This window comes from Jaculus jaculus, chromosome 8 (genome assembly GCF_020740685.1).
Source record: "Jaculus jaculus isolate mJacJac1 chromosome 8, mJacJac1.mat.Y.cur, whole genome shotgun sequence".
Lineage (NCBI taxonomy): Eukaryota > Metazoa > Chordata > Mammalia > Rodentia > Dipodidae > Jaculus > Jaculus jaculus.
The window spans coordinates 72,110,453-72,232,348 of record NC_059109.1 but is presented as its reverse complement, the minus strand read 5'-3'; the positions used below and the strand labels follow the sequence as shown (position 1 = coordinate 72,232,348).

Below are 121,896 nucleotides of genomic sequence, written 5' to 3'. Positions count from 1 at the left end.
AAGATAAATAAAGTGGGTTTTTTTGTTGTTTTGTTTTTGTAAATTCACCTTGTATGATCATTTCCTTTCAACTCCTGAAATCCTCACCTACTAAAGTGAAAATCCAGCTAATATCACACAAAAAAAATAATAATTGATATTCCAACGTTCACCATTAGGTTTAAAGAACCAGACATCACAGTAAACCAAGTTTGTGGCTATGGTAAGTTGTTTTATAGGAGATTTTAGAATGGAGTAGCACTTGTTCCTTCATGAAACAAATCTTCATTGAGTCATCTCCTTATAAATACCATGGAGGGCTGCAGCTGCTTGAAGGGAAACCTTCAGCTTTCCTATTCGAACAGCCTGGTCTTCAGGGCTGACAACTGGTGGGAAAGGAAAAAGCATTAATACAGCATTCGTTGACACATTTAACTTATATGTACATGTATGTATGGTGTTCCAGGGTCTCTTGCCCCTGCAATCTAACACCTGTCTGGCTTTGTGGTTGGCTGGTGACTTGAACTTGCACTAGCAAGTCTTTGCAAGCAAGTGCTTTGAACTACCAAGCCGTCTCCCCCACCCTCATTTACACATTTTGGTACTTGCTGTTCATGTGAGCTGCTGCCCCATTTCATGGTAGAAGAGAAACAAAAACTAGATCATTGCAGTGTAGTATGCAACCATAAGGGAAGTGTAAGGGCTTTACAGACATGAGAGGCATTTAGGACAGAGGACTGGAAAGGGATTTTTGTTTTGTTTTTCGAGGTAGGGTCTCACACTATCTCAGGCTGACCTGGAATTCACTATGGAGTCTCAGGGTGGCCTCAAACTCACGGCTGTCCTCCTACCTCCATGTCCCGAGTACTTGGATTAAAGGCGTGCGCCACCACACTTGGCTTTGGGAAGGTATTTTTAGAGAATTCATGAGCTAAGTGTTTAAAAGGCATCCTAAAAGTGCCAAGACAGAAGATGAGTTTGGAAAGCTACAAGGTAAGCAAGGCCAGGTCACAAGGACCTTGGCATCTAAGAAAGAGTATAAGTGCACATGTTCAGATCAGAGGTCATCACCTTCAGCCTGTTTGTTTGTTTTTGAGGTTAGGTCTCTAGCCTAGACTGACCTGAAACTCAATCTGTAGCCCAGGCTGGCTTCAAACTCACAGCAATCCTACCTCTACCTCCCAGAACTGGGATTAAAGGTGTGTGCTACAATGCCTTGATTTTTTTATATATATTTATTTATTTGAGAGGAGAGAGACACAGAGAAAATAGGTGTAACAGGGCCTCCAGCTATTGCAAAGGAACTCCAGATATATGCACTTCCTTGTGCAGCTGGCTTATGTGGGTCCTGGGGAATCGAACCTGGGACCTTTCGCTTTACAGTCATCTTTCGAGCCCTCAGCCTCAATTGTGAAGTAAGACCACTGTTCGAATTTTCAGAAAATGTCTTGTCCTGTCTCCCGTCTTGCCATAAGCATGCTGCAATTACTATAGCTCCCTCACAGCTTCTAGCCTTTATGTAGGACAGGTCTGGAAATTGAACTCAAGTACTCAGTTGCATGGCAAGCCCTTTATCCACTGAGCCATCTCAGCCCTAAAAAAATTGTTTAATTTGCCAGGCATAGTGGTGCACACCTTTAATCCCAGTACTGTGAACATTGAAGTAGTAGGACCCTAGTGAGCTTGAGGCCACCCTGAGACTTCATAGTAAATTCTAGGTCAGCCTGGGCTGGAGGAAGACCCTACATTGAAAAACCAAAAGAAAATTGATTTTTTCTTTTTTTCAGATAGGGTGCCACTCTAGCCCAAACTGACCTGGAATTCACTCTAGTACTGGGTTGGCCTCAAACTCAGGGTGATCCTCCTAACTCTGCATCCCAAGTACTGGGATTAAAGGCATGTACCATACCACCTGGCTAAAAAATTTGATTTTATTTAAGAGTATGGGTGAGTCAGGATCTCTTGCCACTGCCAATGAGCCCCAGACGCATCCACCACTTTGTGCATCTGGCTTTACATGAGTACTGGGGAACTGAAACTGGGCTGGTGGTTTGCAAACAACTGCCTTTAACCACTAAGCCATATCCCCAGCCCAGAAATTTTTAATACTGACTTATTTGAGAGAGTGCCAGATAGAGAATGCACATACCAGGACCTCTAGCCGCTGCAAATAAACTCCAGGTACATGTGCCACCTTGGGCATTGGTTTTACATGGGTACTGAGGAATCAAACCTGGGCCCTTAAGCTTTGCAAACAAGTGTCTTGACCACTGAGCTATCTCTGTAGCCCTTTTGGGGTTTTTTTTGTTTTGTTTTGTTTTTGATTTTTTGGCAGTGTACCTTTTCCTTTTTTGGTTTTTGAGGTAAGTGGTAAATTTCCACTAGCCAAAGCTGACCTGGAATTCACTATATAGTCTCAAGACAGGCTGGCCTTGAACTCAGAGCAATCCCTCTTCTGCCTTCTAAGTGTTGGGATAAAACATTTGTCATCACACCTAGGTAGGCATTGATTTTTTTTTTTAAATTTTTTATTTATTTGAGAGCGACAGACAGAGAGAAAGACAGATAGACGGAGAGAGAGAGAGAGAGAGAGAGAGAGAATGGTCGCGCCAGGGCTTCCAGCCTCTGCAAACGAACTCCAGCGCATACGCCCCCTTGTGCATCTGGCTAACGTGGGACCTGGGGAACCGAGCCTCGAACCGGGGTCCTTAGGCTTCACAGGCAAGCGCTTAACCGCTAAGCCATCTCTCCAGCCCAGGCATTGATTTTAATTGAAGTATTTAAAGTAACATTTTCAGCCGGGCGTGGTGGCACATGCCTTTAACTCAGGTGGTTGTGGTAGGAGGATTGCTGGAATTCAAGGCCACCCTGACTACATAGTGAATTCCACGTCAGCCTGGGCTAGAGTGAAACCCTACCTTGAGGGGGAAAAAAAGTGACATTTTCCTTGTGTATGACTTGGCTCTGCTGTTGCTGTGACAAACTATCTGGTGATAAACTGGGTGTGGTGGTACACTCTTAATCCCAGCACTTGGGAGGCAGAGGTAGGATAGCCTTGAGTTCAAGGCCATCCTGAGACTACACAGTCAATTACAGAATAGCCTGGGCTAGACAGAGCAAGACCCTACCTCAAAAAATAAATGAATAAAAGGTCAGATATGAAAGTAAATATCTTTAATGCCAGCACTCAGGAGGCAGAAGCAGGAGGATCACAATGAGTTTGAGGTCAGTCTGTGACTATATAGTGAATTCCAGGTGGACCTGGGCTACATACAGTAAGACCTTACCTCAAACACACACAAATCTTGGCCATGGTGGTGTATGCCTTTAATCCCAGCACTCCAGAGGCAAAGGTAGGAGGATTGCCTTGAGTTCTAGGCCTGAAATTACATGGTGAATTCCAGGTCAGCCTGGCCCTCAAAAACCTTACCTCAAAAAATTCTAAAAGTAGGTCTACCACTTAATCCAGCCATACCACTCCATGGCATAAACTGTGGCTCGGCTTTATAGTAATTGCTTAGTCATGTTTGCCACTGCTAGAATCGGCCCAAATCCCCATCAACTGATGAATGGATGAAAAAGATGTCCTACATATACACAATGGAATTCTATTCAGTGGGAGGGAATTCATACCTGGTACTGGGAACCAAGTCAGAGACCTATGGCTTGAGAAATCAGACCCCTAGAGAGAAGCTTTCCATTCTTTGTCCAAAATAAGGTTATGCCCATCAAAAAGTCCTCTAAATGTCTATGCTTAGCCCCTTTAATCTATGCTGCTCTCACTCTTAGTTGGAAAAATCTGCTTGTTACCGATGCCAACAAATACCAAGGAGACCCAAAACCCATCAATACAAGAAAAGAAAGCTGACTGCCTAGCGCAAGATGAGTCATCTCTGTCACACCTACTATAACCCAGGAAACAATACAGAAGAAGTGTTGGATTAAATATGAGAGCTGGGGCTGGAGAGATGGCTTAGCGGTTAAGCGCTTGCCTGTGAAGCCTAGGGACCCCGGTTTGAGGCTCGGTTCCCCAGGTCCCACGTTAGCCAGATGCACAAGGGAGCGCACGCGTTTGGAGTTCGTTTGCAGAGGCTGGAAGCCCTGGCGCACCCATTCTCTCTCTCTCCCTCTATCTGTCTTTCTGTGTCTGTTGCTCTCAAATAAATAAATAAAATTTAAAAAATAAATAAATAAATAAATATGAGAGCTGCTCTCACAGCTCGCCTGAGAACCTCCTCCAGGGAAATGGCAGTAAACACTGAGAAGACTCAAACTCATCAAAGCAGGGCTGGAAAGAGATGGCTTGGTGATTAAGGCACTTGTCTGAAGCCTAAAGACCAATATTCAGGTCCCCAATACCCACATAAGCCAAATGCACATGGTGGCACATGCATCTGTAGTTATGTTGCAGTGGATAGAGGCCCTCCTGGCATGCCATTCTTTCCTTTCTCTCCCTTCCCCCCATAAATATAAAATTCATCAGAGTAGAAAATTAGAGGTTGCTATAATACATCTTCCAAGGCTCAGGGAACATTGCTGAAGAGAAAAAAGAATGTAAGAGCCACAGGATGGTGGACTGAGGTATTGTCCCCCTACAGACTGACTAACCCCATTGTGGAGGTCTCTCGGGGGTACAGGAGTAGGGGAGAGAAGAGAATAACCCAATGGGGCTATGACCAATATGCACTATGTTCGTCAAACAAAGTTTTTAATTAAAAAAATTGGTGGATAAGCCAGGCATGGTGGTGCAAGCCCTTAGTCCCAGCACTCAGGAGGCTCAGGTAGGAGAATCACTGTGAGTTCAAACCCAGCTGGCATAGTGAATTCAGGTCAGCCTGGGCTAGAAGCATACCCTACCTTGAAAAATCAAAAAGAAGAGGAAGAGGGAATAGATAGTAGGAAAAAGCCGGGCGTGGTGGCACGTGCCTTTAATCCCAGCATTGGGGAGGCAGAGGTAGGAGGATCGCCATGAGTTCAAGGCCACTCTGAGACTCCATAGTGAATTCCAGGTCAGCCTGGGCTAGAGTGACATCCTACCTCGAAAAACCAAAAAGAAGAAAGATAGATAGTAGGAAGAGGACAGTAGTCAATGGAGGGGATGATAGAGGGGTACAAAAGAGTGATAGGAGGGAGTTACATAAAAATTGTACGTTTTATTTATTTGGTTTTTCTAGGTAGGGTCTCACGCCAGCCCAGGCTGACCTGGAATTCAGTCTGTAGTCTCAGGATGGCCTTGAACTCACAGCAATCCTGCTACCTCTGCCTCCTGAGTGCTGGGATTAAAGGCATGCGACACCACACCCAGCTAAAAATTTTACTAACATTTTAAAATTAATCTTAATTTTATTTGTTTTATTCATTTGATTTTCTTTTTTAATATATTTTCTTTATTTATTTGAGAGTGAGAAAGAGGCAGAGAGAGAATGGACACACCAGGGCCTCCAGCCACTGCAAATGAACTCCAGACACATGCACCCCCTTATGCATTTGGCTTACATAAGTCCTGGAGAGTCAAACTGGGATCCTTTGGCTTTGCAAGCAAATGCCTTAACTGATAAGCCATTTCTCTAGCCCCTTTATTTGATTTTTCGAGGGAGGGTCTCACTCTAGCTCAGGCTGTCCTGGAATTCTCAGGGTGGCCTTGAACTCTTGGAGATCCTCCTACCTTTGCTTCCCAAATACTGGGATTAAAGGCTTGCACCACCACACCTGGCATTTTTTGTTTTGTTTTGTTTTGTTCTTTTATTATTTATTTGCAAGCAGGGCTGGAGAGATAGCTTAGTATTTAAGGCACTCGCCTGCAAAGCCTAAGGACCCAGGTTCAATTCCCCAGTAGTACCCACATAAGCCAGATGCACAAGATGGTGCATGTATCTAGAGTTTGTTTGCAATAGCTAGAGGCCATGGAGCGCCCATTTTCTCTTTCTCTCTCTCTCTGTCTCTCCCCCCCCCCCTTTTTCTTTCCCTCTCTCAAATAAATAAATATTTATTTATAAGCAGAAAGAGAAATAGGAGACAGAAAGAATGGTCATACCATGGCCTCCAGCCACTCTAAATGGACTCCAGATGCATACACCACTTTGTGTACTTGACTTTACATGGGAACTGGGGAATTGAACTCAGATTGTTAGGCTTTGTAGGTAAGCATCTTAACCACTGAGCCATCTCTCCAGCCTATTTGTGTTTTTCTTATTTATTTTGATATTTGGAGGTAGGTTCTCACTCTAGCCAAGGCTAACCTGGAATTCACTCTGTACTGTCAGGGTGCCCTCAAACCCAAGGTGATCCTCCTACCTCTGCCTCCTGAGTGCAAGGATTAAAAGTATGTGTCACCATGCCTAGCTCTACTATTTTAATTTTAAAAAGAAAAATACTAAGAAATGTAATGAAAAAATTTTTTCAATGAGAACAATTTTATATCACAATTCAGTAAACCCTGTTCATAAAACAAGTACCTGAAATGGACTATAGTTAGGGCGCAAGTAGAGTAGTTAAGATTGGTAAACAGAGGCTGGGAAGATGGCCTAGGGGTCAAAGGCTTGCAAAGTCTAACAGCTGGATTCAATTCCCCAGCCCACATATAAAGCCAGACCCAAAGTGTCACATGTGTTTGGCATTCTGTATAGCAACAAAGAGACCCTGGCATGCATGTGGGTGCACACACACACACACACACACTTGCAAATAAATGTAATAAGTAAACAAAAAATATGATTGATCAGCAATAGTTTGAGAGAAGGAAAATTGGTTATGAGCCCAGGTATAACAACACATTAACAAGTCAAAAATTCTGATGTTTAAATTTGGCTAAAACTAAAATACATTAAATTCTCTACCTTAAGTATTGGAGATTCAACAGATTTTAGATGTAATGAGTTATTTGGAGGCTAACATAACAATACCTTCCGAGTGCTGGGATTAAAGGCATGCACAGCCATATCCAGATACATAAAATTTATATATATTTGAGGTAGGGTCTCACTCTAGCCCAGGCTGACCTGGAATTTACCCTGTAGCCTCAGGGTGGCCTCAAACTCATGGCAATCCTCCTAACTCTGCCTCCCAAGTGCTGGAATTAAGGGCATGCACCATCATGCCCACCTCACATAACTTAAAAAAAAAAAAAAGTTAAATTATTCAGGGGCTGGAGAGATGGCTTAGCAATGAAGGCACTTGCTTGCTTGTAAAGCCTAAGGACCCAGGTTGAAATCCCCAGGACCCATATAAGCCAGATGCATAGTGGCACCTACATCTGGACTACACCTGCATCTGTGGTAGTCAAAATGGTCCTCATAGACCCAAGTGTTTGAATCTTGATCCCCAGTTAGGGGCACTATTTGGGAAGTTTGTGGAGTCTATAGGAGATAGAGCCTTGCTGAAGGAAGTGTCACTGGGCACAGGCTTTGAGATGTTACCATCCAGACCCACTTGTTGTTTTTGTACTTTCTGTTGCTGCTCTGCTGGTGTAAAAATGTGATGCCAGGTGTCTGTTGCTCCCATATTTTCCCCACCATGGCATAAACTTTGCCTTGAAACTAGAAGTCAAAAATAAACCTTGCCTTCCATAGCATAACAATAAGAAACAATAAGAAAGGAACTGCTTCAAAATATTGGTGCCAAGAACTGAGGCTATGTCAGATTGGCCACCATCATGAAAACAAATGATCATAAATGTTGGCGGGGATGTGGAAAAAAAGGAACCCTTCTACACTGCTGGTGGGAATGCAATCTGGTCCAGCCATTGTGGAAAACAGTGTGGAGGTTCCTAAAACAGCTAGAGATTGATCTACCATATGACCCAGCTATAGCGCTCCTAGGCATATATCCAAAGGACTCATCTCATTTCCTTAGAAGTACATGCTCAACCATGTTTATTGCTGCTCAATTTATAATAGCTGGGAAATGGAACCAGCCTAGATGTCCCTCAACAGATGAGTGGATAATGAAGATGTGGCACATTTATACAATGGAGTTCTACTCAGCGGTAAAGAAAAATGAAGTTATGAAATTTGCAGAAAAATGGATGGACCTGGAAAGTATTATACTAAGTCAGGTAACCCAGGCCCAGAAAGCCAAGCGCCACATGTTCTCTCTCATATGTGGATCCTAGCTACAGATGACTGGGCTTCTGCGTGAGAATGAAAATACTTAGTAGCAGAGGCCAGTAAGTTGAAAAGGAGACATAAAGGGTGGAGAAAGGAAGGGAGGAGGATACTTAATAGGTTGATATTGTATATATGTAATTACAATGATTGTAATGGGGAGGTAATATGATGGAGAATGGAATTTCAAACGGGAAAGTGTGGGGGTGGGGAGGGAGGGAATTACCATGGGATATATTTTATAATCATGAAAAATGTTAATAAAAATTTAAAAAAAAAAAAAAAGAACTGAGGCTATTGCTGCAATTCATCTGACCCTCTGGTTCTTAGTCTTCTGGAACTGATTTCTAGAAGAAATATGGAAAAATTTGGAACACTGGGCTATAGAAACCTTACAGTAATGTAAGCAGCACTTAATGGGCTAGTGTGGTAGGTGCTTAAAGTATCAGAAAGCTGAGAGAAACTTGGACTGTGGAGGCTTGGCTCATGAAATTTCGGAGCTCAAGTACTCTATCATGTTATTCTGGCAAAGAAATGCTCCATTCTTCCCATGTCCTGAGAACTTGAGCAAAGTTGAGTTTAAAAATAAGGAATTGAAGCTGGGCTTGGCACACACCTTTAACCCCAGCACTTAGGAGGCAGACGTAGGAGGATTGCCATGAGTTCAAGGTTAGCCCAAGACTATGTAGCAAATTCCAGGTCAGTCTGAACTATAGCAAGTCATACCTTGAAAAAAAAAAAAATTAAGGGACTAAGCTGGACATGGTGGTGCATGCCTTTAATCACAGCACTTGGTAGGTAGAGGTAGGAGGATTCCTGTGAGCTTGAGGCCAGCAAGTTCCAGGTCAGCATGGGCTAGAGCAAGACCCTACTTTGAAAAAAGCTAACAAAAAGGAGGGCTGGAGAATTGGCTTAGCAGGTAAGGCGCTTGCCTGCAAAGTCAAAGGACCCAGGTTCAACTCCCCAGAACCCATATAAGCCAGATACACAAGGTGGCACATGCATTTGGAGTTTGTTTGCCATGACTAGAGGTCCTGACATTCCCATTCTTTCTCTTTGCTCTTTCTCCCATCCACTCTTTCTCAAATAAATAAATAAAAATAAAATATTTTTAAAAAGAAAATAAATTCCAGCATGGTGGTACATACCTTTAATCCCAGCACTCAGGAGGCAGAGGTAGGAAGATTGCTGTAAATTCAAGGCCACCCTGAGACTACATAGTGAATTCAAGGTCAGCCTGGGCTAGAGTGAGACCCTACCTCAAAAAAAAAAAAAAAAAAGGAAGAAGAGAAGAGAAAGGAAAGGAATAATAATGGACTAATGTGTCTAGCAGAAAAAAATTCAAGTCAGAAACATCTTGAGTCTATGGTTTGTGATCTCTTTGCTGCTCTAGCTCAGATCTCCATCATAGAGAGGAAAATGAAAGAAATAAAAATATAAGCTTGGGGCTGGAGAGACAGCTTAGCCATTAAGGCACTTGCCTGCTAAGCCTAAGACCCAGGTTCAATTCTTCAGGTCCCACATAAGCCAGATGCAAATAGTGGCACATACATTTGGAGTTCATTTGCAATGGCTAGAGGCCCTGCATGCCCATTCTCTCTCTCTCTCTCTAATAAATGAATAAAAATAAATTATATATATATAAGCTTGGCCTAGACCACCAGAAGATGTTCTGCATTAGGAAAGATGCCCTGAAGGCAAGACTCAGCCACCTGAAGTCAGGAACTAATGAGCATGCTAATCGTTGTGAAAGGAGAGGGCCCGAAAAAGAACGATGTGCGGGGAGGAGTTTCCTGCTCCTTAAGGCCAGGCTTCATCTTCACCTGGAAGAAAAATGTGGCCATGTCATCCATGGAGTATTGGTTTTAGGAGCCATGAACAATGCAGGAAATTGAGGGGGATAGATTTCACCAATTCCAGACATCCTCTGAGGCTAAGCAATGTGAAGTAGTATCAAGGGTGCTGCATTGGAGAATCCATGAGGCGAATGCAAGAAGCTATGGAAATGAATTGTGGTTTGCAGTAGAGATCCAGGGATGTTGGAAATATCAGAACCATGAGACACCTGCTTGGAAAAACCTTATGCTAGGGGCAAATACTACCCAAGAGAGGGCATGCAAACAGCACAGCTGGAGAGCATAGCTCTCCAAGTCTTTTGGAACCAAGATGATTTCATCACAAGTCCCAAGTACTATGCACAGAGTGGAGGATTTGATATTTGCCGTGCTGTTTTTCAGTCTTTTTTTGGCAAGGTCTTCCCTTGCTATCCTTGCGATGGTCATTCCTCCCTTTTGGAATGGGAATATTTACTCTCTGCATTATATGTTGGAGGTATGTAACTTGTGGTTTGATTTTACAGGACTCATAGTTAAGAGAGGGCCTTGAAGGGCTGGAGAGATGGCTTAGTGGCTAAGCGCTTGCCTGTGAAGCCTAAGGACCCCGGTTCGAGGCTCGGTTCCCCAGGTCCCACGTTAGCCAGATGCACAAGGGGGCGCACGCATCTGGAGTTCATTTGCAGAGGCTGGAAGCCCTGGTGCGCCCATTCTCTCTCTCTCCCTCTATCTGTCTTTCTCTCTGTGTCTGTCGCTCTCAAATAAATAAATTAATGAAAAAAAAAAAGAGAGAGCTTTGAAGAGCTAAGAATGCAGCTCAGAAGTAGAACACTTGTATGACATCCTAGGTTCAATTCCCAGTATCACAACAAAGAAAAAAAAAAAAGGCAACCTTGGGCTGGGGAGAAGGCTTAGTGATTAAAGGTACTTATTTGTAAAGCCTTCCTATCTGGGTTCAATTCCCCAGTACCCACATAGAGCCAGGAGCAAAAAATGGTGCATGTGTCTGCAGTTTGTTTGTAGCAGTAAGGGTCCCTGGTGTGCCCATCCTCATTCTCTCTCTCTTTATATGAGAAAGAGAAAGGGTGTGCCAGGGTCTCCAGCAGAACAAACCTCAAATGCAAGTGCCACCTTGTGCATTCAGCTTATGTGAGTCCTGGAGAATTGAACCTTGGTCTTTTGCTTTGCAGGCCAGTACCTTAACCACTAAGCCATCTCTCCAGAGAGGGCTGGAGAGATGGTTTAGAGATTAAAGCACTTGCCAGCAAAGCCAAAGGACCCAGGTTCTATTCCCTAGTACCCATGTAAAGCCAGATGCACGAGTTTGTTTGCAGTGGATAAAGACTATTTCTATTGCCTCTCCCCCCGCCTCAAAGTAAGTAAATTAAAAAAAAAAAGAAAGAAAGAAAGTAGGGCTGGAGGGATGGCTTAGCAGTTAAGGCATTTGCCTGCAAAGCCAAAGGACCCAGGTTCGATTCCCCAAGATCCACTTTAGCCAGATGCACAAGGGGGTACATGCATCTGGAGTTCATTTGCAGTGGCTGGAGGCCATGGCGCACCCATTCATTCTCTCTCTCTCTTCCTCTTTCTCTGTCAAATAAATAAATAAATAAATGATTTTTTTAAAAAAGAGAAAGTACCATGATTCTCAGATGAGACTTTGGTATTTGGACTTTATACAGAGTTATGGATATTTAAAGGTAGAATGAATAAGTTTTACATCATGAAATGGCCAAGAGTGTGGGGGGTGCCAAGAACAGAATGTGGTGTTTGAATGTTTTTTTTTTTTTTAATATGTATGCATGTATGTGAGAGATTGGAGAGAGCAACAGAGGATAGGCATGCCAGGCATTGAAAATGAACTCCAGATACATGTGCTACTTTGTGCATCTGGCTTTACGTGGGTACTGGAGAATCGAACCTAGGTTGTCAGGCTTTGCAAGTAAGTGCCTTTAACAACTGAGACATCTCTCCAGCCCAGAATATGGTGTTTGGATGTAAAATGTCCCCTATAGACTCATGTGATTCAAAACTTTATCCTCAGTTGGCACTGTTTGGGAAGTTTGTGGGCCCTTTAGAATATACAGCCTTGCTGGACGAAGTGTATCAATGAGGATGGGCCTTGTATAGTCCAGTCCTGCTTGGTATTTTTGTTTATTTTCATTTATTTATTTGAGAGTGACAGACAGACAAAGAGGCAGAGAGAGAGAGAGAGAATGGGCATACCAGGGCCTCCAGCCACTGCAAACGAAGTCCAGATGCATGCGCCCTCTTGTGCATCTGGCTAACATGGGTCTTGGGGAATTGAGTCTCGAACCAGGGTCCTTAGACTTCATAGGCAAGCACTTAGCTGATAAGCCATCTCTCCAGGCCTGCTTGGTATTGTTGCACCTTCTATTTCCTCTCTGCTATGTGAAGATGTGACACTAGCTGTCTGTTCTTGCCATTCTTTCCCCACCATGATATATCCTTCCCCTCAAAACTGTAAGCTGAACTAAATTCTTACCTTCCATAGGCTGCTTCTAGTCAGGTGTTTTGACCCAACAATGAGAAAGTAACTGCTAAAATTAGGATATTGTTCTTACAAATAAATGGAACTAAGAAGCATAAACATTTATATTACTCACTATCTAGTTCTTCTTCTAGGATATCTCTTCCTGATTCAAAGATCTGCCACAGCTCAAGATATGCATATCCTACTTCTTGACATTCCTTTTCTTCATCCAAAGGATCACTTACCACGGTAAATTTTAACCTGAAAATAAACAAATGAAATCCATTTAGTACAGCTTTGTTTATATCCTTATTTTTTAAAAATAAATAAAGATAGGCCTGGAAAGCTATCTCAGTGGTTAAGGTACTTGCTGCAAAGTCTAACAACCTGGGTTTAATTCTTCAGTTCTATGTAAAGCCAGATGCACAAAGTAGCACATGTATCTGGAGTTCATTTTCAGTGGCTAGAGGTCCTGGCAGGCCCATTTTCTTTCTATCCTTGCAAATAAATATATAAAATATTTTTTAAAAAACAGGGCCTGTGGCACCACCTACACAAGACCCTCAGAGCAGGAGGAAAAGACGATGACATCAAAGAGACACTGACTGAGAGGGGGAAGGGATATGATGCAGAGTGGAGTTGCGAAGGGGAAAGTGGAGAGAGGGGATTATCACGGTTTATTGTCTATACTTATGGAAGTTGTCAATTAAAAAAACTAAAAAAAAAAAAAAAAAAAAAAAGTAAGGTGGAGCCGGGCGTGGCCTATGTGGGCTCTGGATGCTGTGAATCCCAGCCCAGAATATGGTGTTTGGATGTAAAATGTCCTCTATAGACTCATGTGATTCAAAACTTTATCCTTGGTTGGCACTGTTTGGGAAGTTTGTGGGGCCTTTAGAATATACAGCACTCGGGAGGCAGAGGTAGGAGGATTAAAAAAAAAAAAAAATAGGGCCTGGAGAGATGGCTCAGCAGTTAAGGTGCTTACCTGCAAAACACAATGACCAGAATTCAATTCCCCAGTACCCATATGTGTCCCTTGTGTCTGGAATTCATTTGCAGTGGCTATACTCCTTGGCACGTGCTCAATCTCTCTCTTCATATATATATATGCATGTGTGTATATGTATGTATATATATATATATATAATATTAATCATATATATATATGTATATATATATATATATGATTAAAAATAATAGGGCTGGAGAGATGGCTTAGCAGTTAAGGTGCTTGCCTGCGAAACCTAAAAACCCATGTTCGACTCCCCAGGTCCCATGTAGGCCACATGCACAAGATGATACAAACATGCAAGGTTGTACATGCACACAAGGTGGCCCATGCATCTAGAGTGCAATTACAGTGATAGGAGACCCTGGCATGCCAATTTTCTCTTTCTCTCTCTTAGTTTAGCTCTCATTTAAAAAAAAAAACAGTCTGTTGCACTTGCCTCAAAAAATTAAAATAAGCCGGGTGTGGTAGCGCACACCTTTAATCCCAGCACTCAGGAGGCAGAGGTAGTAGGATCACTGTGAATTCAAGGCCACCCTGAGACTACATAGTGAATTCCAGGTTAGCCTGAGCTAGAATGAGACCCTACCTCACCAAAAACAAAACAAAATAAAATAAAATAAACAAAGATAAAATTAGTCATGGGCAGGAGAGATGAACTAGTGGATATGGTGCTTGCCTGCAAAGCCTAAGGACCCAGGTTTGAAGGATCTATACAATGAAAACTTTAAAACACTCAAGGGAGAAATTGTAGAAGACACTAGGAAATGGAGAGACATCCTTGTTCTTGGATCAGAAGAATCAATATAATGAAAATGGTATTCTTACCAAAAGCAATCTACACACTTAATGCAATCTCCATTAAAATTCCAATGGCATTCTTCATGGCAATAGAAAAAAGAATCCAAAGATTTATTTGAAAGAAAAAAAACCTTGAAGGGCTGTAGAGATGGCTTAGCGGTTAAGCGCTTGTCTGTGAAGCCTAAGGACCCTGGTTTGAGGCTCAATTCCTCAGGACCCACATTAGCCAGATGCACAAGGGGGCGCATGCGTCTGGAGTTCGTTTGCAGTGGCTGGAGGCCCTGGTGCACACATTCTCGCTCTCTCTATCTCTATCTGCCTCTTTCTCTCTGTCGCTCTCAAATTAATTAATTAATTAATTAATTAATTTTTAAAAAAAGACCTGGAATATCTAAAACAATTTTGAGCAACAAAAATAAGGCTGATGGGACTTCGGGTTAAGATGGTGGTGTAGGAACCACGGCAAAGCAGCCTAGGGGAAAAAGAAACAAACAAGCAAACAAAAACCATTCTTCTACTAAAAAGTGAGGTGTATAAGAAATTACCAAAGGCAGCAGAGAAGTAGGAGATTCACAGCATCCAGAGCCCACATAGGCCAGCAGAAGCGGCTCCAGCAGCAGAGGCACCAGGTCTGCTGGGCCACAGTTGCAAGGCTCTGCTCAGCCGCAGGAGAAGCCAGGTGAGGGGATTTTCCACTCACACCAGAGCTCTTTGCAAATTCAAGAAACGTGGAGAATTGCAGCAAACAACAGAGGAGCAGACGAGGTAGAAGATCACATGGACCAGCGGGAGAACTAGAGCCACCATTCACAGCCTCCCCTCACCCACCGCCAGTGCAAGCACCACAGACCAGGGGAAGGGAGATCACAGCACCCAGCACCTGTGACCAGAGCAGCGATCCAATGACCAGCCAGCCTACCTGAACCCACAGTGCACCAAAAAGGGATCCAAGCAAGAGTGCAGCATAAATGAGACCAAAATCATCCCCAAAAGTAACTGGGATTACACCAGTTCAGTACCCACCAAATAAGCCTGGTATATAGGCCTGAACCAGAAGTGCTAATTGCACCTTCCATATAAGGATAAATTATATGTTAAATCTGATGGATGATTGGATTTGCCATTCTTAAATAAGCTGTATTTTGGCCTTGTTATTTGGTGCTTCTTGATTTATAGTGGCTTTGCTTCCTCTTCTGTTGTACATTAGGGAAGGGTCTCATTTGGTCACAAGCTGACTTGGAGCCCTCAACAGACCAGAAATCTTTTTTTTTTTTTAAGAATTTTTTTAAATTTTATTTATTTATTTATTTGAGAGCGACAGACACAGAGAGAAAGACAGATAGAGGGAGAGAGAGAGAATGGGCGCGCCAGGGCTTCCAGCCTCTGCAAACGAACTCCAGATGCGTGTGCCCCCTTGTGCATCTGGCTAACGTGGGACCTGGGGAACCGAGCCTTGAACCAGGGTCCTTAGGTTTCACAGGCAAGCGCTTAACCGCTAAGCCATCTCTCCAGCCCAGACCAGAAATCTTAATCTCCTTGTCGACAGGAATAAGGGTGTGGGGTACCACACACCCTAAAAGACAGTGATATTGTTAGAGAACCTGGTTGTCATAATATCTACTCTTACATAAATACTCTGTGCTGTCTTTCATTGAATGTGTACATTGTTTAGTTAAATTTTAGTCTGCCTATATTTTGTTCTACTCAGCCTACTTGAATACTCTCATAGCAGGCAAACCCAACACCTACGGTCACTTTTGTAGATACTCTGAGAGTCTTAAGAGCCAACTTCGCACCGTAAGCTCCTACCTTGAAGATATATAACAACAGGTTGATTGATATACCTAATAATAATGCTGCAGCTAACTAGAAAATCCAAACATTAAATTAATCCAAGATGCAAAAATATATACATTATAACACAAGAAACACCAAAAATCAAGACAATATAAATCCACCAAAAAGTATTAATGCATCAGAAATGACCTCCAGTAAGAATGAGTTAGAGGAAATGCCTGAGAAAGATTTCAAAAGAATGATTATAAATATGCTCAAAGAAGTCAAAGAGGAAATCAAAGGAATAAAAGAGGAAATCAAAGGAATTAAAGAAGACACAGGACACCAATTTAATGAAACAAGGAAGTCAACTCAAGACATAAATAAGGAAATAGAAATAATAAAGAAAAATCAGTAGAATTACTAGCAATGAAGAACACAGTTAATGAAATAAGCATCTCTAGAAAATCTCACCAGAAGAATGGATGAAGAAGAAGAAGACAGAGTATCTAAACTAGAAGACCAGGTGGCAGATCTAATACAGTCCAACAAAGAGAAAGACAAGCTAATAGGAAAGTATGAGTGAGAATTTGAAGATATGTAGGACACTATGAAAAGATCAAACATAAGAAAGAATTCATGGCATAGTAGAAGGAGAATTCCACTCCAAAGGCATAGTAGGCATCTTCAACAAAATCACAGAAGAAAACTTCCCCCAAATTGGGAAAGAGGTGCCAATGCAGATACCAGAATCCTTTAGAGCATGAACCAGACAAAACCTGGAAAGAACCTCTCCTCACTATATTATAATCAAACTACCAAACACACAAACCAAAGAAAAAATATTGAAAGCAGTGAGAGAGAAAAATCTAGTTACCTACAAAGGCAAGCCCATCAGATCACAGTGCATTACTCAACACAAACTTTAAAAGCCAGAAGGGCGTGGAGTGATGTATTCCAAGGTCTGAAAGATAACAACTGTTAACCAAGATTACTTTATCCTGCAAAGCTATACATTCAAATAGACACAGAAGGACATTCCACAACAAAAGCAGGCTAAAGGAATATTTGAAGACAAAACCATTTCTACAGAAAATTCTAGAAAGAATCCTCCATGCTGAAAAGAAAGAAAAGCACACATATAAGGAACCTGGAAAAAGCAAGTCATACTCAAATACTAGTTAATACAAGAAAGCAAAGGTAAAATGGGAAGAACTACAAAAAATGGCAAAAATAAATAAACACCTTTCAATAATATCTCTTAATATCAATAACCTCAATACCCCAACCAAAAGACATAGGTTTGCAGACTGGGTTAAAAAGTAGGATACTTCAATTTGCTGACTCCAATAAACTCACCTTTCTAAAAAGGATGGAAACTACCTTAGGGTAAAAGATTGGAAAACGGTATTTTAAACAAATGGGCCTAGAAAACAAGCAGGGGTTGCTATCCTAATATCTGACAAGGTACACTTCAGTCTAACATTAGTTAGGAAAGATAAGGAAGTTCATTTTATGTTGATTAAAGGCACACTCCAATAGAAGGACATTATAATCCTAAACATATATACATCTAACATGGGGTCTCCCAACTTCATGTAACAAACGGTCTTAGAACTAAGGTCACAGATAACACCAAACACAGTTGTAGTAGGTGACTTCAACAGCCCACTCTCATCAATTGATAGGTCATCCCGGCAAAAAGTAAACAAAGAGGCATCTAGATTATATGAGGACATAGAAGAAGTGGACCTAACAGATATATACAAGATATTTCATCCAAATGCTGTTGAATATACATTCTTGTCAGCAGCACATGAAACATTCTCTAAAATAGACCATATATTAGGAAACAAAGCCAATCTTAAAAAATACAGGAAAATTGAAATAATTCCTTGCATTCTATCTGACCACAATGGAGTCAAACTCCAAATCAATAGCAAGAAAAGCTATAGAGCATACACAAAATCATGGAAACTAAACAATACAATACTAAACGTTGAATGGGCCAATGAAGAAATCAAAAATTCATAGAGTTAAATGATAATGAGAACACAACATATCAAAACCTTTGGGACACAATGAAGGCAGTCCTAAGAGGTAAATTTATAGCTTTAGGTGCCTATATTAAGAAATTAAAAAGGTCACAAGTAAATGACCTAATGCTTCACCTTAAAGCCTTGGAAAAAGAAGAACAAGGCAAATTAAAAATCAGTAGGTGGGAAGAAATAATAAATAATAAAGATTAGGGCAGAAATTAATGAAATAGAAACAAACAAACAAACAAAAAATCCAAAGAATCAATGAAACAAAGAGTTGGTTCTCTGAACGAATAAGCAAGATTGCTAAACCCACAAATTAATAAAATTAATAAAATTAGAGGTGAAAAAGTCACCATCACAACAGATACCAGAGAAATTCAAAAAATCATAGGGATATCCTATAAAAACATATATTCCACTAACTATGAAAATATGAAAGAAATGGATGATTTCCTTGATTTATACAATCTACCTAAATTAAATCAAGATGAGATTAGTCACTTAAATAGACCTATAACAAGCATGGAGATCCAAGCAGTTACCAAAAATCTCCCAACTAAGAAAAATCCAAGCCCAGATGGATTCACTGCTGAATTTTACCAGACCTTCAGGGAAGAACTAACACCATTGCTTCTTAAGCTTTTCCATAAAATAGAAAAAGAAGGAATCCTACCAAAATCCTTCTACGAAGCCAAAATCACCCTGATACCAAAACCAGGCAAAGATAGAACAAAAACAAAAAATTACAGACCAATCTCCCTCATGAACATAGATGCAAAAATTCTCAACAAAATATTGGCAAACAGAATTCAAGAATATATCAGAAAGATTATTCACCCTGACCAAGCAGGCTTTATCCCAGAGATGCAAGGATGTTTCAACATATGCAAATAGATAAATGTAATACATTATATAAATGGACTGAAGGACAAAAATCATGTGATCATCTCATTAGATGCAGAAAAAGCATTTGACAAAATCCAATATCCCTTCATGATAAAAGTCCTACAGAGACTGGGAATAGAAGGAACATATCTCAATATAATAAGGGCTATTTATGACAAGCCTACAGCCAACATATTACCTAATGGGGAAAAACTGGAAACTTCTCCACTAAAATCAGGAACAGGACAAGGTTGTTCACTATCCCCACTTTTATTTAATATAGTACTGGAAATCTTAGCCATAGCAATAAGGCAAGAGACACATAAAAGGGATACAAATTGGAAAGAAAGAGATCAAGTTATTATTATTTGCAGATGACATGATTCTATACATAAAGGACCCTACCAGCAAACTGTTAAAGCTGATAAACACCTGTAGCCATGTAGCAGAATAAAGAAATCAGGAGTCTTCCTATATGGTAACAACAAACACACAAAGGATGAAATCAGAGAATCACTCCCATTCACAATTACATTAAAAAAAAAAAGTACCTTGGAATAAACCTAACAAAGGAAGTGAAGGATCTCTCAAGTGAGAAATTGTAGAAGACATTAGGAAATGGAAAAACGTTCCTTGTTTTATTGATCAGTATTGACCAGAAGAATCAATATTGTGAAAAATGGCAATCTTACCAAAAGCAATATACACATTTAATGCAATCCCATCAGAATTCCAACAGCATTCTTCACGGAAATAGAAAAAACAATCCAAAAATTTATTTGGAATCACACACAGAAAATTGAATATCTAAAACAATACTGAGCAACAAAAATAAGGCTGGTGGTATCACCATACCTGATTTTAACCTATACTACAGAGCTATAGTAACAAAAAAAGCATGGTAATGGCACAAAAGCAGACATGTAGATCAATGGAACAGAATAGGGGACCCAGATGTAAATCCAGGTAGCTATAGCCACCTGATATTCGATAAAAATTCCAAAAATACTCATTGGAGAAATGACAGCCTCTTCAGCAAATGGTGCTGGGAAAACGGGATATGTATCTGTAGAAGGATGAAAATAGATTCTTCTTTCTGTCCATGCACAAGAATTAAGTCCAAATGGATTAAAGACCTTAACATCAGACCTGAAACTCTGAAACTGCTAGAGGAAAAAGTAGGGGAACCCCTTCAACATATTGGTCTTGGCAAAGACTTTCTGAATACCACCCCAATTGCTCAGGCAATAAAACCACAGATTAATCACTGGGACCTCATGAAATTACAAAGATTTTGTACGACAAAGGACACTGTGAGTAAAGCAAATAGGCAACCAACAGAATGGGAAAAAATCTTTGCCAGATATATATCTGATAGAGGATTAATATCTAGGATATACAAAGAAGACAAAAAATTAAATAATAAGAAATCAAACAAGCCAATTAAAAAATGAGCTATAGAACTAAATAAAGAGTTCTCAAAAGAAGAAATAGGGATGGTATGTAAGCATCTAAAATAATGTTCTACGTACCTAGTGTTCAGGGAAATGCAGATTAAAACTACATAGAGATTCCATCTCACTCCTGTCAGAGATTGGCTACCATCATGAAAACAAATGACCATAAATGCTGGCAAGGATGTGGAAAAAGAGGAACCCTTCTACACTGTTGGTGAAAATGCAATCTGGTCCAGCCATTGTGGAAATCAGTGTGGAGGTTCCTAAAACAACTAAAAATAGATTTACCATATGACCCAGCTATAGCACTCCTAGGCATATATCCTAAGAACTCATCTCATTACCTTAGAGATACTTGCTCAACCATGTTTATTGCTGCTCAATTCACAGTAGCTGGGAAATGGAACCAGCCTAGATGTTCCTCAACTGATGAGTGGATAATGAAGACACTGCACATTTATCCAATGGAGTTCTACTCAGCAGTAAAGAAAAATGAAGTTATGAAAGTTGCAGGAAAATGGATGGATCTAGAAAGGATTATACTAAGTTAGATCACCCAGGCCCAGAAAATCAATTGTCGCATAATTTCTCATATGTGGATCCTAGATATAGATGATTGGACTTCTGTGTGAGTAGGAAGAAAACTCAGTATTGTAGGCCAGTAAGCTAGAAAAGATATAAAGGGAAGAGAAAGGAAGGGAGGAGGGTACTTAATAGGATGGTATTGCATATATGTAAGTAAAAGAATAGATATAATGGGGATGAAAAGGCCCAAGTGAACTCAGGGGAAGAGATTGAGTAAAGGAAAGGTGGAGGGAGGGCTAATCAAAATCTAAGAGGATATAAATAAAACATATGTAATCCTACTTTTCTGGACAATGGAACACTCAGGAGTCATAGATTGTTGCTAGGAAATTTTCAGTGCCAGGAATGGGATTCCTTCCAGTGAGTTGTTGGGCAGAAACATCCCTGATGCCCCCAAAACATTATAGGCCATAGCCGAGGCCCTTGGTTTCCCACCAGGAGTAGACGGTAAGACCCTATTGCTGAAGACTTCACATACTTGGGCTGCAAGGACACTGAGAAATCCTGTTGGAATTGAGCTGATAACCTCCTCCATGTAGACCAGCTGACAGAAAGCTGGAAGAAGCCATTGTACATGCAGTTCAATGGGAGAGAGAAAAAACACCAGTGAAGATACTCAACAGTGGACACTGCAAGCCTTATAATTGGCCAGCCAGGCCAAATGAGCCAACAGTGCAATAGTGGCAGGTCTGTCATGGTAAAAACCAACTGCCCTCTAATTGGACTGGAGGCACGCTACATGGGAGGGAATACATCCCTGATATTGAAAACTTAAAACAGGGGTAGTCATGAGCCCTAGGGGTGTAACGTCTGCTGCTGTCTGGCTAAATGTATATACTATGCCTATCAAACTGCCCAGTAAGCACTTCTCTTAATGTTCATACCCTTATATTAATGCTACTCTCACTTTTGGTAGAGAATCTTATCTTTTCAGATGGCAGTGCCCTTGAAATAACTTAGAGGGCATTATGGTGCTGGAAAGAAGGGACCAGAGTGCTCAGTACTGCAATATCTCTATCACACCTTCCAAAGCTCAGGGTCTATTGCGGAAGAGGTAGCAGAAAGAATGTAAGAGCCCTGGATATCCATGACCTCATAGTGCCTGACACTATCTACGCAAGACCATCATAAGAAAAACATCATGACATCAAAAGAAAAGAGAGACTGATTGAGATGGGGAGGGAATATGATGGAGAATGGAATTTCAAAGGGGAAAGTGAGCCAGGCATTGTGGCCCACGCCTTTAATCCCAGCACTCGGGAAGCAGAGGTAGGAGGATCGCCATGAGTTCAAGGCCACCCTGAGATGACAGAGTTAATTCCCAGTCAGCCTGGACCAGAGTGAGACCTACCTCGAAAAAAAAAACCAACAATCAAAAGGGAAAGTGGGGGGAGGGATGATATATTACCATGGGATATTTTTATAATCATGGAAAATGTTAATAAAAATTGAGAAAGAAAAAGTAAAAAAAAAAAAAAAAAAAGAATGTAAAAGCCAAAGGAAGGGTAGGACTCCTTACAACGTGCTCCCCCTAGACACAAAATGGCCTGGACATCCATGACCTCACAGTGCCTGACACTTCCTACCTATGACCATCATAACAGGAAGAAAAAATCATGACATCAAAATAAAAGAGAGACTTATTGAGATGGGGAGGGGATATGATGGAGAATGGAATTTCAAAGGGGAAAGTGGGGGGGTATTACCATGGGATATTTTTTATAATCATGGAAAATGTTAATAAAAATTGAGAAAAGAAAAAAAGGGCTGGAAGGGACATAAAATGGCCTGGATATCCATGACCTCATAGTGCCTGACACTACCTACACAAGACCATCATAAGAGGAGGAAAAGATCATGACATCAATAGAAAAAGTGAGACTGATTGAGATGGGGAGGGGGTATGATGGAGAGTGGAGTTTAAAAGGGGTAAGTGGGGGGAGGGAGGGTATCACCATGGGGTATTTTTTATAATCATGGAAGTTGTTAATAAAAAAAATTTTTTTAAAGGGCTGGAAGGGGCTGGAGAGATGGCTTAGCAGTTTAGCGCTTGCCTGTGAAGCCTAAGGACCCTGGTTCAAGGCTTAATTCCCCAGGACCCACATTAGCCAGATGCACAAGGGGGCGCATGCATCTGGAGTTCGTTTGCAGTGGCTGGGGGCCCTGGTGCACCCATTCTCTGTCTATCTGCCTCTTTCTCTTTCTGTCTGTCACTCTTAAATAAATAAATAAATAAGGGCTGGAGGGGTTGCTTAGTGGTTAAGAACTTGCCTACAAAGCCTAAAGACCCAGGCTCTGTTAAGCACTTTTAACTATTGGGCCATCTCACCAGCCCTCTTTCTCTCCCTTTCTCTGTCTCTCTCTCTCTCTGCTTGCAAATAAATAAAAAATAAGGTCTGGAGAAATGGCTTAGTGGTTAAGGTGCTTGCCTACAAAGCCAAAGGATCCAAGTTTGGTTCCTCAGGACCCATGTAAGCCAGATACAGAATGTGGTACATGAGTCTGGAGTTTGTTTGCAGCAGATTGAGGCCCTGGGGCATCCACTCTCTCCTCTCTCTCTGTAATAAAAAAAAATTTAATATTTTTTGACAACAGAGCAGGTGGCGTACACCTTTAATCCTAGCACTTAGGAGGCGGAGATAGGAGGATCTCCAAGAGTTTGAGCCCACCCTGACACTACATACTGAAGAGCTAGAGTGAGACCCTACCATGAAAACAACAAAAAATTAAAAGGAGGGCTAGAGAAAATAAAATTATAAAAATTTCAGGAAAATGGATGGATCTGGAAAGGATTATACTAAATGAGGTAACCTAGGCCCAGAAAGCCAAACACCACATGTTCTTTCTCATATGTGGATACTAGCTACAAATGTCTAGACTTGTTTGTGAGTTGTAGTAAAACCCAAGTAGCAGAGGCCAGTAAGCTAGAAAAGGGTTATGAGATAGTGAGGAGAGGGGAGGACATAAGGAGATTCTATTGCATATATGTAAGTAGATGAACAGATTACTGAGGGTGGAATGGCCTAAGTGAGGTCAGGGGAAGAAATTGAGTAAAGAAAGGGTGGGAGAGGGTTAGTCAAAATTTAAGATGCAGCCAGGCAGGCATGGTGGCGCGTGGGAGGCAGCGGTAGGAGGCTTGTCATGAGTTCGAGGCCACCCTGAAACTTCATAGTGAATTCCAGGTCAACCTGACCTAGAGTGAGACCCTACCTCAAAAAAAAATTTTTTTTAAGATGCTATGAATAAACCATATGGAAACCTGCTGTTTTCGATAATGGTGTACCCAGAAGCCATAGATTGTTAGTAGAAAAATCTACTGAAAACCTAGTCAAAAGCCTATGGCAATGGAGGTTATGAGCCCCTAGTGGTGCAATGTCTGCTGTTGTCTGGCTAAATACATATATTATGCCCATCAAACTGCCCTGTAAGCACTTTTCTTAATGTTTATACCCATTTATTAATGCTACTTTCACTTTTGGCTAGAGAAGCTTATCTTTTCAGATAAGGGATGACTTAAAAGTCACCATAAGGCTGAGAAATGACAGAACTAAGACATCTCTATCATACCCACCAAGGCTCAGGAGGAAAGAATTTAAGGGCCAAAGGGCAGGTAGGACTGCTTACAATGCATGCTTCCAGACACAAAATGGCCTGGATATCCATGACCTTGCAGTACCTGGTACTACCAAACAAGACCCTCATAATAGCTTCCTAAAGCATCAAAATAAAAGACTACTTGGGAGGAGAAGGGGATATGATGGAGACTGGATTTGTGAAGGGAAAAGTTGGGAGGGGAGGGGAAGATCATGGTTTATTGTCTATAATTATGGAAGTTGTCAATAAAAAAGTTTTTGTTTTTTTAAAAAACTTCAATTCTACAGGCTCAGGATGTTGAAAGCAGTAGAGGTTACTCAGAAAAGAAGTTACAAGGACAACTAGTGTTTACGAAACATCTAATATTGACTTCCTTTCTCACTAAATTGGGTTATTAGCAAGAATAATAAATGCATATCTATACATAGCAAAATTACAGAACCACTCTGTACACTCTGAGTTTCAATTCAACTTCAGGTAATTTTTGTTTATAATAAACACTAGGAATAATTTTTTTAAAAAAGAGGGATGGGGCTAGAGAGATGCCTTAGTTGTTAAGGTGCTTGTGAACTTAGATTCTAGGCCTCAGAACCCACATAAGCTAGATGCACAAGATGGCACATGCATCTGTAGCTCATTTGCAGCAGCTAGAGGCCCTGGCATGCCGTTTTCTCTGTCTATCTCTATTCACTCCCTCTCTACTTGCAAATTAATTAAAAAAAGAGCCAGGTGTTAGAGAGGTGGCTTAGTGGTTAAGGCACTTGCCTATGAAGCCTAAGGACCCAGGTTCAACTCCCCAGGATCCAAGTAAGCCAGATGCACATGGTGGTGCATACATCTGGAGTTTGTTTGCAGTGGCTCAAAGCCCTGGCTTGCCCATTCTCTCTCTTTCTCTCTCTAATAAATAAACAAATAAAAATTTAAATTATTTATTTATTGATTTTAGAGAGAGAGAAAGAAGCAGATAGAGAGAATGGGCATGCCAGGGCTTAGAGCCACTGCAAATGAACTCCAGATGCATGCACTACCTTGTGCATCTGGCTTATGTGGGTAATGGAAAATCAAACCTGGGTCTTTAGGCTTCGTGGGCAAGTACTGTGACCACTAAGCCATCTCTCCAGCCCTAAATAAAAATTGGAAGAAAAAAAAAAAAGAGCCAGGAAGGGCTGGAGAGATGGCTTAGTAGTTAAGGTGCTTGCCCGCGAAGCCTAAAGACTCAGGTTCAGATCCCCAAAACCCATGTAAACCCAGATGCACAAGGTGGCACAGGCATCTAAAGTTCATTTGCATTGGCTGGAGGTCCTGGCATGCCCATTCTCTCTCTCACTCTCTCTAATAAATAAATTAAAATTAAAAAGAAAAAATAGGATTCAAAATCAGCTCTGGCAGGTGGCAAAACTGAACTGTGGGCTGCACCATTACTAACAGAAAGAACACCAACGGCAAAGTCAGCTGCAATCTAAAATCAAGTAGAAAAGGATTACCACTGAAATGGGATAAAGGAAGAAAAAAATTAAACTGAAAGAAAAATAAATTTAATAACACAGAAGGAAAATCACCAAATCACTTTTCATTTCCAAAGCCATCCATAAGCTTCTATCTGTGAAATCCCACAGTGCCATTTCAGTCAGTTTCTCTGTTGATCTCAGCTAGCTGACATCTTTTTCAGTCCTTCCATGACTAATTGGAGGCAGGGGAAAGCAGATTAAACAAATTATTGGGCTTTTAGAAAAAAGGATAAAATACTAGCCCTCTATCATTTATTACCCAGGTTACAAAAATGGAAACAAAGCTGGGTGTAGTAGTGCACGCCTTTAATCCCCAGCACTCGGGAGGCAGAGATATGAGGATCACTGAGAGTTCAAGGCCAGACTGGGACTATATAGTGAGTTTCAGGTCAGCCTGAGCTAGTATGAGACCCTACCTCGGAAAAGCAAAAAAAAAAAAAAAAAAAAGGAAACAAAACTGTATAACTGTATGCCTACTTATATTTTAATTTCTGCCAAACAATAAGTAAATTATATATGTGTATATGTATATATATATATATATATTTTTATTTTTTTAATTTTCAAGGTAGGGTTTCACTCTAGCCCAGGTTGACCTAGAATTCACTATGTAGTCTCAGGGTGGCCCTGAACTCACAGCAATCCTCCTACCTCTGCTTCCCAATTAAAAGTGTGTGCTCCACGCCCAGCTAAATACAACTAAAGTTTTATATAAGTAAGTATTTATTGGAAACTCTAAAAGAAGACCTTCTCAGATTACATGAATAATGAGGCCAATTCACTTTTCAGAAACTGTAAATAAGATCTAGAATTTACTTAGTTATAACAAATCAAAAGATGCTTCTAATAAAACAATTTTAAAATATAAGACCGGGAATGGTGGCACATGCCTTTAATCCCAGCACTTGGGAGGCAGAGGTAGGAGGATCGCTCAGTTTGAGGCCAGACTACCTAGTGTATTCTAGCACAGCCTAGGCTAGCATGAGAATCTACCTTGAAAAAACAAATAAATAGGGCTGGAGAGATGGCTTAGCAGTTAAGCGCTTGCCTGTGAAGCCTAAGGACCCTGGTTCGAGGCTCGGTTCCCCAGGACCCACGTTAACCAGATGCACAAGGGGGCGCACGCGTCTGGAGTTCGTTTGCAGAGGCTGGAAGCCCTGGCACGCCCATTTTCTCTCTCCCTCCCTCTATCTGTCTTTCTCTCTGTGTCTGTCTCTCTCAAATAAATAAATAAAAAATTTTTAAAAAATCAAATAAATAAATATAAATATAAAACAAATGTTATAATGGCACAATATTTGGTAAGCTAGTAATACTTTTGCATGTGTGATAAATTAGTTAAATTATCCTAGATTGTCAAAAAATTCTGTTCATTCCATATAGGGCTCTGTCAGTGTTCAAATAAACATACCCTCTCACCCCCCCCCCCACACACAGTGCCTGTCAGGGGCTGACACACATGAGAAATAAACTAAGCCTATGAGATTAAATAACTGATCAGGTAATCACAAATGTCAAGTAGACTCAAGTAGATGGTAAATACATTAAGAGTAAATTAATTCAGCTGGGAAAATGATTCCAAGGTTAAAAACATCTGTCTGCAAAGCCTGACAGCCCATGCCATCCCATGCCATCCACATAAGCTGGATGCAAAATGTGGCACAAGTATCTGGTATTTGTTTGCTGAGCCAAGAAGTCCTGACGTGCCATACACTCATACATGTGCAAATAAATGAATTATTTTATTTTATTTTTTCATGGTAGGGTCTCACTCTAGTCCAGGCTGACCTGGAACTCATGTAGTCTCAGGGTGGCCTCGAACTCATGGAGATCATTCTACCTCTGCCTCCCAAATGCCAGGGTTAAAGGTGTGAGCCACCACACTCGGCTATTTTATTATTTTTATTTTGGTTTTGTTTTGTTTTCTTAAGGTAGGGTATCACCCTAGCCCAGGCTGACCTTGAATTCAGACCTCTGCATCCAGCAACAATTGAATAGTGTTTTTTTGGTTTTTTAAAAATAATTTTAAAAGAGTAATTCAGAAGAAGGGATCAAACCATTCAGCAATAAAAGAACATTCAGCATTGCAGCTGGGTGTGGTGGCCCATGCCTTTAGTCTCAGCACTCACGAGGCAGAGGTAGGAGGATGGCAGTGAGTTTGAGGCCATCTTGAGTATACAGACTGAATTCCAGAACAGACTATGGGCTACAGTGAAAATCTCAAAAAAAAAAAAACAAAAAAACAAGCAAACAAAAAATTCAGCATTTGGCTGGAGAGATGATTCTGCAGTTAAAGCACTTGCTTGCAAAGCCTGATGGTCTGAGTTCAATTTCCCAGTACCCATGTAAAGCCAGATGCACAAAGTGGCACCTGTGTCTGGAGCTTATTTGCAATGGCCAGAGGCCTTGATGTGCCCATTTTCTCTGTTTTACTCTCTGTCTCTGTTTCTCTGCTTGCATATAACTTCTTTGGGGGGCAGAGGGGGAGCTTTTCCAGGTATTGTCTCAATGTAGCCTAGCCTGACCAGGAACTTACTCTGTAGTCTCAGACTGGCCTTGAATTCATAGCAATCCTCCTACTTCTGCCTCCTAAACACTGGAATTAAAGGTATATGCCACCACACCTGGCTATAAAACCATTTTTTTTTTTTAAATTCAGCATTGCTGGGCATGGTGGCGCACGCCTTTAATCCCCTTTAAGTACTTGGGAGGCAGAGGTAAGGCCATGAGTTTGAGGCCACACTGAGAATAAACAGTGAATTCCAGGTCAGCCTGGACTAGAGTGAAACCCTACCTCAAAAAAAAAAAAATAAATAAATAAATAAATAAATAAATTTGGCATTAGCACACAACCAAACTAAAAACTTTTAACTTCTTGTCTGAACATCTGCTTTCTGTCCTCATGGAAAGCAAATGCTTACCATCCCTCATCAGGGTCTTCAGCGTGCAGCATGGCAAACAGATACTGCCTTCGGCCTTGTTGCTCCACTGGGTCCAGGTCTATCACTGGATTCAAGGAAAAGGAAAAAGAAGAGTCACCCACTGCTGCTATTTGAACTCAGGGCAAAGCAGTCACTGGCAAACTAGGCCTACAGGCTGGCTTCCTGTCTTCACAAATGGATTTGTTGAATCCAGCCAGTCATTAGTGTACCTATGCTTATGCGACCTTTTTGTTTCCTTTTTACGCATTGAACTCAGGACCTTGCACATGCTGACTACATGTTATACCACTGGGCTACACTCAGCCTGTGGCTGCTTTTGAATTACAATGGCATAGTTGAATAGTTGGGACAGAGGGGGGCCCATATAAAACCTAAATTACATATTATCTACCCCTTTAAGAAAGCTTGTGGGCTCTGCAATTAAAGATGCTTGCTGCCTTTAATCCCAGCACTCGGGAGGCAGAGGTAGGAGGATCGCCATGAGCTCGACGCCACCCTGAGACTACATAGTGAATTCCAGGTCAGCCTGGGCCAGAGTGAGACCCTACCTCGAAAACCCAAAAGCAAATAATAATAATAATAATAATAATAATAATAATAATAATAATAAAAAAAACAGTGCTTGCTTGCAAACACTACTGGCCTCAGTGTGATTTCCCAAAGTCCATGCAACTCAGCAAGAAGCCCTGTCATACCCCCCACCACACAAAAGCAAATTTAAATTTTTTTAATTGTTAAAAAAAAGTTTGGGGGCTGGAGAGATGGCTTAGCGGTTAAGCGCTTGCCTGTGAAGCCTAAGGACCCAGGTTCAAGGCTCGATTCCCCAGGACCCATGTTAGCCAGATGCACAAGGGGGAGCACACATCTGGAGTTTGTTTGCAGTGGCTGGAGGCCCTGGCATGCCCATTCTCTCTCTATCTGCCTCTTTCTCTGACACTATCAAATAAATAAATAAATAAAATTAGTTAAAGAAAAAAAGTTTGGGTAGCTGGAGAGACGGCTCAGCAGCTAAGGTTCTTGCCTGTAAAACCTACTGAGGACCCTAGTTCCATTCCCATTACCCACATAAACCAGATGCACAAAATGGTACATGCATCTGGAGCTCCTTTGCAGTGGCTAGAGGACCTGACACACCCATTCTCTCTCCCTCTCTCTCTGCTTCTTTCTCTCTCTAAAAGAAAAAAAAAAAGTTTGTTATAAAAATAAAGTTTTTTTTTTTTTTTTTTTTTTAAGATAGCCAGGTGTGGTGGTACACGCCTTTAATCTCAGCACTCAGGAGGCAGAGGTCAGAGGCTTGCCAAGAGTTTGAAGCCAGCCTGAGACTATATAATGAATTCCAGGTCAGCCTGGACTAGAGTGAAACCCTACCTCAAAAAAACAAACAAACAAAAAGGGGTTGGAGGATGCTGGAGAGATGGCTTAGCGAAGCCTAAGGACCCAGGTTTGATTCCCCAGTACCCACGTGAGCCAGATGCACAAGGTAGCACATTTGTCTTGAGTTTATTTGCAGTGGCTAGAGGCCCTGGTGTGCCTATTCTCACTCTCTCTCTGTCTCTGTCTTTCAAATAAACAAATAAAAATTTGTTAGTCAGGTGTGCTGGTGCATGCCTTTAATCTCAGCACTTGGGAAGCAGAGGTAGGTGGATCACCATGAGCTCAAGGTCACCTTGAGACCATGTAGTGAATTCCAGGTCAGCCTGAGCTACAACGAGACCCTACCTTGAAAAAAAAATTTTTTAAGAAAAAAAATTAACATTTAAATAAAAAAATAGCAACAGTAACCTTATAATCTGCACTGAAAGATATTTTATTATCCACTGACATAAACGTGTCACAACTGGGAGAATCCTAAGGGAATTATATTTTAGGGCCCTTTGAAGACATGGGGTTTGTGGTAGGTTCAACTCAAAGCACCTATCTCAACATTGATTTTCTTCTTCCTTTATTTTTATTTTTATTTTTTTGTAAGTGTATGCTGGCATACACCTGTAACCCTAACACTAGGAGGCTGAGACAGGATGATCTCTCAAATTAAAGGCCAGCCTAATCAACACAGCCAGACCCTATCTCATGAAAACAAAACACACACATACAAACACAGGGGCTGGAGAGATGGTTCAGTGGCTAAAGGCTCTTGTTTGCAAAGCTTGCTAGTCTGGTTTTGATTCCCAGTACCACATAAAGCAGACCCACAAAATGATGTTTACATTTGAAGATCTGAAGTTCATTTGCAGTAGCAAGAAGCCCAGTACCCCATACTCCTACAGTCCTACTTTCTTTCTCTGTCAAATAAATATTTTTTTTTCTGATTTTTTAAATTTATTTTTGTTTTTGTAGGTAGGGTCTTGCTCTTTTCCAGGCTGATCTGGAATTCAATCTCAGGGTAGCCTCAAACTCACGTTGATCCTCCTACCTCTGCCTCCCGAGTACTAGGATTAAAGGCGTGTTCCACCACGCCCAGCATAAAGTTTTTAATTTTATTTATTTATTTATGTATTTGAGAGATAGAGAGAGGCAGATATATGAGAGAATTAGCATGACAGGACCTCTTGCCAGTGCAAACAAAATTCAGAAGCTTTTTTTTTTTTGAGGTAGGGTCTCACTCTAGTCCAGGCTGACCTGTAATTCATTATATAGCTCAGGCTGGCTTAGAACTTTCAGAAATCCTCCTACCTCCCAAGTGCTAGGATTAAAGAAGTATGCCACTACTACAGAGCAAGTTCCAGGTCAGCCTGGACTAGAGTGAGACCCTACCTTAAAAAATAAATAAATAAATAACAGGTTTCAACAGAGATTTTTTTTTTCTCATTTTGTTTTTTTGTTTGTTATGAGGTAGGGTCTCACTCTAGCCCAGGCTCACTTGGAATTCATTATGTAGTCTCAGGGTGACCTGAGGAAATGGCTCCATGGTTAAAGATAGTTGTTTGCAAAGACTGCAGTCACAAATTTGATTCCTCAAAATTTGATTCCCCAGTACCCACACAAAGCCAAATACACAGAGTGGTACATGCATCAGTAGCAAGAGGCCCTGGCACGTCCACTGCTTGCAAATAAATAAGAATAGATTTGGGCTAGAAAGATTACTTCTTGGTTAAGGCACTTGCCTGCAAAGCCTAAGGACTCAGGTTCAATTCCCCAGTACCCTCCAAAAGCCAGATGCACAAGGTAGTGCATGAGTCTGAAGTTCATTTGTAATGGTTAGAGGCCCTGGCATGCCAATTATTTCTCTTACTCTGTCTCTTTTTCTCATTCTCTCTCTTAAATAAATAAATATTAGGAAAGTAGAAAAATAAGAAAATAGGTAGGAAAGTAAGAAAATAGCAAGGCATAGTGGCCCATACCTTTAATCCCAGCACTGGAGAGGCAGAGGATTGCTGTAGTTCAAGACCAACCTGGGACTACAGAGTGAGATTCAGGTCAGTCTAAAGTTAGACTGAGCTAGAGTAAGACCCCACCTCAAAAAAACTAAAAGAAAAAAAATAGAGGATAATATAGGACAGGGAGATAGGAAGTTGAAATTTAACCAGATTCCTCAGAGGCCATCATTCTTTTCTGGAGGGATAATAGCTAAACAGTGTGGAGAGAACAAGATGCTAGAGAGGGAATGGGTATGCCAGAGCCTCTTGACCATGCAAATCATCTCCAGACACATGCACCACTTTGTGCACCTGGCTTTAGCATGGGTATTGGGGAACTGAACCCAAGCCATCACGCTTTGCAAGCAAGCACCTTTATCAGTTGAACTATCTATCCATCTTCTAACTTGATATTCTTAAATCATATAAATACACTTTGATAAATCAGATAAAATGGTTAGATCTACCCCCAGAGTAGTTCCTTCTTACTGTATTAACATTATTAGTATTGGTGTGTGTATATTATGTGTGTAGTGTATGTATGTATAGTGTATGCATGTGTACAGATGTGCATGCCCTCTGTGCACACCTGAGGATGCCAGGTTTCCTTCTCCATCACTCTCCTTCTTTCTTTCTTTTTTTTTTTTTAATAAAATATATGTATCAGAGAGAGAGACAAAGAGGCATGCAAGGTCCTCTTGCCCCTGCAAAAAAACTCCAGCAGGGTCTTGAGGGCACAACATTACAAGTTCTGAAGACTAGCAGTCACCACCAGTTGGAGGGTGGAGGAGGTCCCAAAGAGGCTCCTGAAGGCACTCAGGAGTTGTGATATCGTCATGTTTGCTTAGCAAGTGCTCTTACCTTCTGAGCCATCTCCTCAGACCCCTAGGAAGTTAGATTCTCTCTGACTCCAAATCTAAATGTCTCTCCACCAGAGGAGTGCTCAGTACTGCAATATCTCTACCACACCTTCCAAGGCTCAGGGTCTATTGCGGAAGAGATGGCAGAAAGAATGTAAGAGCCAAAGGAAGGGTAGGACTCCTTACAATGTGCTCCCCCCAGGCAAAAAATGGCCTGGATATCCATGACTTCATAGTGCCTGACACTACCTGTACAAGACCATCAAAATAGGAGGAAAAGATCATGACATCAAAATAAAAGACAGACTAATTGAGATGGGGAGGGGATATGATGGAGAATGGAGTTTCTAAGGGGAAAGTGGGGGAAGAAAGGGCATTACCATGGGATATTTTTATAATTATGGAAGTTGTTAATAAAAAAATTTGAAAAGAAAAAAAAATGTGTGTCCACTTCTGCCAGCTAACCACACAGGACAGCTCACCCTTGCTAAAGTGGAAGTGGATTACTTCTCCTGCCCTCGGTTTCCTCAGGGACATTGGAGTCTCTGTTTCTGACAGAGGCAAGTCGTAGAATTTATACTCCACATACACCTGCTTTATGTTCTCATCAGACATCACTTCAGCCTCTGGGCAGAAGGACAGGGAGACAATTTCAATGCAAATCTTCTCTGAGTCCTGACAAGGAAAAGATTTATGTCATAAAAATTAGTGAGGCTCACAAGTATTCATATTTTATCCAATTAGCATATTACTCCCTAGAAATTAATCACTGGCATAATGTAATAAAATTCCCTGATAAGTAATTCACAGGCAAAATTGGCACCAATAGACAGCTTGACTGAATCACCATAGCAAATCAATGGGATATCTATAAGGAGAATCTAGTTTCTATCTCCTAGGGAATCAGTTTTCCAGGACAGCTTTTGTTGGCTATTTACACAAGTAGAAAGAATAAAGAAATTGAAGTGGTGGAACACTGGATAGGTTGAGGCAGGATCATGTGTTCAAGGCCATTATGGGTTATGTTATAAGATCCTATCTGGAAAAAAGAAAAAGAAAAAGAACAAAAAAATTCAGGGGGGCTGGGGAAATGGTTCATTGAGTACAATGCTTGTCATACAAACATGAGGCCCTAAATTTGGATCCATAGCACCCATGTAAATGCTGTGTGTGGTGGCAGTTGCCTGCAATCCCCATTCCTGGGGAGGCAGAAATAGGAGGATTCCAGGGCCTTACTGCCTAGCCAGACTAGTTGAACTGGTAAATTCTAGGTTCAATGACAGATCTTAATCTCAAGAAATAAGGTGGGCTGGGTAGGGTGATGCACACCTTTAACCCCAGCACTCTGGAGGCAGAGGTAGGAGGATCACTGTGTATTTGAGGCCAGCCTGGAACTATATAGAGTGAGCTCCAGGTCAGCCAGGGATTTAAAAAAAAAAAAAAAAAAAACCTTAGAAAAAAGCAAAATAACTAAATAAGGTAGATAGAAACTAAAGAGGACACCCAACATAGATAGACCTCTGGTTCCCCATTCATGTGCACCAATGCACATGTATACCCAGATACATATGAACACTTACACATACATGCACATCACACACACATATACATTCAAAAAATTCTGAGCCAGGCGTGGTGACACACACCTTTAATCCCAGCACAAGGGAGGCAGAGGTAGGAAGATCGCCATGAGTTTGAGGCCAGCCTGAAATTATATAGTGATTCCAAGTCAGCCTGGGCTAGAGCAAGATACTACCTCAAAAAACCAAAAAGAAAAAAAAATTCTGAAGGCACCTTTTGTTAAAATTCAATTTTCTTTTTCCTTATTCTAATTTTTTTAAATGTACTTTTAAGCAGAGAGAGAGAGAGTGGACATGCCAGGGAATTGAGCTGGGTTATTAGGCTTTGCAGGCAAGCACCTTAACCACTAAACCATCTCTTTGGCCTTTTTTTCTTTTTTTTCTTTTTTTGGTTTTTCAAGGTAGGGTCTCACTCCAGCCCAGGCTGATGTGGAATTCACTATGGATTCTCAGGGTGGCCTCGAATTTACAGCAATCCTCCTACCTCTGCCTCCTGAGTGCTGGGATTAGAGGCATGTGCCACCATGCCAGCTCTTTAGCCTCTTTAAAAAATATTTTTAGAGCTGGGCTGGAGAGATGGCTTAGCAGTTAAGCACTTGCCTGTGAAGCCTAAGGACCCCGGTTCGAGGCTCGGTTCCCCAGGTCCCACGTTAGCCAGATGCACAAGGGGGCGCACGCGTCTGGAGTTCGTTTGCAGTGGCTGGAAGCCCTGGCGTGCCCATCCTATCTCTCTCCCTCTATCTGTCTTTCTCCCTGTGTCTGTCGCTCTCAAATAAATAAATAAAAAATGAACAAAAAAAAAATATTAAAAAAAAAAGATTTAAAAAAAATATATATTTTTAGGGCTGGAGAGATGGCTTAGCGGTTAAGCGCTTGCCTGTGAAGCCTAAGGACCCCGGTTCAAGGCTCGGTTCCCCAGGTCCCACGTTAGCCAGATGCACAAGGGGGCGCACTGGAGTTCGTTTGCAGAGGCTGGAAGCCCTGGCGTGCCCATTCTCTCTCTCCCTTTATCTGTCTTTCTCTCTGTGTCTGTCACTCTCAAATAAATTAAATATATATATATATATACACACATATACATACATACATATATATATATAGTTCTCTTGTCTGAAAATCAGGATTACTGCATCAAACTTTTCTAAAGTATATTTTGTGGGGTTTTTCTTTTTTTGAGGTAGGGTCTCACTCTAGCCCAGGCTGACCTGAAATTCACTATATAGTCTCAGGGTGGCCTCAAACTCAAGGCGATCCTCCTACATTTGTCCCTGAGTGCTGGGAAGAAAGGCGTGTGCCACCATGTCTGGCTTTAAAATATTTTTGAGTTATTTATTTATTTAAGAGAGAGAGAGAATGGGTATGCCAGGGACTCCAGCCACTGCAAACAAATTCCAGATGCATGTGCCACCATATGCATCTGGCTTATGTAGGTACTAGGGAATCAATCCTGGATCCTTAGTCTTCCCAGGAAATTGCCTTAACTGCTAAGCCATCTCTTCAAATTTACTTATTTGTAAACAGAGAAAGAGAGAGAGAGAGAAAGAATAGGCACACCAGGGCTTGGTGCAACACTGCAAACAAATTCCAGACACATGTGCATCTGGCGTTATGTGGGTACTGGGTGTTAGGTAGGACAAGAGTCCCAAGATGGAGTCCAAATGAAGGAAGAGAACAGCAGCAGCCTGATTGATACAACTTTAGATGTTTATATTGCCTAACTCCCACTCCCCTGACTTAACAATGCCCTCGGTGGCCACAGTTTTTGATCTTATCTTAGAAACAACCTAGCTTCTCTCCTGATGGCACCTCCTCTTCCATTTGCTCTCTGTCCCTCTGACTATCTAGCTTCTCCGATTGGTCCCTCTGTCCCTTGCATTCTCCAGTCCTTTGTCTTCTGAATTGCCCTCCCAACAGGAAAAGCCCTATAAAGACCCAAACTATCCAGAGTCACTCCAGCTGTTCTCTCTCTCTCCTCCCATGAGACAGCCCAGCAGCTTTTTCCCTGCCTCAGAGTGGACCTGCACGATCTCTGATTGTTCACAAAACTTACACTGGGGAATCAAATCCTGGGCGGTCAGACTTTGAAAGCAAGTGTCTTTAATCTCTGAGCCATCTCCCCAGTTCCTTGGTTTTCAATGAAGTCCAACCTAGCATTTTCCTGAAGTTAGGCCCTGGAAGGTCTATGTGTTGATCTTAGAGACTTACTTGAACCACTATAGCAAAAAACTACCCAAAACCAAGCAAACATAGAACAAAAAAATAAAATTATAGACCAATCTTTCTCATGAACATAGATGCAAACATTCTCAACAAAATATTAGCAAACAAAATACAAGAATATATCAGAAAGATCAATTACCCCAGCCAAGTAGGCTTTACCCCAGAGATGCAGGGATGGTTCAACATACACAAATCAATAAATGTAATACATTATATAAGTGGACTGAAGGACAAAAATCACATGATCATCTCATTAGATGCCTCCACCTCCCAAAGTAAGCCTGCTTATCTTACATGAAGTTACAGACAGGGTCTTAATTCAACTAGTATGAATCAGTACCCAGTGAAGGAGATGGGTGGCAAGGAATCCAATAGGAGAGACAATTGTTGAAGCAAATTGTCATTTATATCAAACCAAGAAAATTATTTCATCATACCATATCAAAACTTCTATTCACATGCAATCTACATTTAATTAAATAACTTGCATTTGCCATCATGTTCCTTAAACTTGGATTTGAACTTGACTTATGAAGCCATTAACCACATAGTTATACAAGCTTGTCATATATGCAGGGATTATTCCAGTATACTTACAGCTTTAGGACATTTCTGAGATTGGGGTATCACTATGATGTCATCACTGTCTGTTGTTTGTGCTTCGCTGACTTCAGAAGCTTGTTCACACGTGTCTTGATCTGCTAGAGAAGAGGCTGCATTATAGAACTCTCAAAGCACTCTGGCTAGTACCTCTGGCTAGAGCCAGTACCAATATCCCATATCTCATTTCCACTATCTGATCACTTTAACTTCAGTCCCCACCACCCCGCCCCGAGGTAGGTTCTCAACCTAGCCAAGCTGACATGGAATTCACTATGTAGTCTCATATGGCCTTGAACTCACAGCGATCCTGCTACCTTGGCTTCCCAAGGGCTGGAACTAACATTACCATGCCTGGCAGTATTTGTTTTTTTTTTTTTTTGGGGGGGGGGCAGGGTTTGAGATAGGGTCTCTCTAGCCCAAGCTGACATGGAACTCACCATGTAGTCTCAGGCTGGGCTAGAACTCACAGCCATCTTCCTACCTTGACCTCCAAAGTGCTGGGATTAAAGGCATGCATCATCATCCCCAGATATATATATATATATGTATATATATATATATTTTTTTTGAGGTAGGGTCTCACTCCAGGCCAGGCTGACCTGGAATTCACTATGTAGTCTCAGGATTACCTTGAACTCATGGCAATCCTCCTACCTCTACTTCCTGAGTGCTGGGATTAAGGGCATGAGCCACCACACCTGGCTTTTTTTTTTTTTAATTTATTTATTTGCAAGCAGAAAAAGAGAAGAGAGGAGAATATGAGTGAGCCAGGCGTGGTGGTGCATGCATTTAACCCCACACTCAAAGGCACAGGTAGGAGGATCACTGTGAGTTCGAGGCTAACCTAAGACTATATAGCGTATTCCAGGTCAACCTGAGCTAGAGCAAGCCCCTACCTAAAAAAGAGAGAGAGAGAGGGAATGAGTGTACCAGGGCCTCTAGCCACTGTACACAAACTCCAGATATGTGCCACTTTGTGCATCCGACTTTACATGAGTACTATGGAATAAAACCTGGCTCTTTAGGCTTTGCAGACATGTGCCTTAACCACTGAGAAATCTCTCCAGCTACAATTTTATTCAGAATCAAACTTAATTAAAGATATCTTTAAGGACTTCCAGTTAAGATGGTGGCATAGGAATCGCCCTAAATCAGCCTAGGAGAGAAAAAGTCCAAACAAAACACCCAAGATAAATACACTCTTCTACTAAAAAGTGAGGTGTATAAGAAATTACCTCTGGCAGCAGAGAAGTAGGAGAGATCAGAGCATGTACAGCCCACACAGGCAGGCAGAAGCGGCTCCAGCAGTGGCGGCACCAGGTCCATGGGGCCACAGCTACAAGGCTTGGTTTGAGCCACAGAAGCCAGGTGAGGGGATTTTCCACTCACACAGGAGCTCTTTGCAAACTCAAGAAACATGGAGAACCTCAGTGAACAACAGAGGAGTAGATCATGAGGTAGAGGATCACATGGACCAGTGGGAGAACTACAGCCACCATCCACAGCCTCCCCTCACCCAATGCCAGTGCAAGTGCCAGCAAGCACCAGAGACCAGGGGAAGGGAGCTCAAAGCACCCAGCACTGATGACCAGAGCAATGATCCAACGGCCAGCCTATTTGAACCACAGTGCACCAAAGAGGGACCCAAGCAGGAGCACAGCATAACTGAGACCAAAATCATTCCAAAAGGTAACTGGGATTATACCAGGTCAGTAGCTGCCAAATAAGCCTGGTATATAGGCCTGAACCACAAGTGCTAATTGTACCTTCCATATCAGGATAAATTATATGTTAAAATGGACGGATGGTTGGATTTGCCATTCTTAAATAAGCTATATTTTGGGTTTGTTATTTGTTGCTTCTTTATTTATAGTGGCTTTGTTTCTTCTGTTGTATATTAGGGAAGGGTCTCACTAGGTAACAAGCTGATTTGGAACCCTCAACAGACCAGAAATCTTAACCTCCTTGTTGACAGGACTAAGGTTGTGAGGCACCACACACCCTAAGGGACAGTGACTTTGTTAGAGGATCTGGTTGTCATAATACCTACTCTTGCATAAATACTCTGTGCTATTTTTCATTGAATGTGTACAGTGTTTAGTTAAATTTTAGAATCTGCCTGTATTTTGTACTACTCAGCCTACTTGAATACTCTCATACCAGGCAAACCCAATACCTAGGGTCACTTTGTAGATACTCTGAGTCTTGAGAGCCATACCTAGCACCTTAAGCTCCTACCCTAAAGACATATAACAATAGATTGATTGATACATCTAAAAATACTTCAGCTAACTAGAAAACCCAAGCATTAAATTAATCCAAGATACAAAAATATATACATTATAACACAAGAAATACCAAAATCAAGACAATATAAATCCACCAAAAAGTATTAATGCATCAGAAATGATCTCCAGTGAGAATGGGTTAGAAGAAATGCCTGAGAAAGACTTCAAAACAATGATTATAAATATGCTCAAAGAATTCAAAGAGGAAATCAAAGTAATCAAAGTAGACACAGGAAACCACTTTAATGAAATAAGGAGGTCAATACAAGACATAAATAAGGAAATAGAAATAATAAAGAAAAACCAGTCAGAATTACTAGCAATGAAGAAGACAGTTAATGAAATAAAAAACTCTAGAAAATCTCACCAGTAGAATGGATGAAGGAGAGGACAGAATATCTAAGCTAGAAGACCAGGTGGCAGATCTAATATAATCCAACAAACACGAAGACAAACTAATAGGAAAGTATGAATAGGAATTTCAAGATATTGGGGACACCATGAAAAGATCAAACATAAGAAGTCAGGGTATTGTAGAAGGAGAAGAATTTCACTCCAAAGGTATAGTAGGCATTTTCAAAAAGTCATAGAAGAAAACTTCCAACAAATTGGGAAAGAGGTGTCCATGCAGATACAGGAATCCTTTAGAACACCAACCAGACAAAATCTGGAAAGAACCTATCCTCACCATATTATAATTAAACTACAAAACACACAAACCAAAGAAAATATATTGGGAGCAGTTAGAGAGGAAAATCAAGTCATATACAAAGGCAAGCCCATCAGGATCACAGCAGATTACTCAACACAAACTAAAAGCCAGAAGGACTTGAAATGATGTATTCCAAATTCTGAAAGATAACAACTCTCAAGCAATCATAAAAGAAAACTTCCCCCAAATTGGGAAAGAAGTGCCAATGCAGATACAGGAATCCTTTAGAACACCAACCAGATAAACCCTGGAAAGAACCTCTCCTTGCCATATTATATTTAAACTACCAAAAATACAAACCAAAGAAAAAATATTGAAAGCAGTTAGAGAGAAAAATCAAGTTACCTACAAAGGTAAGATCATCAGGATCACAGCAGATTACTCAACACAAACTTTAAAAGCCAGAAGGGCTTGGAGTATATTCCAAGTCCTGAAAGAAAATAACTGTCAACCAAGGCTACTTTATCCTGCAAAGTAATCCATTCAAATAGATGGAGAAATAAGGACATTCCACAACAAAAGCAGGCTAAAGGAATATTTGAAGACAAAACCAGCTCTACAGAAAATACTTGAAAGAATCCTCAATGCTGAAGAGAAAGAAAAGCATACATGTAAGGAACCAGGACGAAACAAACAATACTCAAATACTGGTTAACACAAGGGAGCAAAGGTAAAACTGGAGGAACTACAAAAAAATGACAAAAATAAATACACACCTTTCAATAATATCTCTTAATACAATGACCTTAATGCCCCAACCAAAAGACAGGTTTGCAGACTGGGTTAAAAAACAAGATCCAGCTGGGCATGGTGGCACACGCCTTTAATCCCAGCACTAAGGAGGCAGAGGTAGGAGGATCACCATCATTTGAGGCCACCCTGAGACTACATAGTGAATTCCAGGTCAGCCTGAACTAGAGTGACACCCTATCTCGAAAAAACCCCCCCCAAAAAAAAAATACAAAAAAAAATAATAATAACAGGATCCTTTAATTTGCTGTCTCTAAGAAACTCACTTAACTACAAAGGATGGGCACTATGTTATGCTCACCAAACTGCCCAGTAAGCACTTCTGTTAATGTTCATACCATATTTAATGCTACTCTAACTTAGAGAACCTTCTCTTTTCAGAAGGCAGTGACCTTGGGATGACTCAGAAAGCACCATGGTGCTGTGAAGTGACAGAGGAATGTTCACACTGAAATATCTCTATCACACCTTCCAAGGCTCAGGGCCCATTGCAGAAGAGGTGGCAGAAAGAATGTAAGAGCCAAAGGAAAGGTAGGCCTCTTTACAAAGTGCCCCTTCAGACACAGAATGGCCTGGATATCCATAACCTCACAGTGCCTGACACTACCTACACAAGACCATCATAAGAGGAGGAAAAGATCATGACATCAAAACAAAAGAGAGACTGATTGAGAAGGAGAGGGGACATGATGGAGAGTGGAGTTTCAAAGGGGAAAATGGGGGGAGTAAGGAAATTACCATGGCATGAAAGTTGTCAATAACAAATATTTATAAAAAGATAAATGAAGTTATGAAATGTGCAGGAAAATGGATGGAGCTGGAAAGTATTATACTTAGCAAGGTAACCCATACCCAGAAAACCAAATGTCACATGTTGTCTCTCATATGTGTATCCTACCTACAAATGATTGGACTTCTATGTGAGTGGGAATAAAACTCAGTAGCAGAGGCCAGTAAGCTAGAAAAGAGATATAAAGAGAATAGAAAGGGAGGGAGGGGGGACTTAATAGGATGTTATTATACATATGTAAGTAGAAGAACAGATTAATGTGGGTGAAAAGGCCCAAGTGAGGTCAGGGAAAGAAACCAAGTAAAGGAAAGGTGGTGAGGGGGCTGTGGTGGTTTGATTCAGGTGTCCCCCATAAACTTAGGTGTTCTGAATGCTAGGTTCCCAGCTGATGGATATTTGGGAATTAATGCCTCCTGGAGGGAGTGTATTGTTGGGGGCGGGTTTATGGGCTTTATAGCCAGTTTCCCCATGCCAGTGTCGGGCACACCCTCCTGTTGCTGTGGTCCATCTTATGTTGGCCAGGGGGTGATGTCCACCCTCTGCTCATGCCATCGGTTTCCCCTGCCATCATGAAGCTTCCCCTCGAGCTGTAAGCCAAAATAAATCTCTTTTTCCCAGAAGCTACTCTTGGTTAGGTGATTTCTACCAGCAATGCGAACCAGACTGCAACAGGGGCTGATCAAAATCTAAGAGGGTATAAATAAGTCACATGGAACCTTACTTTTTGGACAATGGAACCCTCAGAAGCCATAGTGTTACTAGAAAATTTTCAGTGCCAGGTGTGGGATACCTTCCAATGAGTTGTTGGGCAGAAGGTTCCCTGATACCCCTAAAAATTACAGGCCAAGGCCCTTAATACCCCACCAGGGATAGATAGTAAGACCCTACTGTTGAAGACTCCACATACTTGGGTTGCAAGGTCACTGAGAAATCCTGCTGGAGCTGAGCAGAAAACCTCCTCCATGTAGACCAGTTGACAGAAAGCTGGAAAAAAATCATGCTGCATGCAGTTCAGTGGGAGAGAGAGAAATCACCAGTGAAGATACTCAACAGTGGATACTGCAAGCCTTAAATTTGGCTATTCAGGCCAAATAAGCCATTGGGTGCAATAGTGGCACAACTGCTATGGGGGAACAAATCACCCTCTAATTTGACTGAAGGCCTACTTCATGGGAAGGAATACATCCCTGAAACTGAAAACCTACAACAGGGGTAGTCATGAGCCCTGGGGTATAATGTCTGCTGGTATGTGGGTAAATGTATACACTATGCTCACCAAACTGCCCAGTAAGCACTTCACTTTATGTTCATACCCATATATTAACACTACTCTCCCTTTTGGTTAGAGAAGCTTCTCCTTTCAGATGGCAGTGACCTTGGGATGACTCAGAAGGCCCCATGGTGCTGAGAAGTAACAGAGGAGTGCTCAGCACTGAAATATCTCTATCACACCTTCCAAGGCTCAGGATCCATTGTGGAAGAGGCAGTAGAAATAATGTAAGAACCAAAGGTAGGGTAGGACCCCTTACAAAGTGCTCCTCCAGACACAAAATAGCTTGGATATCCATGACTTCACAGTGCCTGACACTACCTATACAAGACCATCAAAATGGGAGGAAAAGATCATGACATCCAAATAAGAAAAACTGATTGAGAGGGGGAGGGGATATGATGGACAGTGGAGTTTCAAAGGGGAAAGAGTGGGGAGGGTGAGAATTACCATAGGATATTGTTTACAATTATGGAAGTTGTAAATAAAAAAATTAAAAAAAAAACTCCATGAGATTCCATCTCACTCCTGTCAGAATGGCTACCACCATGAAAACAAATGACTATTAATGCTGGCAAGGATTTGGAAAAAGAGGAACCCTTCTACACTGTTGGAGGGAATGCAATCTGGTCCAGCCATTGTGGAAATCAGTGTGGAGGTTCCTGAGACAGCTAAAAATAGACTTACCATATGACCTACCTATACCACTCCTAGGCATATATCCTAAGGACTCATCTCAATACCTTAGAGATACATGTTTCAACCATGTTTATTGCCACTCTATTCATAATAGCTAGGAAATGGGACCAACCTAGATATTCCTCAACTGATGAGTGGATAATGAAGATGTGGCACATTTATACAATGGAGTTCTAGTCAGCAGTAAAGAAAAATGAAGTTATGAAATTTGCAGGAAAATGGATGGATAGGGAAAGCATTATATTTAGTGAGGTAACCTAGGCCCAGAAAGTCAAATGTCACATGTTCTCTCTCATATGTGGATCCCAGCTACAAATGTTTGGACTTCTATGTGAGTAGGAATGAAACTCAGTAGCAGAGGTCAGCAAGTGAGAAAGGGAATATAAAGGGGATAGGAAGGGGGCTGGAAAGATATCTTAGTGGTTAAGGCACTTGCCTGCAAAGCCAAAGGATCCTGGTTCAATTCTCCAGGACCCACATAAGCCAGATGCACAAAGGGGCACATGCAACTGAAGTTTGTTTGTAGTGGTTGGAGGTCCTGCTGTGCCCATTCTCTTCCTCTCTGTCTGCCTCTTTCTCTCCCTCAAACAAACAAATAAATAAATAAGAGGGGGCCTTAATAGGATGGTATTGTATATTTGTAAGTAAAACAGATTAATGGTAGCAAAAATGCCTAAGTGAGGTCAGGGAAAGGGATTGAGTAAAGTAAAGGTAGAGAGAGGGCTATTCAAAATCCAAGATGATATAAATAAGTAATATGGAAACCTACTATTTTGGACAATGGAACACTCAAAAGCCATAGATTGTTACTAGAAATTTTTCAGTACAAGGGGTAGGATACTGTGGTAGTTCAAATACACAGCCCCAATATATTCAGTGTTTTATTAGCTTGTAGTTTGGATTCTGCAGCCACCTTGTGGATCTTAGGGTCCAGCCCAAACGTGTAGTGGTGAGTTTGAGACTCCAATCTTAAGATATGCAAAGTGTGCCTAGCTGGAGTTCCTGAAGTGGGCTCTGTTGTGTGGCTTTTGGTTTGTGTTTCTCTCTCTCCCCCCCCCCCTCCTCCCTCCCTCCCTCTCTCTCTCTCTCTCTCTCTCCTTGGACCTGTGAAGGCAGACCAGCTTCTTCTGCCATCATCATGGAACTTCCCCTGGATCTGTAAGCCTCAATAAATATCCCTTCCTCCGTAACTGTGCCTGGTCTGGAAGTTCATCTTAGTGAACCTGAAGCTGTCTACTACTACACATACCTTCCAGTGAGTTGTTGGCCAGAGAGGTCACTGATACCCCAAAAGCATAACAGGACATTGCCAAGACCCTTAGTTTCTCACCAGGAATAGATGGTAAGAGCCTATTGCTGAAGACTCCACATACTTGGGCTGCAAGGCCACTGAAAAATCCTGCTGGAGCTGAGCTGAAAACTTCCTTCATGTAGACCAGCTTACAAAAAGCTAGAAAAAGCTATGCTGCATGCAGTTCAATGGGAGAGAGAGAAATCACCAGTGGAGATACTCAACAATGGACACTGCAAGCCTTATATTTGGCCAGCCAGGCCAAATGAGCCAATGGGTACAATAGTGGCATGTCAGTTATGGGGGAAAACCAAACTCTCTAATGGGACTGGAGACCCACTCCATAGGAGGAAATACAACCCTGATACTGAAAATCTACAACAAGGATAGTCAAGAGCCCTAGGGCTGTAATGTCTGCTGCTGTCTGGCTAAATATATATATATACTATGCTTATCAAAATGCCCAATAAGCACTTCTCTTAATGTTCATACCCTTATATTAATCTACTCGCACTTTTGGTTAATCGCATTAAGCCCAGCACTGCAGAGGCTGAGGTAGGAGGATAGCCATGAGTTTGGGGTCTGGGGCTACAGCGAGTTCCAGGTCAGCTTAGGCTAGAGTGAGACCATCTTCAGAAAAATCAAAAAATAAATAGTTTTCCTTTATTTTATTTTACTTAATGCTTTTATTTATTTATTTGTAAGCAGAGAGAGAATAAGAATGGGCATTCCAGGGGCTCCTTGCATCGTAAGCAAACTCCAGATGCATGAACCACTTTGTGCACCTGGCTTTAAGTGGGTACTGGGGAATTGAACCCAGGTTACTAGGCTTTCTAGGCAAATGTCTTAATTGCTGAGCCATTTTTTCAACTCAGTTGGTTATTTATTTATTTGCACATGTACTTGGGTGTGTATGTATAGGCATGCCAGGGCCTCTTGCCACTGCAAATGAATGCCAGATATATGGGCCACTTTTTCTGTCTAATTTATGTGGGCAGCTGGGTAATTGAACCCAAACCAGCTGGCTTTGTAAGCAAACAATTTTTTTTGTTGTTGTTGTTGTTATCGTTGTTTTTTTGAGCGCGACAGACACAGAGAGAAAGACAGATAGAGGGAGAGAGAGAGAATGGGCGCGCCAGGGCTTCCAGCCTCTGCAAACGAACTCCAGACGCATGCGCCCCCTTGTGCACCGGGGTCCTTAGGCTTCACAGGCAAGCGCTTAACTGCTAAGCCATCTCTCCAGCCCTTGTTGTTGTTTTTTGAGGTAGGGTTTCACTCTAGCTCAGGCTGACCTGGAATTCACTATGTAGTCTCAGGGTATCCTTGAACTCATAGCAGTTCTCCTACCTCTGCCTCCCAAGTGTTGGGATTAAAGATGTGTACCACCATGCCTGACTTGTTTTGTTTTGTTTTTCGAGGTTGGGTCTTGATCTAGCCGAGGCTGACCTGGAATTCACTATACAGTCTCAAGGTGGCCTCAAACTCTCAGCAATCCTCCTACCTTTGCCTCCCAAGGGCTGGAATTAAAGGAGTGTATCACCATACCTGGCTAAGCAAGCCCTTTTAACCACTGAGCCATCTTTCCAGCCCAGAAAACACATTTGCTTCAACATTTACTTTATCTTATCATTGGTATGTGTGTATGTGTGTGTATGGGTGTGTGCAGACACATACAGGCCACAGCATACATATGGAGGCCTTGGCTTTCCACCTCCTTTGAAACAGGGCCTCACTCTCAATCTCAATGCTGGTATTGTTGAATGCTGCACTGACTGCAAGCCTCCAAACTCCAGAAAATTCTCCTGTTCTAATTCCATCTCACCATCAGCGTGCTAGGATTACAAAAGCCTGTCACCACTTCCAGCTTTTTATGTGGAGCCTAGAAATCAAACTCCAGGATTCAAGCTTGAACGGCAAGCACTTTATCCACCAAGCCATCTCCCCAACATGAAAGCCCTTTTTGTTGTTGTTGTTGTTTGTTGTTTGAGGTAGAGTCTCACTCTAGCCCAGGCTGGCCTGGAACTACTCTGTACTCTCAGGGCGGCCTCCAACTCATGGCAATACTTCTACCTCTGCTTCCCAAGTGTTGGGATTAAAGGTGTGTGCATCACACCCAGCCTGAAAGCACTTTTTTTTTCCGAGGTAGGGTCTCACTTTAGCTCAGGCTGACCTGGAATTCACTATGTAGTCTTAGGGTGGCCTCGAACTCGACGGAGATCCTCCTACCTCTGCCTCCTGAGTGCTGAGATTAAAGGCGTGCACTGTAAGCCTTATATTTGGCCAGCCAGGCCAAATGAGCCAATGGGTGCAACAGTAGCACATCTGTTATGGAAGAAACCAACCACCCTCTAATTGGACTAGAGGCCCACTCCATGGGAGGGAATACATCCCTGATAGTGAAAACCTACAACAGGGGTAGTCATGAGCCCTAGGGGTGTAACATCTGATGCTGTCTGGCTAACTGTATATACTATGCTCACCAAACTGCTCAGTAAGCACTTCTCTTAATGTTCATACTCATATATTAATGCTACTTTCACTTTTGGTTACAGAACCTTCTCCTTTCAGATGGCAGTGACCGTGGGATGACTCAGAAGACACCATGGTGCTGAGAAAAAGTGACAGGGGAGTGCTCAGCACTGAAATATCTCAATCACACCCTCCATGGCTCAGAGTACATTGTGGAATAGGTGGAAGAAAGATTGTAAGAAACAAAGGAAGGGTAGGACTCCTTACAATGTGCTCCTTCAGACATAAAATGGCCTGGATATCCATAAACTCACAGTGCCTGACACTATCTACACAAGACTATCAATAATAGTATGAAAAGATCATGACATCCAAATAAAGGAGAAACTGATTGAGAGGGGGAGGGGATATGATGGAGAGTGGAGTTTTTCAAAGGGGAAAGTGGGGGGAGGGAGGAAATTACCATGGGATATTGTTTACAATTATGGAAGTTGTCAATTAAAAAAAAAAAAGAATTCAGGGCTGGAAATATGGCTTAGCAGTTAAAGCGCTGGCCTGCAAAACCAAAGGACCTTGGTTCAATTTCCCAGGACCCACATAAGCCAGATGCACAAGGGGGCACATGTATTGGGAGTCTGTTTGCAGTGGCTGGAGGCCCTGGTACACCCATTCTCCCTCTCTCTCTCTTTCTCACTCATTCACTTCCAGGTCAGCCTGAGTTAGACTCTACCTCTGTGGTGGTTTGATTCAGGTGTTTAGGTGTTCCCCATAAACTTAGGTGTTCTGAATGTTAGGTTCCCAGCTGATGGAAATTTGGTATTAATGCTTCCTGGAGGCAGTGTATTGTTGAGGACAGGCTTATGGGTCAAGCCAGTGTTAGACATACTCTCCTGTTGCTATGGTCCACCTTATGTTGGCCAGAGGGTATTGTCCACCCTTACTCATGTCATCATTTTTCCCTACCATCATGGAGCTTCCCCCTTGAGCTTGTAAGCCAAAATAAACCTCCGTTTTCCCACAAGGGTTCCCACAAGCTGCCCTTGGTTGGGTGATTTCTACCAGCAATGTGAACCTGACCGCAACAACCTCAGAAAAAAAAGGGGGGTTAGCAAATAAATACATTTAAAATCTCCCAAATTATAGTTCTAGAGATTTTGAAATAAATGGCTTTTTTTTTTTTTTAAGGTTTTTTTGAGGTAGGGTCTCACTCTAGCTCAGGCTGACCTGGAATTCACTATGTAGTCTTAGGGTGGCCTTGAACTCACGGAGATCCTTCTATCCCTGCCTCCTGAGTGCTGGGATTAAAGGCATGCACCACCATGCCTGGCTAAGACTCTATTTAAAAAATTTAAATTTATTGCCAGACATGGTGGCACACTCCTTTAATCCCAGCACTCAATAGGCTTGAAATAGGGGGATTACTGTGAGTTCAAAGTCAGCCTAGGTTTAGAGTAAATTTCAAGTCAGTCTGGGTTAGAATGAGACCCTGCCTCAATAAATAAATAAATAAATAAATAAATAAATAAATAAATAAATAAATAAATTTAGCCAAGCGGTGGTGGTGCACACCTTTAATCCCAGCACTGAGGAGGCAGAGGTAGGAGGATCGCTGTGAGTTTGAGGCCATCCTGAGACTACATAGTGAATTCCAGGTCAGCCTGGGCTAGAGTGAGACCTTACTTTGTGTTTTGGTTTTTGAGATACGGTTTCACTCTAGCCCAAGCTGACCTGGCATTAGTCTCAGGGTGGCCTCAAATTCATGGTGATCCACTTATCTGTGCCTCTTGAGTGCTGGGATTAAAGGCGTGCATCACCACGCCTAGCTAAATTAATTTTTGTTTACTTATTTGTGTACATATATGTGCGTATATGGAGGGTGTGCTACACAAGAGGACAACTTTGAGGTATTTGGGCTCCACCTTCTTTTTTTAAAAAAAAATAGCTATTAATGTATTTGGACACAGAGGAAGAGACAGTGAGCACGGGAGTGCCAGGGCTTTCTGCCACTGTCAATCAACTTCAGGCACATGTACCACTTTGTGCATCTAGCTCTATGTGGATACTGGGAAACTGAACCAGGGGCATCTGAGTTTACAAGCAAGGGCCTTTAACCATTTCATTGTGCCATCTCTCCAGCCTCGTTCTCCACCTTATTTGAGACAGGGTCTCTCATTAGTGCAATGGAATAGCTAGAATTCAGGTGTCAGACTAAATGGCCTGTGAACTTGAGATTCTGCTGGCTCCACCTCTCAATGTCATAGGCCAACTGGGATCACAGATTCATGTGCCACGTTGTATCTGGCTTTATATGGGTGCTGAAGAATTGAATCCATGATAGTATACTTTGCAAAAAAGCACCTGTAACTACTAAGCCATCTCCCCAGCCCGGAGACTACATTTTTCCTAAGTTTCATATTTCTTTCATTTTCAAAGCTGTTGAATATATAACAAACAAATATAATAGCTGAGTGAGGTGGCACATGCATTTAATCCCAGCACTCAGGAGGCAGAGGTAGGAGGATCGCTGTGAGTTCGAGGCTACCTTGAGACTACATAATGAATTTCAGGTCAGCTTGGACGGGAGTGAAACCTTGCCTCAAAAAAAAAAAAAAAAAAAAAAATTAACATCTGTATAACCATTGAGTCAAGAAACACATTGGGCTGGAGAGATAGATTAGTGGATAAGGCACTTGCCTGCAAAGCCAAAGGACCCAGGTTCAACCCACGTAAGCTAGATGCACAAGGTGGCACATGTGTCTGGAGTTCATTTGCAGCAGCTAAAGACCCTGGCATGCCCATTCTCATTCTCTCTCTCTCCTTCAAATAAATAAATAAAATCCTGTGGAAAACCCAACATTCTACACATAATAGGCAATGAAGCTAGCTGGACAGCTAGCTATAAATATATAGAAAGTACTTTGAGAATTCAATGTTGTCCTAATATCACACTGGTAATACAATAAAGGCATAGAAGCTTACACATTATCTTTATACTAAAAGCTTAGCACTATAAGGGACTAGAGAGATGGCTCAGGTGTTCAAGACACTTGCTTACAAAGTCTACAAAGCCTAGGTTTGATTCTCTACTACCCATGTAAAGACATGCACCAAGTGGCACACGTGTCTGGAGTTTGTTTGCAATGGCAAAGAGGCCCTGCTGCATTCATTCTCTCTTTCTCTCTCTTTCTGCTTGCAAATAATAACTAAAATATAGATGGAGAGAATGGCCTAAAGGCCTGGATTCAATTTCCCAGTACCGATGTAAAACCAGATGCACAGAGTAGAACATGTGTCTGGAGTTTGTTTGCAGTGGCAGGAGGCCATGGTTTGTCTATTCTCTCTGTATCTCTCTCTGCTTGCAAATATATGTGTGTGTGTGTGTGTGTACATCTTTTTTATTTTTTTGTTGTTTCAAGATGGGGTTTCACACTAGCCCAAATTGACCTGGAATTCACTATGTTATCTTATGGTGGTGACCTCAAATTCACAGTGAGCCTCCTACCTCAGCCTCTTGAGTGCTGGAATCAAAGACATGGGCCACCATGTATAGCTAAAAAAAATTTTTTTGAGCTAGTGTCTCACTGCAGCCCAGGCTGTCCTGGAATTCACACTGTAGTCTCAGGCTAGCCTTGAACTCATAGTGATCCTCCTCCCTCTGCCTCCCAAATACTGGGATTAAAGGCATGTGCCACTATGCCTGGCTGCTAAAAATATTTTTTAAATATTTTATTTATTTATTTATCTGACAGAGAAAGAGGGAGGGAGAGAGAGATTGGGCACACCAGGGCTTCCAGCTACTGCAAACAAACTCCAGATGCTTGCACCGCCTTGTGCATATGGCTAACATGGGTCCTAGGGAATTGAACTTGGGTCCTTTGGCTTTGCAAGCAAATGCCTTAACTGCTAAGCCATCCCTCCAGCCCTTAAAAATATTTTAAATATATTTTATTTATTATTATTATTTTGCTTTTTTTATTTTTGTTTATTTGCAAGTAGAGAGAGAGAGAAGAGAGAGACAGATAGAAAGAGAATGGGTATACCAGGGCCTCTAGCCACTGCAAACGAACTCCAGACAAGGTGTCCCTTGTGCATCTGGCTTATATGGGTCCTGGGAATCAAACCTGGGTCTTTTGGCTTTGCAGGCAAACACCTTAACCACTAAGCCATCTCTCCAGCCCTAAAAATATGTTTTTAAAAATTAGGCCGGGAGTGGTAATGCATACCTTTAATTCCAGCAATTGGTAGGCAGAGGTAGGAGGATCGCTGAGTTTGAGGCTACCCTAAGACTATACAGTGAATTCCAGGTCAGCCTGAGCTAGCATGAGACCCCACTTAGGAAAATCACAAATAAATAAGTAAAATAAAAATTACCACCATAAAGCTGGGCATGGTGGACATGACTTTAATCCCAGCACTCGGGAGGAAGAGGTAGGAGGATTGCCAGGTGTTCGAGGCCACACTGAGACTACACAGTGAATTACAGGTCAGCCTAGACTAGGGTGAGACCCTACCTTGAAACCTTCCCCCCTAAAAAAATTAGCAACATAAGGTAAAACTAGTAAATAATTAGCTTTATAAAATAATTAAACTGAGCTGGGCATGGTGGCTCACACCTTTAATGCCAGCACTTCGGAGGAAGAGGTGGGAGAACTGCTGTGAGTTCAGGGCCACCCTGAGACTACAGAATGAATTCCAGGTCAGCCTGGGCTAAAGTGAGACCCTACCTTGAAAAACCAAAAAAAAAAAAAAATTAAATTGAGCTGTGCATGGTGGCACATGACTTTAATCCCAGTACTCAGGAGGCAGAAGGAGGATCGCTGTGAATTCAAGGCCAGCCTGGGAATACATGGTGTATTCCAGGTCAGCCTGGGTGAGAGACTTCAGAAAATCAAAATAATAATAACAAATTGGGCTGGAGAGTTGGCTTAGTGGTTAAGGCACTTGTCTGCAAAGCCAAAGGACTCAGGTTCAATTCCTCAGGACCCACATAAGCCAGATGCACGAGGCAACACATGTGTCTGGGGTTTGTTTGCAGTAGCTACAGACCCTGGTGTGCCCATTCTCTCTACCTACCTACCTCTCTCTCCCTCAAGTAAATAGGAAATAAATATTTTAAAAAATAGTTTCCAGGAAAAAAAATTTAAATACTATTTCCAGGCTGTGGAATTTTAATTTTAAAACAATTTAAAAAGACAATACCACTTCCAGTATATGGGGACTCTTCCTGATTCAGTGCTGAATGGGATAATGTCATTTCCTCTTCTTGGTTCAGAGTTTTCAGATCATCATCCATGCCCATCTTGAGCCCTGAGAACTTCCAGTCAGAGTAATGCACCTGCTTCAGAATAACAATAATACCATGTCAATGGTAACATCTTACTTGTGTTTCCTAATTTAGCTGTTTATGATATTTAAAACTCAGTCCTTGTTGTTAATGTGTGATGCCTAAATTATAACATACATAATATGTTGAATTCCATTACATTGAAATGAAGCATATAACCAGATGTGGTGGCACACGCCTTTAATCCCAGCACTTGGGAGGCAGAGGTAGGAGGATCACCGTGAGTTGGAGGTCATCCTGAGACTACATAGTGAATTCCAGGTCAGCCTGGGCTAGAGTGAGACCCTACCTTGGAAAACCAAAAAAAAAAAAAAAAAAAGAAGAAAGAAGAAGAAAGAAATGAAGCATATAGTCCAGGAAGTGCAAGGGGAAACAGTTTGGAAGCACTGTAGAAACCCATGCTAGTTCCAAATAGCTAACATTATTATATACTTGAGGTATTTCCTGCCCCTATCTCTGATAGTAACATTATATGGGGACACTTGCTATTCAAGGTTTCCAAGGTCTTACTTGTAATGTATTTCCATTTAAGATGTTACGACTCAGATACTCCATTCTGTTTTTTCCTTGGACGCCTGTTCTTTTGGCATGTTTTCTTCTTGAGTAGTTGGCTACCTGATGTTCTTTTTCCTTTCTGTCTCCCATCTGAGGGGGTTTTCTCTTTGTTTGATTCTGTTCAGTCTTAATGGGAATTTCTGCAGATGTGGTCTGGTCCTGAATAGACAAAATCAGGCAAGCCTTACAACACAATGGTTCAAAGTCTTAATACTTGAGAAAGGAAATCATGGCAAGCGTGGTGGCGCACGCCTTTAATCCCAGCAGGCAGAGGCAAAGGTAGGAGAACTGCTGTGAGTTCAAAGCCACCCTGAGACTATACAGTGAATTCCAGGTCAGTCTGGACTAGAGTAAGACCCTACCTTGAAAAAAAAAAATGGAATTTATGAATTAACATCAGCTTCCTTTTCTCTCCTGCTCTGAGAAATGAGCTTACTACTCAATAACAATGTACCATATACATAAAACCCAGGGTTTTCCCACAGAATTTGTAGAGGTTTGCTACATAAGGAGTTCCAGAAAGTAACCTGAGGAAGAAAAGAAGTCTTTTCCTCCGGGCATGAAACCTCCAAATTGCCTTTCTTGTCTGTTTCCTCAGTTTCAGCTTCTGGTGTCAGGAAGCCCTTGGGGGGCAAGTAGTGAGAATTCCACTCCAGTTGCACTTGGATAGTTCCACTGGACTTCTCCTCAGGGTCAGTGAGGTTAAAATCACCTAAGAGACACATAGACATTAACACCCAATCACATTTACTGGCATCGGTTCTATGTCTCCTGATCAAAAGAAGACTTGTTTTGTTTTGGTAGTAATTAATACACATTAAATAATCATGATGAAGCTACACTGGGAAGCAACATAGCAAGATTATCAGAGGATGCCAGACATTTCTCAGCTTCAGGAAGACAGTCAAAAGATGGAGAAGGATACAGTTTGCTTGTCATCAGTCACCCAGCCAATAAACACAATTACATTATCATTACTATCTCCAATTACTACACTGTGGGTACGTCAAGAAACCCATCATCTATAACAAATGGTACCAAGAAAATAAGCAAAAATGGCTTTTCCAAATGACAGATTTCTGATTTGTAACAGTGATTAACAGATGGTTTTGAAGGCCCATTTCTTTCTTTTTTTGACAACTGCTATGACTATAAACAATATCCTATGGTAATTCCCTCCCTTCCCCCACTTTCCCCTTTGAAACTCCACTCTCCATAATATCCCCTCCCCCTCTCAGTCTCTCTTTTATTTGGATGTCGTAATCTTTTCCTCCTCTTATGATGGTCTTGTGTAGGTAGTGTCAGGCACTGTGAGGTCATGGATATCCAGGCCATTTTGTGTCTGGAGGAGCACATTGTAAGGAGTCCTACCCTTCCTTTGTTTTTTACATTCTTTCCGCCACCTCTTCTGCAATGGACTCTGAGCCTTGGAAGGTGCGTGAGAGAGATTTCAGTGCTGCGCACTCCTCTGTCACTTCTCAGCACCATTTCTTAGGCAGAAGTGTTAGTATTGTTTGCTGTTGTTGTTATTGTTTTTGAGGTCTCACTGTAGCCCAGGCTGACCTGGAATTCACTATGTACTCTCAGGTTGGCCTCACACTCACAGCGGTCCTCCTACCTCTGCCTCCCAAGTGCTGGGATTAAAGGCAAAGGCCACTACTCCCAGTGGTGGTGTTTTTTTAAAATGGTTGTGATATTGAGCACACAGAAATCTCTCATATACATTTTCCAAAGTACCCAGAGTCTTCTTAAATGTAGCTGATATTGGCTATCCAATCCACATTACCTAATGAGAGCCTAGGCACTCCTGCCTCACCCTCCCAGGACTGTATGTAGCTAGAGTCGGTCAATCGCACCTAGATACAACCTACCACTCTGGGTATGAAAATAAGGTTGAAAGTCAGACATAGTGGTGCACGCCTTTAATCCCAGCACTTGGGAGGCAGAAGTAAGAGGATTGCTGTGAGTTTGAGGCCACTCTGAGACTATAGAGTGAATTCTAGGTCAGCCTGGGCTACAATGAGACCCAAACTTGAAAATAAAAGAAAGAGAAAGAAAGAAAGAAAGAAAGAAAGAAAGAAAGAAAGGAAGGAAGGAAGGAAGGAAGGAAGGAAGGAAGGAAGGAAGGAAGGAAGGAAGGAAGGAAGAAAGAAGGAAAGAAAGAAGAAACTAAGGTTGAGTAGAGTTCAACACCATATCCCCAAAATCTGCCTTTGTCACTGTCTGGCATAATAGTCTTGCTCATTTGTGTTTACTGTTTAAGAGAAGTGAGAAATTATGGGGAGTCTAACTTATAATCAGCTATCTAGGGCTAGGGATGTGGCTCAGTGGGTGGAGTACCTGCCCAACATGCATAAAGTCCTGAGTTCAATCCCCAGCAATGCATAAAACCAGGTATGGTAGTGTACTCTAATAATCCTAACATTTGAAAAGATGGAGACAGGAAGATCAGTAATTCAAGGTCGTCTTCAGCTGCACAGGGTGCTGTAGGCCAGCCTGGGGCTGCATAAGACCCTGTCTCAAAAGGAAAAACAAACAAACAAACAAAAAACCCTGTCTCAAAAAACAACAACAAAAATTAGATACCTAGTCATGCACCAAGAAACAATAGACCTTAAGGGGGGAAAAAAACACTACAGCTTTTGGTTTTGTTTTTTTCAAGGTAGGGTCTCACTGTAACCCAGGCTGACCTGGAACTCACTCTGTGGTCTCAGGCTGGAGAGATGACTTAGTGGTTAAGGTGCTTGCCAGCAAAGCCAAATGACTCAGGTTCAATTCCCCAGTACCCAAGCAAAACCAGATGCCCAAGGAGGTACATACAACTAGAATTCATTTACAGTGGCTAGAGGCCTGGTGCATCCATTCTCTCTCTCTGTCTCTCTCTCCCTTTGTCTGCCTCTTTCCCTCTCTTGTGAATAAATATTTTTAAAATAAAATATTTTTTAAATTATTTATTTATTTATTTGAGAGTGACAGACACAGAGAGAAAGACAGATAGAGGGAAAGAGAGAGAATGGGCGCGCCAGGGCTTCCAGCCTCTGCAAACGAACTCCAGACGCGTGCGCCCCCTTGTGCATCTGGCTAACGTGGGACCTGGGGAACCGAGCCTCGAACCGGGGTCCTTAGGCTTCACAGGCAAGTGCTTAACTGCTAAGCCATCTCTCCAGCCCTAAAATAAAATATTTTTCTTTTTTTTTTTTTTTTTTTTTTTTTAAATTATTTATTTATTTGAGAGCGACAGACACAGAGAGAAAGATAGAGGGAGAGAGAGAGAATGGGCGCGCCAGGGCTTCCAGCCTCTGCAAACGAACTCCAGACGCGTGCGTCCCCTTGTGCATCTGGCTAACGTGGGACCTGGGGAACCGAGCCTCGAACCGGGGTCCTTAGGCTTCACAGGCAAGCACTTAACCGCTAAGCCATCTCTCCAGCCCTAAAATAAAATATTTTTAAAAAGAAAGTCCTCTCAGGATTTCTCTTTGTTTTTCTTAATATTTTATTTTTATTTATTTATTTGAGAGAAAGAAAGAGGGAGAGAGGAAGAGAGGGAGAGAGGGAGAAAGAATCACCACACTAGGGCATCTAGCCACTGCAAACAAACTCCAGACGCATGTGCCACTTTGTGCATCTGGCTTACATGGGTCCTGGGGAATTGAACCTAGATCTTTTGGCTTTGTAGGCAAATGCCTTAACTGCTAAGCCATCTCTCCAGCCTATTTATTTATTTTTGGTTTTTTGAGGTAGGGTCTCACTCTGGCCCAGGATTTAAGAATTAATTTGGAATTAATTAATTAATTTGGAATTAAGTTTGTAGTCTCAGGGTGGCCTTGAACTCACGGTGATCCTCCCACCACTGCCTCCCCAGTGCTAGGATTAAAGGCGTGCGCCACCATGCCGGGCTTGTTTGGTTTTTTAGAGGTAGGGTGCTGCTCTAGCCTAGGCTGACCTGAATTTCACTATGTTGTTTCAGGCTGGCCTTGAACTCATGGTTATTCTCATAGCTGTACACCATCACACTTGGCTCCTTTCAGGATTTTGAGAAAGGCTGTTCTAAGTAAGTAAGCAGAGAAAAGTAAAGGAAAAGTAGGGAGAGGAGACTGGGGAAAATAGCTCAGAGGTTAAGAGTGCATACCACATAAGCACAAGGTCCTGAGACCTGAGTTTGATTCCCCAGCACTCACACAAACAGCTGAGTGTGGTCATGCATGCCTGTAATCCCAGGCCTTTGGGGAGCAGAAGCCAGAGAATCACCAAGACTTGTGAAAACAGCAACTCCAGGTTCAGTAAGAAACTCCAAATAAGTTGGTCGTGGTGGCACACACCTTTAATCCCAGCACTCAGGAGACAGAGGTATGAGGACCACCGTGAGTTCAAGGCCACCCTAAGACTACATAGTAACTTCCAGGTCAGCCTGAGCTACAGTGAGACCCTTCCACAAGAAAAAAAAAAAAAAAGGAAAAGAAAAGAAAAAGAAGCTCCAAGTGAATACATCAATGTCTAGTTAAAAAGAAAACCTGACGTTCTATTCTGGCTTCTGCAAGCATGTTCACGAGACTTGTATTTGTACATATCTGCACACACCACACACATTATACTACACACATATACATGCCAAAAAAAAAAAAAATGATAGGGAGACAACACTGGGGAGAGAGTGCAAAGATATAATAATCTTGAGCTCCCACCTTCAATAGATTTGTTTTGAGCAAGAGGCAGGAGAGGCACTTGGGCTCTGCCAAGATAGGAGCCAGGTTCTGAATCTTCATCATCAAAAACATATATAGACAGGGCCTCCAGCCTTAGATACTGGTCCAGGTCAGAGGTCACAAGCACTGGGAATCGAGCTTGGTCTCTAAAGTATGGATTGTTACTGGCTGGAATGATGGCTGTATCATGGTCAGAAAAAGTGAAGAAGTGGTACATAGCATATGGACTGGGCTGAAGTCCAGGCCATCGACTCTGAAGGCCACAGCAGCTGGTGATCTCAATCCGCAACTCATTCTGAGGGCTCCAAGCTTCTGATCTGGACTGGAAAGATGTTGGTCTTGGAATGAGATAAAGAACAGCCTGGGAGTGGTTTTATAGGTGAAGCCCGACACCCTTGGGCTATAACCTAGAAATCTGCTATCCTACTAGGTCACAGACAAATCTAATAACTATCACCTGTTTGCCCACTGGCTCTGGTAGTTGAGGGAGATGCTCATTCTAGAAAATGATCCAGAGAAGCTGTTTTGCTTTCAGCAAAGAGAAGTATCTACCCTCAAGGCATACTTTCATTCCGGCTCAAGCTTGACCAAAGGAAGAATCTAGGCTGTTTTTGTTTGTTTGCTTGCGTGTGTGTGCGCGCGCGCGCGCGTGTGTGTGTGTGTGTGTGTGTGGCATTTTCTCTCTTTTAATTCACATTCAATAAATACTAATGGAGAACAGGAGGCAGTTGTTCTCATGAGCTGTCTGGCTGAGGCTCCTCTGAGACACATGGACACATCTTTTCTCACCTCATCCTGCTGGGCTGTCCAGGCTTTCCATTTATTGACTGACAGGTATGCCTGGGCTTTCTTTCGTTTATTGCATGCCTGTAGGCTGGATTTTAGGGGCAAGCGCAGCCTCATCCAGTATGTTAGCACCCCAAAGTCTTCTCCACCAGCTCCTGGGTAGCAGAAAGTATCAACAGCATAGAAAACATAGATGTGTGGTAAGGGTCTAGAATAAGAGCAATAGCTTGGCATGGTGGCACATGCCTGTAATCCCAGGAGGCAAAGGTAGGCGATCACTGTGAGTTCGAGGCCACCCTGAAACTACATACTGAATTCCAGGTCAGCCTGAGGTAGAGTAGGACTCTACCTTGAAAAACCAAACAAATTAAAAATAAATAAAATAAAAAGAGCAAGCCAGGCGTGGTGGTGCATACCTTGAATCTCAGCACTCAGGAGACAGAGGTACTCCTACCTCAAGGCCAGCCTGAGAATACATAGTAAATTTCTGGGCTAGAGTAAGACCCTATTTGCATTAGCAAATAAGTAAAAAATATTGTGTATTTTTTTAAAATATTTAAGTTATTTGAGAGAGGAGAAAGAGAGAGAAAATGGATGCACAGGGCCTTTAGCCACTGCAAATGAACTTCAGATGCTGGCTTACATAGGTACTGGGGAATTGAGCCTTGGGTCCTTAGGCTTTGCAGGCAAGTGCCTTAACCACTAGACCTGTACCTTTTTACACTTTTATTTTTATTTTACTTTTTAGTTTTTGGAGATATGGGTTCACTCTAGTCTACTTTGACCTAGAATTCATTATGTAGTCTCAGGCTGGCCTTGAACTCATGGTGATCCTCCTACCTCTGCCTCCCAAATGCTAGGATTAAAGGTCTGTGCCACCATGCCTGGCTCCTGTATCTTTTTTTCTTTTTTTTTTTTTTCAAGGTAGGGGTTTTACTCGAGCTCAGGCTGACCTGGAATTTACTATGTAATCTCAGAGGGTGGCCTTGAACTCATAGTGATTCTCCTACCTCTGCCTCCCAAGTGCTGGGATTAAAGGTGTGAGCCATCATACCCAGCTACTGTATCTTTTTAAGTAGATATTTTATTTTATTTATTTGCAAGCAGAGAGAAAGAGAATGGGTGTGCCAGGGCCTCTAGCCACTGCAAATGAACTCCAGATGCATGCACCACTTTGTGCATCTGGCTTTACATGAGTACTAGGGAATCAAACCCAGGTCCTTAGGTTTTACAGGCAAATGCCTTAACTACTTAGCCATCTCTCCAGCCCCCAAAATATTTAAAAAAAGAAAGAAAGAAAGAAAAAGAAGGAGAGAGAGAGAGAGAAAGAAAGAGCAAGCAAGCTAAACCAGGCATGGTGGCGCATGCCTTTAATCCCAGCACTCATGAGTCAGAGATAGACAGATCACCAAGAGTTCAAGGCCACCCTGAGACTACATAGTGAATTCCAGGTCAGCCTGAGCTAGAGCAAGACCCTACCTCGACCCCCCCCCAAAAAAAAAGAAAAAGAAAAAGAAACAGCCAGGTGTGGTAGTGCACGCCTTTAATCCCAGCACTTGTGAGACAGAGGTGGGAGGATCATGTGAGCCCAAGGTCACCCTGTGACTACTTAGTGAATTCCAGGTCAGCCTGGACTAGATCGTGACCCTACCTCAAAAAAAATTGAAAACAGCAAACATGCCAAGAAAAGGAGCAGAGGGAAGCCACTATAAAAGCCACTATTCAGGCTTTGGCAGCTTCTGCATCTCCCAAAGCCTCTAATCCTAGGCACCGCAGGAAGCTGACAGCACTTACCAGTAAGTGTGGCCAAGCCATCGACTTTCTCCATAGTCTCTAGCACCTTGTCAAAGGAAATCCACCCACTTGCAAGGATATGGTGCTCACTTGCCACAGCCTGGATGAGATCAAGCCGGGCTGAAGCTCCTTGAAGGTAGTTCAAGAAAAAGGAACCTGTCTCCACCACATACTGAGAGGTAAAATCGTAGAAGGGCTGTGGCCCCACAGAAAGAGGGGTACAGTGGGTTTCAAAATCATAGAAGGAGTAAGTGCAGAAAGTGGTAGGTTGGGGATCTCCAGCCTGTTCCAGGGCAGCAGATGCCAGGAATGCCTGGTGGATGTGCAGTTCAAAAAGATTCTCACTCTGATGCAGCAGAGACATGTCCACTTCCTCCTCATTTCCATGGGCTGGCAGTGTTTCCAGACATAATGACAACTGTTGAGTGCCATAAGCAACATCTTTCAGCTGTGCTAGAGGGGACAGAAAACTGCCTATCCATTAAAGGGTAGAAAGTTCATCCTTCACATAAAAGAGGATAAGCAAAAGGAGAATAAAATCGTGGTGAAAGTCTAAGTCGAGATGATTTCAAGAAACATGATATAAGAGGAAAAGCAATGCAATTACAATAAGTAGGAACTTTGAAATCTAAAGTCCATTCTTGCTTCAGAGAGCAAGTGTAGAATGAGGGACTTGAAAATAAACACATAAAGACATAAAGACATGCATTTCATCATGCAAATGATATTGTTTTGGATTACATCAAGATCCTGTGAATTTATAAGTCATTAAAAAAACACTAGAAGCACAAAACATGTTTCTAAAAGATTGTTATGCTGCTCACGGAGAGAATGGCAAGTGACAGACACTGTACACACTACGTTACACTGGACTCTATCAGGAAAGACTTCCCTGTCTCCTGCCAGATCAGTTACAAGAGTTTTTGTTTTGTTTGTTTGCTATTCAAAATTGGTTTCATCACAAGACAACAAAAAATAATGTGCAAAAAGTGGGATAGGAGACTTATTGGAGAGGGTTGAAAATACTGGTGCTAGGTTGGAAGACATTTAGACTACCAAATCTGCAAATGACTTAGCAAACACAAATGGTCAGAAACTTTTTAGCATGTAGTTTTTTTTGTTTTGTTTTGTTTGAGGTAGGGTCTCACTCTAGCTCAGGCTGACCTGGAATTCACTATGTAGTCTCAGGGTGGCCTTGAATTCATGGTGGTCCTCCTACCTCTGCCTCCCTAGTACTGGGGTTAAAAGTGTGTGCCACCACACCTGGCTTTTAGCACCTAATTTACTTCATGATCAGGAGTATTTCAGTCATTACAGTGTGTCTGTGGTGATGAGTTATAACAAGAAACTGGGAATGAACTATGGAAAAGAACTAGGAGGGCTGGAGAGATTGCTTAGTGGTTAAGGTGTTTGCCTGCAAAGCCAAAGGACCCAGGTTCAACTCCCCAGGACCCATGTAAGCCAGATGCAAAAGGTGGCACCTGCATCTGGAGTCCATTTGCAGTGGCTGGAGGCCCTGATGTGCCTATTTGCTTTCTCTCTGCCTCTTTCTCTCTGTCCCCTCCTCTTTCTGTCTCTCAAATAAAATAAATAAAGAATTTTTGGGGGATAGGGAGTTTCAAAGTAGGGTCTCGTTCTAGCCCAGGCTAAACTGGAATTCACTATGTAGTCTCAGGGTGGCCTCTGAGACAAAAAAAAAAAAAAAATTAAAATATTTAAAATAAATAAATATTTAAAAAAAGAACTGGGAATATTTCTTATGGATCTTACAGATAGCTTTTGTGATACTGTTGCTGTGAGATGCTAAATTCTTTACTTGTAACTTCCTCTAAAGATAATATTGGGCTGGAGAGATGGCTTCATGGTTAAGGCACTTGCCTACGAAGCCTAAGGACCAAGGTTCCACTCCCCAGGACCCATGTAGGTCAGAAGAACAAGGTGGCGCATGTATCTTGAGTTCATTTACAGTGGGTGGAGGCCCTGACATACCCATTCTCTCTGTCTCTTTCTCTCTTTCTCTCTCAAATAAATAAATAAAGTGAAAATATTTAAAGTTAATCTTATAACTGTGTCATCCACCTGCTGAAAGCAATGTGACTAGCTTTCATCTCCCATGCTGACCTTTGGCCTGAACAGCACAGATAACCAATATAGAGAAGCAATGTTTAGAGATGCTGACTGATCTTAAGATATGTTCTATATTCCTTTCCTCAGAGGCCTGGTTGGACTCTTGACTCAAAACAAACATATATGTATAAGCAGTACAAACCGGGCGTGGTGGCACATGCCTTTAATCCCAGCACTCGGGAAGCAGAGGTAGGAGGATCGCCATGAGTTTGAGGCCACCGTGAGACTACATAGTAAATTCCAGGTCAGCTGATCAAAATGTTGAATACAGTAAGTTAAGTAACTATAATGCCCCAGATCTGTTGAAAGCAATATGTGGGCTTGATATATCACTTTTGTGATCAGGGTGTATGTGTGTTCAGGATCAGCAAAGTCCAGCACATCATACCCTCAAATCCCTTTAACAAATGTTTAAGGATTATCCAAAGTCATAAGTTCCTTACACTTTGCTCATGCAATATACTACTTACTACATATTACTGTCATGTCACTGTTCAATGAAAGTGTCAATGAAGGGCTGGAGAGATGGGTCAGTGGTTAAGACACTTGTCTGTAACGCCTAGTAACCTTGGTTTGATTCCTCAGTACCCATATAAAGCCAGATGCACAAAGTGACACATGTGTCTGGTCTTTGTTTGCAGAGGCTAGAGGCCTTGGTGCATCCATTCTCTCTCTTTGTCTCTCTTGTATCTGTCTCTCTCTGCTTGCATATAAATAAATAAAATATTTTAAAAATAAATAAAATAACAATGTCAATGGAGCTTGACATGATGGTGCACATCTTTAATCTCAGCACTTGGGAGGCAGAGGTAGGAGGATCTCTGTGAATTCAGACCAGCCTGGAACTACACAGTGAGTTCCAGGTCAGCCTGAGATAGAGTGAGATGCAATCTTGAGGTGGGGGGGTGGGGTGGAAAAGTGCCTATATACAGAGGAAGCCACAGCCATAGTAACATCAGAGCACCAGTAACAGAAGATGCAACAGGTTTACTAATGGCTTAAACTAAACTTCTCTTCAGTTTCCTTTTTTCCCCAGACAGCCACTAGAGGAGCTAGCTCTCTCACCTCTCAACTCTGCTCCTAGAACCAGTTTACCCTTTTCTGAGTAGGAAGTTCTAGAGGTTCTTTCTTAAATCAGGGCTATGGCCCCAAATAAGCCATGTGTTGATAGCTAACATCCTATTTATTTATTTATTTATTTTGGTTTTTTTCAAAAAATAAATAGGACAGCAAGTGTGGTGGTTCTTACAGAAAGCTGAAGCAGGAGGATCTCAAGTTTGAGTGAGAATCTGTCTCAAAACACACACACAAACAAGCAGTGGACATGGTGGCTCACACCTGTAATCACAGAACTCTGGAGACTGCGGTAGGAGGATTACTACAAGTTCAAGGCCATCCTGGGCTACATAGAGAACTCCAGCCTGGAGTTCAGAATGAGAAAATAAAATCAAGAAACAAAAAATTTAAAAAAAGAAATAAATATAGAAATTGACTAATTGGTTAATGAATTTTTTACATGCATGTGTATGTTAGGTGTGCATGTTTATATGTGTATGGGTACACACATGTTGTATATGTATGCAGTTGGAGGCCAGAGGTCAATGTCAGGTGTTTTCTTCAATTGCTCTTTGCCTTAACTTTTTTTGTTGTTGCTTGTTTGTTTTGAGGTAGGGTTTCACTGTAGACCAAGCTGACCTAAAACTCACTCTGTAGTCCCAGGCTGACCTTGAACTTATGGTAACCCTCCTACCTGTGCCTCTGGAGTGTGCTTATCTATTGAGATGGTTTCTCACTGATTCAACCAGACTAGCTAGCCAAGTGAGCCCAGGGACCCTCCTGTCTCCACCTGGAATATAGGCATGTGCCACTATGCCCAGCTTTAATGTGAAGCTGGGGATCTGAACTCAGGTCCTCATGCTTATGTGGCAAACACATTTTTCCATTATATGACACAGTGCTATAGTTTTAGAATATAAAGAAATATAGGATTTTAAACTGGGCATGGTGGTGCACACCTTTAATCCTAGCACTCCAGTGGTAGGAGGATCGACATGAGTTTGAGGCCACCCTGAGACTACATAGTGAATTCCAGGTCCACATGAGCTAGAGCAAGACCCTACCTCAAAAAACACACATATAAAATAAATAAATAAGGGGAGACTGAGGAGATGGTTTAGCCATTAAAGCATTTGCCTGCAAAGCCTAATGTTGCAGTCAGGTTGCATTGCTGGTAGGAATCACCCAACCAAGAGCAGCTTGTGGCAAAGAGTGGTTTATTTTGGCTTACAGGCTCAAGAGGAAGCTCCATGGTGGCAGGAGAAAACAATGGCATGAGCATAGAGAGGGTGGACATCACCCCCTGGCCCACATAAGGTGGACAACAGCAACAGGAAAGGGCCAAACACTGGCAAGGGGACCCACAATACACTGCCTCATGGAGGTGTTAATTCCCAAATCTCCATCAGCTGGAAACCTAGCATTCAAAACACCTAAGTTTATGGGGGACACCTGAATCAAACCACCACACCTAAGGACTCTGGTTTGACTCCCTAGTACCCATGTAAACCAGATGCACAAGGGGACAAATGCATCTGCAGTTCTCTTGCAGTGGCTACAGGCCCTGGCTTGCCTATTCTCTCTGAATCTGCTTCTATTTCTCTCTTAAAATAAATAAATAAAACTAAAAGAAAAGCCAGGCGTGGTGGCACACGCCTTTAACCCCAGCACTCAGGAGGCAGGAGGCATCTGTCATGTGAAGGACGTCTAAAAGAGCAGCCTCCTAGACTAATGAACAGAAGGGAAAAGGCAATAAGTGTGTGAAGTCGCCCAAGATGAGAACAAAGTACTACCACTTGGCCAGGTGTGGTGGTGCACGCCTTCAATCCCAGCACTCAGGAGGCAAAGGTAGGAGGATAGAGAGGAGTGCAAGACTAGCCTGGGACTACATAGTGAATTCCAGGTCAACCTGGGCTAGAGAGAAACCCTGCCTCATAAAACAAAACAAAACAAAAAGACTTGCCAGATGTCAGAAGACCGTGGCTTCGTAAAATACCTTCCAGCTGCTTTATACGGTTGTTCTTGAGGTCCAGGAGTTGGTTCAACCTCTCCAGTTTTTCTTTGTGATCCCTATTTTCATTATCACCTTTTGTCACCATTGCCTCCAATTCCTCCTACAACAAAATAATGGTTGAATTTCTCTCTCTGCATGCCCCAGAGCCAAATGGCTCAGATAAAAAAGTGACCTCTGGGCTGGAGGGATGGCTTAGTGGTTAAGATCTTTGCCTGCAAAGCTAAAGGACCAAGGTTCGATTCCCCAGGACCCATGTAAGCCAGATGCACAAGGGGGAGCATGCATCTGGAGTTCATTTACAGTGGCTGGAGGCTCTGGTGCCCCCATCCTCTCTCTCCCTTTCCCTCTTTTTCTGTCAAATAAATAAATAAAATATTTTTAAAAAGTGACCTCCATCAACATGTTTTCATGGATGATGGAGGAGGCATAAAAAGAACATTAAAATAGAAGAGTAAAAGCCGGGTATAGTGGCACATGTCTTTAGTTTCAGCACTCGAGAGGCAGAGGTAGGAGGATCACCATGAGTTCAAGGCCACCCTGAGACTACATAGTGAATTGCAGGTCAGCCTGAGTTAGAACGAAACCCTACCTTGAAAAAAAAAAAAAAAAGTAGAAGAGTAGCCAGGCATGGTGGTGCACGCCTTTAATCCCAGCACTCAGGAGGCAGAGGCAGGAGGATCACTGGGAGTTTGAGGCCAGCCTAGAACTACAGAGTGAAATCCAGGTCAGTCTGTGGTATAGCAAGACCCTACCTTGGGGGAAAATAAAAGGAGGGACTAGTTGGAAAGAAGAGAGATTCAGGAGAATAAAAGAGGTGGTGGGAGAGGATTATGATCAGTATATATTGCATATTTGTATGTAGGTTGTCAATAAATTTAAATAAAAGTAAAAAAATCCTCCCATTTCTACCAGCTTCAATTTGCCAGCACACTTTGGTGATGGTTAGTCTCTGTTGTTAACGTCACATGATTTAGAATAACAATGCAAAGAAATCACTGGGCATGTCTATGAGAGAGTTTATAGGTCAAGTTAATTGAGGTGGGAAAACCCACCCTAAATGTAGGTGCCATCATTCCACCTGGATACTTGCTGGGGTCCTGGACTGAACAAAAAGGAAAAAGTGAGCTGAGCACCAGCATTCATTTTTCTCTGCTTCCTGACTGCAAATGCAATGTGTTTTTTGTTTTGTTTTGTTTTTTTGTTTTTCGAGGTAGGCTTTCACTCTAGCCCAGGCTGACCTAGAATTCACTATGTAGTCTCAGGGTGGCCTTGAACTCACGGTGATCCTCCTACCTCTGCCTCCTGAGTGCTGGGATTAAAGGCGTGCACCACCATGTCCGGCAAATGCAATGTGTTTTATGCTCCTCCCAAATTCCCTGTCCACCATGAAGGACATGTATTCCCTCAAACTGTAGGTTGAAATAAACCCTTCCTTCCTTAAAAACAGAAAGAAAAAACACAGTACCTGCTGGGTAAAGAAGACTGCCATTACAGCAGGGCAAGCTCAACCCTAGAAAGAGGTGTGGGCTCCCCATGGACCTCCAGGACTAGCTGTGCTTGTGGTGCCCTAAATATAGCTCCCTGAGACTTTTGGGAAAATAATTGAACCCAGAAGCTTCATACTTGTCATTTCATCTATTAGGCCCCTCCACTGGCTTCTTGTGCCAAGATGCCTGGGCATGTCTGAGTCCTTCAGGTCTTCCAAGGACAGCCCCTTATATATCACTAACTACCAGCCCTGGAAACTTGGGGCTTGCTTCCTTCTCAGCATGAGTGTGTGTATTCCCCACGTGCCCATGTTCCCTTCCTGTGGCATCTTTTCCCATACCTGATAGCACACGTTGATTTTGCGCTGCAGAAGAAGCATGTCTCTTGTCTTTTCTAGTTCCAGTGAGGTCTGTGCATGTGACACTTGCAACTCACTTAGTATCTGGGAGAGTTTCTTTGCTTCTTGAATGTTTGGCTCACTAGACTATAGAGGGAAAGCATTGGGGAAAGGGAGTATAAATATGACAGGTGCATTCTTTATAAAGCAGTTATTGCTAGTGGTAAAACAACAGCAGTAGTATTTCCTCCAGAATGTACCATTTCACAAGTGCTCTCTAGCCAAGACCCCAGTCGGAGGCAACAATGCAAAGAGGGTTTATAGCCACTAAATGGCAGTTTACTGTCAGTGATCATTTCAAGTTCTCACCTAAACAGCCTATTACCATGTCTTAGGAGCTGTAAAACAAGAAAAAAGGTGGGTGGGGCTCATGAAGTTCCCCAGCTTTCTGCCTCCAAAGTCAGGAGTGGTGGCGCACTCCTTTAGTGTCAGCACACAGGAGGCAGAGGTAGGAGGATCGCTAGGAATATGGGGCCAACCTGGAACTACAGAGTGAGTTCCAAGTCAGTCTGGGCTACAGTGAGTAGAGCACCTTGTTTACCTTTTTTTTCATTCTTTTTTTTTTTTTTTTTTAGTTTTTCGAGACAGGGTCTCTCGCTCTAGCCCAGGCTGACCTGGAATTCCCTATGCACTCTCAGGGTGGCCTTCAACTCAAGGCATTCATCCTACCTCTGCCTCCTGAGTGCTAGGATTAAAGGTGTGAGCCACCAGGCCCAGCTTCCTTGTTTACCTTTCTTTGATCTGTCTCTTGGAATAGAGCTGGCTCAGCAGCTGGTTCAGATAGTGTGTCAGGAGATGGAGTCACCACTACTGCTGTCATCTGGAGGATGTCTTCTTCCTGTTCATGTTGATGGGGAATGTTGGCAACTTCAAGCTTCACATCCTCTTTTTCAACTGGTGAGAAAATAATCCAGAGAGGTGAAGGTGTATCGATCAGATACAGTCACAGTTAGAACAATCATGAATTAACATTTCCCATTGTTTATTTCATTTCCCTGAGAGAACCAATTAGCTTTTTGTTTTGTTTTGCTTTGTTTTTCAAGGTAGGATCTTACTCTAGCCCAGGCTGACCTGGAATTCACTATGTATTCTCAGGATGGCCTCGAACTCACGGTGATCCCCCTACCTCTGCCTCCCAAGTGCTGGGATTAAAGGCGTGTGCCACCAAACTTGGCTTTTAAAAAAAGTATTTATTTATTTATTTAAATAAAAAGGCAGGGAGGAAGGGAGGGAAGGAGAAAGAAAGACAGAGAAAGAATAGGGGCCAAGGCCTTTTGCCACTGCAAATGAACTTCACACAAATATACCACTTTATGCATCCGGCTTTATGTGGGTACTGGGGAATTGTGCCCAGGATGTTAGCAGGCCAGCACCTATAATTGCTGAGCCATCTCTTCAGCTCCAATTCCCTCTTTTATGGTACAAAGGGCCTTTAACTTGTTGACCCAGTCAACAGAGGTGACACTTATATTTCCAAAAGCAAAATGAATGAACCAACTGGGGAACTGTAGAGTGCAAAAGATAACAACAGGGATGAAGAGATGGCTTAGCAATTAAGATGCTTGCCTCCGAAGCCTAAGGACCCAGGTTTGATTCCCCAGTAACCACATAAAGCCAGATGCATAAGGTGGCACATGCATATGGAGTTTGTTTGCAATGGCTACAGTACACCCATTTTCTCTCTCTACTAAATGAATAAATAAATTAATTAAATGTTTCATTTTATTTTTATGAGAAAGCAAGAGAGAGAGGGGGAATAGGTGTACCAGGGCCTCTAGCCACTGCAATCAAACTTCAGATGCTTGTGTCATCTTGTATGCATGTATTACCTTTGCATCTGGCTTATATGGGTTCTGGGGAGTCAAACCTGGGTCCTTAGACTTTACAGGTAAGCACCTTAACCACTAACCCATCTATGTAGCCCTAAATAAGACAGCTAAAACTAAAGCCGGGCGTGGTGGCGCATGCCTTTAATCCCAGCACTTGGGAGGCAGAGGTAGGAGAATTACCAGAGTTCTAGGCCACCCTGAAACTACATAGTTAATTCCAGGACAGCCTGGACCAGAGTGAGACCCTATCTCGAAAAACCAAAAAAAAAAAAAAGACAGCTAAAAATAGATCTACCATATAACTCAGCTATAGCACTCCTAGGCATATATCCTAAGGACTCATCTCAATACCTTAGAGATACTTGCTAAACTATGTTTATTGCTGCTGTATTCACAATAGGTAGGAAATGGAACCAGCCTAGATGTCCCTCAACAGATGAGTGGATAATGAAGATGTGGCACTTTTACACAATGGTATTCTATTCAGCAGGAAAGAAAAATGAAGGGCTGGAGAAATGGCTTAATGGTTAAGGCACGTGCCTGTGAAGCCTAAGGACCCAGGATCAATTCTCCAGGTCTCACATAAGCCAAATGCACATGGTGGCATATGCATCTGGAGTTTGTTTGCAGTGACTAGAGGCCCTGGCATGCCCATCCTCTCTCTCTCCCTCCCTCTCTCTCTCTCTCTGTGTCTGTGTCTAATAAATAAATAAATAAATTTTTAAAAAAGAAAAAAAAATTATGAAATTTGCAGGAAAGGGATGGATCTGGAAAGGATTATACTTAGTGAGGTAACCCAGGCCCAGAAAACCAAACATTACATGTTCTCTCTCATATGTGGATCCTAGCTATAAATGATTAGATTTATGTGTGAGTAGGAATAAAACTCAGTAGCAGAGGCCAGTAAACTAGAAAGGAGATATAAAGGGAATAGAAAGGTGGGGGGAGAATTAGTAAGATGCTATTGTATATATGTAAGTAGAAGAACAGATTAATGGGGGTGAAAAGGCCATGGTGAGGTCAGGGGAAGAGACTGAGGAGAGGAAACGTAGAGGGAAAGCTAATCAAAATCTAAGAGGATATAAATAAGTCATATGGAAACCTACTTTTTTTTTTTTTTTTTTTTTTTTTTTGAGGTAGGGTTTCACTCTGGCCCAGGCTGACCTGGAATTAACTTTGTAGCCCAGGTGTCCTTGAACTCATGACAATCCTACTTCCAAGTGCTGGGATTAAAGGTATGCACCACCACCCACCCCTGGCAAAAACAACTTCTATGGACAAAGGAACACTCAGAAGCCATAGATTGTTACTAGAAAATTTTCAGTGGCAGGGATGGAACACCTTCCAGTGAGTTGCTGGTTAGGAAAGTCACTCATATCCCCAAAACATTACAGGCCATTGCTGAGGCTTTTAGTTTCCCACCAGGAATAGATGATAAGACCTATTGCTAAAGACTACACATACTTGGGCTGCAAGGTCACTGAGAAATCCTGCTGGAGCTGAGCTGAAAACCTCCTCCATGTAGACCAGCTGACAGCTGGGAAAAGCTATGCTGCATGCAGTTCAATGGCAGAAAGAGAAATCACCAGTGGAGATACTCAACAGTGGACACTGCAAGCCTTAAATTTGGCCCAGGCCAAATGAGCCATTGGATGCAATAGTGGCATGTCTGTTATGGGGGGAACAAACTGGTCTCTAATTGGACTGGAGGCCTGCTCTATGGGAGGGAATACACAACTGATACTGAAAACCTACAACAAGGGGTGTAATGTTTGATGCTATGTGGCTAAATGTATATACTATGCTCACCAAACTGCCCAGTAAGAACTTCTCTTAATGTTCATACCCATATATTAATGCTACTCTCACTTTTGGTTTAGAGAACCTTCTCTTTTTCAGATGACAGTGACCTTGGGATGACGCAGAAGGCACCATGATGCTGAGAAGAAGTGACAGAGGAGTGCTCAGCACTGAAATATCTCAATGACACCTTCCATGGCTCAGGGTATATTACAGAAGAGGTGGTAGAAAGAATGTAAGAACCAAGGGAAGGGTAGGACTCTTTACATGTTCCTCCAGAAACAAAATGGCCTGGATATCCATGACCTCATAGTGTCAGACACTACCTACACAAGACCATCATAAGAGGAGGAGACTGATTGATAGGGGGAGGAGATATGATACCGAGTGAAGTTTTGGGGAGGAAAGGAATTACCATACGTTATTGTCTACAATTACAGAAACTGTCAATGAAAATAATTAATTAATTAAAAAAGGAAACAACAATAAAAACAGTTACTTGGCTGGCTGAAATAGTCGAATATTACTTTATTTATTTATTTATTTATTTTAGCAGTGCTGAGAATGGAAGCCAGGAACTTATGGGTGCAAGGCAAACACTATACCAACTAAGCTACATCACCTATCAAATATTACTTTTATTATTATTATTATTATTATTATTATTATTATTATTATTATTATTGAGGCAGGGTCTCATTCTAGCTCAGGCTGACCTGGAGCTCACTACATAGTCTCAGGTTGCCCTCCAACTCACTGTGATCTTCCTACATCTGCCTCCTGAGTGCTGGGATTAGAGGCATGCACCACCATACCAGGCTAAATATTACCTTATTTATTTATTTATTTGAAAGCAGAGAGAGAGATAGAGAGAAGAGAGACAGCCAGAGAGAATGGGCATGCCGGGGCCTCTGCTACTGCAAACAAACTTCAGATGCCTGTGCCACTTTGTGCATCTGGCTTTACATTGGTCCTGTGGAATGGAGCCTGGGTTGGCTGTTTAGGTTCTTTTTATTTTCATTTTTTTGAGGCAGAGTTTCACTCTAGCCCAGGCTGACCTGGAATTCACTATGTGGTCTCAGGGTGGCCTCAGACTCACAGTGATCCTCCTGCCTCTGCTTCCCTAGTGTTGTGACTAAAGGTGTGCACCACCACACTCAGCTTTTGTTAGGCTTTTCAGCTAAGAACCTTAACTACTGAGCAATCTCTGCAGCCCATTACTTTTAACTAATATTTTTGTTCCAGTTATGATGGCAGCGTAGGAACCACGCCAAAGCAGCCTAGGAGAGAAAAAGCCAAAAATAAACCCATCAAAAATATACTCTTCTACTAAAAAGTAAGGAGTATAAGAAATCATCAGCTGCAGCAGAGAAGTAGGAGAGATCGGGCCCCAGCAGCAGTGGAACCAGCTCCACGTGGCCACAGCCACAAGGCTCGGCCTGAGCCGCAGGAAAAGCCAGATGAGGGGATTCTCTACTCACGCTGGGGCTCCATGCAAACTCAAAAAACATGAAGGGAGGATGGCAGGGACCAAGGAATGAGTACCTTATGAGGAAGAGATTGTGAGGACCAGTGGGAGAACTTCAGCCATCCATAGCCTTCCCTCCCACACTGCCAGCAAGCACCAGAGACCTGGGGAAGGGAGCTCACCTGCACAGCACCCGGCACAGGTGATCAGAGCAGCAATCCAGCCAGCCTTCCTGACCCGACAGTGCAGCAAAGAGGGACCCAAGAAGGAGCGCAGCATAATTAAGACCAAAACTACCAAAAAAGGTAACTAGGATTACACCAGGTCAGCACCCACGAATAAGCCTTGTATATAGGCTAGAATTGGAAGTGCTAATTACACTTTCCATATCAAGATAAATTATATGTTAAATCTGATGGATGGTTAGATTTGCCATTCTTAAATAAGCTATATTTTGGGCTTGTTACTTCTTGATTTATAGTGCCTTTTTTTCCCTCTTCTGTCATTTGTTAGGGAAAGGTCTCACTTGGTCACAAGCTGACTTGGAACCCTCAGCACACAAGAAATCTTAGCTTCCTCGGTGACAGTACTAAGGGTGTGGAGCAACACATATCGTAAGGGACTGTGACTTTGTTAGAGGATCTGGTTGTCATAATACCTACTCTTGCATAAATACTCTGCTGTTTTTCATTGCATGTGTACATTGTTTAGTTAAATTTTAGAATCTGCCTGCAGCTTGCTCCACTCAGCCTACTTGAATATTCTCATAACAGGCAAACCCAAAATCTAGGTCACTTTTGTAGTTACTCTGAGACTCCTAAGAGCCACACCTAGCACCTTAAGCTCTTACCCTAAACATATATAACATCAGATTAATTGATACATCTAATAATACTGCAGATAATTAGAAAATTCAAGCATTAAATTAATCCAAGATGCAAAAGTATGTACATTATAACACAAGAAACACAAAAGATCAAGACAACATAAATCCACCAAAAGTATTAATGCATCAGAAATGACCTCCAGTGAGATTGATTTAGAGGAAATGCCTGAGAAAGTTAAAAAGAATGTTTATAAATATGTTCAAACAAATCAAAGAAATGAAGGAAGACACAGGAAGCAAATTTAATGAAATAAGGAGGTCAATACAAGACATAAATAAGGAAATAGAAATAATAAAGAAAAATTACCTCATTTAAATTGAGGTGATTAGGCACTTAGTACTGGAATCATGGAACCATACTTATGTAATATTATAATCTTCCTGGTTTTCAGACTAAAAGTCTTTTTGTGCTTTTGATATAAATATATACTCTATAATAAAATGTTTGACTAATTTAAAAAAAAAGAAAAGAGGGCTGGAGAGATGGCTTAGCGGTTAAGCGCTTGCCTGTGAAGCCTAAGGACTCTGGTTCGAGGCTCGGTTCCCCAGGTCCCACGTTAGCCAGATGCACAAGGGGGCGCACGCGTCTGGAGTTCGTCTGCAGAGGCTGGCCCTGGTGCGCCCATTCTCTCTCTCTCCCTCTATCTGTCTTTCTCTCTGTGTCTGTCGCTCTCAAATAAATAAATAAAAAAAGAAAAGAAAAGAAAAGAAAAGAAAAATTAGTCAGAATTACTAGCAATGAAGCACATAGTCAATGAAATAAAAAACTCTGCAGAAAAATCTCACCAGTAGAATGGATGAAGGAGAGGACAGAATATCTAAACTAGAAGACCAGGTGGCAGATCTAATACAGTCCAACAAAGAGAAAGAAAAAATAATAGGAAAGTATTAAGGGGAATTTCACGATATTTGGGACACTATGAAAAGATCAAGCATAACAATTCAGGGTATAGTAGAAGGACAAGAATTACACTCCAAAGGCATAGTAGGCATTTTCAACAAAATTACCAAAGAAAACTTCCCCCCAATTGGGAAAGAGATGCCAATGCAGATATAGGAAGCTTTTAGAACACCAAACAGACAAAACCTGGAAAGAATTTCTCCTTGCTATATTATAATTAAACTACCAAACACACAAACCAAAGAAAATATATTGAAAGCAGTTAGAGAGAAAAATCAAGCTACATATAAAGGCAAGCCCATCAGGATCACAGAAGATTATTCAACACAAACTTTAAAAGCCAGAAGGGCTTGGAGTGATGTATTCCAAGTTCTGAAAGATAACAACTATCAACCAAGGTTATTTTATCCTGCAAAGCTATCCATTCAAATATATGGAGAAATAAGGACATTACACAATAAAAGCAAGCTAAAGGAATATTTGAAGACAAAACCAGCTCTACAGAAAATACTTGAAAGAATCCTCCATGCTGAAGAGAAAGACAAGCACACATAATGAACCTGGAAAAAAACAAATCATACTCAAATACTACTTATTACAAGAAGCGCCTGGTGTGGTGGCACACGCCTTTAATCCCAGCACTCGGGAGGTGGAGGTAGGAGGATCGCCATAAGTTCAAGGCTACCCTGAGACTACATACTGGATTCCAGGTCAGCCTGGGCAAGAGTGAGACACTACCTAAAAAAAAAAAAAAAAAAAAAAGAAGAAGAAAGAAGAAAGGTAAAATCCGGAGAACTACAAAACAAGAAAAATGGCAAAAATAAACACATACCTCACATGCCTCAATGCCCTAATCAAAGACATAGGTTCGCAGACTGGATTAAGAAGCAGGATCCTTCAATTTGTTGCCTCTAAGAAACTCACCTTTCTACAAAGGATGGACACTATCTTAGGGTGAAAGGTTGGAAAATGGTGTTTCAAACAAATAGGCCTAGAAAACAAGCAGGGGTTGCTATCCTAATATCTGACAAGGTAGACTTTAGTCCAACATTAGTCAAGAAAGATAAGGAAGGTCACTTTATATTGATTAAAGGCACACTCCAACAGGAGACATTGCAATCCTAAACATATATGCACCTGACATGTGGGCTTCCAATTTCATCAAACAAACACAATTAGAACTAAGGTCACAGATAACACCAAACACAGTGGTAGTGGGTGACTTTAACACCCCACTCTCATCAATTGACAGGTCATCTGGGCAAAAAATAAACAGAAATACATCTGGATTAAATGAGATCATAGAACAAATGAACCTAACAGATATATACAGGACATTTCATCCAAATGCTTCAGAATACACATTCTTTTCAGCAGCACATAGGACATTCTCTAAAATAGATCATATATTAGGACACAAAACAAATCACAACAGATACCAGAGAAATTTCAACCATCATAGGGACATACTATAAGAACATATACTCCATTAAGTTTGAAAATCTGAAAGAAATGGATATTTCCTTGATTTATATGACCTACCTAAATTATAGCAAGATGACATAAATCACTTAAATAGACCTATAATAAGTATGCAGATACAAGCAGTTATCAAAAATCTCCCAACTAAGTCGGGCGCATGCCTCTCATCCCAGCACTCAGGAGGCAGAGGTAGGAGGATCGCTGTGAGTTTGAGGCCACCCTGAGACTCCATAGCAAATTCCAGGTCAGCTTGGGCTAGAGTAAGACCCTACCTTGAAAAACAAACAAACAAACAAAAACTCTCCCAGTTAAAAAAAGTTCAGGCCCAGGTGGATTTTACCAGACCTACATGGAAGAACTAACACCAATGCTTCTTAAACTTTTCCATAAAACAAAAAAAGAAGGAATCTAAGCCGGGCGTGGTAGCACACGCCTTTAATCCCAGCACTCGGGAGGCAGAGGTAGGAGGATTGCCATGAGTTCAAGGCCACCCTGAGATGACAGAGTTAATTCCAGGTCAGCCTGGACCAGAGTGAGACCCTACCTTGAAAAACCAAAAAAAAAGAAGGAATCTTACCAAACTCCTTCTATAAAGCCAGCATCACCCCGATACCAAAGGAATCTTACCAAACTCCTTCTATAAAGCCAGCATCACCCCGATACCAAAATCAGGCAAAGATAGAACCAAAGAAGAAAATTATAGACCAATCTCCCTCATGAACATAGATGCAAGATTTCTCAACAAAATATTGGTAAACAGAATACAAGAACATATCAGAAAGATCATTCATCCTGACCAAGAAGGATTTATCCCAGAGATACAGGGATGGTTCAACATACGCAAATCAATAAATATAATACACTATATAAATGGACTGAAGGACAAAAATCACATGATCATCGCATTAGATGCAGAGAAAGCATTTCACAAAATCCCACATCCCTTCATGATAAAAGTCCTACAGAGACTGGGAATAGAAGGAACATACCTCAAAATAATAAAGGCTATTTATGACAAGCCTACATAATACTAAATGGAGAAAAACTTGAAGCTTTTATACTAAAATCAGGAACAAGACAAGGGTGTCCCTTGTTCCCACTTTTATTTAAAAGTACTGGAAGTCTTAGCCATAGCAATAAGGCAAGAGACGCACATAAAAGGGATACAAATTGGAAAGGAAGAGATCAAGTTATCATTATTTGCAGATGACATGACTATACATAAAGGACCCTAAAGACTCTACCTATTAGAGCTGATAAACACCTATAGCCATGTAGCAGGATACAAAATAAACACCAGAAATCAGTAGCCTTCCTATATGCTAACAACAAACACACAAAGGATGAAACCAGAGAATCACTCTCATTCATAATTGCATCAAAAAATATTAATAATGTACCTTGAAATAAATCTAACCAAGGAAGTTGGAGCAGCTTGTGGGCGGGGGGGAAGAGGTTTATTTTGGCTTACAGGATCAAGGGGATGCTCCATGATGGCAGGGAAAACAATGGCATGAGCAGAGGGTGGACATCACACCCTGGCCCACATAAGGTGGACACCAGGAACAGGAGAGTGTGCCAAACACTGGCATGGGGAAACTGGCTATCATACCCATAAGCCCGCTCCCAACAACTGCCTCCAGGAGGCTTTAATTTCCATTTGCCATAGCATCCAGAACACCTAAGCTTATGGGGGACACCTGAATCAAACCACCACATCCCACCCCTGGCCTCCATAAACTGATATCCATACATGATGTAAAATACAATGCATTCAGTCCAACTTTAAAAGTCCCCATAGTTTTTATCAATTCCAATGATGTTCAAACATCCCCATAATCCAAGGTCTTCTAAATGAGCCATAATACCAAAAAATATCCCCCCAAAACCCATAATGGCACAGAATAAACATTCACATTGCAAAAGATGACATTGGGCAAAGCAAAGAAATACTCAAGCAATACATGATTTAAACAGGGCAAATACCAAACTCTGTAGCTCCAAGTCCAACAACTCTAGCCAGTGACAAGTCTCCAAGTCTGATAACTCTAACCAGCAACAAGTCTCTGGAGTTCCAATTCCACCCCTCCAGCTAGGCTACTCACAGTCCTGGAAAACTTCATCAGGGCCAACATCTTTCCTTAGCAGCCACCTCATGGTCCTGGCATCTCCACTGGGTCTTCTGTTCATCCTCATGGCCCCATGGGATCTCCATGCAGGCATCTAGCAAACCTGCTTCTCACTGCCCATGGACGTTTCCAAAACACAAGACCATGTTACAAATTCAATGAACTCTCTTTCCTACATTTCTTATACTCCAGGAATACCAGGTAGGGTGCCAATTTGTTAATCCAGGGGGGAATAAAGCAGACTTTGCAGAACAGGACACTTCTTGTGCTCTCAGCCCCCTTCAAAAGCGTCTACATTCTTCCTGTTGCCCCAGTGCAGGTCAGCTGGCCCAATCTGAAAGGTTGTAATCTTTCAATTTCAGCTGTATGGGTAGCAGTTCACCCAAAGATTTCATTTTTTCTGTGCCATATCCCTCTGTTCACACCAGTTCATTTCAGTGCAAAGCAACCCTGCACAACTTCCCAGGACATGGGCATAACAGCAAGCTTCTCACACAAACTTCTAGCCCAGTCCAAGCAAAGCTCTTTCTCACCATCACAAGCCAAATCTCACAGTCCATAATTCTTACTGCATTCAGGCCTTTAAACTCTGGCCAGAATAGTCCATCAAGCTGTACTTACAAGCACTGCAAGGCATCTTTTTCAGGCCAAGGTTTCAAATCCTCCCACATTCCTCTTGAAAATCAGCTCCAACAGGCCAAAGCCACACAGTCAAGTGTCTAGCAGCAATCCCACTCCTTGGTATGACTTTACTGTTGCAGTCAGGTTTACATTACTGGTAGAAATCACCCAACCAAGAGCAGCTTGTAGGGGGAAAAAGGTTTATTTTGGCTTATAGGCTCAATGGGATGCTCCATGATGGCAGGGAAAATGATGGCATGAGCAGAGGGTGGACATCACCCCCTGGCCCACATAAGGTGTACAACAGGAACAGGACAGTATGCCAAATAATGGCATGGGAAAACTGGTTATAATACTCATAAGCCCGCCCCCAACAATACACCGCCACCAGGAGGCTTTAATTTCCAGTTGCCATCAGCTGGGGAACCTAGCATCTAGAACACCTAAGTTTATGGGGGTACCTAAATCAAACCACCACAGAAGTGAAGGATCTCTACAATGAAAACTTTAAAACACTCAAGCGAGAAATTGCAGAAGGCACTAGGAAATGGAAAGCCATCCCTTGTTCTTGGATTGGAACATGATAATATTATGAAAATGGAAATCTTACCAAAAGCAATCTACATGTTTAATGCAATCCCCATCAAAATTCCAAGGGCATTCTTCACAGAAATCGGAAAAACAATCCAAAAGTTCATTTGGAAGCACAAAAAAATCTCGATTATCTAAAACAAGTTTGAGCAACAAAAATAAGGCTGGTGGTATCACCATACCTGATTTTAACCTATATTACAGAGCCATAGTAGCGAAAACAGCATGGTACTGGTACAAAAGCAGACATGTAGGTCAGTGGAACAGTATAGAGGACCCAGTTGTAAGTCCAGGTAGCTCTAGCCATCTGATATTCAACAAAAATGCCAAATATACTCATTGGAGAAAAGACAGCCTCTTTGGCAAAACTGGATATGTATCTATAGAAAGATGAAAATGGATCCTTATCTCTCTCCATGCACAAGAATTAAGTCCAAATGGATAACAGACCTTAATATTAGACTTGCAACTCTGAAACTGCTAGAGGAAAATGTAGGGGAAACCCTTCAATATATTGGTATAGGCAAGGACTTTCTGAATATAACCCCAATTACTCAGGCAATAAAAACACAGATTAATTGCTAGGACCCCATGAAATTACAAGCCTTTTATACGGCAAAACACACTATGAATAGAGCAAAGAGGCAGACAGAATGAGAGAAAATCTTTGCCAGCTATACATCAGATAGAGGATTAATGTCTAGGATATACAAAGAATTCAAAAAATTAAATAATAAGAAATCAAACAACCTAATTAAAAAAATAGGCTATGGAACTAAATAGAGAGTTCTCAAAAGAAGAAATACAGACGGCATATAAACATCTAAAAAAAGTTCAACATCCCTAGTCATTCAGCAAATGCAGATTAAAACTACATTGAGATTCCATGGCACTCCTGTCAGATTGGCTACCATCATGAAAATCAATGACCATAAATGCTGGTGAGGATGTGGTAAAAGAGGAACCCTTCTACACTGTTGGTGGGAATGCAGTCTGGTCCAGCCATTGTGGAAATCAGTGTGGAAGTTCCTAAGACAGCTAAAAATAGATCTATATGACCCAGCTATAGTACTCCTAGGCATATATCCTAAGGACTCATCTCAATACCTTAGAGATACTTGCTCAACCATGTTTATTGCTACTTAATTTATAATAGCTGGGAAATGGAACCAGCCTAGATGTCCCTCAATTGATGCGTAGATAATGAAGATGTAACACATTTACACAATGCAGGTTCTACTCAGCGTAAAGAAAAATGAAGTTATGAAATGTGTAGGAAAATGGATGGATCTGGAAAGGATTATACTAAGTGGGGTAACCCAGGCCCAGAAAGCCAAATGTCAAGTGTTCTCTCTCATATGTGGATCCTAGCTACAAATGATTGGATTTATGTGTGAGTAGGAATAAAACTCAGTAGCAGAGGCCAGTAAGCTAGAAAGGAGATATAAAGGGAATAGAAAGGGGGGGACTTAATAGGATGGTATTGCATATATGTAAGTAGAAGAATAGATTAATGGGGATGAAAAGGCCTAAGGGAGGTCAGGGGAAGAGGTTGAGTAAAGGAAAGGTGGAGGGAGGGCTAATTAAAATCTAAGAGGATATAAGTAAGTCATATGGAAACCTACTTTTTTTGGACAATGGAACACTCAGGAGTCATAGATTGGTACAAGAAAATTTTCAGTGCGTTGTTGGCCAGGAAGTTCCCTGATACCTCCAAAACATTACAGGCCATTACCAAGGTCCTTGGTTTCCCACCAGGAATAGATGGTAAGACCCTATTGCTGAAGACTCCACATACTTGGGCTGCAAGGCCACTGAGAAACCCTGCTGGAACTGAGCTGAAAACTTCCTCCATGTAGACCAGCTGACAGAAAGCTGGAAAAAGCCACGCTGCATGCAGTTCAATGGGAGAGAGAGAAATCACCAGTGAAGATACTCAACACTGGACACTGCAAGCCTTATATTTGGCCATCTAGGCCAAATGAGCCAATGGGTGCAATAGTGGCATGTCTTGTGGGGAAACTAATTGCCCTCTGATTTGACTAGAGGCCTGCTCCATGGGAGGAAATACATCCTTGATATTGAAAACTTACAAAAGGGGTAGTCATGAGCCCTAGGATATAATGTCTGTGTCTGTCTGGCTAATTGTATATACTATGCTTATCAAACTGCCCAGTCAGCACTTCCCTTAATGTTCATACCTATATATTAATACTACTCTAACTTTTGGTTAGAGAACCTTCTCTTTTCAGATGGCAATGATCTTGGGATGACGCAGAAGGCACCATGGTATTGAGAAGAAGTGACAGAGGAGTGCTCAGCACTGAAATATCTCCATCATACCTTCCAAGGCTCAGTGTCCATTGCAGAAGAGGTGGCAGAAAGAATGTGAGAGCCAAAGGAAGGATAGGACTCCTTACAACGTGCTCCTCCAGACACAAAATGGCCTGGATATCCATGACCTCCCAGTGCCTGACACTACCTACACAAGACCGTCATAAGAGGAGGAAAATATGATGACATCCAAATAAAAGAGAGACTGATTCAGAGGGGAAAGGGATATGAAGGAGAATGGAGTTTTAAAGGGGAAAGTGGGAGGAGGGAGGGAATTATCATGGGATATTGTTTACAATCATGGAAGTTGTCAATAAAAAAATGGAATATTTTTATTTATTTATTTAAGAGTGGGGGGGGGAATGCAGGTAGAATGGTTCACCAGCCCTATTCTTCCTTTTAAAAATTATTTAATACAGATAGAGACAGAGAGAGAGAATGACAGAATGGGCATGCCAGGGCCTCTAGCCACCACAAACGAACTCCAGATACATGTGCTACCACATATATCTGGCTCCCATAAGTTCTGAGAAATCCAACTTAGGTCCCTTTGGGCTTTGTAGGCAAGTGCTTTAAGCCATCTCTACAGCCCAAATATTAGTTTTTGTTTATTTGGTTGTTTGGTTGGTATTTCAAGGTAGGGTCTTATTGTAGCCCAGGCTAAGCTGGAATTCACTATGTAGTCTCAGGGTGGCCTCAAACTCCCAGTGATCTTCGTACCTCTGCCTCCCCAGTGCTGGGGTTAAAGTGTGTGCCACTACGCTAGCCAAATATGACTTTTTTGACAGCACTGTCCAAGTCAGTCTCTCACAACTACACTCCATACTGACTTCTAGGTGATTAGTAATCTGTGGCCCCTATATTGTGTGTGTACGTATGTGTGTGAGAGAGAGACAGAGAGAGAGAGAGAGAGAGAGAAAGAAGACCATCCATGCTCAGAATGAAATCAGATTGACCCTAATGTTTTTACCAGACTTCACTTATATTTCTGTTTTTTGTTTGTTTGTTTGTTTTTGTTTTTGTTTTTCAAGGTAGGGTCTCTAGCCCAAGTTGACCTGGGATTCACTATGGAGTCTCAGGGTGGCCTCGAACTCACAGCGATCCTCCTACCTCTGCCTCCCAGGTGCTGGGATTAAAGGCGTGCGCCACCACGCCCATCTTCACTTATATTTCATACATACACAGTGCATGCTCCTAAGATTTACTTTTTAAAAATATTCTATTTATTTGAGAGGGACAGAGACAGGGTGAGAAAGTACATGCAGATAGAGAGAAAGAGAATGGGCACACCAGGGCTTCTACCACTGCAAATGAACTCCAGATGCATGACCACATTGTACATCTGGCTTATGTGGGTACTGGGGAATTGAACCGGGGTCCTTAGGCTTCACAGGCAAGTGCCTTAACTGCTAAGCCATCTCTCCAGCCCCTAAGCTTTACTTTTATGGTCCTTGCCTCTATAATTCTTTGCTGTTATAATTTTTGTTGTGTTCCCTTGCCATTGTATACGGGAAGTATCTAACTCATTTATTAATCTTATAGCAGCTCTTTTAAACATTTGCTTTGAGTCTTAAAAGAACTTTGGAGTTTGTTTTGTGTGTGTGTGCGTGCACCCATGCACCCGTGTGCCAGGGTTTCTTGCCTCTATAAACGAACACCAGACACTTGCACCACTTTTTTTTTTTTTTTTTTTTTTTAAGGTAGGGTCTCCCTCTAGCCCAGACTGACCTGGATTTCATTATGTAGTCTCAAGTTGGCCTCGAATTCATGGCGATCCTCCTAAGGCTACCTCCTGAGTGCTGGAATTAAAGGCATGCACTAGGGCTGGACAGGTGGCTTAGTGGTTAAGGTGTTTGCCTGCAAAGCCAAAGGATCCCGGATCGATTTTCCAGGACCCACATAAGCCAGATGCACAAGGGGGCGCATGCGTCTAGAGGCCCTGGCATACCCATTCTCTCTCTCCCCTCTTTCTCTCTCTCAAATAATAAATAAAATATATATTTAAAAAAATGAATTAATAAAGGCATGCACTACCATGCTCATCTTTGCACCACTTTTTTGTCTAGCTTTTGTGGGTGGCTTAGAAATTGAATCCAGGCCGGGTGTGTTGTTGCACACTGTTAATTCCAGCACTCAGGAGGCAGAGGTAGGAGGATCACCATGAGTTCAAGGCCACCTTGAGACTCCATAGTGAACTCCAGGTCAGCCTGAGCTAGAGTGAGACCCTACCTCAGAAAACCAAAAAAAAAAAAAAAAAAGAAAAGAAATTGAATCCAGGTAGGCAGGATTTGCAAGTAAGTACCTTTAACCAATGAGCAATCTTCCGAGACTCTTTCCATTTCTTTCTTTTTTAAAAAAAAAATTGTTTATTTGAGAAAGAGGCAGAGAGAGAGAGAGAGAGAATGGGCCTCTAGCCACTGCAAATGAACTCCAGATATACATACCACTTTGTGCATCTGGCTTACGTGGGTACTAGAGAATCGAACCTAGGTCCTTAGGCTTCACAAGTAAGTGCTTTAATTGCTAAGCCATCTCTCCAGAACATCTTTCTTCTTTTTTCAAATTTGGGTTTCACTCGAGCCCTGGATGACCTGGAATTCATTCTGTAGTCTCAGGGTGGCCTCAAACTCATGGTTATCCTCCTACCTCTGGTTCTCAAGTGCTGTGATTAAAGGCATGTGCCACCATACCTGGCCTTGTTTGGTTTTATGAAAGAGTCTCACTATAGATCCTAAACTGTCCTCAAACTCTCAATCCCCCTGCCTCAGCTTAGAAGGCTATGCTTATAGGAGTTCTGTTATTATTGATGTCAGGTTTCTTTTCCTTTACTTCCCTATTTGAATATACTGGAATCTAATGAAATATAAATTTGATATGATTAAATACCAAGGCCCTAATATAAAAAATGATCTTTCTTTCTGACAATATTTAAAAATCTTCTACAGGCTGGAGAGATGGCTTAGTGGTTAAGGCGCTTGCCTGCAAAGCCCAAGAACTTCAGTTTAATTCCCCAGTACCCACGTAAGCCAGATGCACAAGGTAGTGCATGCATCTGGAGTTTGTTTGCAGTGGCTGGAAGCCCTGGCATGCCCATTTTCTCTCTCTCTTACTCTGCCTCTTTCCCTCTCTCAAATAAATAAATAAAATTAAAAAAATAAAGATCTTCTAGATGGGCTGGAGAGATGCACAAAGTGGCACATGCATCAGGAGTTCACAGCAGGAAGAGACTCTAACACACCCATTCTTTCTCTACACACACACACACACACACACACACACACGCACACGCACGCACATCTTTCTCTCTCTCTGCTTACAATGACAATAAATTTAAAAAGTAAATAATTAAAGCAAAGAATTCAAGGCAGACTGAGTCACAAAGCAACACCCTGTCTCAAAAATATCAAAGGGGTGGAAGCTGGTATAGAACCCAATGGTAGATCACTTCCCTGACATTTTAAAACATATTTTAATATATTTTTATCTATTTATCTATTTGAGAAAGAAAGAGGCAGATACATGGGTACTGGGGAATCAAACCTGGGTCCTTTGGTTTGTAGACAAGCACCTTAATGGCTGAGCCATCTCTCCTCGCAGTAATTTCCTTCTTAATTTTAGATATCAAATTTTTTTTAAAAAAATGGTTAAAAGAAATGACTGATATTTTTAAAATTTCCTCCCTTCCTTCCTTCCTTTTTTTATTTTTCCTGAGGTAGCTTCTCAATTTAGCTCAGGCTGACCTGGAATTCACTATTTAGTCTCAGGGTGGCCTCAAACTCACGGCAATCTTCCTATCTCTGCCTCTCGGGTGCTGGGATTAAAGGTGTGTGCCGCCACACCTGGCTTTTATTTATTTATTTGCAAGCAGAGAGAGACAGACAGAGAGAAGGTGCACAGTAGGGTCTCCTGCCCCTGCAAATGAACTCCAGATGCATGCATCACTCTGTGCATCTGGCTCTACATGGGTACTGGGGAATCAAACCCAGGTTGTCAGGCTTTGCAAGTAAGTACCTAAACCACTGAGCAATAAATCCTGCCCATATATTTATTTTTGATACTTGTAATCAATGAGGTGAAGTTTTAGGACAATAAATTAAAATTTAACTTTCTAAGACTGGAGCACTAGGGAGGCTTAGGTTGGAGGATCACCATAAGTTCAAGTCAGCCTGGGCTACAGCATGAATTCCAGGTTAGCCTGAGATACACTGAAACCTGCCTAGGGGGAAAAAATGGGGGTGGAGGACTGGGGAGACGGCTCTGTGACTAATGGTACTTTCTTGCCAGTTTTGCTTGCAAAGCCTGCCAGCCTGGTTCAGTTCCCCAGTCATCCACGTAAAGGGTGTTCATTTGAAGCAGCAAGAGACCCTGACACACATATGTGCAAATAAACAAAACTTAACATCCTTCCAAATGGAAAAATAGTACATGGAAAAAGCCTATGTGTGAGGGAAAGTAGTATCATGCCTCCCTTCTGGCTAAATCTAATCTAACTGCCTGTGATTTAAGTCTAGTTATTTATGACCCACCACAAAAAGAAAGAAAGAAAGAAAGAAAAAATAGGATCAGGGCTGGAGAGATGGCTTTGTGATTAAGGCACTTGCCTGTGAAGTGTAAGAACCCAGGTTCAATTCCCCAGTACCCATGTAAGCCAGATGCATGAGTCTGGAGTTCATTCGCAGTGGCTAGGGGCCCTGGTATACCCATTCTCTCTATCTGCCTCTCTCTCTCTAATAAATAAATATTGTTTAAAAAAATAAAAGGAGCCGGCATGGTGGTGCATGCCTTTAATCCCAGTATTCAGGAGGCAGAGGTAGGAGGATTGCTGTGAGTTTGAGGCCACCCTGAGACTACAGAGTGAATTCCAGGTCAGCCTAAGCTAGCGTGAGACCCTACCTCAAAAAAAAGGAGGTAGTTAAAATTAAAAAAAAAATAAGATCAAGAGGGGGGGAATGGTGAATCAAAGATCCAACCCATCTCCCTTCTCCCAAATCAGATGTAGAGGGTGCCACACTTAAGAGGGCTCTTTAAGAACTGACTTACCTTTCTCTCTGAACAGCTGAGGTAAGGCATTCATCCTTCCCTCCAGCTCGGCCTCCAGCAGGCGGTCCTGCAGTGGAGAGAGCGGCTGTGGCAGCGGCTCGTCCAGGTGTTCATTGCTCCAGCGGGGCTGATGACTGCTGTCTAGCAGGCTGAAAATTGGAGGCACGTTGTCAGATGGAGCCTCCAAGGTGTGGGGTATGTCTTTCTTACACAGTTTCAGCATGTCCTGGACTTAGTTCAACATTCATTTCTCTACATGTTTTTTCTGCCTCTGATTTACATGCAACTGTCATCTACCAACTGCCTTGGAACTTCTGGGTTGCATTGAGTTTAGTCAGCATCATTTCTGTTGAAGCCTCAGAGTATCCACCGAGCTAGCACCCCAATAATGCATTTCTTGAAGAATTTCTCCACGATGGTAACTTTCTTTAGGCAAGACACTGTATATTAAGACATGCGCAGTTCTGCTGGATCAAAAATGAGAAACAAGCAGACCAAGGAGGATCCCTACGAGTTCAAGGCCAGCCTAAGACTACAGCGTGAGATCCAGGTCAGCCTGGGCTAGAATGAGACCCAAGTTAAAAAAAAAAAAATCGAGGCCCAGCTAAGACTATATAGTGAATTCCAGGTCAGTCTGGGCTAGAGTGAGACCCTACCTTGAAAAACCAACAACAACAAAAACAAAAACAAAAAAAAAGCTGGGCATGGTGGTGCACACCTTTAATCCCAGCCCTGGGGAGGCAGAGATAGGAGGATCATCATGAATTCAACACCATCCAGAGACTACTTTGCTACATTCAAACTACATAGTGAATTCCAGGGCAGCTTGGGCTAGAGTGAAGCCTTACCTCAAAAATAAATAAATAAATAAATAAATAAATGTGAATGTGGCGGGGGGGGGGGGAGCAAAGCCAGAGGACCCTGGTTCGATTGCCCAGGACCCACATAAACCAGATGCACAAGGGGGCACATGTGTCTGGAGTTTGTTTACAGTGGCTGGAGGCCTTGGTGTGCCCATTCCCTCTCTCTCCCTCTCTGCCTCAAGTAAGTAAATAAATAATTTTTTAAAAAATGGCCCAGAAAGCCAGGCGTCACATGTTCTCTCTCATATGTGGATCCTAGCTACAGATGATTGGGCTTCTGGGTGAGAAGGAAAAAACTCAGTAGCAGAGGCCAGTAAGTTAAAAAGGAGATATGAAGGGAAGAGAAAGGAAAGGAGGAGGGTACTTAATAGGATGGTATTGTATATATGTAAATAGAATGATTGAGATGGGGAGGGGATATGATGGAGAATGGAATTTCAAAGGGGAAAGTGGAGGGGAGGAAGGGTATTCCATGGGATTTTTTATATAATCATGGAAAACTTTAATAAAAACTGACAATAAAATAAAATAAAATAAAATAAAAAGTCATTGAAAGAAATTAAAAAAAAAAAAAGAAATGAGAAACAAAATCCTTCCCCTTACCTCCTTCTCTATTTACCTCTAAAAGCTAATGGCTAGTTCTGATGATAGTTGGCTTTGAACTAGATTATTTTTATTTATTTTATTAAATTGTTATCAAATAGAAACTATGTATAGATCCATTGTGTGTTAGTAACATCATATCTCTCCTCTCTGCCCCATTCCACTGAGGACCCTCCTCAGTGGGATTGCTGGTATTCACCATGGGGTTGTGGCTTATGAGATGTGAGAGCGGCGGTCAGTCATTGTGGAGGGGGGCGGGCATGCCTCAATGCCTCTGGTCGTTCTCTTCCACGCTGTGGTTCTTACAGTCTTTCTGCCCCCTTTTCCGCAAAATTAAACTAGATTATGTGTTACTATACTGAAAGGCAAAAACTGAACTTCCACAACTGTACCCTTCATTCTAGCTGTTAGGCAAACTAGTTTTGAGTATAAAACATATATGGCCAGGCCTTGATCATTTATACAAATGAAAAGGTATTCCTGTTAAACAACTGTTTCTGCTTACATTTTTCCTATTATCAGTTTTATAAATAACCTGTGAGCTGGAGTGATGGCTTAGAGGTTAATTAAGATGTTTGTCTGCAAAGCCTAATGACCCAATTTTGATTCCCCAGTACCCAAGTCAGCCAGATGTACAAGGAGGCACATGCATCTGGAGTTCATTTGCAATGGCTAGAGGCCCTGGCAAACCCATTCTTTCTCTAAAATAAATAAATAAAATATTTTTTAAAATAACTTTTTACATAATTATTGAAATCACTTAGGGACTGGTAATGCGGACCAGTTGGTACAGTGCTTGCCTTGCATCCACAAAAGCCCTGGGTTCATTCCTCAGCACACAAACCTGAGATGGCAAGAGAATCATAAGTTCAAGATCACATATATAACCCTCAGCTACATAGTGGATTCAAAGCCAGGTGTGACATGAGAATCTGACTCATGGGTGTGGTAGATCACACCTTTAATCCCTGCACTCAGATAAGGAGGATCACTATGAGTTTGAGACCAGCCTGGGCTATAGAGTGAGTTCCAGTTCAGCCTGAGAGTAAGATCCTATTTCAAAACACCAAAAAAGCTGGGCATGGTGGTCCATGCCTTTAATCCCAGCACTTGGGAGGCAGAGGTAGGAGGATCACTTTGAGGCCAAGCCTGGAACTACATAGTGAGTTCCAGGTCAGCCTGAGCTAGAGCGAGACCCTACCTTGGGAAAAAACAAACAAAATACCAAAAGAAAAAGAAGAAAGGAAGGAAGGCAGGTAGGTAAGGTAGGTACATGAGCCACTTTGTGCATCTGGCATTACATAGGTACTGGGGAAACAAACCTAAGTTGTTAGGCTTTGCTGGCAAGGGCCTTAATTGCTGAACCATCTCTCCAGCCCTAAACTTGTATTTTCTTTAAGCAATACAGTGATACGTTTACCTCATTTAAATTTTTTTTGTTTAATTTTTATTTATTTGAGAATGACAGACAAAGAGAGAAAGAGGCAGATAGAGAGAAAAAATGGGCACGCCAGGGCCTCCAGCCACTGCAAAAGAACTCCAGACACTTGCTCCCCCTTGTGCATCTGGCTAACTTGGGTCCTGGGGAATGGAGCCTTGAACCAGGGTCCTTATGCTTCACAGGCAAGTGCTTAACCACTAAGCCATTTCTCTAGCCCCATTTACCTCATTTTTATTTTTTAGTTTTCCACTCTAGTCCAGGTTAGATTCACTATGTGGTCACATGGTGGCCTCCAACTCACAGCAGTCTTCCTACCCCTGTCTCTCCCAAGTGCTGGGATTAAAGGTGTATGCCACCACACCCAGCCCATTTGCCTCATGTTTTTTTTTGGTCTGTTTGTACAGTATGCATGGCGTGGTATGTGATATGATGTGTGTGTGTGTGTGTGTGTGTGTGTGTGTGTGTTATATGCAAATCAGAGTAGAGATGTGTGTACCCTTTGTGCTTATGTATGGAGTACAGAAGAGAACATTGAATGCCCTCTACTCACTCATCTGCCTATTTTCTTTTCTTTTCTTTTTGGATTTTGAGATAGGGTCTCATTCTAGCTCAGGCTGACCTGGAATTAACTATGTAGTCTCAGGGTGGCCTCAAACTCAAGGCAATCCTCCTACCTCTGCCTCCCAAGTGCTGGGATTAAAGGCATGCACCACCATGCCCAGCTAATATTCTTTTTTTTTTTTTGGTTTTCGAGGTAGGGTCTCACTCTAGCCCAGGCTGACCTGGAATTCACTATGGAGTCTCAGGGTGGCCTTGAACTCATGGCGAGCCTCCTACCTCTGCCTCCCGAGTGCTGGGATTAAAGGCGTGTGCCACCACGCCCAGCTCTAATATTCTGTTTAAAAATATTTTTATTTTTACTTATTTGAGAGAGTGAGGCAGAGAGAGAGTGAGAGAGAGAGAAAGAAAGAAAATGGGTGTGCCAAGGCATCCAGTCACTGCAAACGAACTCCAGACACATGTACCATCTTGGTCATCTGTTTTACATGGGTCCTGAGGAATCGAACCTGGGTCCTTTGGCTTTGCAGACAAACACCTTAACCACTAAGCAATCTGTCCAGCCCATTAATCAATATTCTTATCACTGATTTGTTCACATGCATATGTAACACACCACTTTCTAATTTTAGCTTGGCTGCCACACCAGGGCCTCATGAGGAAAAACAATGTGAAGGGATGGAGATTATGACATGAATGGGAGAAATCTTGTTGCAGATAAAGCCCAAGACTAAGAGCTGGGCAGATGCCTCAGTGGTTAAAGGTGATTGCTAGCAAAGCCTGCCAGTCCAGGTTCAAGTTCCCAGTACCAGACACACACAAAGTAGCTCATGCACTTTAAGTTTGTTTGTAATGGCAAGAGGTCCTTGATGTTGCCATTCTCTCTCTCTCTCTCTCTCTCTCTCTCTCTCTCCTCTCTCAAATAAATAAATAAAAATGCTTTGGGCTGGGGTGATGGCTCAGTGGTTGAAAGCACCTGCTTGCAGGGCCTGCTGGCCTAGGTTCAATCCCCAGTGCCCACATGAAACCAGATGCATAGAGTGACACATGCATCTGGTCTTTGCAGTGGCAGGAGGCCCTGGCAGGCCCATTCCCTCTCTCTTTCATCCCGTTCTCTCTCCCAGCTTGCAAATAAAATTTTAAAAAATTAAGCCCAAGACTAATACTCTGAAACACATTGTCGAGAGAAAGTCCCCAGAAGACGATCACATAAAGTGTAAGAGCTGTCCACCCCAACAGATGAATATCTCTCAATTAGAATATAAGGGAAATGAAAAATACACATCCAAAAGTTCATAAATATATAGTAACTGATTCCAAAGACACCAAATAAGGTGAACTGAGGGGGGTTGGAGAGATGGCTGAGTAGTTAAGGCACATGCCTGAGAAGCTTAAGGACCCAGGTTCACTTCTTCAGGTCCCACATTAGCCAGATGCACATGGTAGTGCACGTGTCTGGAGTCTATTGGCAGTGGCTAGAGGCCCTGGCGTGCCCATTCTCCCTCTATCTCTCTCTCTCTCCCTTCCTCTCTCTGTCTCTAATAAATAAATAAATGAAAATAAATCTTAAAAGATCCATATAAGCCAGATGCCCAAGGGGGCACATGCATCTGGAGTTCGTTTGCAGTGGCTGAAGGGCCTGACATGCCCATTCTCTCTCTCTCCCTCTCTCAAATAAATAAATAAATAAATAAAATATAGTTTTTTAAAAAGAGGAAGACAGGGCTGGAGGGATGGCTTAGTGGTTAATTCGTTTGCCTGCAAAGCCAAAGGACCCAGGTTCAATTGGATCCAAGTTAGCCAGATGCACAAGGGGCGCATGAGTCTGGAGTTCATTTGCAGTGGTTGGAGGCCCTGGCACGCCCATTCTCTCTGTACCTCTCTCTCTCTCTCTCTCTTTCTCTCCCCCTCTTTCTCTGTTACATAAATAATAAAATATTAATAACTGGGAGGCAGAAGTAGGAGGATCACCGTGAGTTTGAGGCCACCCTGAGACTCCATAGTGAATTCCAGGTCAGCCTGGGCTAGAGTGAGACCCTACCTTGAAAAACCAAAAAATAAAAAATAAATAAAATAAAAAATAAATAAAATAAAATATTAATAAAAAAAGAGGAAGATAGCCGGGCATGGTGGTGCCTTTAACCCCAGCACTTGGGAGGCAAAGGTAAGAGGATCACCATGAGTTTGAGGCCAGCCTGAGACTACATAGTGAATTTCAGGTTAGCCTGGACTAGAGTGAAACCTTACCTCTAAAAACAAAACAAAAACAAAAACAGAAACAAAAAAAGAGGAAGACGAATTGTGGAGCAAAGAATTAAAAAACATTGCTTTTAAAAGAGCTCAGTGGGTAAAGGCACTTGCTTGCAAAGCCTGAGAGCCCAGAATTCATTCCCCAATGCCCACAAAGTGACGCATGCATCTGGAGTTCATTTGCAGTGGCAGGAGGCCCTGGCATGCCCATTACACTCTGTCACACACGCTCTATCTCTTGTTTTCTCTCTCAAATAAAAGGAACAGGGCTGGAAAGATGGCTTATCAGTTAAGACACTTTACCTGCAAAGCCAAAAGGCCCAGGTTTGATTCCCCTGGACCCATGTACGCCAGATGAACAAGGTGGTGGATGCATCTACAATTTGTTTGTAATTGCTGAAGGCCCTGGTGTGCCTGTTTTCTATCTACCTCTTTCTTTCTCTCTCTCTCACTCTCAAATAAATAAAATTAAAATAATGGAGAAAGTAGACACTCTTGTCTAAAAATGTACATTTATATATTGTTAATATTTTATTTAATTTTAATTTTTTTTTGAGGTAGGGTCTCACTCAAGCTCAGGCTGACCTGGAATTCACTATGTAGTCTCAGAGTGGTCTCAAACTCAAAGTGATCCTCCTACCTCTGCTTCCCCAAGGGCTGGGATTAAAAGCATGGGCCACCACAACCGGCTTTTATTTTTATTTATTTATTTGACAAAGAGAGAGAGAGAGAGAGAGAATAAAAAAATGGGCGTGCCAGGGCCTCCAGCCACTGCAAACAAACTTCAGACACATGTGCCACCTTGTGCATCTGGCTAACGTGGGTCCTGGGGAATCGAACCTGGGTCCTTTGGCTTTACAGGCAAGTGCCTTAACTGCTAAGCCATCCCTCTAGCCCTATTTTTTTTTTTTAAGTGATGTAAGTTAGTATGGTCACTATGAAACACAGTATGGAGGTTTCTCCAAACATTAAAATTAGAATCTACCATATGATCCAGCTATCTCATTTCTATGTATAGATCAGAAGATGAAGTTACCAGGCATGGTGGTGCAAGGGGAAGCAGGGAGAGAGTAAAAGGGTGGGTGTACATGATCAATGAATGATATATCCATGTTTGGAAATGTCACAGCAAATCTCATTGGTACAACTGTGCTAATTATAAGCTAAAATGTACCAAAAAGAAAAACTCTTTAATCCCAGCACTCGGGAGGCAGAGATAGGAGGATTGCTATGAATTCAAGGCCACCCTGAGACTACATAGTGAATTCCAGGTCAGATTGAGCTAGAGTGAGACCTACCTTGGAAAACCTATATATATTCTTATCATAAGATATCTTTGCATAAATATAAGAGGAATGCTTAGTTTTGAATCCAAAAAATATAAGTTTTAGTACCCAAAATATACATATTTAACTTTTAAAAATATTATTTATTTATTTGAGAGAGAGAGATAGAGGGAGAGAGAGAGAATGAGCACACCAGGGCCTCCAGCCACTGCAAGCAAACTCCAGACACATGTGCCCCTTGTGCATCTGGCTTACATGGGTCCTGGGGAATCAAACCTGGGTCCTTTGGCTTCACAGGCAAACGCCTTAATGGCTAAGCCATCTCTCCAGCCCTTAACTTTTTTTTTTTTTTTAAAAAACAGCAGTCTTTTATTTTAGGTAACTGTCATTCAGTAGGTATTGTTTCATTGTGAAATCATACTATGACTTAATCTTCTTTCTAAGGGAAGACTTGGAGCCTTTCACATTTATCAGATTCTTTTTCAGTGTTGTTTTCCATTTTTGCAATTCTGGATCCAAACTGCATGGCCCATTTGGCAGAAGAGCTGAGGCTATGAGGCCAAGCTGTACAGCTACCAGGCATAAAACTAGCTTCTCACCAATTCCACCAGGTAGGGTCAAGTCTGCCTTTTCCCAAACTGGTAGAGAATTTAGGAAGGAGACCACATTTTCATCCAGAAAGAGAAACCTGGCTTCTTTTCCATGATCACCAATTACTCTATCATCATAGTCATGATTTCTAGAAATTCAACCTAGTTTCATTTCTATCTCTTTATTCAATCCCTCCAGTCCAAGTGTCTGAAAGCAGGCATGATGCTGAGAGTTACCTGCAAGTTGCTCGTCTGAAGCAATTCCAGTCGAATTCTCTGCTCTGCTCTGGTACGATTTCACTCCATCCCTTGTCACCAAGCAGCCATTCCTCTGGAAGCAAACCAGACTGCACAGCCAATGCTGTCATCTAAAACTGTGTCCAGGGGCTGAACCAAGTGACGTATCTGAGCTCTTCTCTGTTGTAGTTCTTCAAGAGAAATATTAATCTCAATGAAATTCCAAGTCCAAGAAGAGTTAATAGCTTGCAGTTCCTTTAGCCCCACTTTTCCTGTGATTCTGTCTGGCACATTAGTCTCAGGATGAGCAGCTGCAGCATTCTTAGCGAATTCTCTAGAGGGTGTTTCACAATGACTTGTCTGTTTAATCCTTTTTTCATTAAGACTAGCTGGCCGGATCTCTTCTTTACTTATAAAAGCACATTCAGAAGATCAATGGGTTCACTTGGAGGAATGTGGAGGTCAGCCAGGGTGGCAATCACCATGGAATCAATGCCTCCTGAAAACAGGATCACAACATTTGCTTTCCTATTACACATTTTTGAAACTTCACTGGGTGCCAGGTTTTCATCCATCCCTAGCTACACATAAGACCCGTCTTTCCACGGCAATGCTCAGGACATGAATGAACTGTTCAACTACTTTTTTCTTTGTTTTTTTTTTTTTTTCAAATTTTTATTAACAACTTCCATGATTATAAAAAAATATCCCATGGTAATACCCTCCCTCCTACTCGCTTTCCCCTTTGAAACTCCATTCTCCATCATATTCCCTCCCCATCTCAATCTGTCTCTCTTTTATTTTGATGTCATGATCTTTTCCTCCTGTTATGATGGTCTTGTGTAGGTAGTGTCAGGCACTGTGAGGTCATGGATATCCAGGCATTTTGTGTCTGGGGGGAGCACGTTGTATGGAGTCCTACCCTTCCTTTGGCTCTTACATTCTTTCCACCACCTCTTCTGCAATAGGCCCTGAGCCTTGGAAGGTGTGATAGAGATATTGCAGTACTGAGCACTCCTGTCACTTCTTTCCAGCACCATGATGCCTTCTGAGTCATCCCAAGGACACTGCCTTCTGAAAAGAGAAGATTCTCTACCAAAAGTGAGAGTAGCATTAATATAAGGGCATGAACATTAAGAGAAGTGCTTACTGAGCAGTTTGATAAGCATAGTATATACATTTAGCCAGACATCAGCAGATGTTATACCCCTAGGGCTCATGACTACCCCTGTTGTAAGTTTTCAGTAACAAGGATGTATCCCCTCCCATGGAGCGTGCCTCCAGTCCAATTAGTGGGCAGTTGGTTTCCACCATGATAGACGTGCCACTATTGCACCATTAGCTCATTTAGCCTGGCTGGCCAATTATAAGGCTTGCAGTGTCCACTGTTGAGTATCTTCACTGGTGATTTTTCTTTCTCCCATTGAACTGCATGCAGAATGGCTTCTTCCAGCTTTCTGTCAGCTGGTCTACATGGAGGAGATTATCAGCTCAGTTCCATCAACTACTTTTTTCATGTGTCCATCTGTAAGAAAGGCCTCCAGTGTCTCCCTTATAGGTGGGATACCAGAATGGCTTCTGCAGTGAGTTTCCAATGGGAACATTGGACACTGGGAACATTGGACAATGGGAACATTAAGGGAACAACAAGTTTTTCAAGACAGAGTTTGGCTTCATTTGTTATTATTGAGACAAATGTTGGTATATCTACTAAAACTTCTCCAACATTCTTATACCCATGCCTCCAAGGATATAACTTTAAAACCATGCATCTAGAAATTGCAATAGAATTGAGATCAATTCTGAAAATTACAAATGCTGGCACTTCAAGCCACTGATTTGCCACTCCAAATGTTTGGGTACCAACTGAAGAGAGGCAGAAACCCTTGCCCAGATTATTAAAATGCCAAAGCAAGCTACGGCGACCAAAAAAAAAAAAAAAAAAAAATCCCTACCAAACCATAAGTAATGACTGGAGGCTTAATAATATATGAAAGACCAAGGATGCTGGACTTTTGGGAAAAGTGACAAAATATCAGATTCCTTCCTACAAACAGACCAGTTAACAGAGACTTCCAGTTAAGATGGCAGTGTAGGTACCATGCCAAAGCAGCTTGGTGGGTGTGGGGGAAGCCAAAAAATAACCAGCAAAATACACATTTTTACTAAAAAGTGAGGTGTATAGGAAATTGAAACAGCAGTGGAGAAGTAGGAGAGACCCAGAGCATCCAGAGCCCGCACAGGCCAGCAGAAGCACCTCTGGCAGGTCCACAGGACTGCGCGGCAGTGCACCAGCCAGCTGCCAGGCTCAACTTGAGCCGCAGGAAAATCCAGGTGCGAGGAGCTTCCACTCACACCGCGCTCTCCACAAACTCAAGAAACGTGAAGAGAGAGCGGCAGTGAACAACGGAGGAGCAGATCACAAGGTAGAAGAACACGTGGAACAGCGAGAGAACCAGAGCAGCATCGGCAGCCTCCCCTCCCCCACCGCTTGAGCCCAGCTCCAGCGAACAGAGCAGCGGTCCTGGGACCCGGCCACACCAACTTGAGCCGACAGCGGGACCCAAGCAGGAGCAGAATAACTAGGACCAAAATCATCCCAAAAGGTAACTGGGATTATACCAGGTCAGTACCCGCCTAACAAACCTGGTATATAGCCCTGAACCAGAATTGCTAATTGCACCTTCCATATCAGGATAAATTATATGTTAAATCTGATGGATGGTCAGATTTGCCATTCTTAAATAGGCTGTATTTTGGGCTTGTTATTTGTTGCTTGATTTATAGTGGCTTTGTTTCCTCTTCTGTTATACATTAGGGAAGGGTCTCACCTGGTCACAAGCTGACCAGGAACCCTTAACAGACCAGAAATCTTAACCTCCTTGTTGTCAGGATTAAGGGAGTGGGTGAGGCACCACCCAGCGTAAGGGACAGACAGAGGATCTGGTTGTCAGAAAGACCAGTTAACATAACCTGAGTATCGTTCTCTTCATCTCCAACCTTTACCAAAAACTTTTCCATTCCATAGGAGCACATTGCCCCATTCATCTTCCACAGGCTGGGCTGCCAAAGTACCTCTCAGGTGAACAACATGACCAGGAAATAAGCGCTGGTAGTTAAGGTCAGCTTTGAATAACTGTTTGCTATTATTGGGGCCCTGTCGTTTAAGACTGCACAGTAAGTCTTCCTTTATTTCATTACTGAACCCCTCCACGGAAAAATCTCACAAAACAAAATGCCACACATGGCTATGTGAAATCAGGATGATTACTTCTTGATTTTCACCTTCTCTAAATTTTCGACTTCTTGATATTCTTTTTTTTTTTTTCTTTAGCTTATCTAAGATATTTCCGCTTTCAGAAAGCATTTCCATTCCATCTGCAAGAAAGAATATGTTGCTGTTCTGCTGTTGCCGATATGCCTTCTGATTCTTCTTCAGGTTAGAAAGTTCATCCACAAGTTTTTGTTCTTCAATCCTGTGGCCAAGATCCTCCCTGCACGCTGCCAGGCGCCTGGCTCACCCTGGGCGTCCCACCGCCAGGCATTTCCGCGCCTCACACGCAGAGCAGTGGTCCTTCTCAGACGGCGCATGGGTGCGCACAGGGGCCCACCCTGTATTTAACATTTTAAAAAAATCAAGTTATTTATATTTTTATTTATTTATTTGACAGCAACAGACAGAGAAAGAGGCAGATAGAGAATGGGCACGTCAAGGCCTCCAGCCACTGCAAACAAACTCCAGATGCATGCATGCGCCACCTTGTACATCTGGCTTACATGGGTCCTGAGCCTTGAACCAAGGTCCTTAGGCTTCACAGGCAAGTGCTTAACTGCTAAGCCATCTCTCCAGTCCTGTATTTAACTTTTTAAAAAAATTTTTTTTTGTTCATTTTTTATTTATTTATTTGAGAGCGACAGACATAGAGAAAGACAGATAGAGGGAGGGAGAGAGAATGGGCGCGCCAGGGCTTCCAGCCTCTGCAAACGAACTCCAGACGCGTGCGCCCCCTTGTGCATCTGGCTAACGTGGGACCTTGGGAACTGAGCCTCGAACCGGGGTCCTTAGGCTTCACAGGCAAGCGCTTAACTGCTAAGCCATCTCTCCAGCCCTTGTATTTAACTTTTAATCACCCAATTTATATTTTCATTAATAACTTTGCATACTAGTTTACCAACATATATATCAATACTAGGTATTATTATTATTTTTTGTTTGTTTTTTGACATAGGGTCTCACTCTAGCCCAGGCTGACCTGGAATTTACTATGTAGTCTCAGGGTGGCCTGGAACTCATGGCAATCCTCCTACCTCTGCCTCCTGAGTGCTGGGATTAAAGGTATGTGTCCCCATGCCCAGTTTAGGTATTATGTTTAAAACTTGGAAAAATTATAATTTCTTTTATAGAAATAATGATTTGGGCCCAAACTTGGTACTCACTTTTCTAAGAGTCTGTCATAATTGTCATTCAGCAACATTCGTTCTTTTTCCAAATCTTCAACTCTTTCCTGAAACTAAAAATGACAGTAGTTGCCTTGAGACAGAATTTTAAAATCACTGGGCAGAGCTAGAAAGATGGCTTAGTGGTTAAGGCACTTGCCTGCAGAGCCAAAGGACCGCCAGTTTGATTCCCCAGGACCCACATAAGCTGGATGAACAAGGGAGCACACGTATCTGGAGTTTGTTTGCAGTGGCTGGAGGCCCTGGCACACCCATTCTCTCTCTTCCTCTCTCTGCCTCTTTCTCTCTCTCTCCAATAAATAAATAAAAATTTTTTAAAAGTCACTGGGCAGGATGGCACATGCATTTAATCCCAACAGTTGGGTGGCTGAGGTAGGAGTATTGCTGTGAGTTCAAATTCCAAGTGAGCCTGGGCTGGAGCAAAACCTTACCTAAAAAAAAAAAAAGAGAGAGAGAGAGAGAGGCAGGGGCTGGAGAGATGGCTTAGCCCAAGTTTGATTCCCCAATACCAACATAAGCCAGATGTACATGGTGGCCCATGTGTCTGGAGTTTGTTTGCAGTGGCTAGAGGCCCTGGTAGGCTCATTCTCTCTATCTGCCTCTCTTTCTCTGTCTTAAAAAAAAAAAAAAAAAAAGCCAGGTGTGGTGGCACATGCCTTTAATCCCAGCACTCAGGAGGCAGAGGTAGTAAGATTTCCATGAGTTCAAGGCCACCCTGAGACTACAGAGTGAATGTAGCCTGGGCTAAAGCAAAACCCTACCTTGAAAAAAAAAAAAAAAAGAGCCAAGTATGGTAGCACACGCCTTTAATCCCAACACTTGAGAGGCAGAAGTAGGCATATACCCTGGCCACCACTGCTTCTCTGTGGGGCAGCGTCAGTGACCAATGCTTCACAGTTTATGTGTCTGGGTGTGACACTGTAATGTTGGGAAGTAACTCTGAAAGATTACAGATAATCCCAAGAGCTAAACATGGAAATATTCAAGTGGGGTGTGTAGCCTTGTTGTAATAAGGCAATATCCTGTGGAAATATTTTTTTTTTGAACTATGGGTTCTTTTCCACTGAGCAGACATCTTAGCCAATCAGAAAGCGATTGGTTACCCACCAAGGCTGTGTGCCACTATTGCACTTGTGTGTACATCTTCTCAGGGTGTTTGCTTCTGAGTAGCTTTGACCCATGCTTGCTCACACTAATGTTGGCCACTTTCCCCCCATAGCTCATGTAGCGCTTTCTAGCACTACACAGGCTAACAACTATCTGGGGACTGGCTCTCTTCCGGATTCCAGCCAGGTCTCTCTGTGTTCTGTGCTGACAGCATATGGTGTCTTCAGCAGTAAATAGGGTCTTACCTTTTGCCTCAGCTGGGTAGTCAAATGCTTTGAAGTAGACTTAAAACACACCCAACAAAGCTCAGGGAATTTTTTGGAAGAGGGGGCAGAAAGAGTGTAAAAGCCACAGGTTAGGATGTCATGCCCAGAGACATAACTGACTGCTGCTCATACAAGGCACAACCCACAAACCCGTAGGAAATACCAGCAACCCCACTGAGGAGGGCCCCCCGAAGAATGGGCGCAGGGAGGAGGGAAAAGATGGTACCAACACATGATATATTAAAAAAAAAGAAGTATGAGCCAAGGGGTTACACATGCCTTGAATCCCAGCACTTGGGAGGCAGAGGTAGGAGGATCACCATGAGTTCGAGGCCACTCTGAGACTACAAAGTCAACCTGGGCCAGAGTGAGACCCTACCTCGAAAAAAAAAAAAAAATTCTCAAAAATAAAAAGAAAGAAGTCTTTTAAACATATATAATGTTCAGGTGGGCCCTGGAAGACAGAGTTGTTTAAATCACTCACTGTTGTTAACTGAGTAACAAATACATTTGGTAGCAGTTTAACTCTTCCCTTTATATCAAGCGCAATGATACAGGCACTTGTGTTCCTGCTGTTAAATTATTCTTATGCATTTTACCTTAGCTTTTTGTTGTTGTTGTTGTTGTTGTTTTTGTTTTTGTTTTTGAGGTAGGGTCTCACTCTAGCTCAGGCTGATGTGGAATTCACTATGTAGTCTCAGAATGGCCTCGAACTCATGGTGATCCTCCTACCTCTGCCTTCCGAGTGCTGGGATTAAAGGCGTGAGCCACCACGCCCAACCACCTTAGTTTATTTCTGTGCTTCATATTAAATATTTTTATTCATTAACTGAAAACTGAAATAAATGAGTATTATAATATATAAAGGTTGACAAGTTTGAATTGAATCAAATATCTCATTATTATTCACACAGAAGTTTATTTGAATAAATGTTATTTAAACTTTCAAAACAAAAGAACTTTAAAACTGCTCTGGCTGAGTGTGGTCACCCATGACTTTAATCCCAGCACTCGGGGGACAGAGGTAGGAGGATCACTTTGAGTTTGAGGCCAGCCTGGGACTACAGAGTAAGATCCATGTCAGCCTGGACTACGCTGAGGCTCTACCATGAAAAAAAATTTTTTTAATATATTTTATTTATTTGAGAGAAAGAGGGCAAGAGAATAGGTATGCCAGGACCTCCAGCCACTGCAAATGAACTCAAAACACATACGCCCCCTTGTGCATCTGGCTTACATGGGTCCTGGAGAGTTGAACCGGGATCCTTTGGCTTTGCAGGCAAGTGCCTTAACCACTAAGCCATCTCTCCAGCCCCCCAAAATGTTAATGTAAAGTATTTAATCATTTTAGATCCTCAGTGCTCTCATTTGAAAGATGAAATATCTATATAGTTGCTAAAATGGACATCTTATCTTTAAAATTGAAATATAACACTCTTTTTTCTGAGACATAGTCTCATTAACTCAGGTTGCCCTCAAACTTGCCATATACTCAAGAATCACCTGGAACTTATGAACTTTGTGCCTCTACCTCCAGTGCTGGCATTACAGGTGTGCATTACCACACCTGGTTTATATGGCACTAGGAATTGAACCCATGGCTTCAACATGCTAGGTGAGCTCCATCCTCATCCAGCACACATGGCGGCATCTTTTCATGACTGCCATTTACCTCCTTCAAGGTTGTCTGCAAGATAGACATGTCCTCTAGTTGACTCTGCAAGCTCACGGCCTTCTTGCTTTCCTCCGTCAGCTGTGCCCTGAGTTCATTCACTTGGTTGAAGAGGGCATCATGGGCTACACTCAAGATTCCCTGATTCTGCAACCAAAGGAAAATTCTCTAGGCACTATCATATTACCAGCAGGAGTGGTCTCCAGATACCAGCAATCCTAGCATCCCAAATGCATGTCACAAAGAATGACCAACATGATAATCATTGATAGCGTAATGTTTTTATCCTTTCTTTGAAAATTTAGTTTCCCTGGTAGAAAGGACTTTCTATTCAGAGTTATTCATCATTGGAATCTTCATTTTTCCAAGAACTCAACTCATCCCTGGCTCTAAGTTAGGTGCCATCTTCCAAACCTGGTTTTACTTTCTAAGCTATTTGGCTAGTTTTTATATGATATATCTCTCCCATTGTGCCTGGGAAAGTGACAGGTTAGCTCTGGAAGTCATGTGCATTTTTGTATTTTTGTGGCATACTCTTTTGCTGAGACACTGCTGTGGTTTGTCATGCTTGGAAGTCTGTCTTAGTGACTCAGTCACAGACATTCACACAACTCTACCTGCATCCCATTCTCAACAGTGAGCAGGTCCAAACACTTACTATCATCAGAAAATGGCTTCAACAAGTATGGTGCATCTCACCACCACCTCACACATGCTGAAAGAATTCTGGTAAAATTTTTTTTTTTTTTTTTCTTGGAGACAACAAATTGTTGGTAAAATTTTTTGAGGAAATGTTATAATTTTCTAAAGCAATTGACTGAAAAATACCACTGCAAACATTTCTCAACTCAGGTCTCATATTTTAATTTTAATGGAAACAGTAAATATATTATTTGTAGTAATAATCATATAATTTGTCATAGTAGAAATTATATGACCTGATAATTTAGTTGGTTAAGTTTGCTGTTATATGGCTGGGGAGATTTCTCAGTGGTTAAAGGCACCTGCTTGCAAACCCTGCTGGCCCAAGTTTGATTTCCCAGTACCAACGTAAAGCCAGATGCACAAAGTGGCACATGCATCTGGAGTTAATTTGCAGTAACGAGAGGCCCTGGTATGCCCATTCTCATTCTTTCTCTCTCTGTGCTCACAAATAAGTAAAATAAAAATAGTTTTTAAAAGTTGTTATTATAGGGTTGGAGTGATGGCTTAGTGGTTAAGATGCTTGCCTGCAAAGCCAAAGAATAGCATTCCCCAGGACCCACATAAGCCACATGCACAAGGTGGTACATGTGTCTAGAGTTCATTTGCAGTAGCTGAAGGCCCTGGAACACCCATTTTTCTCTGTCTGCCTCTCTTTCTCTCATTAATAAGTGAAATATTAAAAAGAGAGAGAGAGCTAGAGAGACGGCTTAGTAGTTAAGGCGCTTGCCTATGAAGCCTAAGGACCTATGTTCAACTCTCCAGATCCCACATAAGCCATATGCACAAAGGTAAGGCAAGTACATGGTCACACATGCCTGCTAGGTGGCGCAAGTGTCTCGCATTTGATTTCAGTGGCTGAGTCGCCCTTGAACATCAATTCTCTCTCTTTGTCTCAATCTCTGTTTAAAAAAGAAAAGGAGCTGGGAGTGGTGGTGAATGCCTATAATCCCAGCACTTGGGAGACAGAGATAGGAGGATTGCCATGAGTTCAAGGCCATCCTAAGACTACATAGTGAATTCCAGGTCAGCCTGAGCTAGAGTGAGACCCTACCTTGTAAAACCAGATTCAAATCAGATTCAAAGATTCTGTATTAATTACCTTCTGGAACAAGGCTTCATTTGCCTGGAAGAAAGAAGTATTACTTTATCGGTTCAGCAATTTCATGACATGCTTCATATTTATCTTTATTAGAGATGTTTCTAGGAGCTTTACTCACTTCTACCTTCTCACAGTCAGAAGCTTTTGAAAGGGGTTACAGTTAGGGTGACTGGAATCCAGAGAGTAAAAAGGGCAGGAAAGTTTGCATTTGCTAGAAATCAAAGATGATAGGACTTCTTAACTCTTGCCTAGTTCCCTAGACCTGTTTTTCCACAATCAGGACCCCTCCTGGGAGGGAGGTCTTTCATAGGATTTAAACCTGAACTTGGTGTCAGGGCTAGCCTCTTCCTGATACAGCCCCTAACCCTAACCAACCAGCTGTCCCTCTGGTTCACCTGAGCCAGAAGACAGCTCACCACCACCAAAAGGTTATGAACATCTTTGCAAGGAGAGGGCAGGTTCTCTGATCACTTGGGAACTTCCAGCTATGGTGAGTTTTTCCCTCGGTGGTTGGGCCTGTGTAGATCTGTCTGTACTAGAGTGAGACCCTGCCTCAAAAAGCAACAACAGGGCTGGAAAGATGGCTTAGCAGTTAAGGCATTTACCTGTAAAACCAAAGGACCTCAGTTCAATTCCCCAGGACCCATGTAAACCAGATGCACAAGGTTACACACATCTGGAATTTGTTTGCAATGGCTGGAGGCCCTGGCATACCCATTCTTTCTCTCTGTGTCTGCCTCTCTCTCTCTCTAATAAATAAATAAAATAAATTAAAAAAAAAAAAAAAGCAGGCTGGAGAGATGGCTTAGCGGTTGAGCGCTTGCCTGTGAAGTCCAAGGACTCCGGTTGGAGGCTTAATTCCCCCGAACCCACATTAGCCAGATTCACAATGGGGCTCACGCGTCTGGAATTCATTTGCAGTGGCTGGAGGCCCTGGCGTGCCTGTTTGTTCTCTGCCTTTCTCTCTGTGTCTGTCACTCTCAAATAAATACATAAATAAATAAATGAACAAAAAAAAAAATTTAAGAACCAACAACAAAGCAGGGTTTGGTGGCACATGCCTTTAAACCTAGCACTGGGGAGGCAGAGGTAGGAGGATCACCATGAGTTCAGGTCAGCCAGGACTAGAGCAAGACACTACCTTGAAAGAACAAAAAAAAAAAAAAAAAAAAAACAAGAATAAATAAACAATGAAGAAGATAAAAAAAATTTCTTAACTAATTGGTTTCTCCCTATTGCTTTTATGATTCTGGAGATTGAACCCAGAGCCTCCTGAACGAATTGATTTTCCTGTTCTTGAAAACATAGCTTTGTTTATAGTAACTCACCTCTTGAACTTTTGTTAATTGTGCTTTTGTCATTGCTAGTGAGGTGTTCTTTTCATGCAGAAGCTTTTTAAGTTGAATAAGTTCCATATTCTCCTTAATGGATGCGCTGTAGATATAAAATGTTAAAATATTGCATCGGAGAGTAGACAGCATTAAGCATCTTTACTCTGACTGTGTTTCGGTAAGGGCATCCTCTGTGTCCTATGTTCCATTCTCCCTCATAACACACCAGAAGTAGTAATAATATACTTTTTCCTACTCCTTTCTTGTTTTTTTTTTTTTTTTTTTTTTTGAGGTAGGGTCTTCCTCTAGCCCAGGATGACCTGGAACTCACTGCATAGCCTCAGGGTGGCCTTAAACTCATGGCAATCCTCCTACCTCTGCCTCCCGAGTGCTGGGATTAGATGTGTGTACTACCATGCCTGGCTTTTTTTTTTTTTTTTTAATTTGAAGCAGGGTCTCACTCTAGCCTAGGATGACCAAAATCTCACTCTGTAGCCCAGGCTGGCCTTGAACTCATAATGATCCTCCTACCTCAGACTGATCTGGAACTCATTTTGTAGCCCAAGTGCTGGTTTTAAAGGTGTGAGTCACCTTGTCCAGTTGGTTAATCCATTTCTTTTCTTGGGGGTGAGGGGTATTTTTATTTATTCATTTATTTGCTAGAGAAAGTATGGGCATGCCCAGTCCTCTTTCCTAGCACAAAGGAACTCCAAAAGGAGGCACCAAGTTCATTTGGTTTTTCATGGGTACTGGAGAATTGAACCTGGCCCAGAAGGCTTTGCATGCAAGCACTGTTAACTGCTGAGCCATCTCCCCAGTCCTGATTAATTCATTTCTTAACCTAACCTAGGAACCCTATATTAAATTTAATCCTAAACATTCTTTTTTCCTCTGAGATAGAAAAAGTTTCAAATAAAATTCTCTTACTATGCCAGGCATGGTGGCGCATGCTTTTAACCCCAGAACTTGGGAGGTAGAAGTAAGAGGAATGCTATGAGTTCAAGGCCACCCTGACACTAATTCCAAGTCAGCCAAGGCTAGATCAAGACCCTACCTAAAAAAAAAAAAAAAAAAAAAAAAAAAAAAAAAAAATGTGATACATTTATATAATAGAGTTCTATTCAGTGGTAAAGAAAAATGAAATTTGCAAGGAAATATATGAATCTGGAAAGGATTATACTAAGGTAACCCAGTACCAGGAAGCCAAACTCCACATCTTCTCTCTTATATGTGGATCATAGCTACAAATGTTTAGACTTGTATGTGAGTTGGGGTAAAACTCGGTAGCAGAGGCCAGTAAGCTAGAAAGGGGCTATAAGAGAGGAGAAGAGGGGAGGATGGTATTGTATATATGTAAGCAAAGAACAGATTACTAAACCAGGATGGTGGCACATGCCTTTAATCCCAGCACTTGGAAGGCAGAGGTAGGAGGATCATTATGAGTTCGAGGCCACCCTGAGACTGAAGAGTGAATTCTAGGTCATCCTGGGCTAGAGGAAGACCCTACCTCAAAAAAAGAAAGAAAGAAAATAAAAAGAAAAACAGATTACTAGGGATTGAATGGTCTAAGTGAGGTCAGGGGAAGAGATTGAGTAAAGAAAGGGTGGGGAGGGCTAATCAAACTTTAAGAAGGAGCAGGGCGTGGAGGCCCACACCTTTAATCCCAGTACTTGAGAGGCAGAGGTAGGAGGATGTCAGTGAGTTCAAGGCCACCCTGAGACTACATAATGAATTCCAGGTCAGCCTAGACTAGTGAGACCTTACCTCAACAACAACAACAAAATTAAGAGGGTATGAATAAGCCATATAGAAACCTACTTTTATGGACAATGGTGTACCCAGAAGCAATAGATTGCTACTAGAAAAATGTCAATGCCAGGGATGGGATACCTTCCAGTGAGTTGTTTGCCAGGGCGGTCCCTGATGTCCCCAAAACATTACAGGCCATTGCCAAGACTCTTGGTTTCCCACTAGGAATAGACGGTAAGACCCTATTGCCAAAGACTCCATATGCTTGGGCTTCAAGGTCACTGAGAAATCAAGCTGGAGCTGAGCTGAAAACCTCTTCCCTATAGACTAGCTGACAAAAAGGTGAAAAAAAAACTACACTGCATGCAGCTCTATGGGAGAAAAGTCATCAGTGGAGATAAACAATAGTGGACACTGCAAGCCTTAAGTCTGGCCAGCCAGGCCAAATAAGTGCAAGAATGGCATGTCTAACAGACATGAGGGAAACCAACCGCTCCCTAATTTGACTGGAGGCCCATTCCACAGGAAGGAATACATGCCTGATACTGAAAACCTATGACAGGGGAGGTCATGAGCCCTAGGGGGATAACACCTACTAGCGTTCAGTTAAATGCATATACTATGCTCACCAAACTGCCAAGTAAGCACTTCTCTTAATGTTCACACTCATATACTAATGCTGCTCTCACTTTTGGTTTAGAGAAGCTTCTCTTTTTAGATGGTGGTGACCTCTGGGATAACACAAAAGGTGCCATAGTGCTGAGAAGTGACAAAGGAGTGATCAGCACTGAAATATCTCTATCACACCCTCTAAGGCTCAGGGTCCATTGCAGAAGAAGTGACAGGATGAATATAAGAGCCAAAAGAAGGACAGGACTCCTTATAATACTCTCCAGACACAAAATGGCCTGGATACCCATGACCTCACAGTGCCTGACACTACCTACACAAGACCATCATAACAGCAGGAAAAGATGATGACATCAAAATAAAAGAGACACTGATTGAGAAGGGATATGATGGACAGTAGATTTATGAAGGGGAGAGTGAGGGAAAGGAGGGAATTATCATGGTTTATTGTCTATACTTATGGAAGTTGTCAATAAAAAAAAAAAAAAGCAAGCTGGGCATGGTGGCACATGCCTTTCATCCCAGCACTTGGGAGACAGAGGTAGGAGGATCACTGTGAGTTCAAGGCCATCCTGAGACTACATAGTGAATCCCAGGTTAGCCTGAGCTAGAATGAGACCCTAGCTTAAAGAAACAAAAAAAAAAAAAAAAAAAAAAGGTTAGAAAAAATAAATAAATGAGGGCTGGAGAGATGGCTTAGTGGTTAAGGCACTTGCCAGCAAAGCCAATGGATCTAGAACGCACATAAGCCAGATGCACAAGGTGGCACATACATCTGGAGTTCATGTACAGTGGTTGGAGGTCCTGGCATGCCCATTCTCATTCTCTCTCTCTCTCTGTCTTTGTCTCTGACTCTTTCTCTTCTCTCAAATAAATAAATAAATAAATATTTTCAAAAAATTAATGAAATCAAATCAAATTCAATAAAAAAGAATCTCTTACTGTTTTCACTATTACTCAGTTTGAGGCATAGAATGCCATTCTTACCGAAGCTCTGCAGCCTTCTGAGCACACGACAGTGAACCTCTGTGTTCTAACTGTTCTTCTTTGGACCACACTTTCTCAGGAGATGTGGGTCGTTCTTCCACTTCGATGGTATTGCTAGTCATAAAGCGAGCACTGTCAGGCATACATACACCAATGAGTTTAGCCCAAACCATAAATTACACTGTTAAGATTAAACACAAACAGGAGAAATAGAAACTTGTTAAAGGGGCTTAGAATTAAGCTATCTGGGGCTTAGAAGATGGCTCAGTTGCTAAAGGCACTTGTTTGCAAAGCCTGCTAGCCCAAGATTGAATTCCCAAGTTGCCAATGTAGACCAGATGAAAAAAAGTGATGAAGATTGATTGTGGTGGCACATGCTGGTAAGGAACTGGCAAAGAAGGAGGATCAGGAGTTCAAGGCCAGTCTGGCTACAGGTGAGTTCCAGGCCAGCCTGGGCTAGAGTGAGACCCTGCTTTGAAAAACAGAAAAAAACAGCTGGGTGTGGTGGCGCACACTTTTAATCCCAGCACTCAGGAGGCAGAAGTAGGAGGATCTCCATTGAGTTCGAGGCCACCCTGAGACTACATAGTGAATTCCAGGTCAGCCTGGGCTAGAGCAAGACCCTACCTTGAAAAAAAACAAAAAAAGAAAAGAAAAAACAGTACAAGCATCTGCCATTTGTTTTCAGAGACAACAGCCCTAATGCATGTAGAGGATAATCTTACAAAATACAGTCAAGTGGATAGATGAGGGAATTACAATGTAGGACTAGAGAACAGAAGGAAAAGATACCTTCAACTGAGAAAAATGGCCATTATTTTTCTTACCCCAAAAGACAGATAGATACTTGTTTACCTTTTTTTTTTTTTTTAAATTTGGTTTTTCCAGGTAGGATCTTGCTGTAATCCTGAATAGCCTGGGATTCACTATGGAGTCTCAAGCTGGCCTCAAACTCACAGCTTCAGGCTCCCAATTGCTGGGATTAAGGGTGTGTACCACCACGCCCAGCCTGTTTTCCTTTTTTTCTTTTTTTTTTTCAAGGTAGGGTCTTGCTTTAGCCCAGGTTGACCTGGAATTCAGTCTGCAGTCTCAGGGTGGCCTTCAATTCACACTGACTGATCCTTCTACCTCTGCCTCCTCAGTGCTGGGATTAAAGGTGTGTGCCAACCATGTCCGGCTTTGTTTTTTCCTTTTTTTTCAGTTAGCAATAACCGCACTTCGGATAAACCTCATTGGCTACGATACTGCCACTGCACAAAGTATTTTTTCCTTTTTTAAAATTTTATTGAGGCAAGCCAAACAGACTGGACTTTTTTTTTTTTTTAAATGAAAAAGGCTGTGAGCTAGAGCTTGAGGGAGAAAGCAACAGAGAGACAATTGGTGTGCCAGAGCCTTCAGCCTCTATAATGAAACTCCAAACATATGCACCACATTGTGTCCATGTGCAACTATACACATGCATCATCTTGTATGTCTGGCTTATGTGGGATCTCAGGAGTAGAACATGGGTTCTTAGGCTTCACAGCAAGCATCTTAACTGCTAAACACCTCTCCAGCCCTGTATTTCCATTTTTAAACAATGTTGGAGTTTGGCTTTCAACCTTTTTGATTATCTTGGAAATCACCAATATATGATAGATACATTGTATTTCCAATTAAGGCGGTAGAGGCAGCTGGGTATAGTGGCACATGCTTTTAATCCCAGCACTTGGGAGACCAAGGTAGGAGAATCACTGTGAGTTCGAGGCCAGCCTGATACTACATAGTTAATTCCAGGTCAGCTCTGAGCTAGAGTGCGACCCTACCTGAAAAAAAAAAAAAAAAAAAGGACTAGAGAGATGGCTCTCTCGAATAAAAATAAGGCTGGATGGCTTAGCAGTTAAGGTACTTGCCTGTGAAGCCTAAGGATGCATGTTCAACTCCTCAGATCCCACACAATGCACACAATGGGGCACACACATCTGAAGTTCCATTGCAGTGCCTTAAGGTCCTGGTACACCAATTTCCTCCCTCTCTCCCTCTCTCTCTTTCTCTCTCTCTCATAAAAACAAGGCATCAAATGGGAAAGTGTGGGGGTGGGGAGGGAGGGAATTACCATGGGATATATTTTATAATCATGGAAAATGTTAATAAAAATTAAAAAAAAATAAAAACAAGGCAGTCTGTTGGGCTTGACCCCCCCCCCCCGATCTATCTACCTATCTATCTATCTATATAAATTTATTTTTAAAAAAATCAGGGCTAAGCCTGTGTGGTGGCACACCTTTAATCCCAGCATCCAGAAGGCAGAATTAGGAGGATCACCATGAGCCAGAGGCCACTCAGAATACACAGTGAATTCCAGGTCAGCCTGGACTAGAGCGAGATTCTACCTCAAAAAAAAAAAAAAAAAAAAAAAAAGGGCTAGAGAGATGGCTTAGTGGTTAAGGTATTTGCCTGCAAAACTTAATGACCTAGGTTCAATTCCCAGTTCCCACATAAACCCGATGCACAAGGTGGCACGTGTGTCTGGAGTTCATTTGCATTGGTTAGAGGGCTTGGTGTGCCCATTCTCTCTTTCTCTCTCTCTCTCTGTCTCAAATAATTAACTCAAAGTTTTTTAAAAAGGCCATTCTGTTGAGCTTGCCATTATATGTACATAAATATATGTGTGTGTGTATATATATATATACACACATATATGTATATGTACATACATATACATACATATATATATACATATGTACATATGAGTGTGTGTGTGTATATATATATATGTATATATATATATATGTATATATATATATATATATATATATATATATACACATGTGTGTGTGTGTTTAATTTCTTTAAAAAAAAAGAGGGCTGGAGAGGTGGCTTAGCAGTTAAAGCACTTGCCTGTGAAGCCTAAGGACCCACATTCAATTCCCCAGTTCCCATGTAAGCCAGATGTACAAGGTAGCATGCAGTGGCTAAGGCCCATGCCATGCCCATTTTCTCCCTCCCCCCACCTCAAATAAATAAATAAATAAAACATTTTAAAAAAAAGAAAAAGAAACAACCCCCCCCCAAAAAAAACAAACGTCAGGGTCAACAACATGGGGTACACAAAAAGAACTCACAGTTGACTGTGTTCACTGGTGATTTCACCTCTGCTTTTTTCATCCTCCACATGTTCCTTGAATGTGGGAGGGGCTGTGTAGCTGAGCCTACCACTCATTCCTAAAAGTTTAGGCAGGAAAAGATACAGAATTTGGCAATAGTACCTTCCAGAACACAACACTCTGAAGTTAGGATATCAAAGGCTGGCCTTAGGGAGCCTTGAGACCTGGGAAAATCTTTCTGTGACAACTAGCCCCTGAGGAGAGGACCTTCTTATTATTGACTAGCGCTACAAGTGTCAAGCCAAGGGATAGAGACTGACTAAATAGAAAGGAACGTGCAGCCTTGTCCAGAGCAGGTCTAGCCCTAATGTGTCTTTACGTTTAATGCCTGGTACATAATGGGTACCCAATAATGCTGAACCACTACATAGTACTGAAATTTATTTTAATTTCTTTTTGGTTTTTCGAGGTAGGGTCTCACTCTGGTCCATGCTGACCTGGAATTCGCTATGTAGTCTCAGGGTGGCCTTGAACTCATGGTGATCCTCCTACCTCTGCCTCCCAAGTGCTGTGATTAAAGGTGTGTGCCACCACGCCTGGCTTAATTAATTTCTTTGTTTTGTTTCTTGAGGTAGGGTCTCACTCTAGCTCAGGCTGATCTGGAATCTGCTCTCTAGTCTTGGGGTAGCCTGGAATTCATAGCGATCCTCCTACCTCTGTCTCCCAAGTGCTAGGATTAAAGGCATGCACCACCATGCCTGGCCTAAAATTGTTCTTGTTTTTCAAGGTGGGGGGGTCTCACTCTAGTTCCTTATGTACCAGGCACTAAACATCAAGACACATCTGTGTTAGACCCTTCCCTGGAATTCACTCAGGGTGGCCTCAAATGATGGTGATCCTCCTACCTCTGCCTCCCACGTGCTGGGATTAAAGGCGTGTGCCACCATGCCCAGCTTAAATTTTTTTTTTTTAAGTTAGCTTACAAAGCATACAAAGCAATAGGATTTTCATATATATATATACACACATACATATATGTTATTATTATATATACATTAAATGTGTTCTTACTCCTTCCTCTCTCCCTTTGCTTTCCCCCCTCCCCCAAGGTAGGGTCTCACTCTAGCCTAGGATGACCTGGAACTCTGTAGCTCCAGGCTGGCCTCTAACACACAGTGATCCACCTGAAGGGTTAATGAAGCCTTAAAGGTGTTTGAAGGGTTAATAAAGTTCTAAGGTTGCTGAGACAAGCTGACCCCGAAACAGAGGCTTGAGAATGAAGGCCAAATTTCTTGGTAATCATACATCCCCAGACATTGGGCCTGAAAAAGAAATACAAGTACCTGTTCAATGAAAAGCCACTATTCTATACAATAACATATTCACAGGCTGAAGACAGCACAGTTTAATTTTAAAAGTTGTAGGCCGGGTGTGGTGGTGCATGTCTTTAATCCCAGAACTCGGCAGGCAGAAGTAGGATTACCATGAGTCTGAGGTCACCCTGAGACTACATAGTGAATTCCAGTGAGTCCCTACTTCCAAACCACCTCCTCTCCACTACCCCCCAAAAAAGTTGCAACTGTCTCATCAGAAGGGAAATGGCCTTGTTCCTATCTCAATTTCCCCAACCCACATCTTTGCTTATGCTCTTCTCGCCCCTTATTTTGTATAAAAAGTCTGCTCAGTAATAACCTCCTCCATGTAGACCAGCTGACAAAAAGCTGAAAGAGGGCTGGAGAGATGGCTTAGCGGTTAAGCGCTTGCCTGTGAAGCCTAAGAACCCTGGTTCGAGGCTCGGTTCCCCAGGTCCCACGTTAGCCAGATGCACAAGGGGGCGCATGCGTCTGGAGTTCGTTTGCAGAGGCTGGAAGCCCTGGCGCGCCCATTCTCTCTCTCTCCCTCTATCTGTCTTTCTCTCTGTGTCTGTCGCTCTCAAATAAATAAATAAAAATTAAAAAAAAAAAAAAGCTGGAAGAAGCCATTCTGCATGCAGTTCAATGGGAGAAAGAAAAATCACCAGTGAAGATACTCAACAGTGGACACTGCAAGCCTTACATTTGGCCAGCCAGGCCAAATGAGCCAATGGGTGCAATAGTGACACGTCTATCATGGTGGAAACCAACCGCCCTCTAATTGGACTGGAGGCCCGCTCCATGGGAGGGGATACATCCCTGATACTGAAAAGTTAATACAGGGGTAGTTATGAGCCCTAGGGGTGTAACGTCTGCTGATGTCTGGCTAAATGTATAAACTATGCTTATCAAACTGCCCAGTAAGCACTTCTCTTAATGCTCATACCCTTATATTAATGCTACTCTCACTTTTGGTAGAGAATCTTCTCTTTTCAGATGGCAGTGACCTTGGGAAGGCATCATGGTGCTAGAAAGAAGTGACAGGAGTGCTCAGTACTACAATATGTCTATCACACCTTCCAAGGCTCAGGGTCTATTGCAAAAGAGGTGGTGGGAAGAATGTAAGAGCCAAAGGAAGGGTAGGACTCTGTGGTGGTTTGATTCAGGTGTCCCCCATAAACTTAGGTGTTCTGAATACTAGGTTCCCAGCTGATGGATATTTGGGAATTAATGCCTCCTGGAGGGAGTGTATCATTGGGAGCGGGCTTATGGGTATTAAAGCCAGTTTCCCCTTGCCAGTGTTTGGCACACCCTCCTGTTGCTGTAGTCCACCTTATGTTGGCCAGGGGGTGATGTCCACCCTCTGCTCATGCCATCATTTTTCCCCTGCCATCGTGGAGCTTCCCCTCGAGCCTGTAAGCCAAAATAAATCTCTTTTTCCCAGAAACTGCTCTTGGTTGGGTGATTTCTAACAGCAATGCGACCCAGACTGCAACAGACTCCTTACAACGTGCTCCCCCCAGACACAAAATGGCCTGGATATCCATGACCTGTGTAGTGCCTGACACTACCTACACAAGACCATCATAAGAGGAGGAAAAGATCATGACAACAAAATAAAAGAGACTGGGCTGGAGAGATGGCTTAGCAGTTAAACGCTTGCCTGTGAAGCCTTAGGACCACAGTTCGAGGCTTGATTCTCCAGGACCCATGTTAGCCAGATGCACAAGGGGGTGTACATCTGAAGTTCGTTTGCAGTGGCTGAAAACCCTGGCACACCCATTCTCTCTCTCTTTCTCTCTCTCTATCTGCCTCTTCCTCTCTCTGTCACTCTCAAATAAATAAAAATGAACAAAAAAATTTTAAAATAAAAAAAAAAGAGACTGAGAGGGGGAGGGGATATGATGGAGAGTGGAGTTTCAAAGGGGAAAGTGGGGGTTGGGAGGGCATTACCATGGGATTTTTTTTTTTTTCAAGGTAGGGTCTCACTCTGGCTCAGGCTGACCTGAAATTCACTCTGTAGTCTCAGGGTGGGCTCGAACTCTCAGCGATCCTCCTACCTCTGCCTCCCGAGTGCTGGGATTAAAGGCGTGCACCACCACGCCCGGCTTGGGATTTTTTTTATAATCATGGAAGTTCTTAATAAATTGAAAAACAAATTTAAAAAAAAAGTCTGCTCAGATTTAAAAATATGCCACTGCAGCCTTGAACCGGAAAAGATCTTACAGTCCTTCATTGCTTGACCCCAATAAAGCAGTCTGTAGCCTTTGAGGTCTGGTTTCCTTTCTCATTCACATTATCCCAGTAGGTTCTGATCCCAATGATCAGATCTAACACCACCTACCTCTGCCTCCCAAGTTGAAAAGCTGCTCTTTTCATGCTCCTTCCCCCTACCCCACTTTGGTTCTTTTCCCCAGATAAATCCACTTCTGCTTTTTTTTTCTCTTCCTATTTCTGCTTTCTTATTGTACATATATTTCATTTCTTCTCTCTCTCTCGGAGGTAGGATCTCCCTCTAGCCCAGGCTGACCTGGAACTAACTATGTAGTCTCAGAGTGGCCTGGAACTCAACAGCGATCCTCCTACCTCTGCCGCCAAGTGCTGGGATTAACGGCGTGCGCCACCATGCCGGCTTCATTTTGTTTTCAGTGGTCCTGAGTATTTATCCACAGCCTTGTGAGTACTAAGCAAGCATTCTACCACGAGCTACACCCCAGCAGTAAATTGGGAATTTTGGATCTAACATTCCACTCAGGAAATAACAAAATTTCTGGAAGTAGAAAGGAGAGAAAACAAAGACCAACTGGGCTACAGGCCTTACGTTAGGGAGGAAAATACGCCTGGTGCATCAGTCCTCTCACTGTTTCAGTCCTGTCTGGGACACAATCCTAAGCCTCACCCTTCTTGGGCTTCTCCCACATTTGCACGCTGGTGGTGTGGAGCCGTCTGAGTCCTGCGTGGACGCGGGGCTGGGTTCCTGGCGCCCTGGGGCCACCGCGCTGCTCCGGCAACCGGCGTGGCGAGGAGCGCCCCCTGGCGGCCCTTGGGAGTGGCGCGGCTGTCGCTGTCTGGGCCTTTGCACGCCCACCCTGGCTCCGAGCTGTCAGTGTCCTTAACGCGGCCCTCAGCCTAAGGCAGAACAGAGCAGTGGCTTTCCCAGCCCATCCCACCCCCACCCCATGCTGGGGTTAAACTGAGGGCTTGCTGTACGCAAGCACTCCTCTGAGCTATAGCCCCTAGCCTAGGTTTCCTCTTTTATGACAGTTAATTCTATCGTTTAGTAGGAGACAGATAATCATGAGTTGATCTGTAATATGAATCCATCTACTACGATCCAGTATTTACACTGAAAAATAATTTTCCTTCCTCTATATCACACTCACTCCATGAGAACAGGGGATATCCTGGTCTAGGGTTTGTTCTATTCCCTAAATTTACCTTAGGAAAAAACGATTAAGGCACTCTTCCAAAAAAAAATTTTTTTTGGTTTTTCCGAGGTGGGTTTCACTCTAGCCCAGGGTGACTTGGAATTCACTATGTAGTTCCAGGCTGGCCTCCACCAGCAATCCTCTACCTCTGCCTCCTGAGTTTTGGGATTAAGGGGTGTGCCACAACACCCATTCCAGTTGAACTTTTGGTGCTCAGTTTCCTCATCTACAAATAAAGATGAGCCCAGAGTGGTGGCACACCCCTTTAATCCCAGCACCTGGGCGGCAGAGGTAGGAGGATCACCATGAGTTCAAGGCCACCCTGAGACTGCATAGTGAATTCCAGGTCAGCCTGGACTACAGTGAAATTCTACCTTTAAAAAAAAAAACTACACACACATATATATATATGTATGTATGTATGTATGTATGTATGTATATATATATATATATGTGTGTGTGTGTGTGTGTGTGTGTATGTATGTATGTATGTATGTATATATATGTATGGCTTGAGAAATGGTTTGGCGATTAAAGCGCTTGCCTGCAAAGCCAAAGGACCTAGGTTCAATTCCCCAGGACATGGTAGTGCATGCATCTGGAGTTTGTTTGCAGTGGCTGGAGGCCCTGGTGTGTCCATTCTCTATCTGCCTCTCTCTCTTTCTCTCTCTCAAATTAAATAAATAAAATATTTAAATAAAGAAATAAAGAGAGCCGGGCGTGGTGGCACATGCCTTTAATCCCAGCACTCGGGAGGCAGAGGTAGGAGGATTGCCGAGTTCGAGGCCACCTGAGACTCCATAGTGAATTCCAGGTCAGCTTGGGTTAGAGTGAGACCCTACCTCGAAAAAAAAAAAAAAAAAAAGAAAGAAAGAAATAAAAAGAGGGCTGAGGGCTGGAAGATTGCTTAGAGGTTATGGTACATGCCTGCAAAGCCCAAGGACACAGGTTTAATTGTCCAGTTCCCATGTAAGCCAGATGCACATGGTGGCACATGCATCTGGAGTTTGTTTGCAGTGGCTAGAGGCCCTGGCAAGCCCATTCTCTCCTCTCTCTCTCTCTCTCTCTCTCGGTCTGTTTCTAATAACTAAATTAAAAAAAACATTAAAAATTTTTTTAAAATTAAAAAGATGTTTCAGATTGAGATGGGGAGGGGATATGATGGAGAATGGAGTTTCAAAGGGGAAAGTGGGGGAAGGGAGGGTATTACCATGGGATATTTTTTATAATCATGGAAGTTGTTAATAAAAAAATTTGAAAAAAAAGATGATTCAGTAGACTCTTATGAAAAACAAGTGAGCACGCAGGGCGTAGTGTCACATGACTTTAATCCCAGCACTTGGGAGGCAAAGGTAGGTGGGTCACTGTGAGTTCAAGGCCACCCTGAGACTACATAGTGAATTCAGGTCAGCCTGAGATAGAGTGAGACCCTACCTCAGAAAAAAGAAAAAAGAAAAAGAAAGAAAAACAAAACAAAACAACAACAACAAAATATAAGTGAGCATATGTAAAGTGCCCAGCAGGGTGATGTATTACATGCACTATTGGTATTAGCTGTTATTACCTATCACTATAGCCAAATAAACAAAGCAGGACATGAAATAGCTAGGAACCTGCCCAAAATCAGGAAGATAGAATCTAGTTTAGTTGCTTAACATCTATAACCTCAAGTACTCTTTGGTTATCAACTGAGAAACAAGATTATTTTGGCCTGCTAAGGTTTAAGTGAGCATCTCCCAGAGGTCTATGCATTAAACCTTGGTCCCCAGAGATAGTACTGTGAACTTTTCAGAGAGGATCCCTAGTGGGAGATCCTCAGGTCATGGGAAGGGAATATACTTTCTTTGCTCAGCTCCTGAGCTGAGCTGTGTACTCTACCATATGCTCATACCAAAGGCATAAAGAATGGAGACACTCATTCTTGGACAGAGACCTCCAAAGCCATGAACCAAAATACACCTTTTCACTTTAATTAGCCCAGATGCTTGGTTTTAGTAACAGAAATCTGACAGATGCATGGCCCATGCAACCTTTTGACCACCAAATTCTCAAATTCTATACACAACATGCCAGGCATGGGGGTGTACACCTTTAATTCCAGGACCCATGAGGCCTGTGTTAGAGTGAAACCCTACCTGGAAAAACAAACAAACAAAAAAAGCAAGGCATGTTGGCACATGCCTTTAATCCCAGCACTTGGGAGGTAGAGGTAGGAGGAACAGTGGCCTAGAGTGGAAACCTCAAGTTCTGAAGCTTCCAGAGGAGGCTCTGAAATGACAAGGGGAAAAGAAACCGGTACGTTTGACATCTGGGAACTGAGCCTAGCCTCAATTTTCTTGTTACAATTTCACTATTATTATTCACTATTCATTATAACTCGCTATTATTATGTAGTCTCAGGGTGGCCTCGAACTCTCAGTGATCCTCCTACCTCTGCCTCCTGAGTGCTAGGATTAAAGATGTGTGCCACCACACTCCACAACTGTTCCTGAATTCTGACAGCATCAGATCTGGAGCAAACCCCTATTTCATTGTACCCTCACCCAAATCACCTAACCAAAGCCCAAATACTATATATTTAGCACATTTACTGAGATGCCTTTAATGCTACTGGCACTGTATGCATTTTTCTGTGCTCTCTCTAGCAGTAATGACTAATAAATCCAATTTGCTGAACTACAGGTGTCTTTGGTTGGAAGACCCTGGCACCAGTATCTTCAAAGTATGCCTTAGAGATGGACTTCAGAACTCTCCTCCTTCTTCTTCTAAGCATTGTTATTTTGTGGGGGTTGGGGTACGCTCTTACTCTAGCCCAGGCTAACCTGGAATTCACTACGTATTCTCAGGGAGGCATCGAATTCACGGTGATCCTCTTACCTCTGCTTCCTGAGTCTGGGATTAAAGGTGTGTGCCACCACGTCTGGCATTTTTTTTTTCAACCTTTACTTTTACTTGGAAAATAAAGACATCTTTGCATACTTGCCCTGACAGCCCTTGTGCTGCCAAAATTTTGCAGTTTCTCAGTCTCTATAAGGCTTTCCTGTCCAAGGCAAGAGCCTGCCTAATCTCTTGCTGTATGTGTTAACATAATACCACCTTGTTTACCAATGATACTCTGGGGTCTGTGGTAACTTTATTGATGTATCTGCTAGAATTTTTTTTTAAAAAAGTGGTTCATGGGTTGGAGAGATGGCTTAGCAGTTAAGCGCTTGCCTGTGAAGCCTAAGGACCCCGGTTCAAAACTCTATTCCCCAGGTCTCATGTTAGCCAGATGCACAAGGGGGCGCACGCATCTGGAGTTCATTTGCAGTGGCTGGAGGCCCTGGCGCGCCCATTCTCTCTTTCTCTATCTGCCTCTTTCTCTGTCTGTTGCTCTTTAAATAAAAATAAACAAAAGAAGTGGTTCAAATAATTATTGTTTGAGCCAAATATCCTTACTATTTAATCATTTTCTAGTATACACATGTAGCAAAGTTATCTCTTTCTGCTTAGTGTGGATTCTGTCTGGTATAGATACAGCTTTTTAATTATTATTATTTTATTTCATTTCATTTTATTGGCTTTTCAAGGAAGGGTTTCACTTCAGCCCAGACTGACCTAGAATTCACTATGTGTCAGGTTGGCCTCAAACTCATGGCAATTCTCCTACCTCTGCCTTCTAAATGCTTGGCCAAGCTTTTAAATTGAGAATTCTAGATACCTTTTGATTTCATCCTGTTGCTTCCAAGAAAGCTCCTTCACCAACATGTTTTCTTCACGAAGTCGAGAGAGTTTGCTCTCCAGTTGCTCCCGGCTCATCCTGCGCAAGTGTGGTGAAACTTTTATATTCTTTACCTAAAGTCCCGGGAGTAAGCAATGAGAGAATGTTTTTTGTGGTTTTTAAAACATTAATTGATTTAGTTATTTTTCATTTTTTTTCTCGCTCTAATTCAAGCTGGTCTGGAATTCACTATGTAATCTTAGAGTGGCCTTGAACTCATGGCAAATCCTCTTACCTCTGCCTCCGTGACTGCTGGGGTTAAAGGTTTGTGCCACCACCCTGGCTTAGTATTTACTGATTTAGTTGCAAACATGAGAGAAAGATAAAGAGGGCAAGGGGTGGGGGAGAATGGGTGGTCCGGGGCTGTTAAGTAGGATAAGAGTCTCAAGATGGAGTTGGGATAAAGAACCAGAAAAGCAGCAGCCTGACTGAAGCAACTTCAGATGTTTACACTGCCTAACCCTTACTCCCCTGACCTAACAATGCACTTGGCTACAGTTTTCCTGTCAGACAACCGGGCTCCTCTTCTGATGGCAATTTATTCTCTGATTGATTACCTCCTCCATTTGGTCTCTGTCCTCCTGATCAATTAGCTTCTGTTAGATACCTGCTCTCCCTTGAATCCTTCAGTCCTTTGTTCTCTGTACCCTTCTCCCAAAGGAAAAAACTATAAAAACACAAACTACTTAGACTCACACCAGCTGATCCCTCTCCCTCCTCCAGTGAGACAGTCTGGCAGCTCGGGCCCCAATAAACAGCTCTTCTGCCTCACAGTGGTCCTGCATGGTCTGGTCATTCACACACCTTATATCTGGTGCCATGACTCAGATAGGAGGCTCCTGGTTGCCCTCTTGGGCGGCCACACCTCTTTTCCCCCTGACCAGACCACCTAGCTGTCACTGACCCTCTCAAGGCCGTGGACCATCTGCCAGGTGCAGCCTCCCTCCCTCACCACGATTCAGCTCCACTTCTTCACTCATCCTCTCCTCCTCAGTAACTGTTCCTCATGGCCTGGCCCTGCTCTCAGGGAGTTATTCTCCCCCACCCCCTCCTCTCTAAACCTTTCTGGTACTTCAGGCCATACCCCTCAGCCTTTTAGGGCTCCCTAGGGCTCAAGAAAGAGACATTTACAAGGGCCTCTACCCACTGCAATCAAACTCCAGACACATGCATTACCTTGTATATATGGCATTACCTAG

General features: G+C 42.3%; 2 protein-coding genes and 1 pseudogene across 4 annotated transcripts; all 3 read right to left on the bottom strand.

Moving 5' to 3' along the window:
• Positions 1 to 264: 264 nt before the first annotated feature.
• Positions 265 to 116,508, bottom strand: Rpgrip1 (RPGR interacting protein 1). 3 transcript variants are annotated; one of them, XM_045157710.1, is made up of 19 exons: positions 116,409 to 116,508; positions 112,176 to 112,275; positions 109,072 to 109,203; positions 105,703 to 105,808; positions 104,375 to 104,398; positions 102,571 to 102,717; positions 99,505 to 99,578; positions 87,240 to 87,388; positions 68,889 to 69,052; positions 68,102 to 68,245; positions 66,223 to 66,373; positions 54,321 to 54,505; positions 53,749 to 53,952; positions 53,094 to 53,232; positions 37,620 to 37,720; positions 33,705 to 33,897; positions 28,986 to 29,070; positions 12,541 to 12,668; positions 265 to 365 (listed from the first exon to the last, which is right to left on the bottom strand). In XM_045157710.1, exons 1-19 carry the CDS (start codon positions 116,428 to 116,430, stop codon positions 265 to 267), a joined length of 2,349 nt encoding a protein of 782 aa, XP_045013645.1. In that variant the 5' UTR covers positions 116,431 to 116,508. The 3 variants fall into 3 exon arrangements, with proteins under 3 accessions (XP_045013645.1, XP_045013644.1, XP_045013646.1); XM_045157709.1 differs by lacking the exons at positions 99,505 to 99,578; positions 102,571 to 102,717; positions 104,375 to 104,398; ... (2 more) ...; positions 112,176 to 112,275; positions 116,409 to 116,508 and adding exons at positions 58,476 to 58,818; positions 59,286 to 59,437; positions 61,077 to 61,529 and having other exon boundaries at positions 87,240 to 87,462; XM_045157711.1 differs by lacking the exons at positions 99,505 to 99,578; positions 102,571 to 102,717; positions 104,375 to 104,398; ... (2 more) ...; positions 112,176 to 112,275; positions 116,409 to 116,508 and having other exon boundaries at positions 87,240 to 87,462.
• LOC123462973 lies at positions 94,648 to 96,851 on the bottom strand (annotated as a pseudogene).
• Positions 98,221 to 98,658, bottom strand: Asdurf (ASNSD1 upstream open reading frame). The gene is given in 3 exon segments (XM_045156011.1): positions 98,221 to 98,397; positions 98,399 to 98,579; positions 98,621 to 98,658. Coding segments are annotated over 3 exon segments (282 nt in total). The 3' UTR covers positions 98,221 to 98,334.
• Positions 116,509 to 121,896: the final 5,388 nt, after the last annotated feature.

Bases quoted from the DNA above. Each gene is read 5' to 3' on its own strand.
- Rpgrip1 (XM_045157709.1), bottom strand. From the start codon at position 87,462: ATGCTGAAACTGTGTAAGAAAGACATACCCCACACCTTGGAGGCTCCA. The intron at 59,438-61,076 runs GTAAGTGCTGTC...TCTGCTACCCAG, and splicing joins TGGCTTGGCCACACTTACTG to GAGCTGGTGGAGAAGACTTT. The intron at 33,898-37,619 runs GTAAGTATACTG...TTTCCTTGTCAG, and splicing joins CTCAGAAATGTCCTAAAGCT to GACTCAGAGAAGATTTGCAT.